Source organism: Dryobates pubescens, chromosome 4, assembly GCF_014839835.1.
Source record: "Dryobates pubescens isolate bDryPub1 chromosome 4, bDryPub1.pri, whole genome shotgun sequence".
NCBI lineage: Eukaryota > Metazoa > Chordata > Aves > Piciformes > Picidae > Dryobates > Dryobates pubescens.
This window is the reverse complement of record NC_071615.1, coordinates 32,326,994-32,435,955: the sequence shown is the minus strand read 5'-3', so window position 1 is coordinate 32,435,955 and position 108,962 is coordinate 32,326,994. Positions and strand designations below refer to the sequence as shown.

General features: G+C 51.7%; 1 protein-coding gene across 1 annotated transcript; it reads left to right on the top strand.

Moving 5' to 3' along the window:
- The first annotated feature begins 29,384 nt into the window (after positions 1–29,384).
- Positions 29,385–87,205, top strand: ZNF804B (zinc finger protein 804B). Its single transcript, XM_054161039.1, has 4 exons — positions 29,385–29,888; positions 70,417–70,560; positions 81,164–81,294; positions 82,628–87,205. Exons 1-4 carry the CDS (start codon positions 29,496–29,498, stop codon positions 86,286–86,288), a joined length of 4,329 nt encoding a protein of 1,442 aa, XP_054017014.1. The 5' UTR covers positions 29,385–29,495; the 3' UTR covers positions 86,289–87,205.
- Positions 87,206–108,962: the final 21,757 nt, after the last annotated feature.

Sequence of the window (108,962 nt, the reverse complement as noted above, 5' to 3'; positions counted from 1 at the left end):
GAGTAGTTTTAGAAGCTGCTGCTGACCAGTTGGTTCCCTGTCTTCTCTCTGCATTGGCAGTAGCTGCAGATAGCTGTTCCAGTGAAATCAGGGCATGGAATTTACCTCCAAACTTCCCTCACTGCTGTGCTGAAAAATGACACTGTCATAAATCTCATTTTCTCAGTCTTTGGGGATTCTTCTGGTGGCCCTTCCATAAATGGGGCAACAGGCCAGGAGAAGCTGCTGGCAAATCAGTTCTGACAGACTGAGAACTGACTCAGGCTTCACTGAGGCTTCAGAGCCCCCTCCCTGCTCTCAGAATGGGAGGCACTTTAGGAGGCTTTGCAGACACAACCTGACTAAACAAACTGCAGCTGCTGTAAACCAGCATCCTGGAGAGCTGGGCTGAGGGGAGCCACCTAAAGTTTGTCAAGGGCAAGTGGAGGGTCCAGCACCTGGGGAGGAATAACCAGTACAGGTGAGGAGTGACCTAGTGAGAAGCAGCTTTGTGGAGGAGGACCTGGGAGTGCTGGTGAACAAGTTGTGCATTGGACAGCAATGGTTTAGGTTGGAAGGGACCTTAGATATCCAAGAAGGTTAATGGTGTCCTGGGTTGCATTCAGAAGAGTGTGGCCAGAAGGTCAAGGGAAGTTGTCCTCCCCCTCTACTCTGCCCTGGTGAGACCACATCTGGAGTACTGTGCCCAGTTCAAGAGGGACAGGAGACTACTGGAGATGATTCAACAGAGGCTATGAAGCTACTGAGGGGCCTGGAGCATCAATGTGAGGAGCAAAGGCTGAGAGCCCTGGGACTGTTTAGCCTGGAGAAGAGCAGCCCCAGAGGGGATGTGATCAATGCTCAGCAAGAGCTAAAAGGTTGTGGAGTCTCCTTCCCTGGAGAATTTCAAACCCCCCTGGACATGATCCTGTGCAACCTGCCCTAGGTGACCCTGCTTTTGCAGGGGGCTTGAAGTGGATGATGTCCAGAGGTCCCTTCTAACCCCCCACCATGCTGGGATTCTCTTATTCTGTGTTAGGAAAACCTCCAGATGTGTGACTGTTGAACTTGCAGACACCAGCTAAGAGCAGGAACCCGTCTCAGAAGAGGTTAAAGCTTCCCCTTTTCTGAGAGAGGGGCTGGAAGCTGCACCTCTCATGCCTGCCATCCTCTGACCCAGAAATCTTGGTTGGCTTCACACAGCCCAGTCACAACCCCCCAGCTTGCCAAGTGGAAGAGTGAAGCGTGGTGCTCTGACACATGTGACTCTGAAAGGCAGAGCTGCCAGGTGGCTTTATTTTCATCTGCAAGTGTTTTCATTATTAATGAAAGAAAGAGAGAAAGAAAATGATGAGGTCTGAGGAAGGAAGAAAGAAAGAAGCATTTGCAACACCACCATTGTGGAAGAGTAAATCTCTGTGTGGTGCCCCAACAGATCCCCCAGTAGATGTGTGCTTGTGCACGAGCTGAGCAGAAGTCAGCATTTCCCATGGAAACTCCTCTGCCAGATCAAGAAGCAAATGAATGTTCATCTCTCTTATTTGAAGCAGGAGCTGTGAGCCAGGCTGGGGTCGCATCTTGCCCATTTCTGACGCTGCCACGCTTGCCAACAACTCCTTAATGAGATGAGAGGAGCGGCAAAGCTGTCAGAGGCGACAGCAGAGCGCAGGGAAGGAATCAGGCACGCAGGGGTTAATTGGCTGAGTTCCTCCAGCCAGGCCTGCCAGGTTGCTTGTTTTGCTGCAGAGATCTGCAGGCTGGTGAGGAGGGTTGGGTTCTTCTCAGGGCTAATAAAATGGAGTCCTCAAGCACAATTCATCACCCCAGAAACTGTTCAGAACCAGTATAAACCAACAACAGCGTCCCATGGCACACAGGAGTTTTGAACTGCCTGTGAGCTCTGCTGCTTAGAAGCCAGGTGGTCCTTCCTTCTCAGGAAGAGAACTGCAAGGTTCTCTAGGCTTAGTGCAAAAAGTAAGAAGGTCACTGGGGCAGAGATTTCCAACCAAGAAAGGTTGGACCAGATGATCCTTGAGGTCCCTTTCAACCTGGGATTCTGTAATCCACACCCCCCCTACACAAAACACAATTCACACCTCTGGAAATACAACCAACCATTGCAAGCAAGGGGCCTGCAGAACCCCTCCATGTCATTGGTTACACAATCACAGGATCAGGGAATCATTCAGGTTCCAAAAGCCCTCTAAGAGCATCCAGTCCAACCTTCTAACCAACACCACCCTTGCCACTAAACCATGTCCCCAGGTGCCACGGTCACACATTTCTTGAACACCTCCAGGGATGGGGATTTCTTCACCTCTCTGGGCAGCCATTCTTTCAGGAAAAAAGTTCCTTCTCATGTCCAACCTAAATCTTCTGGGGGGCAACTTGAGGCCATTTCCTCTCCTTCTGTCACTTGTTCCTAGGGAGAAAAGACTAAGCCCCACCTGGTTCCAGCCTCCTCTCAGGGAACTGTAGAAAACAATGAGGTCTCCCCTCAGCCTCCTCTTCTCCTGACCAAACACCCCCAGTACATGATGATTTCTCAGCCTCATGACAAAACACTTCATGTCCTCCTTATGTTGCCTTGCAGACTCCTTAACCACAATTCCCAGTAATACTTTCCTGTTTCTTTTCCAGGCCCACAAGTTATCCACGTGTCCCTTGACTTGTCCAACTTCTTTTCTCTTTCAGCTTGTTGGGAAAGGAATGTAATTGCTCTCCTAGACTTTAAATGACTGAGAAGATTATCCCTGGGGTAATTCAGCTCCATCACTTTGACCCAGTGCTTTTCCAAGCCATCCACTGAAAGCTTTTGGGAACAAGGACTGTTAATGGGGGACTACTTAAAGAGCACAGACAGTGGGGGCTCCTCCTTGGCAACACTTAGTGGCACAAACATCCATCTTCTGGACTCCATGTGGTTGTGTCACACAGCCTCACAGCTCACCTGAGACCTGGACAACAGCAGGAGTGACTGGAATGCCATTAGGGGAATCTTCCTCTGGATGCATCAGCTCCACTTTAGGTGATTACAGCAGCTGTAAATACCAACAGCAATGATGCAGCCTCCTTGGGTTTCTTGTCCAAGCACAGGAGAAATATGTCCCCCAAAGGGCTTGAAAGAAATGCTGGGCTGCTTTAACCGCAGCTGCCTCTGACTGTGAGCAAAGCCCCGTCTTCCCCTGCGCAGGAATGCCCACTCTAGCAAAGACCACAGCACAACAGCAGGGAGCGAGGGGCTGTGCTGCCAGCTGGGTCCAGCAGCCCCTGCCAGCCCAAGGAGAGAAGGAGCTTCTCCCCATCCACACAGCCCCACCTCCTGCCAGCCCTGCAGCCAACACCTCACTGTATTTAGTTACTTCTGGGTCATAGAATCCCGGTGTGGTGGGGTTGGAAGGGACCTCCAGAGATCACCCAATCCAATCCCCCTGCCAGAGCAGCTTCCCCTAGATCAGCCTGTCCAGGATCACAATGTCTGGGTGTGTTTGAAAGTCTCTAGAGAAGGAGACTCTGCAACCTCCCTGGGCAGCCTGCTCCAGGGTTTCAGCACCCTCACACCAAACAAGTTTCTCCCTAAGCTCAAGTGAAACCTCCTGGGTTCCAGTCTGTGCCCATTGCCCCTTGTCTTGTCACTGGGCACCACTGACAAGAGCCCAGCCCCATCCTCTTGCTGAGCATTGATCAGATCCCCTCTGGGGCTGCTCTTCTCCAGGCTCAGCAGCTGCAGGGCTCTCAGCCTTTGCTCCTCACAGAGATGCTCCAGGCCCCTCAGCAGCTTTGTGTCCCTTCACAGGACTCTCTCCAGCAGTTCCCTATCTCTCTTGAACTGGGGAGCCCAGAACTGGACCCAGCACTCCAGATGTGACTTCACCAGGTCAGAATAGATGGAGAGAAGAACCTCCCTTGCCCTGCTGGTCACACTCTTCTGAATGCACCTCAGGAGACCATTGGCCTTCATGGCCTTGTGGGCAATTTGTTGGTTCACACATGGTCAGCCAGTTTTCCAGCAGCACTCCCAGGTCCTGTTCCCCAGAGCTGCAGATCAAACCTAACCTGTATCACTCCAAGACTTTAAGGTGCCTGCCTCTGAGCTCCAGAAATCCACTTGGCAGCTGCTCAGTGAAGCTGCTAGCAATGGCCATCTTGTAGCAATGACCATGAGTGGTTAGGTTGCATCTTCCCTTCTCTGGTTTTCATCAATATGGAGCAACCTGAGTTACTCTGCTTCTCCTGTCTGCCTGGACAAGTGAAGCTGTGAAAGATGTAACCACAGCTCACAGCCAGGGGGCAACCATCTGAACCCACTTGTTCTCCTGTATTACTACTGGAACAGGATGCCCAGAAAGATGGTGGGGGCCCCATCCCTGGAGACATTCAAGGTCAGACTTGATGGGGCCCTGAGCAACCTGATCTAGTTGGAGATAGAATAAGTTACCCAAGGAGGTGGTGGAGTCCCCATCCTTGGAGGTGTTCCAGAACCATGTGGCCATGGCACTTGGGGCCATGGTTTAGCAGCCATGGTGGTGGTGGGTTGATGGTTGGACTGAATGACCTTAGAGGGCTTTTCCAAACCAAACAATTATCTCATTCTATGTTCCTGCTCACTGCAGGGGGGTTGGACAAGAGGCAGGTCTGATTGTCTTTGGGGTACATAGAAGAGCAGATGGCAGGTGAGGGATGAAGTTAGGCAGTATTAGCTCAGAGCCTCTGCAAGCATTTTTGTGGCTGTCTTCAGCAAGGGAAAGCCTTTGTGGAAGGTTATTAACAAGCTATCACTGCTCCATGCAGATGCATCCACTAGCATCCATTATTCTGACACAGAGAGGAGACCTCCCTCAGACACTCTGTGTCTGGGTGGACAACAAGCATTTGTCAGTCCCTCTAGAACAACAAAGGAGGTGGTGAGAAGTCACAGTTCCTGTCACAAGGGGGGGGGCACATTTTTTGTTGAGTAATTGCCACAGAGCTCTGCTGCTGAGGGCCTTAATGAGGATGGATTCTGCTAATGGACAACAATCTTTGTGTTGTCACCAGCATGGAGGAGACTTTCCATGGGTTTTCAGAGTGACACCAGCTTCTCATTAGCAGCAACCTCAGAGAAAAGCTCCAGAAGTCTGCCACCAAGCCAGGTCAAGACTCTTAATTGACACAGTCAGAAGCACTTAGCACTGCTTTAACACTAGTTTCTTCTGAGGCTTCTTGGAGTTGTGCCACTGATGTCAGGGGCAGAAGGTCAGGGCCAGAAGTACTTGGGAGAAGAATACCGTGGTGAGCCGAAAGACATCATTTGTGAGCAAGACATGAAGGTGATTTCAAACCTGTCTGCACAGTCTGGCCTTTCTGAGCAGGGTGTTCTAGAAGGCCATTTCCTTAGCAAAAATAATTGGAGTGCAGTGGACACAAACTGGAACTCAGGAGGTTCCACCTCAACGTGAGGAAAAACTTCTGTGATGTGAGGGTGTCAGAGCCCTGGAGCAGGCTGCCCGGAGAGGCTGCGGAGTCTCCGCCTCTGGAGACTTCTAAGACCCACCTGGATGTGTTCCTGTGTGACCTGCCCTGGGTGACCCTGCTCTGGCAGAGGGGTTGGGCTGCATGACCCCTGGAGGTCCCTTCCAACCCCACCATTCTGTGCTTCTGTGCTATCTGGCTGATTTTGGAAAGTTGATTTCCAAACAGCCCTGATGAGCATGGAGGAAAACATTTATAGCTGCAGAAACAGACAAACTGTTCAGGCTGAAGCTGTGTAAATCATCTTGGCTTCAGCTGAGTTCGTTCCATCTGCTTTTGTCAGCTGTTGTTGCAATAGTCTGCAATCCCCTCCTGATATTAAAATGTCAGTCAAAAAAAACACCCCACCCCAAGAAACACAGCTCTGGACCTCCAGGAGCTGATGCTTGTGTTCAGCACTGAACTCAGTCTTATAATTAATCATCTTTCATCACCATGGTAGCTGGTAATTGTGTAATTAATGTGTGTGTGATAATCACATCATGAGATCTCTGCGGTCCGCGCTTCCTGCTCAGCTGCACGGGAAGATGTCTGCCTCAGAGTTGGATTTGCAGTGATTGTTGGCTTGGGGGCTCTGCTCTCGTGGAAGAAGTACAAAGAACCATAGAATCACGGAAAGGTTCGGGTTGGAGGGGACCTTAATATCAGCTAGTTCCAAACCCCTGCCATGGGAATGGACACCTCCTACCTTGCTCAAAGCCCATCCAACCTGGCCTTGAATACCTTCCAGGCCTCGAGCCTCCAGAGCTCCTTTGGGCAACTTGTCCCAGTGCCTCACCACCCTCAGGCTCATCTCAATGCAGCCTCTTCCAGTCTGAAGCCATCACTCCCTGTCTTGTCACTCCAGGCCTTTGTCCAAAGTCCCTTTCCAGCTCTGCTGTAGCCCTCTTCAAATCCTGTCAGGCTGCTCTAAGGTCTCCCTGGAGCCTTCTCCATGCTGAACAGCCCCAACTCTCTCATCCTGTCCCCATAGCAGAGGTTCTACAACCCTCTGATCATCTTGATGGCCTCCTCAAGTCCCACTCTATCAGTTCCATGTCCTTCTTGTGCTGGGGGCTCCAGAGCTGGCCCCAGCACTGCAGGTGTGGTCTCAGCAGAGCAGAGCAGAGGGGCAGAATCCCCTCCCTGCCCCTGCTGCCCACACTGCTTTGGATGCAGCCCAGCACAGGGCTGGTTTCTGGGATGCCAGCACCCCCAAGTCCTACTCCTCAGCTCTGGTCTCCATCCATTCTCCACCCAGCCTGGGATTGTGCTAGGCATTGCCATGACCCAGGTGCAGGGACCTTACACTTGACTCTGTTGGCATTGGCCACCTCTCCAGCCTGCCCAGGTGCCTCTGGAACAAAATGCCAAAACACTGGGATGTTCTGCACTGTTTCACTCTCTTTTTTTCTCCTTTTTGACTGTTCCATCTCCAGGCTGTTTGTAGGTCACTTTCTAGCAAAATAAAAATGAGCAGCCATCAAATTGCTCAGTGAAACAGCAATGACTGAACCACTGAAGATTCTGGGGACTTAATCCACAAAGCTGTCAAGACCTCTGCTCCCAGCCCAGCAGAAATTCAGCTTTTCTTGACACCTTCCCTGATAAGCCACCAGCTCTGCATTAATTTAACCCTGCTGCAGTTGCTGTTGGGAGTCCATCTTGCACCCAGAGAAATGTGCCAAGCAGCTCTGCAAACCCCAGAAAGCCTAAGGCTCAGGTGGGCAGACTCTGATTTTCCTTTAGAATCTTTAAGTTGGGATCAATCCCCCAAGATCATCAAGTCTGAAGTTCTACCCAACACCCCCATGACCATTAATCCATGTCCCAAAGCCCCATGCCCCCCAGGTTTCTTGCACTCCTCCAGGGATGGTGACTCCACCACTCCCTGGGCAGCCAGTTCCAGTGCCTGGCCACTCCTAAAGTGAACCAAGGGATGGCTGGGTTGAAGGAAGCTGTGATGTGTCAGCACACACAATGAGCTGGGAAAACGTGGGCTCTGTGCTCCAAGTGAGAGCCTGTTGTGAGTCATCTCTAGCAGGCACCCATAAAGAGCTTGCAGCCTCAGCAACTCTTATGCTCCCAAACAAGCTTTGTGGAGGCAACCTCTCTTTGAACTCCATCCTCTCCTGATTCCCTCCTCCAAGCTCCCTCCATTCATTCCTCTTGCATCCTCCTCCTTAAGGACTTTGTGCAGCAGAAGCTAGCTGGGCTTGGGCGCATTGTTCTCTGTCTTCAGCTGCTCCTCTTGTCCTGCTCTTCGCACAGAGGAGCCGGCAGCTGTTGGAGCCAAAGCAGCACGTGGATCTCCTTCTGCAGCGTGCAAGGTCAGCTCTCTGCTCTCACCTTCTTCAAACACCTTGTACATCCCATCTGGTGAGAGCTGGCTGGCAGCTCCCTGGCTCTCATCAGCTACTTCAGAGTCATTACCCATATCTGTGTTCCTACCTGGAATAATTGCCAGGTCCTCTGAGCTGAGCCTCACACTCACCTCTGCTGACGTATCACGCAGAGAGCTTTGCCATGTTATAGCAGCAGTCACAGCTTGGATTCAGGGTGCTGGAGTCAAACATGTGCAGTGTTTTGTCCTGCATCTGCACTTCTGTTCATCCTGACTCTCATGGGGACCTTCCTACCCAGGGCACCTGCAGAGGCTCTTCACTGCTCCCCAGCTCTTCAGGAAGTGTGTTGCTGTCATCTCTTCTTTATTAAAAAGCAAAGAGTACATCTGTGCTTTACATCTGGGGTTTTTCCTCATGCTTTAGCAGAAAATTCCCTTCCTTTCTCACAGAATTATTTCTGTTGGCAAAGCCTTTACACTCACCCAGCCCAACCATTCTCCAACTCCACCAAGGATGGGGCTAACCCATGGCCCTCAACACCACATCTCTGCCTCTTTCAAACACCTCCAGGGATGGGGATTCAGGCACCTCCCTGGCCAGTCTGTGCCAGGCTGTGAGAACCCTTTCAGTCAAGAAGTTTCTTCTCAAGTCCAATCTGAACCTCCCCTGGAGCAATTTCAGGCCATTTCCTGTTCTCTGTCCCTTGTTCCTAGGGAGAAGAGCCCAACCCCCACCTGGCTCCAGCCTCCTCTCAGGGAGCTGTAGAGAGCAATGAGGTCTCCCCTCAGCCTCCTCTTCTCCACACTAAACACCCCCAGGTGCCTCAGCTGCTCCTCACCAGCCCTGTTCTCCAGACCCTTTCCCAGCTTCCTTGCCCTGCTCTGGGTCTGCTCCAGGACCTCAGTGGAGAACTTGAGAGATGTCAAGACTGAAGCCCTGTAGAAGTGGGAAGCACTGCTGCACCCCAGCCCAGGAGAGACCAGGCATCCTTAACTTCCACTGATAGGAAGCTGAAGCTCCTGCAAGGCCCAGAGCTGCTGCTTCACGCCTTCCTGGTCGTAGATGCTTTTGCTGTCTCCTCTTATCAGGTCACATATCTGGAGACAGTGGCTTTCCTAATTAATGTCGACAGCTAAATTTAGAATAGTTAATTAGCAGAGGCACCAGACTCACAGCCTGGGCACAGGTTCAAGGTTTGGAGGACATTGGTGTAGTTTGATTGCAACGTTCCCACCAGGCAGTGATGCTTCCTGCTCTGGGCAGAAACAGGGGACAACAGAGGACTGTGAGGTGGGACTGGGCTCAGAGCTGAGGGCGAAGGTGAAGGGTGTGAAGAAGGTCAATAATCTCCCCATAAAGTGACAAGGAGGGACCTGATTCTGCCCCAAAAGTTCTTCAGCAGACAGTGGGATTTGGGGGGTTAGGAGCTTCTGAGAATGAGGCCACTTCAGCTGGGGGTTTAAATCTCATTTTTATTTAGCTCAAAACACTTCACAATTCCCCAACTGGCTGCAGAATTTCTCTGCATTACAGAAGCAGCCTCTCTCTTCTTTTCTCTTTCCTTCCCATTAATGAGCTCAACATTAAAGACACCAATTCCCCAGGGAGAATAAATTCAACCAAAGCCCCAAACATCTAGAGAAGACAAAACCTATAAAAAGCAGATGGTACCCCAGAGAAGCTGCCATCAGCATTTATGCCTCTGTGTAAAAAGGTTGAGATGTTGCAGGCCTTGGCATAACTTCAACCCCCCAGCCTCAGCAAGGCATTGCAAGGGGTAAGGTTTGCAACCGAAGTTTTCTACTCACCGAGCAGGTTCACCTAGAACAGGTTGCACAGGACAGTGTCCAGGTGGGGTTTCAATGACCCCAGAGATGGAGACTCCACCACCTCTCTGGACAGCCTGCTCCAGTGCTCTGCCACCCTCAATGCAAAGAATTTCCCAGATTCATAGAATCACAGAATGGGCTGGGTTGGAAGAGACCTGGAAGATCATCCAGCCCCAATGGAAATCATCTGCTGCCACTTCCACTTTGGTCACTTCAGCTTTTTTTTTGCATAGAGTACCCAGGTCCAAAAGCAGCAACCCAACACTGTGTGAGATGAGAGTACCCTCATTTGATGTTCTGTCACCTGTCATCCATCTGGGCAGGTTTTACATCCTTGTTCTCCTCACATTTGAAACAGGAGGCTTCCCTCTCTTCCTGTAATGTGATTGCAGCTCTCTTATTGTTCCCTCCAGTAGAATGTCACCTGGAATTTTCTTCTGCTTCATGGACAATTTAATTCCCTTTTTAATTGGCATTGTGGAGCATTGTGTGTGTCAGAGGGCCTGACATTTCCATTTGGATAGCTGTGTGTTATCTTCAGAGAATCAGGCAATGGAAGGGACCTCAAAGAGCATCCAGCTCCAATCCCCTGCCTTGGGCAGAGACTCCTCCCACCAGCCCAGCTTGCTCAAGGCTTCATCCAACCTGGCCTTGAATACCTCCAGGGAGGGGGCATCCATGCCCTCCCTGGGCAAAAGCTGATGTTCTGGACTAAGGAATCAGGCTGCTCCACATGAATTCTTTAGGTCAGTGGTTTGCATTTCACCACAAGAGAGATTCTCTTGCTTTCTTCTCTCTCACCAGCCAAAGGTTTTCTGCTCAGGCCTGGTGCCTCACCTGCCTAACAGGCAAAATGAAAATGGGAATCTCAAGAACTATGTAAATGAGACAGAACTCACCTTCATTCCCTCCTGCTTCTATGGAGCTGGAGACAGCGCTGCTCTTCTTGCTTTCCATCTTCTCAGGGTGAAAAACAGATGTCAGGTGTCTGACTATTGTCAGAAGGTCAATGAAGCTGGTAGGGGAGCAACAAACTTGGTGAAGGGTCTGGAGAACAGGGCTGGTGAGGAGCAGCTGAGGGAGCTGAGGGTGTTTAGTGTGGAAAAGAGGAGGCTGAGGGGAGACCTCATTGCTCTCTACAGCTCCTTGAGAGGAGGCTGGAGCCATCTGGGTGTTGGTCTCGTCTCCCTAGGAACAGGTGATAGGAGGGCAGGAAATTGCTCCAGGGGAGGTTCAGGTTGGATATCAGGAAAATTTTCTTTGCTGTAAGAGTGGTCAGGGATTGGCACAGGCTGCCCAGGGAGGTAGTGGAGTCACCATGCCTGGAGGTGTTCAAGAAATATGTGGCCATAGCACTTGGGGGCATGGTTTGATGGCCATGGTGGTGCTGGGTTGCTGGTTGGACTGGATGATCTCAGAGGGCTCTTCCAACCCAAGCAGTTCTATGATCCGAGGCCAGCATTGCTTCAGCACAGCTGCACAGCCTTGGCTGATAGTGCTGAGCAGGCTGTGGCAGAGCTGAAGGGAAGCACGTAGCCTGCAGCCACACAAGATAAGGAAGGTGAAACTGCAGGCAGAGCCCAGATCCCTGAGTTGGGGCCAGGCAGCAGTTCAAAGACTTCAGAGGAAAAAATGACCACATAAAAGGGTCTAAAATCCTAAGGAAGAACACAAAGAGTAGGGAGCAGCCACCTCAGCAGCATCAAGGGTCAGCTCACTTCAAAGAGCAGTGGATGTCAATTCTGACAGTCAGACTGCTGACTGCTCGGCCAGCACGGACGCCCTGGGTGTGGTGAGACTCTGAATGCCCAACTGAGGAGCCCTCATCAGCCCCAGTATTTATTATCACTAATAAGGAAGCAAATAACTCTGGAGTCTCCTTACACATGGCCAAAGTCACCTGATCTGACCTGGGAGAGCAATGGAAGTGCTTTACCCTCATCTTCATCTTCATTTCCCCCAAAGCTCTCATGCCAGAGCTACTCATGTGCCAGAAGCCTGCTTCCCTCCTTCTGTGGGGACTGCTCATGGGGCTTTGAGTGACACACTGTGGCTCTTCATAGAACCACAGAATTGATAAGGTTGGAAAAGACCTCTAAGATCATCCAACTGTCATCCAAAGACCACTGTGGCCATTAAAGAAATGTTTTGGTTGGAAAAGACCTTGAAGGTCATCAAGTCCAACCATCAACACCACCATGCCCACTAAACCATGTCCCAAAGTCTGCATGTTTTCTGAAGCCCTCCAGGGCTGGTGATTCTACCACCTCCCTGGGCAGCCTGTCCCTGACTCAAATTGCTAATGGTGACTTTTCATTTAGGACACCAGGAGAAAAGAAAACCTAACAAATAAACCCCAACCCCCCCATTCCCATTATCTGTTGGGCTAAGTGATGTAGTCAGAGTGATAAAAAAGGGATCCTGCTTTGCTGCTGTGAAGTTCTGCAGCTCCATGAATCACCCAGCATTAAACCAAATCAGGCAATTGGATGGAAGTTGAGCTTCACGCTGGGCTCTGATGGAGGAGGAGCACTCAGAACCAATTCCCCTTAAATTGCCCTTCTGTTAGGCACATTAAAGCAATCCCTGCACTTCTGCAGGCATGATAGATCATGTTCCCTGCAAATCTTTGGGGGGTTTTAAGTAGAAAATCTGAGCTGAGTACAAAATCTGAGGGGTTTTAATATTTATCTCTCAACATGATACCACCTTGGTGCACAAACTTTGCTCCAAAGTCAATCAGAGGCAGGATTTCTTAGCAAACCTTTAGCACTACCTCCAGTACTGCTCCAGTTCTGGTGTCCCCAGCAGAAGGACACAGAGCTGTTGAAGTGAGTCCAGAGGAGGCCACAAAGAGGATCCAAGGGCTGGAGCACCTCTGCTGTGAGGACAGGCTGAGGGAGCTGGGGTCGTTCAGCCTGGAGAAGAGAAGACTCCAAGGGGCCTGGCAGTACCTGAAGGGATCCTACAGAAAGGCTGCAGAGGGACTTTTTTCTGAGACAGGGCAAGGGGGGATGGCTTGGAGCTGCAGGAGAGCAGGGTTAGACTGGATCTGAGGAAGCCCTGACTTCAGGGCAGACAGGAAGCCTGCTCAGAAGTACTGGCTGATAGAGATGTGTCAGGTTTCTGCCCCTCTCTGTTGGCTGCAGCATTAAGATTCTCACAGCATCCCACAGCACAGGAGCTGAGGGAATGCAGAGCTATTAGCATGGTGTTATTAAACTGCAGCCAGTTCCCACTCTGCTTTTATTGAATGTTTTATTAATTACAATCATAGCATTAATTTGGTTGTGGTCTCAAGCCTGGGCAGCAGAGCATGCTTTTCTCCCTCACGTGGGACTTGGGAATGCTCCTCTGGCTTGTTCGACATGAGCAGAGCTGTAAAAGCATGAATGTTTGATACAGCTCTGCTGGGAAATGTGATTCTGCTGAGCTGCTTTTCCAGCCTTAGAATGCAAGAGCAAGTCATAGAATCACAGACTGCTCGGGATTGGAAGGGACCTCTGCAGATCATCCAGTCCAAGCCCCCTGCCAGAGCAGGATCGTCCAGGGCAGGTCATGCAGGAATGCATCCAGGTGGGGCTTGAAAGTCTCCAGAGAAGCAGACTCCACAGCCTCTCTGGGCTCCAGCACCCTCACACCGAAGAAGTTTCTCTTCTTGTTGAGGACTTGAAATGGGACATGAAGCTGGGATCAGAGAACTTGACCTTAGGAATGCAGAAGCAGCTCCCCTGGGCTTTCCAGAGCAAGCATATCTTGGTCCAACATGGAGTGACACCAAATGCATCTGCTAAGTGCTGGAGGCCTGGAGCAGGTGGCAGCAGGGGCTGAAGGTTCAGCATGGTAGGGAATAAACCAAATTGATCTCCCTGCCCCGTTGGGAAGAGTGGTGGAGCAAACAAAGCCCTCTCCAAAGCATCAGCTATTGGAGAGCCAGGAGCCAGCAGCTTGTGTGACAGCTGGTGCTGAGAGTTGTCCTGGAGGGCACTGTTAATCTCTTCCTCTCCTCCCCTCTGCTCTGCACTAAGCTCTAATTAACCAGGCAAAAACCCAAAAGCTGTAAGGCACAGCCTGGCAAACCTTCCAGGACCCAAATGTGGAGAGGATTTTGTTGTCAGTGGCTACATTAAAAGGAAAGCAAAGGGACAATATCTGTGCAGCTGGAGATCCCTGACACCATCTGGGCTGTGCTGGAAGCAGTCAGGAGGTGTTTTCTGGGAACAGAAGAACCAGAACATTGCTTTCCTTGTACCATAGCCAAATACCTTAGAATAGATTCAGGGAATATGGTTTAGGGGTGAACTTTGTAGAGCAGGGTTATCAGTTGGACCTGGTGATCCTGAGGGTCTTTTCCAACCTGAATGTTTCTGTGATTCTGTGAATGGTTTGGGCTGGAAAGGATCTTTAAGCTCATCCAGTACAACCATTCTCTAACTCTGCCAAGGCTGGGGCTTACCCATAGCCCTCAGCACCACCTCTATGCCTCTTGGAAACACTTTCAGGGATGGGCATTCAGCCATCTCGCTGGGTGGCTGGGTCCAGCCTTCATTTCTCCAGGTGACCCTAAACTGCCCAATAAGGGATGGACAGCACCCTCAGGATTGAGCTGAGGGGTCAGCAGGGTCAAGCCTCTTCTTCAATGATCAGTGTCCCAGGAGGACTCTGTCCATTCTGTCTTTGATCCCACTCTATGAGTTCCTGAATCCAGTTCCCAAATCCAGTTCCCAGCAGCTGCTGAGTCCAGTCTGGGATTTCTGCCACAACACCAGTGGTGCTTCAGGCCATTTCCTGCCCTCCTATCTCCTGTTCCTAGGGAGAAGAGCCCAATCCCCATCCCCCCCACCTCCCACCCCCTCCCCTGTCTCCAGCCTCCTCTCAGGGATCTGTAGAGGGCAATGAGGTCTCCCCTCAGCCTCTTCTCCATACCAAACACCCCCAGCTTCCTCAGCTGCTCCTCACCAGCCCTGTTCTCTAGACCCTTTCCCAGGTTCCTTGCCCTTCTCTGGGCCTGCTCCAGCCCCTCGGTGTCCTTCTCCACCTGGACATGCTCCTGTGTGACCTGCCTTAGGTGCCGCTGCTTTGCGGGGAGGTCGGACTCAATGACCTCCAGAGGTCCTTGCCAAGCCCTACCATTCCGTGTTTCTTTGTCCACACATTTCCCTGATGCTTTGTGCTCTCTGCAGTGGATGGCTCTAAACAACTCTTTTTTCATGGAGAGAGAATTTTCAAACTAATTTGGAAGTCCCCCTTGCAGCTTCCAAATATAACTATGCCAAGAGATAGGGGAGAAGAAAGCATCAAGCTCCACAAGGAGGAAAAACCCTGCAGCACAGAAATGAGTCCCTGCTGACAATGAAGATGGGAAGAGACGAATTATAGCTTGACAGGGAAAGGCACAAAGGAGATCAGGATATGCTGATGTCTGGCTTTTGCTCCTTGCATAATGAGTTTCCTTCCCAGTTGACTTTTCCTTCATCAGTTGGAGAAAGGGAAGGCAGGGTTTGATCTATCATCTGGTGCTCCACAGGCTTAAAGGTCTTGGTAAACTAAATGGCAAAGCAGCAAAGCCGGAGGGGACATGGAATGATGAACGTCTGGAGATTCATGGCATGGGTTGGGGTGGAAGGGACCTTCAAAATCATTCAGTTCCAACCCCCTGCCATGGGCAGGGACACCTCCCACCAGCCCAGCTTGCTCAAGCCTTCATCCAGCCTGGCCTTGAACACCTCCAGGCAGGGGAAATCCACAGCTTCCTGAGCAACCTGTTCCAGTGTCTGACCAGAACTGGTTGCCCAGGGATGTTGTAGATGATGAGGAAAGATCATGAGGAACTGTGTGAAAAGTCTCACCTTCTGATTCCAGGAGGCACTGTGAACATTTGGGATCTACAGACTTCTGTCCTGCTTAACAAAAAATATTTTCCATTTCCTTACTGAGAGCTTTCTCTTGAAAGAAGGCTGCAGGGAAATCTCAGAGCAGCCTGCCGGTACCTGAGGGGCTACAGGAGAGCTGGGGAGGGACTTTGGACAATGGCCAGGAGTGACAGGACAAGGGATGACGGCTTTGAGCTGGAAGAGGGGAGATTGAGACTGGAGATGAGGAAGAAATTATTGACAGTGAGGGTGGGGAGACCCTGGAGCAGGTCGCCCAGGGAGGCTGTGGATGCCCCCTCCCTGGAGGTGTTCAAGGCCAGGTTGGAAGAGGCCTTGAGCAAGCTGGGCTGGTGGGAGGTGTCCCTGCCCATGGCAGGGGGTTGGAACTGAATGATCTTTCAGGTCCCTTCCAACCCAACCCATTCTGTGAATCTATGAATAATTTCACATTCAATCCAGAGTGCTTAATTACCTCCCATTCCAGACAAGATGAGCCAATTTGGGTGACTGACTATATGGAACCACCTAAAATAAACCTGTTTTGTTTTTACCCAAGATATTGTTTGTCAGGATTTAAGCTGAAAATAAATTAGATTTGTAAAGCAGTGTTCAGAAGAGACAGAAGCTGCTCAGTGTTGAGAGCTGTCTTCTACAGCTGCAAACATTTGTACTTATAAATTGCTCAGCAGAATGAACCAAATCTGCTAGAAATCACTGCTTTTTTTCAACAAACTGGACCAACAAAGATCTGTGGAGACCTCTGTGGTGACTGAGACCCCACCTGCAGTGCTGTGTCCAGCTCTGGAGCCCTCAGCACAGGAAGGACATGGATCTGATGGAGCAGATCCAGAGAAGGCCACAAAGATGATCAGAGGGCTGGAGAACCTCTGCTGTGGGGAGAGGTTGAGGGAGCTGTTCAGCCTGCAGAAGAGAAGGCTCCAGGGGGAACTTAGAGCTGCATTCCAGTACCCAAAGGGGCTACAAGAAGGCTGCAGAGGGACTGTGTGCAAAGGCCTGCAGGGACAGGACGAGGGGCAATGGTTTGGAATGAGAGCAGAGCAGATTTAGATTGGATGTGAGCAACAAGTTATGCCCCATAAGAGTGCTGGAAAACCGCAACAGGCTGCCCAGGGAGGTGGTTAAGGCCTCATCCCTGGAGATATTCAAGGTCAGGTTGGACAAGCCTCTGATCAAGCTGCTCTCGTGGAGGATGTCCCTGCTGAGTGCAAGGGGGCTGGGCTGGATGACCTCTGGAGGTCACTTCCAACTCAAACCATTCTGTGTCTATGACTGTGAATGACAGCCATGCAGTCAGGAGTGGTCCAGAGGTCAGAGAATCATGAAGGCTGGAGAAGGCTTCTAAGATACAGCCAGAAGAACTGATTGCCCCAGGGAAGCTGTAGATGATTGAATGGCCTGACTGGGATCCCAGAACTGATTGGAAGTCCAGAGCCCTGCACTCCGGTAGTTGGAGAGAGAAAACTTTGCTGATGGTTAAAATTATTTTTGGGTTGATGTTTGGTCATCAGAATTAACAGCAGGAACTGCAGTGCTCCTCCAGGAGTTCTTCACATGGCCATGGGCACTGCAGGCACTCCACAGCTTTCACAATCAGTACAGATGGAAACATCTCCAATTGGCTTCATCACAGCTCTTTTCAATGGCTTTTTGTTCTTACTTATTTTTTCCAGAGAGCAAACAACTTCTGGCTAATATTGTGTGAAAATGTAGTGAGATCACAAAATCATGGAACTGTTCAGGTTGGAAAAGCCCTCTAAGATCATCCAGCCCAGCCATCAACCCAGCACCACCATGTCCATTAAACCATGGCCCCAAGTGCCATGGCCACACGTGTCTGGAACAGCCCCAGGGATGGGGACTCCACCACCTCCCTGGGCAGCCTGTGCCAGTGCCTGACCACTCTTGCAAGGTAGAAATTGTTTCTCATGGCCAACCTAACCCTCCCTGGCACAATTTCAGGCCATTTCCTCTCCTCCTTTCACTCGTTTCTGGGGAGAAGAGTCCAACCCCCATTAAAAGTGACAAGCAGAGTCTATCCCAGTCAGCCTGTAGCTCCTTAATCAAAGGACTATTCCTTACCTTGTCAATTAACAGCTCTCTCTCTGGGCTTTCTTCTCCTTCATGCAACACAAAAGATGATGCCAAGTGTCAAGAAATCATTGTTCAGAAGAGGTGGTTTGGTTTAATTTATTGAGCTTCTGTGTGGACTGCAATGAATCATGGCCACAGCTTTAGAAGCTGCCACACACACAATTAACCACAGAGCCCCCCTCCAGGGAAGGGCATTCAGCCACCTCCCTGGGCAGCCTGTGCCAGGCTTTGAGAACCCTTTCAGCCAAGAAGTTTCTTCTCATCTCCAACCTAAGCCTCCCCTGGTGCAACCTGAGGCTGTTTCCTCACCATCTACCACCTGAGGCTAGGCAGAAAAGCCCAAGGCCTGCCTGGCTCCAGCCTCCCTTCAGGGAGCTGTAGAGAGCAATGAGGTCTTCCCTCAGCCTCCTCTTCTCCTCACTAAACACCCCCAGGTTCCTCAGCTGCTCCTCCCCAGCCCTGTCCTCCAGACCCTTCCCCAGCTTCCTTTTCCTTCTCTGGACCAACTCCAGCCCTTCAATGGCCTTCTTGGAGCGAGGGCCCAAAAGTGAACCCAAGACTCCAGGTGTGGGCTCCCCAGTGCTGAGTGCAGGGCCACAATCATTGCCCCCTTTACATTGGTCATGGCTGAACTGCAGTTGGAAAGCTGTGGACAATCCCTTCACTGGCTGTGGAGCAGGGATGTTTTATTGCTCAGCAAGAGGAACGCTGTTATTAAAGGTCTAAGCGCTGTACTTTGGTCTTTACTTTCCACTGTCAAGCAGAGATAAGGGCATTCAGAGAGCAGGGACAGCAGCTGCCCCAGTCAATCTTCTCTCTCCTTTGGCCACCTTAGTCATGTATGAAGCACTGTATCACAACTGGCTTTGATTCCACCACTTACAGGTTTGATTCAGTAGGCCAGGGAGAATTTCTATTATCTCACACTAGCAGCAGATCAAAAAGTGTGGCCAGGTATTGGAACAGGCTCCCCAGGGAGGTGGTGGAGTCACCATCCCTGGAGGTGTTTCCAAGAGGCAGAGATGTGGTGCTGAGGGCCATGGTTTAGCCCCAGCCTTGGCAGAGTTAGAGAATGGTTGAGCTGGGTGAGCTTAAAGTCCTTTTCCAACCAAAACCATTCCACGGTCCTACAAGAAACATGGGAAGGTTTGAAGCTCCAAGTTGTGTGTGAGAAAGGGAAGGGCTCTTCTCCCCCCTCCTTAAGTTCCTAGGATGTGCTTTCATGCTGCTTAACTCAACCACACAGAACAACCCCAGTGAATGGAGATTCAGAGGAGCCACACTGATGGTTTCTGGCCCTGCTTGTCCCTTTTCTGTGAGGCTGTGAATGTCTTTGGGCAGAGGCATGAGAGCTGCAGAGCAAACACAGAATTGTTAGCACCTCTGTAAATTAAAGATTTCTTTAATCTTCAGTGACAGGTTGATGAAAAATTGCTTTAAATTCTGCTTGATGCTGCACAGTCAACTGAGCTTGTTTGGGAGACAAAAGCAATTGACTAGAGCCTGCAGATGACATTGGTCCTGAAGAGGATAAATGGCATTAAGGCTGAGTTTGTCAGCAGAGGGTGTTGAGCTGCTTCCATAAAATATGGGGTTGACATTTATTGCAGGGGGATCCTTTCCCACAGGCTGCTCATCAGCCAGCAGAGACGTAGCATGGAGCATGGAAGGGCTGCTGAGCTTTCTGGTGGCATCAATGATCAGAGAATCCTGGAATGGGTTGGGTTGGAAGGGACCTGAAAGATCATCCAGTTTCAACCCCCTGGCACAGGCAGGGACACCTCCCACCAGCCCAGCTTGCTCAAGGCCTCATCTAAACTGGCCTTAAATACCTCTAGGGAGGGGGCTTCCACAACCTCCCTGGGCAACCTGTTCCAGTATCTCCTCACCCTCACTGTCAAGAATTTCTTCCTCATCTCCAGTCTCAATCTCCCCTCTTCCAGCTCAAAGCCATTGCTCTTCATCCTGTCACTCCCAGCTCTTGTGAAATCCCTCTTCTGTAGCCCCTTCAGGTACTGGCAGGCTGCTCTATGGTCTCCCTGGAGCCTTCTCTTCTCCAGGCTGAACAGACCCAACTCTCTGAGCCTGTCCCCATAGCAGAGCTGCTCCAGCCCTCTGATCATATTGGTGGCCTCCTCTGGACCTGCTCTAGCTAGCAGTTTCATGTCCTTCTTGTGTTGGGTTCCCCAGAGCTGGACGTGGGACTCCGACGTCCTTGTTGTTTTGTGGATCCCAGAGCTATTCTATAATCTATATTCTTCAATATTCTATAATCTATATTCCTCTATATTCTATTTTATATTCTATATTCTCTACTCTCTATTCTATTCCACATTAATTATTCATTTTTAAGCACATATCCCCCTTTTTGCTCAAAATATTTGTGCTGCTCAACACAACTGTTCCTATCACGTTGGCAAACTCCAGTTCCTTCCCCAGCTCCCACCCAAAATGAAATTCTAGATCCTGTACCTTTCTTTTATTGATTTTTTTTATTATTATTATTCTTTTTTATTATTGCTACACATTTGTACTCACCTGAGATGCAGTTTAAAATATCAGGCCACAGAGGTTTTCATCAGTTTTGTAAAGGTCATGAGATTTATGTCTTCATCTGCAGACAGTCTTAAAGTCTTCTCTGCAGCACGGCTCTGAAAATCAGCGTTGGTTTGGTACTCAGAGTTCTGGGTCTGGAATCCAAACACCCATGCTAAAATTGTTTGTTGAAGGAGGAAGATGAGACCCAAAGAGCAAAAGGGCTCCAAAACTGTTGGCTTGTAAAGAATCACAGAATGGTGGGGGTTGGAAGGGACTTCTGGACATCATCCAGTCCAACCCCCCTCCCAAAGCAGGGTCACCCAGGGCAGGTCACACAGGAACACATCCAGGTGGGTTTGGAATGCCTCCAGAGAGGGAGACATTTGGGGTGAGATTCCTTGCTAGGCATTTATCTTAGAGAAGAGATTTCTTTCTTTTACTTCATAAGGATTTCATCTGCATCTGAGTAAATCTAAATACAGCAGCAGCATCTGCCACCCCAGGATGCATTTTCCCATGTCCACAGTATTTTTGCCATTGGAATTTGCAGAGTCCTGGATCTGCTGAAAGAACAAACACCAAGACCCCAACCAGCCTCATTCTTTCATCCTTAACCAACAGCACTGCTTATAGGGAATTGAATGCCCTCCCCCTCAGCAGGTTTGGGGATGACACCAAGCTGTGTGGTGTGGCTGATGTGTTGGAGGGAAGGGGTCCATCCAGAGGGACCTGGACAGGCTGGAGAGGGGGGATCAAGCCAGCCTCATGAAGTTCCTGCAGCTGGGTCAGGGCAATCCCAAGCACAAATCCAGGCTGGGTGAGGAGTGGCTGAAGAGTGGTTGGAGGAGAAGGCCTTGGGGGTGTCAGCTGGTGACAAACTCCCCATGAGCCAGCAACGGTCACAGCAGGCAGCTGTGTGCTGGGCTGCATCCAAAGCAGGGAGAGCAGCAGCACAGGGAGGGGATTCTGCCCCTCTGCTCTGCTGAGACCCCATCCGGAGTCCTGTGTCCAAGTCTGGTGCCCCCAGCAGAGGAAGGACATGGGGCTGCTGGAGAGGGTCTGAAGGAGGCCACCAAGCATTCTGTTGAGTGCACAAAGTTTAAGGATTGAGTTTAAGTTTGAGGGTGGTGAGGCACTGGAACAGGTTGCCCACAGAAGGTGTGGATGCCTCATCTCTGGCAGTGTTTAACAGCAGGCTGGATGAGGCCTTGAGCAAGCTGGTCTGCTAGAAGCTGTCCCTGCCCATGGTGGGGTGGATTGGAAGTGGATGACCTTTATCTTTGAGGCCCTTCCAACTCAAACCATTCTATGATCAGGTCCAAACTCCATTTGTGGCTGCTGCTCCACGTTGCAGTGTTCTTCACTTTCCTGAGAGGGGACCCTTGTCGATCCCCCTGCTCCATCCTTCCTCAAGCCCTTTAAGGAAATTTTACTGAAAGCTGCATAAAAGCTGCTAAAATGTTCATGTTTAGCTCACCCCTTCCATCCTCAAAGCCATCCTTATGTAACTGATGGTGTTTGATGCTCACCTGTGGTTGCCAGGAGCTGCAGCTGGCAGCGGGGGGCGGGGGGGGACTTTGTTGTGGTGGTAAAGGGAAGGCTCTGCTCTTTTCATCCCAAGATGAACAACTTGGGTGAGCCAGGAGAAAGTGCTGATGCAGGCAGCTTGGCAAGTTTGAAGGCACTGATTGCATATTTATGTGGGGCTGGAGAAAATTCACATTTGCATGAGGCAGGATATAAATAAATCTGCAGGGTTTGTCTTCTCCCTTCATCAGGACAATTTAAATAATAAACCCCTCAGCTTAGGGTGTGTGAAAACACTGATGTGAAAAATACACACTGGCTGCTTCGTGGGAATAATGGAACCCGGAGGAGGCTCCTTCTCAACTGAAGAGTCATGGAATGGTTTGGGTTGGCAAAGCCCTCTAAGCACATCCAGCCCAACCATTCTCTTACTCTACCAAGGCTGGGGCTAAGCCATGGCCCTCAGCACCACATCTCTGCCTCTTGGAAACACCTCCAGGGATGGACATTCAGCTGCCTCCCTGGGCAGCCAGTGCTGTCAAGATGTTTCTTTTCATGATGTGCAGATGTTTACTATGCTTCTTCATCTCAAGGTGATGTCATCTAAATGGAGTTATAGCAGTGACACAGGACATGTTTTGTGTCAGGAGAAAGATGAGCCAGTGTGTGGCCAGCAGGAGCAGGGCAGGGATTGTCCCCCTGCACTCAGCACTGGAGAGGCCACATCTGGAGTGCTAGGTTCAGTTTTGGGGCCCTCGCTCCAAGAAGGATATTGAGGGGCTGGAGCAGCTCCAGAGAAGGGCAAGGAAGCTGGGGAAGGGTCTGGGGAACAGGGCTGGTGAGGAGCAGCTGAGGGAGCTGGGGGTGATTAGTCTGGAGAACAGGAGACTGAAGGGAGACCTCATTGCCCTCTGCAACTCCCTTGAAAGGAGGCTGGAGCCAGGTGAGGGTTGGGTTCTTCTCCCAAGGATAAGTGATAGAAGGAGAGGAAATGGCCTGAAGTTGTGCCAGGGGAGGGTTAGGTTGGAGGTCATAAAAATACTTCTTTGCTGCAATAGTGGTCAGGGATTGGAGTCCTGCACCTGGGCTGGAACTATCCCCTGCACCAGGGGGTTGCTCTGCAGAGCAGGACCTGGGAGTGCTGGTGGACAGCAAGTTCCCTGTGAGCCAGCAATGTGCCCTGGTGGCCAAGAAGGACCTTCTTAAACACATTCACAGAGTTGTGCAGTGTCTGTTGTGCCACCCCCACCTTTTTTCAGCTTGCATAATAGAACCATAGAATCATGAAGGTTGGAAAAGACCACTAAGAGCATGGAGCCCAACCATCAACACCACCATGGCCACTAAGCCATGTCCTGAAGGGCCATGAATGAAAGCTTTGGAGCTGCAGCACCTCCATCTTGTGGTAAAGCTGAGGAACAGATCCTCCTGCCTCTGTCTGCCTGAGAGCACCTCTGAGAGCTGCAATCAGAAAAATTTCTTTGCTGCAAGAGTGGTCAGGCACTGGCACAGGCTGCCCAGGGAGGTGGTGGAGTCCCCATCCCTGGAGGTGTTCCAGACACGTGTGGCCATGGCACTTGGGGCCCTGGTTTAGTGGCCATAGTGGTGTTGGGCTGACGTTTGTACTGGATGACCTTGGAGGGGTTTTCCAACCTAACCAGTTCCATGATACTAAGATGTGTTTATCTTAAAACTTAAGATCAGAAGTTGCAGAGGGCAGGGCAGTGCTGGGGACCCCATCAGGAAGAACAAAACCAGGGACTTTCCCACCCCCCCTGCTTTTTCCCCTAGAAGGGAGCACCGCTCAGCAGCCTTTGGCTCACTTCCCCCTTCCAAGTGTACCTGCTGCTGCCGGTTCAGTCCCTCACCCCAGCCAGTCTATTACTCCTGCAGGTGTAGGAAGGTTAGTGAGGCTCCCGAGCTGTGATTACCTCTTCTGGCTGACATTTATCGATCTCCTTTCCTTCCTGCTGATATTTCCAACACTTCTTTGTCTCTCATGTTTTCTCCCCGTTTCTCAGATGCCAGGACGCGCAGCAGCGCCCAGGCTGCCAAGGCTGGGGCTGAGGGAAAGGCAGCAGGAACTCCCTGGCAGACCCTCATCTTGTGCTGCTCACAACTCAGGCTGGGATCATTAGAACATAAAACAGGGGCTGAGCTGGGAGGGGAACCAAACATCTCCTCTTCCTGCACAGACAAACTGGGAACAGCCGTCCTGATGGGCACACTGTGGGGGAGGTGTGCACACATCAGGAGGGGTGTTCAGTCATCTCCTGCTTCTCTCATAGCCTTATGCCCCACTGCTTTGAGGGAAGAAGGATCTCATTCCAATAACTCATTTTTACTCTCCCTTTTCTCTGATGTATCTCTGATGTGACATTCAACAACCTCTCTGCATCGCTTCAGCATGGCATAAAGAGACAAAATGTGGTGTTTCCTCCAGAGTTATGATGAGATGTACTCAGCGGTGTCACCGTGCTCAGGAAGGGAAGGCCAAGTCTTACCAAACCATGTTGGGAAGGCTCCTGCTTTCAGAGCTGCTTACAAATATGCAAGAGATCTGTTATGTTCTGAAGGCTGCTGGACGTTGCTCTGGTGAGAGCTCACCTGCAGTGCTGTGTCCAGATCCAGAGTCTTCAACAGAGGACATGGACCTGATGAAGAGGGTCCAGAGGAGGCCACCAAGATGATCAGAGGGCTGGGGAACCTCTGCTATGGGGATGGGCTGAGGGAGCTGTTCAGCATGGAGAAGGCTCCGGGCAGACCTTAGAGCAGACTTCCAATACCTGAAGGGGCTACAAGAAGGCTGCAGAGGGACTGTTTGCAAAGGCCTGCAGGGACAGGACAAGGGGCAATGGTTTGAAATGAGAGCAGAGCAGATTGAGATTGGATGTGAGGAACAAGTTCTGCACCATGATGGTGCTGGAACACTGCAACAGGTTGCCCAGGGAGGTGGTTGAGGCCTCATGTCTGGAGATATTCAAGGTGAGGCTGGAGAAGCTGCTCTAGTGGAGGATGCCCCTGCTGAGTGGAGGGGGGTTGGACTGGGTGACCTTTGGAGGTCCCTTCCAGCCCAAACTATTCTATGATTCCAGGGGCTGGTAGTGACAGGACAGAGTCACCAATTCACAAACTGCATTCGGTTGGAAGGGACCCTCAAAGCTCATCCTGTCCAAACCCCCTGGAGTCCTCTCTTGTTCTGGGCTGCTTCATTGTGGCTGTCCTTGGAGTACTCCCTGAAACAAAGGGGTAGGGAAAGGTTTTGAGAGCTGAGGCTAATTTGGTTATTGAAATGAAGGCATCTGTGGCTGAACCAGGTCTCAGCAGCTTCTCTGGTTTTCTGTGGGTATCATGGAGAGCTTGGGCAGTATTTCTCTTCCCTTGGTATTCTTTTAAAGTAGTTTTGAAATCACTTTCCTCTGGTTAATATTCAGTTCTGGTTTCTAATAGTACAATGCAATCACTTCCCTCACTCTGTGGATATTAAGATCTGCAGCACACAGAGTGCTGACCTCAGGAGAGCAGCCACTGACCAGCAATGCAGACCGTGAATCACCTCTCTCCTGGATGTCCAGCAAGCAATTAATGTTTTGGTGGAATTTAGCAGAAACAAAATGTAAGAAATCTGCAAGACTTGAAAAGCAAACCAGAAATCCTCCTTTAGAGGGAAATTGAGGTATTAAATATTTATGTCAACATCATAAACTGGAAAGTGTATGAAAACACAGGCAGACCTTCAGCTTCTGGAAGGAGGCTGGAGCCAGGTGGGGCTTGGCCTCTTCTCCCTAGCAACATGTGATAGGAAATGGCCTCAAGCTGTCCCAGGGGAGGTTTAGGTTTGGACAGAAGATGAAACTTCTTTACTGGAAGGGTTCTCAAAGCCTGGCACAGGCTGCCCAGGGAGGTGGTTGGATCCCCATGCCTGGAGGTGTTTCCATGAGGCAGAGATGTGGTGCTGAGCCTTGGTAGGGTTAGAGAATGGTTGGACTGGATGATCTGAAAGGGCTTTTCCAGCCAAAGCCATTCTGTGATTTGATGTTGTGGAGAGACCGCAGAGGTTTGTCTGGCCTTTGGGCTATCACCAGCTGTCAGTCTCGCACGTGGGCACCAGTGAGGATGCCAGAAAAGACTTTGGGTGTATGAAGCATGACTACATGGCTATGGTCTGATGATCTGGAAGATCTGTTCAAACCCAAAGCATTCTGTATTGCAGCCACACAGACAGCCTGGCCACCTGATCACCTGCAGAGCAGCTTCAGCTCAGGCTGAAATATGCCAGGTCCTCAGTGCAGACTAATGGATGGTGCTGCCCTCCTTATTCCACAGTTCATTTACTGAGATTGTAGGAAAGGGAAATTATTTGCCCCAGAATAAGTGCCCAGTCCTCATTTTCTCCTGCTGAGAAGGATGATCTGCTCAGCTGAGCCTGCTGTGAAAAGTGGAATCCATTTGAGGCTCACTCCGCTTGGCAAGCACAGGGGGACAGTTCCAGTGCCACCAATCTCATTTATAAACAAGCTGCAGGATGCAAAGCCTGGGAAAAAGAGATGAAGGGTTGTCAAATAGAATTATTAGGTATTAATTATAGCACTGCCTCAAGGCCTTGGAGATGCTGCACCTTCTTCTCTTCCATCACAGGTCATGGGGAAATATGAGGCTCAGCTATTAGGGGCTTCACCTGGGTCCAATCCTTCACTCCCTCGGACCTCCTAAGGTGGTTTTGATCTGAGCAGGGAGGATGGAAAGCCCTGCCTGTCAGAACACTCTGCTCGCCTTGCACAGGCGTCAGGGGCTCCTCACGATGCAAGGAAGTGGAGAAGCAGGTCAGCTGTCACAGGGAGATGATGATTAGAATAATGAAACCTTCTCCAGCTCATCTCTCCTCTCTGTTTGCACAGCTTCTTGGCATTAATAAAGGAGAAAAGGAGGCTGAGGGGAGACCTCCTCACTCTCCACAGCTCCCTGAAAGGAAGTTGGAGCCAGGTCGGGGTTGGGCTCTTCTCCCTAGGAACAAGTGACAGGAGGAGAGGAAATGGCCTCAAGTTGCCCCAGAGGAGGTTTAGCTTGGAGATGAGAAGAAACTTCTTGACTGAAAGGGTTCTCAGAGCCTGGCACAGACTGCCAGGGAGGTGGCTGACTGCCCATCCCTGGAGGTGTTTCCAAGAGGCAGAGATGTGGTGCTGAGGGCCACAGTATATAAATAAAATACCTCACACTAGATGGGACCATTTTATATGTGGGCACACACACACAGAACCCAATTTTATCTTCCCTAGGAATCAAGAAATAGGTTGGGTCAGAAGGGACTTTGAAGACCATTTAGGTCCAAACCCCCACCATAGGCAGGAACACCTCCCACTAGCCCAGGCTGTTCAAGCTCTCATCCAGCCTGGCCTTGAGCACCTCCAGGGAGGGGGCATCCACATTTGATGCTAAGACTCTCCAAGACTCTTGTACGTTTCCAACCCCCCCCAAAAAGAACAACAAGTGACAGCTGATTTCTCCTGACCTTTTTATCTCCACACTTCGGTGGCTTGTGTGAGATTTTTCTTCTTCTTTGTGCTGGGTTCACAGAAAGGCAGCTCTGGAGAGGCTAAAATTAGACTGGAGCGTGGCTTATCGGCTTAATTCAGGAACTATCTGAAAACATGGGACTTTGGGGGATGAAAGGAAGAAATCTGAAAGGATTCTTATCAACAGCCTCAAGTCATGATCTGCAGGTGACTTTGGAGGCTGGGTGCTGGACTGATGTATTTTAATCAGCTCCATCAGTAGCAGAGCAGAGACAACAGCTCTCCCTGGAGGTGTACAAGGCCAGGCTGGATGGGGTCTTGAGCAAGCTGGGCTAGTGGGAGGTGTCCCTGCCCATGGCAGGAAGTTGGGGCTGAAGGTCCCTCCCAAGCCAACCCATTCTATGATTCTCAGAATACCTGTGCCCTGAGGAGGAGCTGACCGAGCACAGAGCAGCCCAAGGTCCATCACTCCCATCTCTTGCAGAAGGGGAAGCAAGGACCTGCGTCAGCTTGGTGGTGCTGGTGCTGGTGTAAATCACGTTGGCCATCAATGTCACACCACACACCTTACGTTCAGGGGCTTTAAAGGGGGATGATGAAGACCACAAGCTGGGGGAGATGTCACAAAATCATCGATTCACCTGGTTGGAAAAGACCTTAAGATCAAGTCCAACCATAACTTAACATCTCCTTGTACACAGCTGTCACACCATGGGTTTAAGCTCCTCATTCAAAGGTTTTCTAAACACTTCGAGGAACGGTGACTCCACCTGGGCAGCCTGTGCCAGTATCCAGTGATCCACTCGGTGAAGAAATTTTTCCTGATCCCCAACCTAAACCTCCCCAGGTGCAACATGAGGCCATTTCCTTTCCTGTCACTTGTTCCTAGGGAGAAGGAACCCTCACCTGGCTCCAGCCTCCTCTCAGGGAGCTGTAGAGAGCACTGAGGTCTCCCCTCAGCCTCCTCTTCTCCACACTAAACACCCCCAGGTCCCTCAGCTGCTCCTCCCCAGCCCTGTTCTCCAGACCCTTCCCCAGCTTCCTTGCCCTTCTCTGGACCTGCTCCAGCCCCTCAATGTCCTTGGAGTGAGGAACCCAAAACTGAAACCAGTACTCATGGTAAGCCCTCAGCAGTGCCAAGTTCAGGGGTAGTGTCCCTGCAGCCTGGTGAGCTCTGAGCATCCTTGCCATGGTTCTAGGCCAAGTTGTGCTTCCAGCCAGCAGTGGGAACTGGGAGCAGTGATGGTTTCCCATTCAAGCAGTGCAGTGGCTGGTGCTGAGGGCTTGGTGTCTGCTCACAGCCTCAGAATAGCCTGAGAAAGGGGTCCCAGTCCCAGTCTGTACTCCTGAGGACAGGGAATGGTCACAGGCCCCACCAGGGGACAACCTGTGAGGCAAGAGAGGGAAAATGGGGGGTGAGGCGATGGGATGAAGGGGTGGGATGATGATGGCATGGAAGAGAGAAGTGTGGGGCTGCAAAGGTGAGGTGATGGGATGGAAGGGTGAGATGATGGGAAGGAGGGGTGAGATGGTGGGAAGGAGGGGTGAGGTGGAAGCAGAGCCAGCAGCAGATGGAGAAGGGACGGCACCTCCCCGCCTCCGAAGGTGGGAAAGTTGGGAGAGGAGAGGGGGGACAAGAGGAAGAGAAGAGGAGGAGAGGGGCGTCCAACTCTCCCCGCCGCCTTCCCCCCTTCCCCTGCCCTCTGCTCCCGGTACTGCCGGCCGCCTTCCCCACCTCTCCCCTTCCCATAGGGACGAAGGGGCCACATCCTCCCACAGGCCACGACCTCCCAGCCCCATATCCTCGTCCGGCTGCAGCTCTCGCTCCAGCCCTACCCCTGCTCCACCTCCCTCGCACCGCCTCTATCGCCCCCTCTCCCCTTTCCCGTTCTGCAGGAGTCTAACCGAGCAGGACCGAATTGAGCCGAGCCCAGCCGAAACAGGCACATCCGAACCGAGCCGAGCCCAGCCGAGCCGGAAGCAGCGGCGGCCTGGGGCATCCCCGGTTGTACGAGGCCAGCGGCGGCAGCAGCCACCCAGCCCGGCGGAGCCAGGAGCGATGGGGAGCAGCCTCCAGCCGAGCTGCAGCGCAGGAATTCCCTTCTGGATGGCGGTTGCTGGGGGCCTGCTCTGAGGAAGAGGAGGAGGAGGAAGGCAGGAGGGAAAGGGGCCGGTGGGAAGGGGACTGTGCAAGTTGAGCTCTGCCCTTCTTCATCTTCTCCTTCTTCTCTCCGGGCCCGTCTCCGACCCTGCGGAGCAGCATGCGGAGCGGTCTCCGCGCTGCCTCGGATGTGCTTGGGGTGCTGCTGCCGCCCCCCCCCGAGCATCAGCCGCCCGCCGCCGGCAGCGCGACCGCGGGCGCTGGATGAGACGGCAGCGGGCAGGTGGCTGCTGCGCTTCCCCCTCCCCAACCCCCCGGCTCCTTCATGCGGGCTCCTGCTCTCAGGAAGAGCCGCTTTGCCTTCCTCCAGACCCCACCCCGAGCAGGGGCTGGGGAGCTGCCCCCGTCCCGCAGCCCGGGGGTCCCGCATGGCGTGTTACCTGGTCATCAGCTCCCGGCACCTCAGCAACGGCCACTACCGCGGCATCAAAGGCGTCTTCAGGGGACCGCTCTGCAAGAAGGGCTCCGGATCGCCGGCAGCAGCCACCTCCTCCCTCCCTCCCTCCGTCGCTCTCCGCACGGTAGGAGCGGGACCGGGAGGTTGGGTGGGTGGGAGAGGGGCCGTGGGGTGCCCCAGAGGGGACCTGGTGCAGGGTGCGTGAGTACCAGGCTCGGTTCTGCTCGGTTCTCGGTCGGGCACCCAGTGCAGGGTGCATGGGTATTGGGCTCAGTGCGGCTCGGTTCTCTGGGGGGACTCGGTTGCTCGGAAGGGACTCGGTTTAGGGTACGTGGGTACCAGGCTCGGTCCTGCTCGGTGTGGGCGATGCTTTTTCTGGGAGTCTCGGGAAAGTTTCTCTGTCACTTGGAGGGATCGGAGCGACGGGATGAGGCTGGGAGTTGCCCTTTAGGTGAGGTTCTCCTTGGAGTGCATCTGGGAGCACATCTCTGAGAGCATCAACTCGGGAGCACATCCCAGAGCGCATCTTGCCGGTGAAAAGGTTAAGTCCTGATGGAGGCAGGAAAGTTGGAGGCTGCCAGAGAGGGAAGGTGCCCTATCAGTGTCAGTTTAGTACTTGTCCCAGGGTTAGATGATGTGGAGGAAGGGAAGTGGTAAACCTTCTATTTTCAGCTGCACAGAACAACAGACAAAGGCATTTGTGCATTTGGCTGCGTGCAGCCTGTGGTGAAGCATCTGCCAGGGATGGCATCCAGGCAGAGCATCCACCAAGTCTGGAGAGGTCCTGCAGAGGCTACAGACCCGTTGGGCTGCCCTTGATGGTCTCTGCTAAATGCGTTCTGTAGGAGCCCCTGGGGCAGCCGCTGGGGGCAGTGGCATGCCCGGAGGAGTTGCAGGAAGAGGGCAAAAGGATGCCCACGGGGAGCTGCTGGGGTTTGGTCAGCTGGCACCAGAGCATTGTACCTCTTGATGGTGGTAGTTGTATCATAAATTCTGCTGTGGTCACAACTGAACTTTCCATGTCAGTGTGGTGGGTCTCAAGATGGGAGATGCTGAGAGGTACAGACCTGCAGAGGATGCTTGTTTGGGACTTGGGGAGGTACTGAGGGGCTCTTTGATGTCCTTACTGGTTGGGGTCCTCCTCTAGCTTTGTCATTGCCAGGTTGTGCCTCCTAAGGCAGCCCAAGCACCTGCTTGTGATGACAAAGTCTCAGCTTTTGGGTGTAAGGCAGAAAGTGACAAATATTTCATTACACTTCTCAAACCCCTTCGGTGTCGTAGGTCGGCAGGGAGACAGCACTTAGAGGTCCTCCCCTGCAACTGCTGCTTCTTTCATGTACAATATCACCCAGCTGTGCTGCAGGCATCATCAATCAGTTGTTGACTGAGCTGTGTTTATGTTCTCTGACCCGTGGAGCTGAGCCACCCTTGTGTGTGGAAGCTCTCAGAAGGCAGCAGACCTTAACTGAGACTGCTGTGCAAAATTAACTGAGATTGCTGTGCAGAATTCTAGAGGTGAAAAGGAAAAAGTCTCAGAGAGCTCAAGAGGGAAGAAGCTTGGCCCTAAATAATTGGCATTTGGTAGGACTTTAACAACCAGTCTTTGAGTGGAGGAGGATCAGGGCTATGAGGAAATGCAGTCCAAATAGTTTTGTGCCCCAAATCCTTCCCTTTCCAGCTTCTTTCCCTTGCTTTCTAGCTACCTACTGAGGATGCACACCACTGCTCTCACTCTAAATGCTTAATGAAATAAATCTGATTGCCTGACTTCATTAACAGAGCATCTTTTTTAACAGGGTTCTGCTGCCAGCTGGGAGCAATCTTTGTTTAAATGCAAATACCTGAGACAAAGACCAACAAATTAACTAAACTGAAACATCTGAGTCTGGAGGCAGCTGTGTGGGAAAGGGTGGGAGAAATTAACAAAGGTGAAAATAAGCCACAGGTGCCTGTCACTGGGTAGAAAAATTCATTCCTGGGAGCTTCCCAGAGTTTGAAGCGAGTAGCAAGAGCACTTTGTGCCGCTTCTTGCTGCGGGAGAGCCTCTTGTTTGACCTGACCAGGAGCTGGGACGTTTGCATGGTTTGGGACTCTGCCTAGGAAAAGGTTGACTTTTAGCGATCCTTGGCTTTCCTTGTGAGTTCTTTCACTCCTCCACACACACGTGTCCCTGGGGTTTGTCTTTATTTTGTTCTTTCAGTGGCCACTCTTGATGCCAGTCAGGCTCCAGAGTTGATAACCTAACTCCTGTGGGGAGGGAGTGGTAGGCAGCTCATGGAAAGGTACAGGAACACGTCAATGTTTTATTAATGCTGGGTAGCTGTAGCTCCAAACCTCCTTTGTGTGTTGGATATTTAGCATTTGATTGATACTTAGCTCAATCTCAGTGTAGCATTTGCTGCTTTTTAGATATTTCTGTTTTCTTGTTTTCATCTGGGAAGCCAGATTTTAGGAGGAAAATAAAGTAAATAACAATTTGCTCTGGAGCAGTGAAAGCAGGGATCCTCTGTAGTAATCGGCTCGTGCCTACAGACACCGGCGTGCAGGGAGAGCTTTGGCTGCAGCAATGCCAAGGACCAGATCTGGAACCATGACTGGAAAGAGTCATAGATTAGTTTGGGTTGGAAGGGACCCCAAAGATCCAGTTCCAACCCCCTGCCATGGGCAAGGACACCTCCCACCAGCCCAGCTTGCTCAAGGCCTCATCCAGCCTGGCCTTGAACACCTGCAGGGAGGTGGCATCCACATTCTCTCTGGGCAACCTGTTCCAGTGCCTCACCACCCTCATGGGAAAAGACTTCCTCCTAATGTCTCATCTCAGTCCTGCTTCTTATTTGCCCTAGACTGTCATCTAGGAAGGTTGGAACAGGTGGTCCTTGGGGTCCCTCCCAAGAATCACAGAATCAGCCAGGTTGGAAGAGCCCTCCAAGATCATCAAGTCCAACCGATCACCTAACCCTGCCTAATCAACCAGACAAGCTGGCATGCTGTGACTCTGCCGGTCTGACAGCCCATAGAGTTGTTTTGGTTGGACAAGACCTCTAAGGGCATCGAGTCCAGCCATGATATTAGGTGCTGCACATACCTCAGACTGAGGATGTTGCCCACAGGGTTTTGGAGTCCTGGGCAGATGACAGTGATGGGTGCAGTGGGGGCAGACATGCTGTGAAATCCCCCTGCAGCCCAACCTGCTCAGAGCTTTGCTGCCACCTCTCACAGACCTGCAAAAGCCTCAGCTGTGACATTCCAAAGCCAGGTTTTGCAGGTGAATCCCCAGGTGGTGCTGGGGATTCAGCAGATGGCCCCCTTGCTTCTGAATCCCTTCTGAGCCCAGGATGTTAGGAGGGTGGCACTGCTCTACTTGTGGCTTTGAGGCGAGGTACAAACCAAGACTCATTTGCTGCTCGATTTTTGAAGACCCCTTTATGTTTTGAAGGAGGTAGAAGGCTCAGAAGTCCTGGGGCTGTAGCCAGCTGCTGGCTTGGCTAATTATTTTCCTTCCATTGTTCCCTGCAGCTTCAGCTGAATGCAGGGGTTTTGAGGTCCTGCTGGAAGCTGTTTTCTAATCATGCTCTCTAGCAGCTACTGCGTTGTGCTGCCTCATGTCTTGGGGTGTGAGGTCGGGAAGTGCTTCTCTGCTACACAGAGTGACCTCTGAGCTCATCAAAAGAGGGCTGCATCAAAAGCAGGGAGACCAGCAGGACAGGGAGGGGATTCTGCCCCTCTGCTCTGCTGAGACCCCACCTGCAGCACTGCCTCCAGTTCTTGGGCCCCTAGCGAAAAAAAAGACATGCAGAGGGTCCAGAGGAGGCCACCAGGATGATCAGAGGGCTGCAGAACCTCTGTTATGGGGACAGGATGAGAGAGTTGAGGCTGTTTATCCTGGAGAAGAGACAGCTCCAGGCAGACCTTAGAGCTGCATTTCAGTATCTGAAGGGTACCTACAGGAAGGCTGGGGAGGGACAGGCTGCCCAGGAAGGTGGTGGAGTCCCCATCCCTGGAGGTGTTCCGGAAACGTGTGGTCATGGCACTTGGGGTTTAGTGGCCATGGTGGTGTTAGGTGGGTGGTATGACTGGATGGTGTGACTGGATAATCTTAGAGGGCTTTTCCAACCCCATCAGTTCCATGATTCCTGTGTCTCTGGGTGGGCATCACTGAGCTGCTGGAACAGGTGCAGAGAAGGGAGATGAAGCTGGGGAAGGGTCTGGAGAACAGGGCCTGGTGAAGAGCAGCTGGGGGGGTTTGGGTTGTTGTTGTCGTTCTCTCAAAAGAAGAAAGGATCCAAATGCTGGCAGTGTCAGCACCTCGTGAGTGTTGTGGAGCTGCTGCCTCCGCTCCTGAAGGGAACTTATTGTCTTTTCCCATGCATGGTGACTGCCTCTGCCCAGTCAGCTCGAATTAAACTGCCTGCATGTTCTCCAGCAGCAAGAACTTGGAACCTACATTTGAGTTTAGCCTTTCCTGTTGCAGCCTGAGGACAGGAGGAGGAACGTGGAGGGTTTTCACAGAACACTGGAAATCTTGTGGACGTCTGACCGCCTCCCTCCCCTCTGCTCTGTGCATTCATTGGGTAAAAATAGATCCCAGCAAGCTGGGAGAAGAAAATGAAGGTAGAAATGAATGCTTTGTGGAGGAATAGAATCACAGAGTCGTTTGGGTTGGAAAAGACCTCTGGGATCATCCAACCCAACCATTCTCTAACTCCACCAAGGCTGGGGCTAAACTATGGCCCTTAGCACCCCAGCTCTGGCTTAAGTTGCCTCAGAGGAGGTTTAGATTGGAGATAAGAAGAAACTTCTTGACTGAAAGGGTTCTTGCAGCCTGGCACAGGCTGCCCAGGGAGGTGGCTGAATGCCCATCCCTGGAGGTGTTTCCAAGAGGCACAGGTTTGGTGCTGAGGGCCATGGCTTAGCCCCTGCCTTGGCAGAGTCAGAGAGTGGTTGGGCTGGGTGATCCTAGAGGTCTTTTCAAACCCAAACAATTCCATGACTGTATGAGTATGGCAAACCATCTGCTTGTTACTTTAGGAGGTGTGGCAGAGGGTTTGTAACTGAACCCAGCCTGAGGACCACCCCTGTGAATTTGTCACAGGCATAGCTGTGGAGTTAACTCCATTTAGAGACTTGGGACTCCTGTTCTTCATTGGAGGTCACTGAGCTGCAGGTTTAGTGATCACAACAGCTGCTACAGACTCCATGTACCCTGTATGTGAACCAAGTGCAAATGGTTGAGTCTCCACACATCTGAGAGATGCATAAGAGGGTAAAAAAACACTTCAGAGAAGTAGGGAGCTGCTTGGAAAAGATTAGGGTGAGAAGAAAAATCATCAGCAGGAGAAAGGCTTTTACAAGTGAAAGGAGAACAGAAGGAAAGGAGAGGCATGAAAATGACACTGATGGGGGAAAAGACCTTGGAAGTTTGACCCAAGTCATTGAGGGTCCAGAGGGGGACAACAGAGTTGGGGAAGGGTCTGGAGAACAGGGCTGGTGAGGGAGCTGGGGGTGTTCAGTCTGGAGAAGAGGAGGCTGAAGGGAGACCTCATTGCTCTCTACAGCTCCCTGAGAGGAGGCTGGAGCCAGGTGGGGGTTGGGCTCTCCTCCTTGGGAACAAGTGACAGGAGGAGAGGAAATGGCCTGAAACTGCAGGGGATGGTTAGGTTGGATATTAGGAAGAATTTCTTTGCTGCAAAAGGGATTGGCACAGGCTGCCCAGGGAGGTGGTGGAGTTCCCATCCTTGGAGGTGTTCCAGAAATGTGTGGCCATGGCACTTGGGGCCACGGTTTAGTGGCCATGGTGGTGTTGGTTTGCTGGTTGGACTGGATGATCTCGGAGGGCTTTTCTAACCCAAACAATTCTGTGAAAAACAGGGAGAAAAGTTGTTGGGGATTTGTAAATATATGAAACTAGAGATTAGCAGAGCCTTTGGAAGGAGCAAAGCTGCTGGAGATGTGATGATGAAGACATTTCCCTCTTCCATGTGTGTGGCTTTTCCTAGTTTGGAAATGCCACACAAATCTGGTTGGATGGCTGCTGGGTTTGGTGTGGAAAGCAGAAATTTCTGAACTTGGGTTTTGACAGCAAAGGAGAAGCTTTTTCTGTTCCACTGGATAGGGATCAATGTCTGGAACAGGTTGCCCAGGGAGGTTGTGGGTACTCCCCCCTGGAGGTGTTGAAGGCCAGGCTGGATGAGGCCTTGAGCAAGCTGAGCTGGTGGGAGGTGTCCCTGCCCACGGCAGGGGCTTGGAACTGGATGACCTCAAATTTGAGGTCCCTTCCAACTCAACCCATTCTGTGAATCTGTGAATCTCAGGAGGTCCTCTGAAAGGTGAATGTGGGGCTTGTCCAAGATGTGGGTCAACACCTGGCTCTGAACTCTGAAGAAATGTGGAAAAACACTGGGAGGAAGAGGAAAAGCAAAGAAACAAAGCCATGGTTTGGTGGTGTTTTAGTCATGTCCCACAGAGCTTTGCATGGATTTGTTCAGCCTGGCTCACGTTCCTCAAGCTGCAGAGGAGCTTTGGAGTTTGCAGGGGACCATTAATAACTGCACCTTGCAGCCTAGCTTCTCTGCCTGACACCCATTCAGCCCTGACTGTCACAAACTGCTGCCACACAAAGGGCTCTGCAGGCCCAGGGAGCTGAAACCATTCATTTCTCACCACATTTCAGTGGGCCGCTTGCTCACTGCCAGCTGTGTTTGGCAGGAAGGGCTTTTGCATGATGAGTCAAGCTTTGCTTGTTCCCTTTCTGCTTCTAGAGTGCCTTGTGGCACATCCACTGCTGGGCTGGTGCTAGACAAAAATGAAAATAAAGGTTTGGGTTTTCATGGGTTATTTTAGTATTTGCTGTAAAGGACTTCCAACATCTTCTGGATGTGGCTTGTTTGGGGCTGATGCTGTTACTTGGCAGAGGAAAAGAGCTCCAAGGTCTGAAAATTGCTCTGAATCCATCTGGTTTTCAGGACTCATCTGACTGTGTCCAGCTCTGGAGCCCCCAGCACTAGGAGGGAACTGTTAGAGCAGGGCCAGAGGAGGACACCAAGGTGAGCCAAGGGCTGCAGAACCTCTGCTATGGGGACAGGCTGAGGGAGCTGGGTTGTGCAACCTGGAGATGAGAAGGCTGCAGGGAGACCTTAGAGCAGCCTTCCAGGATTGGAAGGAGGCTTGCAAGAGAGCTGGAGAGGGACTTTTGAACAAAGGCATGGAGTGACAGGACAAGGAGTGATGGCTTGAAGCTGATCTGAGATGAGCCATGAGCAAGCAATTCCTGCCCATGAGGGCGGCGAGGCACTGGGACAGGTTGCCCAGAGAAGCTGTGGAGGCTCCAAGCCTGGAGGTGTTCAAGGCCAGGCTGGATGAGGCCTCAAGTAAGCTGGGCTAGTAGGAGGTGTAGAGTGGGAACTGGATGATCTTGAAGGTCCCTTCCAACCCAGCCTATTCTGTCATGCTGTAAGAGGTGCGAGTGCTAATGTCCTGTGCTATAGAGGACATTCCATTGAGTCCATTATTCATCATGCTGGGGGCTGAAGCTTTCCAAACTTCTCCTCTCGAGCAGAATCCAGCTTTTGATGACCCATCTGAAGTGCTGATTCTGAGGGGCACCCCCAGCTAATGCAGTGTGAGTGTGAGGAGGAGGCTGCAGAGGAAGATTTCAAAGTGGCTGCTCAAGTGAAGCGAAAGAACCTTCAGGAGTGGTGCCCCTGGTTCCAAAGTGTTGGACAGGCTTCCTCCTGTGAGCTGCAGAGACACTTTGACATTTCATGCTTGGGATGTTGCTCTGGGCTCTGCTTCTGAAGGCTGATTTTGTGGTCACTTTTATCTGGTCTGCAAGGAGGAAACCGAAGAAAATCCAATTTTCAGTGGGTGAGGAGGATGCTGCTCGGGTGGGAAGTCGCTGCTGCAGGAGAGGGAGCAGGGCTGAGTCGGCTTCCTCTATCCTTCCAGGCCCACCCTTCCATGCTCCCACAACTCCCTGATTGCCAGACAGCTTGTTTACCTTTGCCACTCCTGAGGCAGAGAATTGTTTGTCTGATATTAATCAGCTGTTTGGCTTTCAGCTGATAGCAAACCACAGAGCCAATTAGGACCACAAATTGGAGAAAGAAGTTGAAACTTTATGACCCTTCATTAGAGCTCAGCAAATACTGGAATGTAATGAGACAGGCAGAGACTCCCAGCGCCTGGCGACGTCGGGCAGGCCCCGAGTTCGCAGCTTTGCTTTACAGTCACAGCACTCTTAGGGTTGGAAGAGACCTCTAAGCTCATCCAGTTCAACCATCAGCCCAACCCCACCATGGCCACTAAACCGTGGCCCCATGTGCCACATGATTTTTGAACACCCCCAGGGATGGGCATTCAGCCACCCTCCTCCCAGGGCAGCCTCTGCCAGGCTTGAAGAACCCTTTCGGTCAAGAAGTTTCTTCTCATGTCTAACCTGAACCTGGTGAAACTTGAGGCCATTTCCTCTCCTTCTGTCACTTGGTCCTAAGGATAAGAGCCCAAGCCCCACCTGGCTCCAGCCTCTTTTTGGGGAGCTGTAGAGAGCAGTGAGGTCTCTCCTTAGCCTCGTCTTCTCCAGGCTCAACAACCCCAATTCCCTCAGCTGCTCCTCACCAGCCCTGTTCTTGAGACTGATGGTGCCCTTCTCTGGACTTGCTTCAGTCTCTCAATGTCCTTCTTGGAGTGAGGGCCCCAAAACTGAACTCAGCACTCCAGATGTGGCCTCTCCAGTGCTGAGTCCAGGGGCACAATCCCTGACCTGCTCCTGCTGGCCACACCACTGCTGATCCAGGCCAGGATGCGGGTGGCACACCCTGGCTCATCTCCAGCTGCTGTCACCCAGCACCCCCAGGCCCTTCTCCTGCACCTTTAGCATGTGATGTATTTAAGGCAAACCACCTTAAAGCAGATTCCTGTCAGTGTCCTGCCCTTCAGGGATGCCAGGAGGACAATCAAATCTACTTGGGCTCAACTATTACATATTCAGGACAATCTAATGCATACACAAACCCAGCACTCAGACCCAGCCCCCAGCCCATCAAATATTTAACACAGGGAAAAAAAATGTACAGTGCAGAGCCTCAGACGTGTCCCAGCATACAGACATGGAGCTGGTGGAGCGAGCCCAGAGGAGGCACAGAGATGATCCAAGGGCTGGAGCACCTCTGTTCTTGAACACCTCCAGGGATGGTGACTCCACCACCTCCCTGGGCAGCCTGTGCCAGGCTCTGAGAACCCTTTCAGGCAAGAAGTTTCTTCTCATGTCCAACCTGACCCTGGTGCAACTTAAGGCAATTTCCTCTTGTCCTGCTATTAATTACTTGGGAGAAGAGCCCAACCCCCACCTGGCTCTAAGGGAGCTGTAGAGAGCAATGAGGTCTCCCCTCAGCCTCCTCTTCTCCAGGTTAAACAGCCCCAGGTCGCTCAGCTGCTCTTCACCAGCCCTGTCCTCCAGATGCCTCCCCTTCTGTGGACATGGTTTTGCACCACACTTGGTGGAGTTAGAGGAAGGTTTGACTTGATGACCTTCAAGGGCCTTTCCAACTGAAATGATTCTGTGATTCTAAAAGCTGCTCAGCTCCAGGTCTGTGTCACTTCTGTTGATGCCTTTCCATAACCAGCACTCTCAAGTCATACAGTCCTGGAATGGGTTGGGTTGGAAGGGACCTTGGAAATCACAGAATCAATAAGGTTGAAAAAGACCTCAAAGACCATCAAGTCCAACCTGTCACCCAAGACCTCATGACTATTAAACCATGGCACCAAGTGCCACATCCAATCCCCTCTTGAACACCTCCAGGGACGGTGACTCCACCACCTCCCTGGGCAGCACATTCCAATGGCCACCAACTCTCTCAGTGAAGAACTTTCTCCTCACCTCCAGCCTGTGTGCAGAAAGTTCTGCAAGATCAGTTTCTTTTCCTGCCATTGGTGTCTGTTCTCAGCATCTTAATAGAAACCCCATAGCTGGGGTAGAAAATGGATCTCTCTGACTGGCTTTGTGTCTGTGCTGGTTCCTTTTGCTCTTTGCTGGATAATTTCCACGTGCATTTCAGCAACCATCCCCCCGGACGTCAGCCTGGGAGGCAGAGATCATGGATTTAGTGCCTTGTGCTCCAGAGATTGCTCTATTTTTGCTAAATCTTCAGTCAAAGTGGGGAAGCAGAAAATGAAAAACACTGCTTTCTTGTCACTTTTTTTTTGGGTGTTGGTTTTTTTTTTGTGCCTCTCCTGGATTTCAACCCCTTTGAAGAGGCCAAATCTTCCCCCAGGAGACTCAGAGGAGAGGATGAGAAATGCTATTTGTTAGCTGCAGCCTTCTGTCATTTACATATGGTGGAGAAAAATCAAATCATAATTGTGTTTGTAACAGTTTTTTGAAAGAGTTGAACTGCAAAGGAAGCTCTTAGCTCCAGAAAGGGGTTGAAGGGTTGGCTGCACAACCAGAAGTTCCGTGGAAAGGGAGTTGATTTGGATGGGAAGTTTCCCCCAGGGTCAGGCCAGATCCTTAACACCACCAACACTTGGCCCATATTTGAGTCTTTATATTTCCCATAGGTTACTCCCACATCAGTGAGGTCCAGTTTGAGTTCCCATGCCTTAAGCTCATATCTCTGAGTTCCTTTTACATTTCCCATACCTTTGCCTCATGTCTTTGAGTTCCGTTTTGCTTTCCCACACCTTGGCCCCTTGTCTTTGAGGTCCATTTGGATTTCACATACACTTCCCCCATGTCTTTGAGGTCCATTTTGATTTCACATACACTTCTCCCATGTCTTTGAGGTCCATTTTGATTTCACATACACTTCCCCCATGTCTTTGAGGTCCATTTTGATTTCACATACACTTCCCCCATGTCTTTGAGGTCCATTTTGATTTCACATACACTTCCCCCATGTCTTTGAGGTCCATTTTGATTTCACATACACTTCCCCCATGTCTTTGAGGTCCATTTTGATTTCACATACACTTCCCCCATGTCTTTGAGGTCCATTTTGATTTCACATATACTTCTCCCATGTCTTTGAGGTCCTTTTTTGGTTTCCCATCATTTTTCCCATGTCTTTGAAGTCCGTTGCATACAAGAAGAAACTTCTTGACTGAAAGGGTTCTCACAGCCTGGCACAGGCTGCCCAGGGAGGTGGCTGAATGCCCATCCCTGGAGGTGCTTCCCAGAGGCAGAGAGGTGGTGCTGAGGGCTGTGGTTTAACCCCAGCCTTGGCAGAGTTAGAGAATGGTTGGGCTGGATGATCTTGAAGGGCTTTGCCAACCCCAACCATTTTGTGATTCTCAGAGTCCTTTTGTTCAGTGTAATTACTAATGAGCAATTAAAGAGAAGCCATTAGATGAAGTACATTTTAAATCTCAATTAAGGAGCCACTGCTGTGGCTTGTTAAAATAATTGGCTAAATGACAACTAGGAAAAAAGACCCAACATATGCCAGGACCAAAAGGGTTAGTTGGAGGAAGCCCCCACACAAAGCAGCTCTTTATTGTTTGGGTCCTGCTGTTGCTCAGTGCACAGGTTCTGAGTTAGTGCTAGGTGATGGAGGAACTTACAAACCTGGGGGTTCCAGAGTGTCCCAACCATCATTGATCCATCTGACTGGTGCCTTTTTTACCACAGAATACATCCACTTGGAAGAGACCCTCAAAGGTCACCTTGTCCACCCTCCCTGCAGTCATCAGGGACACCTCCAACTACAGCAGGCTGCCCAGGGCCACATCAAGTCTGATCTTCAATGTCTGCAGGGATGGGGCCTCAACCACATCCCTGGGCAGCCTGTTCTAGTATTTCAAACCTTGATTGTATAGAACTTCCTCCTGATGTCCAACCTACATCTGCCCTGCTCCAGTTTCAAACCATTGCTCCTTGTCCAAGCACAAGAAGGCCACCAGCATCCTGGCCTGGATCAGCAGTGGTGTGGCCAGCAGGAGCAGGGCAGGGATTGTCCTCCTGCACTCAACACTGGGGAGGCCACACCTGGAGTGCTGGGGTCAGTTTTGGGTCCCTCTCTCCAAGAGGGACATTGAGGGGCTGGAGCAGGTCCAGAGGAGGGCAAGGAAGCTGGGGAAGGGTCTGGAGAACAGGGCTGGTGAGGAGCAGCTGAGGGACCTGGGGGTGTTTAGTGTGGAGAAGAGGAGGCTGAGGGGAGACCTCATTGCTCTCTACAGCTCCCTGAGAGGAGGCTGGAGCCAGGTGAAGGTTGGGATCTTCTCCCTGGTAACAAGTGATAGGAGGAGAGAAAATGTCATGAAACTGTGCCAGGGGAGGATCAGGATGGACATGAGAAGAAACTTCTTGACTGCAAGAGTGGTCAGGGGTTGGCACAAGCTGCCCAGGGAGGTGGTGGAGTCCCCATCCCTGCAGGTGTTCCAGAAATGTGTGGCCATGGCAGCTGGGGCCATGGTTTAGTGGCCATGGTGGTGTTGGGTTGCAGGTTGGACTGGGTGATCTTAGAGACCTTTTCCAACCCAAACAATTCTGTGATTCTCTGATAGATCCCTTGAAGAGCTGCACCTTCAATTTCACTGTTCTGAGCTGTGGAAACCAAAGAGTCCTTTTCCACAGCTTCATCTAACATTGCAGTGGGGTGAGATTTCTGGTGGCTCTTCAGATCAACAAGATAGGGGTATGAGGACAAATCCAGTGCAGAGCAACAAGATTACTGTGAAAATTTGCTTTGGGTGTAGAGCTTTAGATGCCTTTGATCTGCTGTAAGCATCTGAGGCTCAGTGGCTGAGGCATCAAAATCCCTGCCTGGCTGGTTTTGAAGTGAAATGCTTGGTGGATTAGGAAACAACCCAAGTGGTGGCCCCCAAATTAAAAGCCTCATGTGCAGATTAAAGAGGCTGTGAGCTGAATTCTACAGGGAGAGACAGCACTGAACAAGCTGCTTTTTCTTTTTCTGTGGTAAACTGGACTGTTTGCCTAATTTAGGCAAAATGCAACATCACAGATTCCACCAAGAAGCACTGGGGGGAAAGGGACCTGTGAGCATTCCAGTGCTCCCCAGGGCTCAGTGCTTGGGCCAGGCTTGTTTCATATGTGTATCGATGGTCTGGGTGAGGGGATCGAGGATCCCTCAGTCAGTTTGCAGATGACACCAAGCTGCAGGCACTGTTGGTCTGCTGGAGGGCAGGAAGGCTCTGCAGAGGGACCTGGCCAGGCTGCACCCATGGGCTGAGGCCACTGGGATGAGACTCAACAAGGCCAAGGGCTGGGTCTTGCACTTGGCTCACAACAACCCCATGAAGGCTCCAGGCTGGGGGCAGAGGGGCCCATCAGAGAAAGACCTGGGGGTGCTGGGTGACAGCAGCTGAAGATGAGCCAGGGTGTGCTCAGGTGGCCAAGAAGGCCACCAGCATTCCAGACAGGAGGAGAGGAAATGCCCTCAAGCTGCACCAGGGGAGGCTCAGGTTGGACATCAGAAGAAACTTCTTGACCAAAGGTTTATCAGAGCCTGGCACAGGCTGCCCAGGGAGATGGTGGAGTCCCCATCCCTGGAGGTGTCTTTGAAAGAGGCAGAGATGTGGTGCTGAGGGATGTGGGTTAGTCGCAGTGGCTTAGCATCAGTGGTGGGACTGTGAGCTCTGGGTGAGCTGTTGGACTTGATCTCAAAGGCCTCTTCCAACCTCCACAGTCCCATGGTTCTAAGTCCCATCCCAATTTATGTAGCTGTCAGGCAATGAACCATGGTCAGCCTGCTGCCTTGTAGCCCTCACAGGTCTGTGGCTTGACTGCCTTTCCTCATTCACTGGCTTTCCCACTGCTGCCAGAAGATGTGATTGTCAAGACCTTGCATGATCTCCCTAATACCTCTGGCAGTGCCTTCATGTTCCAGGGACTTCACTATGTAGAGCTGACCCAGTGTGATCAAACACAATGAGCTGGAGATGCTGAGGCACTTGTGAAGTATGTAGAAAAACAAATATTGGACAGGAAAGAGAAGGTAAACCAAGAAGTCCCTGCTGAAGTGACAAGGGAGTGCAGAAAGGAGAGAAAAGGGGAAAAAAGAAGGAAAAAAACAGTAGACGGTCACTTAAAGTGCAAAACTTCCACCTATGAGATGCCAGAGAGAACAAGAACCCACAATATTTGGGTGGGTGAAAGTACAGATAAGTTTAAACCAGATAAACTCCTGTATTTTAGGTAGCTTTTAGGTAGCCCAGAGCACCCAGACAAGGACCTTGCATGGGCTTGCATGAAGTTCCACACAGCCAAGGGCAAGGTTCTGCACCTGGGGCAGGGCAATGCCAAGCACAGACCCAGGCTGGGTGGAGAATGGCTGGAGAGCAGAGCTGAGGAGAAGGACTTGGGTGTGCTGGGCAAGGAGCAGCTCCCCATGAGCCAGCAACCTGAGCTGGCAGCCCAGAAACCAACCCTGTGCTGGGCTGCATCCAAAGCAGTGTGGGCAGCAGGGGCAGGGAAGGGATTCTGCCCCTCTGCTCTGCTCAGACCACACCTGGGGTGCTGGGGCCAGCTCTGGAGCCCCCAGCACAAGGAGTGGGTCCAAAGGAGACCACCAAGGCAATGCAGGAGCTGGATGCATGCTGTAGCTCGGATTTTTCAGCTGAGTAGAAGCAAGTCCTAGATCCCAGCTGCTCCTCTGCGGTGTCTGGCAGCTACCGCAGGCCATGAGACCTGGAAGCCTCTCCGCGGGAGGATTCCAGTCCTCAGCAAGCTGCCCACGTTTTGACACAGGCTCTTCTCCCCACTGCTGTTTCTGTGTCAAGAAGAAGGTGACAAAATCCTTCAAGTGAGATGTCAAAAATATCTTCCCTACTGTTCCTTAACCTCCAGTCACCTGGTCTCCATGGTGCTGCAGGATAGGGAGGCCAAGAGGGAGGAAGCTTTGGTTACCAGACACTTCAGCGTGCTTCCATCTGCAGGGGAGAGGAAGGCAGAGGTTCTGCTTGGAGCTCTTCCAGAAATGTGTGGCCATGGCACCTGGGGCCATGCCAATGTGGCCATGGTGGTGTTGGGCTGCAGGCTGGACTGGATGAGCTGAGAGGCCTTTCCCAGCCCTGTGGTTCTGTGGTGCTGATGTCACTGTGAGCTCAGGTACAGCTGAGGGAAAGCAAGGAACAAAAGGCAGCAGCAGAATGTCAGAGGTCTGGCTGCACACTGGCAGAGGCAACAAGAGAATCTCTGCATTTCACTTTGCAAAACCTCCACAGGAGGCCTCAAATCTTCCCAGAAATCTCTTTGTTTTTCACCTCTGCAGAACTCAACACCCTGCAGGTGTTCAAGGCCGTGGCACCTGGGGACATGGTTTGATGGCCATGGTGGTGTTGGGTTGGGCTCAATCTTCGAGGGCTTTTCCAACCCAAACCATTCTGTGGCTCTGTGTTTTAAGCCTTTCCAGTGTGGGCAGTTCTGACCACAGCAGGGAGCCCCTCACTGCTTCCACAGTGAAAGATCTCAAGCCATGGGGATGCTGCTTTGAAAGAGCAGGGCTGAAATGAAAAGTCCCTGAGCACAGCCAGGGTCTCCTGTGCTCCTTGGCACCATTTTCCACTTTGGGGACATAATCAAGAGTGTCTCTTGGCTATGGATAATTAATGTCATGGCCCTGTGCTCCTGGCCTGACAGGAGCTGGTTCACTGTGAGCAGAAGGTGAGAAGAAATGGTGATTGCTCAGCAATTTCCAAGGCAGGGTGAAGGGCTTTGCAATCAAGTGGTTCTAAGGCCTTGGTGCTGCCCTGCCACAGTTCCTAAATCTCCTCTGAGCAAAATCTCCTCTGAAAGGGACTCCACAGTTGTCTGGGGAATGCCAAGCAGGTCCCTTTGTCAGCAGGAACCTGGGTTTGTGTTTTGCTTCAAAAGGCACCTCATGGAAAGGTGTCTGGAGAGTGGAAGGGCAAGGGGAGGGTCCTGCCCCTGGGGAGGACCAACCCCTGCAGCAGTACAGCTGAGGGGTGACCTGCTGGAGAGCAGCTCTGTGGAAAAGGACCTGGGGGTGCAGGGGGGCAAGTTCAACATGAGCCAGTAATGTGTCCTCATGGCCAAGAAGGCCAATGGTGACCTGGGGGCATTCAGAAGAGGGCAGCCAGCAGCTTGAGGGAGGTGTTCCTGTCCCTCTGCTCTGCTCTGGTGAGGCCACATATGGAGTGTTGTGTCCAGTTCTGGGCTCCCCAGTTCAAGAGGGACAGGGAACTGCTGAAGAGAGCCCAGTGGAGGCTACAAAGATGCATCTCTGTGAGGAGGAAAGGCTGAGAGCCCTGGGATTGTTAAGCCTGGAGAAGAGCAGCCCTAGAGGGGCAATGGCTTTGAGCTGAAAGCAGTTGGATTGAGATGAGCCCTGAAGAAGCAATTCTTACCCATGAGGGTGGTAAGGCACTGTGACAGGTTGTCCAGAGAAGCTGTGGAGCAAGACAGTTACACTGGCTGGGGTTTAAGAGGTTTTCCTTTACCTGCAGCCACTGCAGACAATACTGCTGCAGTCTTCTCATTCTCCTCTGGCTTTTCTGACTGTGCTTACAGAGGGTGCTTTTTTAACCACCTCCTAGCAGCAGCAGAACAGAAGCTGTCAGCACTCTCAGGCTGGTGATTTCATTCATCACAAAGAATGGATCAGATGCTTCCTGGGTTGCATAAATGGAATTAGTGCAGCCCTACTCGGGAAACAACAGCTCAGGCTGCCAAAGGGCTGCCTGAACAACTCATCCAGCCCTTGGACACATTTTGCTTCTCCACTGACAACAAGCCTGCCCAGAGCTGGCTTTTATGGAGTGATGGAGTGGTGGGAAGGGACATCTGGAGATCATCCAGTCCAACCCCCCTGCCAGGGCAGGGTCACCCAGGGCAGGTCACACAGGAACACATCCAGGTGGGACTTGAAAGTTTCCGGAGAAGGAGACTCCACCACCTCTCTGGGCAGCCTGCTCCAGGGCTCCAGCACCCTCACACCAAAGAAGTTTCTCCTTCTGTTGAGGTGGAACCTCCTGGGTTCCAGTTTGTGTCCACTGCCCCTTGTCCTATCAGAGGACACCACTGAACAGAGCCTGGCCCCTTCTTCTTGTCCCCCACCCTTCAGATATTTACAGATCAGATCCCATCTCCGGCTTCTCCCCAGGCTCAACAGCCCCATGGCTCTCAGCCTTCCCTCCTTACAGAGATGTTCCAGTCCCTTCAGCATGCTTATGGCCTCATGTGGACTCTCTCCAGCAGTTCCTTGTTCTTCTTGAACTGTGGAACCCCGAACTGGACATAATGCTCCAGATGAGGTCTCGCCAGGGCAGAGTAGAGGAGGAGGAGATCCTCCCTTGACCTGCTGGCTGCACTGTTCTTAGCGCCCCCCAGGAGACCTTCGGCCTTCTTGGCCACAAGGCCACGTTGCTGTCCCATGGAGAACTTTTTGCCCAGCAGGACTCCCAGGCCCTTCTCCATGGAGCTGCTTCCCAGCAGGTCACCCCTAGATCTTTCCTGGTGCAGGGGGTTGTTCCTCCCCACCTTTCTGCATCTCTTGCTGCAAATTTGCTCTGCTAGTTGCTGATTCTGTGCTCCTCAGATGTTTGTAGAGGGTTGTATCTATCATTTAGCTGTGACTGGTTCCACAGGGCACAGATTGCTGGGGCTGTTTCAGAATAGAATAGAATAGAATAGAATAGAATTGAATTGAATTGAATTGAATTAACTAGTTTGGAAGAGACCTTCGAGATCATCGAGTCCAACCTATCATCCAACACCATCTGATCAACTAAACCATAGCACCAAGTGCCTCATCCAGTCTCTTCTTAAACACCTCCAGTGATGGTGACTCCACCACCTCCCTGGGCAGCCCATTCCAAAGGCCAATCACCCTTTCTGTGAAGAACTTCTTCCTAACATCCAGCCTAAACCTCCCCTGGCACAGCTTGAGACTGTGTCCTCTTGTTCTGGTGCTGGTTGCCTGGGAGAAGAGACCAGCCTCTGCCTGTCTACAACCTCCCTTCAGGTAGTTGTAGACAGCAATAAGGTCTGTCCTGAGCCTCCTCTTCTGCAGGCTAAGCAACCCCAGCTCGCTCAGCCTCTCCTCACAGGGCTGTGCTCCAGACCCCTCCCCAGCTTTGTTGCCCTTCTCTGGACATGTTCCAGCAACTCAACATCTTTCCTAAACTGAGGGGCCCAGAACTGGACACAGGACTCAAGGTGTGGCCTAACCAGTGCTGAGTCCAGGGGCAGAATGACCTCCCTGCTCCTGCTGGCCACACTGTTCCTGATCCAGGCCAGGATGCCATTGGCCTTCTTGTCAACCTGGGCACACTGTTGGCTCATGTTCAGCCTGCTATCAACCATTACCCCCAGGTCCCTTTCTGCCTGGATGCTCTCCAGCCACTCTGACCCCAGCCTGCAGCACTGCATGGGGTTGCTGTGGCCAATGTGTAGAACCCAGTCCTCATGCCAACAGCCAGGGCTCTGATCCTAATGGAAAACAGAAAATTCACTTCTTATACATATTTGAATATGAAGCCCTCAGAACTTGCCTGCCATGAACATTGAGGGCTGTGAAATACAGAGCTAGGAGATTTCCAGATGTTCAGGAGAAGTTCAACAAGGTCAAGGGCAGACTGTGTGAAGCTGTGACTGATATGCAGGGAGTGCCAGAATGGTTGGGTTGGAAAAGCCCTCCCAGATCATCCAGCCCAGCCAGCAACCCAACACTACTATGGCCAGTTAATCCCTGCAGGGATGGGGACTCCACCCCCTCCCTGGGCAGCCTGTGCCAATCCCTGACCACTCTGGCAGCACAGATCTCCAACCTAAGCCTCCCTGAGAGGTCCCTGATGGCAGCCTGCTGAGAGGACACCACCTCATTCACTGAAGATGACTGCTGCACTCCCTGCAGTGAGCCACTGAGGGCTCTTTGTGTCTGAGCTTACTCTGTCAGAGCTGCAGGAAGCCCAGCTAAAGCTGCTTTTAAAATGCCACCGTGGACCCAAGGTTTCTTGAAGTCCCCAAACAGCAAAGCAATTTCAGGAGCAGAGCAAGAGAAACAAGGGAGGGAAATAAAATCAAAGCAGTGAGGGCAGGCTGGGAACATTCAGTGGTGAGCAGAGAGAGGAGCAGGGGAAGAACACTGAGCATTGACATTCTGTGGCTGGAAGGGCTTGTGGTGACAGCATGAGGTGCAACGGCTTTGAGCTGGGAGAGGGGAGACTGAGACTGGAGATGAGGAAGAAATTCTTAACAGGGAGGGTATGGAAACACTGGAACAGGTTGCCCAGGGAGGCTGTGGAGGTGTTCAAGGCCAGGCTGGATGAAGCCTTGAGCAAGCTGGGCTGGTGGGAGGTGTCCCTGCCTGTGGGAGGAGGGTTGGAACTGGATGATCTTGAAGGTCCCTTCCAACCCAACCCACTCTGTGGTTCTAAGATCAAATCATCCTCCTTCTGGCACCCCTGAAGCAAACCCCTTTTTGGTGACGGGCTTCTGTCCCCTGTCCTTGCAGCCAGCACTGCTGGCTGTTTGCTGGTGGTGTGCTCAGATGCATTCCAAGGTGGTTCTATGAAGCAGCAGATGAAATGTTCCAATTAGAGCTTCTCTGACCTGCTCAGCAAAGATCTGAATGAAGCCCTGGAGGTCAGCCTTAAAAGAAAATAGATCTCCCTGCCTGGATTTTCCTGCACTGGGTGAGGCTGTTTCAGACTGGCAATTAAAATGCTTCCTTTCCCTACAGAAGCCAACAGAGATTTCATCTCTTTTGCTCAATTATTCCCATTTTGACTCCTTTTTCTCTGCTGCTCTGCCCATCTCATTCTGGAGCAAAAAGGACTGTGAGACTTTGGAGAGTGTAAGCCTGGGAGTTAGGATCTGTGAGCTCCAACTTCATGGAACCACAAACTGCTTTGAGTTGGAAGTGAGCTTCAAGATCATTCAGTTCCAACCCCCTGCCATGGGCAGGGACACCTCCCACCAGCCCAGCTTGCTCAAGGCCTCATCCAACCTGGATTTGAACACCTCCAGGCTTGGAACTCATGGTTATTCTTCTTTTATGTGGGTAGATGGAGGCATTTGACATGTTGCTGTGTCTTCATTTGCTCTCAGTCTCTGCAGACCAGCACAGATTATTTCCCATGTTTCAGCATTAATAAATCTGAAGCAGCTCAGTCATTCATCTGGTTAGAGCTGGGATGCTGAACAGGCCTGGATGAATGACTAACCACTGAAAGCTGACCCCTGGGAGTCATTTATCTGAAAAGAGGACCTGGGTTTGCAAGCTTGGAGTTGGAAATTTCCCCTGCTGAAAGTACTCAGAGCTGCTTGGAGGCAGCACAAATGCAAGGCTGAGGGCAGAGTGGCTGGCAAGTGCCCACCACAGAAAGACCTGGGGCTGCTGGGTGACAGTAGCTGAGGATGAGCCAGGGTGTGCCCAGGTGGCCAAGAAGGCCACCAGCATCCTGGCCTGGATCAGCAATGGTGTGGCCAGCAGGAGCAGGGCAGGAATTGTCCTCCTGCACTCAGCACTGGGGAGCCCACACCTGGAGTCTTGGGTTCACTTTTGGGCCCTCGCTCCAAGAAGGCCATTGAAGGGCTGGAGTTGGTCCAGAGAAGGAAAAGGAAGCTGGGGAAGGGTCTGGAGGACAGGGCTGGGGAGGAGCAGCTGAGGAACCTGGGGGTGTTTAGTGAGGAGAAGAGGAGGCTGAGGGAAGACCTCATTGCTCTCTACAGCTCCCTGAAGGGAGGCTGGAGCCAGGCAGGCCTTGGGCTTTTCTGCCTAGCCTCAGGTGGTAGATGGTGAGGAAACAGCCTCAGGTTGCACCAGGGGAGGCTTAGGTTGGAGATGAGAAGAAACTTCTTGGCTGAAAGGGTTCTCAAAGCCTGGCACAGGCTGCCCAGGGAGGTGGCTGAATGCCCTTCCCTGGAGGGGGGCTCTGTGGTTAATTGTGTGTGTGGCAGCTTCTAAAGCTGTGTCCATGATTCATTGCAGTCCACACAGAAGCTCAATAAATTAAACCAAACCACCTCTTCTGAACAATGATTTCTTGACACTTGGCATCATCTTTTGTGTTGCATGAAGGGGAAGAAAGCCCAGAGAGAGAGCTGTTAATTGACAAGGTAAGGAATAGTCCTTTGATTAAGGAGCTACAGGCTGACTGGGATAGACTCTGCTTGTCACTTTTAATTCTTTTTAATCTCTGTCTGCATTTGATTAGCAGAGCTTCATCATCCTGATAGCCCTGCTGTCCTCCCTGCGATGGAGGCAGTGACTCCAGCTGTTGCAGGGGGCTATTTATAGTCCCCAGGGACACTGCAGACCATTGCTTTGCCATCAGCCTCTGCTCTTACACAGCACACATGGGCACGCAGCAGCTTGGTTCTCTGAGCAGAGCTCCTCTCTCCATCTGCCATGGCTTAATCCACCCAGGAAAATCAGCAGCCACTTGGTGAGGCAGCTAGAGAAGGGCTGCTGGATTTTCACTCTTCCTCTTCTGTTTAAGAATTTTTCTGTCTTCTTCTGTTTAGGAATTTTCTGCCTTCCTCCTCTTCTGGTAGGATATTCTGCCTTCCTCTCCTGTTTAGGAATTGTCTGCCTTCCTTGTCTGTTACAATTTTCTCTCTTCCTCTTCTTCTGTTAGGGTTTTCTGTCTTGCTCCTCTTCTTTTAGGATTTTCTCTCTCCCTCTTGTCTTAGGATTTTCTGCCTTCTTCTCCTGTTTAGGAATTGTCTGTCTTCCTTCTCTGGTAGGATTTTCTCTCTTCCTCCCCTTCTGTTATGAATTTCTCTCTCTCTCCTCTTCTGGTAGGATTTTCTCCCTTCTCTCAGGATTTGCTGCCTTGCTCTTCAGCTGTGGTTTTGGCTCCCTGCTCACAAGCTCCATGCCTGCTCTGCAGTTTTCCTAACAGATGATACAGGTACTGCAATATTAATGAAAAAAAATTACTGGAGGTCTCATAATGCAGCTATTCAGATGTGGGCTTGTCCCTCTCTCCTGTCCCCAGCTGCGTCCCCCTCTCGTGTCCTCAGCTTTTTCCCTCTCTGGGTCCTCAGCCTTGTCCCTCTCTTGTGTCCCCAGCTGTGTCCCCCTCTCGTGTCCTCAGCTTTGTCCCTCTCTGGGTCCTCAGCCTTGTCCCTCTCTTGTGTCCCCAGCTTTGTCCCTCTCTTGTGCCCCCAGCTTTGTCCCTCTCTGGGTCCTCAGCCTTGTCCCTCTCTTGTGCCCCCAGCTTTGTCCCTCTCTTGTGCCCCCAGCTTTGTCCCTCTCTTGTGCCCCCAGCTTTGTCCCTCTCTTGTGCCCCCAGCTTTGTCGCTCTCTCGTGCCCCCATCTTTGTCCCCCTCTCATGTCCTCAGCCTTGTCCCTCTCTCTTGCTCTCAGCTAGAGCCACAGGATGGTGATATTTAGGCCTTTTTTGCTTCTGTTTATCTCTGGAAGAAAAAGAGTGTTCAGTGTACTGTAGGGTTTTTTCCCAGCATTATTAAGGAGTCTGATAAATGGCTGATAATTTTGAAGATAAGATCATTTAATATAAGAAAACTCAGTTTAATAATTGTGGGATGTGTGTCAGGCAGCTCCTGATTGATTCTTCTCTACAGAGTCCTTAAAAATTATTCCACAGAATAATGCTCAGGTGGAGCTGAATATTTGACTTTTTAAGCTAGGGGGAGCAATATAAGACACAATAAGTTGTTAGCATTCATCAATACTTTATTGATGTATTAATTGATGTATGTATTGATGGATTAATGGATAGGACAGGCCAATCCCAGCCACAGATCCAGGCTGGGTACAGAGTAGGTTGGGAACAGCCCTGAAGAAAGAGACTTGGGGGTGTTGGTTGCTGGGCAGCTCCCCTCATGCAGCCCAGAAGGCAGCTGTGTGCTGGGCTGCACCCGGAGGAGTGTGGCCAGCAAGGCAAGAGAGGGGATTCTGGCCCTGGACTCTGCTCTGCTGAGACCCCACCTCCAGTCCTGCCTCCAGTTCTGGGGCCCCCAGCAGAAGGAGGACATAGAGCTGCTGGAGAGAGTGCAGAGGAGGCCACAAAGATGATCCAGGGGCTGAGGCACCTCTGCTGTGAGGACAGGCTGAAGGGAGCTGGGGTTGTTCAGCCTGGAGAGAAGAAGACTGAGGAAGAAGTTCTTCAGTATGAGGGTGGCTCACCAGGGAATAGGCTGTCCAGGGAGGCTGTGGCTGCCTCCTCCCTGGGGGTGTTGAAGGCCAGGCTGGATGAGGCCTTGAGCAGCTGAGTCTAGTTGAGAGGGTTCCCTGGATGTGGCAGGTGCTTGGAACTAGGTGATCTTGAAGGTCCTTTCCAACCCAACCCATGCTAGGACTCTCCCAGTTTCTACCCATGTCCATTTGCTGATGCTCCCTGCTCTTAGCTGTCTGGTCAGAGAGCAGGGATTCCCTCTTTGCTCTGTTTTGTTCAGTAACACTTTTCTTTGAGAAGCCCTGTCAGGGGCTGCGTGGTGAGCAGGCTGCAGGCACGTAAGGCACCTGCCTGTGCCTTCTGCTCTTTGTGCTTCTGGAGGGGTTTAAAGAGGCAGAGATGTGGTGCTGAGGGCCATGGGTTAGTCACAGCAGTGGTAGAGCTAGAGAGTGGTTGGACTGGGTGATCTGAAAGGGCTTTTCCAACCCAACCCATGCTGTGATTCTCTAAGAGGCAGCTCAGGTGGCTTGCTCAGGAACAGCCTGCCCCAAAGCCAAGCTCCTTTAACCAGGTATCTGCTTCATGGCTGTGAAGGAAACAGGGAGGTGGCTGAATGCCCATCCCCAGAAGTGTTTCCAAGAAGCAGAGATGTGGTGCTGAGGGCCATGGCTTAGCCCCAGCCTTGGCAGAGTTAGAGAATGGTTGGGCTCGATGAGCTTAAAAGGCTTTGCCAACCAAACCACTCTGAGGTTCCATGGATTCCTTTCTTAGCTGTTAGAATAATTTGAATAATTTAACTGGAGGAGCTAACCTCCAGATTCTAAATCTAGTTTAAAACACAGACAAAGCAATTATGACACAAAGCCAGCAGTTAACAACTCCAAAAGTTCAGGATATGCAAATATGTAGCCAAGGCACCCAAACTTGACTTTATGTAGAGCATAAAGAAGATAAAGCTCCACATTCTAAGCCATGCTTCTAGGTGACATCAACTTTGTTTTACTCATTCGTGTCTCTGCCTAACTACCCTGGTTCCTCTGGTGTAAATCACTGTCCTGGAGCTGTAACTGCCTTTTGTATTTAGGATAATGGCTCACTGGGTGCATAAAAATGTCAGGTGATCGTTAAGCCTCCCTCACACAGCTATTTAATGCCACAGCTGGGGAGGCAATGAAACAAAGCCCAGGATTGCCCTGCAGGGGCAGTTGAGCAAGAGCTGTGGGATCTAAACATCCATCTGAGGTTGGAGCAGCTTCGTGTTTGGTACTTTTCAAATGGATTCTGATTTGTCATCTACCTGAAGGGAGGTTGTAGCCAGGCAGAGGTTGGTCTCTGCTCCCAGGCAGCCAGCACCAGAACAAGAGGACACAGTCTCAGGCTGCACCAGGGGAGGTTTAGGCTGGAGGTTAGGAAGAAGTTCTATACAGAGAGAGTGATTGCCCATTGGAATGGGCTGCCCAGGGAGGTGGTGGAGTCACCATCATTGGAGGTGTTCAGGAGGAGACTTGATGGGGTGCTTGATGCCATGGGTTAGTTGATTAGATGGTGTTGGATTAGTTGATAGGTTGGACACAATGATCTTGAAGGTCTCTTCCAACCTGCTCTATTCTATTCTATTCTATTCTATTCTATTCTATTCTATTCTATTCTACTCTACTCTACTCTACTCTACTCTACTCTACTCTACTCTACTCTATTCTATTTGTTGGTATCACCAGAATCTTCAAGGGGGAGGAGACCTCAAGAGGTCTCTATTCCAAACTCCTGCTCAGGCAGGGTTAGCTGTGAGCTCAGACCATGTTGGTCAGGGCTTTGTCCACTCTGCTGTTAAAACCTGAAAGGTAGGGAACATGCAAGCTAGACAACCTAGCTCTCAGAGTTCAGGTTAGGGTCCCTCACTCCAAGAAGCACATTGAGGGGCTGGAGCAGCTGCAGAGAAGGGCAAGGAAGCTGGGGAAGGGTCTGGAGAACAGGGCTGGTGAGGAGCAGCTGAGGGACCTGGGGGTGTTTAGTGTGGAGAAGAAAAGGCTGAGAGGAGACCTCATTGCTCTCTACAGCTCCCTGAGAGAAGGCTGGAGCCAGGTGGGGGTTGGGCTCTTCTCCCTAGGAACAAGTGACAGGAGAGGAAATGGCCTGAAATTGTGCCAGGAGAGGGGTAGGTTGGATATTAGGAAGAATTTATTTGCTGCAAGAGTGGTCAGGGATTGAAACAGGCTGTCCAGGGAGGGGGTAGAGTCCCCATCCCTGGAGGTGTTCCAGATGTGTGTGGCCATGGCTCTTGGAACCATGGTTTAGTGGCCATGGTGGTGCTGGGTGGCTGGCTGGGCTGGGTGGGCTGGGAGGGCCTTTCCAACCCAAACAATTCCGTGGTTCTGTGACTCTCAGTCTCCAGTCGTTACTCTTCCTTCACAAAACTGCTCTGCAGGCACTCTCTGCTCCCTGGGTTTGTGCCAGGTTTTGATGAGGACTCTGGGGTGCTCCTGCAATATAAATAATGAACGATTAGAATGCTGCTAATGGGGGATGGCTTGAATGCAGAGGGAGGGGTGTTGGTATTGACTTGGCTGCTGATGTGATTAGCAGCCAGGAGCTCTGGGGAAAAGAGGACAATGATTAACTACACTCAGTGACGATCCTTTGGCAGAACCCTTTGTGTTCCTTCATGGCTCCTGCCCCAGTTTAGAAAAAACCTTCTCAAACTGACAGCAGAGTGGGAGGCAGTGTTGGTCTCCTGGAGGGCAGGGAGGCTCTGCAGAGGGACCTGCAGGGGCTGCATCCATGGGCTGAGACCAATGGGAGGAGGTTCAACAAGCTGCTCTGTGAGGGAAAAATGAAGCCCTGTGAGTATTGTCATAAAATCACAGAATGGTTTGGCTTGGAAAAGTTGTTCAAGATCCAGTCCAACCCTTCCCTAACTCTGCCAAGGCTGGAGCTAACCCACAGCCCTCAGTACCACAATGCTGCCTCTGGGAAACACCTCCTGGGATGGGCATTCAGCCACCTCCCTGGGCAGCCTGTGCCAGGCTGTGAGCACCCCCAGGTCGTCCTGTGCTAGGCAGTTTCCAGCTGCTCTCCCCCAGCCTGGAGCCTTCATGGGGTTGTTGTCAGCCAAGTGCAGGACCCAGCCCCTGGCCTTGCTGAATCTCATCCCATTGGCCTCAGTTCATGAATGCAGCCTGGCCAAATCCCTCTGCAGAGCCTTCCTGCCCTCCATCAGACCAACACTGCCTCCCTTTGCAGCCATTCATGTTGTCCTGTGACAGAGAAATGCCTGCAGTGGTGCAGGAGCTGAAGATTTGGCTGGAGCAGGACACTGCTGCAACTCCTGAGGCTCAGCAAATCTATCTCTGTGTCCCTGTGAGCTGCAGCTACCACCCTTGTCTGTCACTCATTAAAACAGAGATTCAGGAAAGGACACAAACATGTGGCAGAGCCCTTGTCACCTCAGAGCACCTTCTCTTGCCAGAAGAGCCTGGTGAGTGCAGAGGAAGAGGAAGGGACCCTGATGTGGTGCCCTGAGGAATTATGAGATTATCTTGTTTGTTTGGATGGTGGAACCATCTGGGCCTGCTGGCCTGGAGCTGCAGCCTTCTGTGGCAGGGGCCATGCAAACAGCCAGGAGGGTTCTGCCCTGGATTTGTTTAATTGAGATGAAAACACAGAGGATGGCAGATGGGGAGAGGCAGCGAGGGGGGAGAGCAAACAGGGAGGAACAGTGAGAGAACAGAGGAGAGAGCCAAAGCACCTGCAAGTTGTGGCTCCTGTTCTGGGCTACAGCAAAGGAGAGGTGACCTTGTGACTTGCTGCAGGCTAGGGTAGAGTGACTGGGAACTGCCCAGCAGAGAAAGACCTGGGTGTGCTGGGTGACAGCAGCTGGAGATGAGCCAGGCTGTGCCCAGGTGGCCAAGAAGGCCACCAGCATCCTGGCCTGGATCAGCAGTGGTGTGGCCAGCAGGAGCAGGGCAGGGATTGTCCCCCGGCACTCAGCAGTGGGGAGGCCACACCTGGAGTGCTGGGGTCAGTTTTGGGTCCCTCACTCCAAGGACATTGAGGGGCTGGAGCAGGTCCAGAGAAGGGCAAGGAAGCTGGGGAAGGGTCTGGAGAACAGGGCTGCTGAGGAGCAGCTGAGGGACCTGGGGGTGTTTAGTGTGGAGAAGAGGAGGCTGAGGGGAGACCTCATTGCTCTCTACAGCTCCCTGAGAGGAGGCTGGAGCCAGGTGGGGGTTGGACTCTTCTCCCTAGGGACAAGTGGCAGGAGGAGAGGAAATGGCCTCGGGTTGCACCAGGGAAGGTTTAGGTTAGAGATTAGTAAAAACAGTTTGAATGGAAGTGTGGTCAGGCATTGGCACGGGCTGCCCAGGAGATCATGGAGTTACTGTTGCTGGAGGTGTTCTGAAGCCTTGTAGACATGGCAGCTGGGGACATGCCTTAGTGGCCTTGGTGGTGTTGGGTTGTTGTTGGACTGGGTGATCTCAGAGGGCTTTTCCAACCCAACCAATTCTGATTGTTGCACTGTGAAGCATCAGTGATAGCTTCATTACCAAACAAGAGTGAAAACACTGACACTAGTTCAAGTCCTGCTTTGTGACTGTCCTGGCTCTCAGAGTCCTTCTTAGAAAGCCTGGCAGTCTGAGGAGCCCTTTAATGACCTTGAAGTTGAGCTTGCTCCATCACTGGCAGCTTTTGTGCCAGCCTCAAGAACATCCTGCACCACAAGTGCCAGGAGGTGGTTCAAAGCTGCTGGATCAGGGGATCCGAGGTACTAACAGCTTGGGGCTGAAGTTTCAAACATGCTTTGCCTGTGTGCTTGGGCAATCTGGAAACACAGAACAGGGAATGCTCTGGAGACCCTTCAGACAGCTCCAACATGACTCATTGCTCCTGAGGGCTCTGCTTCTATCTCAGCTCTGTCAGGAAAGCAGCAGATTAACAGAATCCCTAACATCAAACAGAACATGAGGAGAAGTATGGACAGGGAGGTGCTGCTTGATGAGGCGCTTGAGATGAGCTGGCAGCCCAACAAGCCAGCCCTGGGCTGCATCAAAAGGTGCCTGGCCAGCAGGCCAGGGGAGGGGATTCTGCCCCTCCGCTCTGCTGAGACCCCACCTGGAGTGCTGAGTCCAGCTGTGCAGCCCCCAGCACACAGCAATGAGCTGTTCCCTCAGCCTCCTCTTCTCCAGGCTGGACAGTCCCAGTTCCCTCAGCTGCTCCTCATGAGGTGTGCTCTCCAGCCCAGGTGGTGTTCTGCTGAGCTGTTGAGGAGTCCAGGACAGGACATGCATGGTGGCATGAAAAATCAGCTGCTGACTCACAATTTGCCTTCTGCTTGTAAGCTTGACCTTAAATCTCCAGGAACAAAATGCAGTTAGGAAACAGAGCAGGAGGCTCCAGCAGCCTCAAATCCCACCTGGTTTACTTCATTAGGAGTATCGAACTGCAGCCTGCTGGATGTGCTAGCACAGTGCCAGGGATCAATGCCCTGACTTGCCAATCAGTATCAGCTATGGCTTGGCCACCATTGTCTTCACAGGCAGCTCCTCACCTTCACCTACTTAAACATAAATGCAGGCTCCCCTCTGCTGCTGCTTTGTGGAAGGGAGAGGAGAAAATTGCTGGGGATTGCTAAAGCAGCATTAAAAATGGTTTCTATGGCAGCATTTTTTTCCCTGCTGGTAGACAAGAGGTGGCTTTGACATAGCAGGAGGTGTCAGACATAGCAGACCTGTTTCCTTTTCCATATTGGATAGAGCAGAGGCACCCTGAATGGGGAAGTACGGGTGAGACACTGGAACAGGTAGCCCAGGGAGGTTGTGGATGCCTGGAGGTGTCCAAGGCCAGGTTGGATGAGGCCTTGAGCAAGCTGGGCTGGTGGGAGGGGGTCCCTGCCCATGGCAGGGGGTTGGAACTCCATACCTTTAAGGTCTCATCCAACCCAACCCATTCTATGTTTCTATGAGTCTGTGAGACTCACTGAACTCTGACAGCTCCCAGGGGGTCCAACAAGCCTGCCTGAAGTCCCTCCTCTGAACCAAGATGCCCCATGGCTAGGTAGGGGATGTGTCCATGCAGACAAGAAGTTCTGAGGAGTCTCTGACACCCTTTGTTTTAAGTTGCTGGCACCTTACAAAACCCCTCCTCACCCTCTGTCAGCAGGAGTTTGCACTGCATGGTGACCAGTGGGTTTCAGGAGCAGGTTTTCCCATTATCTGAGCACTGATGGGGGTCACCCTGGTGCCTCACCCCTTCATCTAACAGACAAGAGAATGACATCTGGTGGGAGCTGCCGAGGAAGAGCTGTCCTTCAATCATTGTTTGGTTGGCAGTTCTGTCATCCCCAGAGAGGAGGCTGTCAAGGGGACACCCCAGCTGTGTTGAGATGCTTGATCTCTCCTGATGCTGGGAAGTTTAAAGTAATAAAAGGCTGGAAAGGGAGGATTTAAAAACAATGCAATATTTTCCTCTCAGCGTGGTGGTGCTCAGGAGAGGTGAGAGGATGTGTTTTCACTGGGACTCAAGCTCCACAACCTAACCCACAGCAGGTTTGGAACTTGTTAAAGCTTAGGAGTCAAAAAAATAAATGTCTAAATTCTTGTTCTGTCTGATAAGGTGATAAGGCTCCGTCCCTGGAGATATTCAAGGCCAGGCTGGCCAAGGCTCTGAGCACGCTGCTCTAGTGGAGGATGTCTCTGCTGACTGCAGGGAGGTTGGACTGGGTGACCTTCAGAGATCCCTTCCTACCCAACCCATTCTGTGATTCCATGAGGGTTTGGGTGGCTGTGTGTGGGCAGCACAACCAAAGGCCAGCACTCAGCTGGCTGCCTGGGAGGTGCCATCTTTAGCCTCCCTTCCTCAGGTGTTTGAGTCAGGAACTGAAACCCCAAAGGCCAGCAGTAAGGGCTGGAGGGCTCTGCGTGGGGATCTCCTTAAAGCCATCTCCTGTCACACAGCTGCTCCTGATGCTTTGGCAGCCCATGGCAGCAAGCAGCCTCATGGTGCCTCCTGCCTCACTGCTCTGAGGAAAGCCTTTCCTGGAGCCCCTAATGAGGGCAACCCCCAGCATAATGGAAGACAGAGTGTGCAGTGCCCAAGGTAATCAGATGCTTTTGAGGTTTTTTTCCCCAAGCTCTGAAGCTGTGGCTCTTTCTGTGCCTGAACTGAGCCAGCTAATGGAGCAGTGGGAGCTTGGCTCTGTGCACCAGAGCAGAGGCACCACAGGCTGGTGGTGTGCTCTGGGATGTGTCCCAGGGCACTCAGAGGAGTCTCAGGGTACAACTCCAGCTGATGATGCTGATTTACTGGTGTAGGTTTTATCACAGACAGGAGTTCCAGCTGTGCCAGCTCCATGCCACCTCACCTGCTCTGCTGTGCAAGGTACCTCATCACTGGGCACCAGTGGTGTTCCCAGGGCTGAGTGCTGTGGCAGTTCTCTTTAGTGTCTTTATCAATGGTCTGGGTGAGGGGATCGAGGCTCAGCAGTCAGTGTGCAGGTGGGAGCAAGCTGCCAGCAGTGTTGGTCTGCTGGAGGGCAGGAAGGCTCTGCAGAGGGACCTGGCCAGGCTGCATCCATGGACTGAGGCCAGTGGGATTAGAGTCAGCAAGGCCAAGGGCTGGATCACAGAATGCCAGATGTCACTGAATGCTAGAGACACTGGAACAGGCTGCCCAGGGACTTTGTGGATGCCCCCTCCCTGGAGGTGTTCAAGGCCTTGAGCAAGCTGGCCTGGTGGGAGGTGTCCCTGCCCATGGCAGTGGGTTGGGACTGGATGATCTTGATGATCCCTTCCAGTCCAACCCATTCTGTGAATCTGATTCAAGAAGTGTAAAGTATTTAGCTGACAATGCAAGGGAGAAAGAGCTTGGAAGTCATTCTTGTTATTCTTTTATGAAAGGTCTGTCTGAGCTACACTCAACCCATTGATAAGGGAGGAGGAAATTGATAGAATCACCTGTCCTTGTTCACCTTCATGAGGTGAACTCTACCCTGCTCTCCAGCCTGGCCAGGTCTGGAATCATGGTTCCAAACTAAAGGAGCATTTGGAGTCTGGACTGGGAATGAATTGAGTTTTTCAGGAGACTCCTTAGGAACGTGGCTCAGCAAGGCAGGAAATACAAGGATGCTCTCTTGGAGCTGAGGCCTCCCTGCCAGTGTTCTTAGAGGGTGGTGCTGAAGCCAGAAAGACTCTTTCACGCTGAGAGCCTTGTCTGCAGCCAAGAAGCTCTGCTGTTGCTCTGTGTTAAGGTCAGTCAGCCCAGGAGGCCTCCTCAAACAGCATCCAGCTGCAATCAGCCACTTGAGCTGCTGGCTGAGGAAGCCTCAGGTCCCCGCGGAGTACTCGAGCTGCTCGTTAAGCCTGGCTGAGATGCTCCAGCAGAGCACTGGTGGCAGCAGGAGCCGTGTGGTGCACTCTGCACTGAGCTGAGGGCAGACCAGGCTGGAGCAGCTTTTGTTTGTTCAGCAGAGTAGCTCCTGGAGCTCTTTTGTGCCCCAGAGACTGGCAAATGTATTTTAAACCGCAGGCTGCATTCTGCAGTGCTCTTCCCACTACCAGCACAGTTGGACTCCAGGATCAGGAAGGTCTTTTCAAACCAGAACCATTCCATGACTCTAGGAATGAATGGGGTTTGGGTCAACAATTGTTGTGTACAGACAACAGTCCACAGAATCACAGAATGGTGACCTTCAAGCTCACCCAGCCCAACCCTTCTCTAACTCTGCCAAAGCTGGGGCTAAGCCATGGCCCTCAGCACCATCTCTACCTCTGGGAAACCCCTCCAGGGATTCAGCCACCTCCCCAGGGAGGCTGTGCCACCAAGTGCTCCACAATGTAGTGATGAGGCAGCATCTTCTGTACGAGGAGAGACCGAGGGAGCTGGGGCTCTTTAGCTTAGAGCAGAGGAGACTGAGACATGACCTCATCAATGTTTATGTAAAGGGTGAGTGCCAAGAGGATGGAGCCAGGCTCTGCTCAGTGATGCCCAATGGCAGGACAAGGGGCAGTGGGTGGAAGTTGAGGCATAGGAAGTTTCATGTAAATATGAGGAAAGATTTTGTCCCTGTGAGGGTGACAGAGCCCTGGCACGGGCTGCCCAGGGGCGGTGTGGAGTCTGCCTCGCTGGAGATATCTGAAACTCCCCTGGTGAGTTCCTGTGTGGCCTGGCACAGGTGATGCTGCTCTGGCAGGGGGGTTGGACTAGATGGTCCAGCCCCTGAAATTCTGTGATTCTGTGATTTTCTGAGGACCTTTGAAGAGAAGGTGGAGAGTCCAGAAATAATTCAGCTGCATGATGAATGCTCACCCTGAGAGACATGCCTCTGAAGCAGCCTGCAAATATACACCATGTGAGAAAATAAATAGCCCAGTCTAGATTGCCCTACTCATTTATTAATATTTCATCATTGGCCAACCCAGGGTTCCTAGAAATGTATTAATATTTCATCATAAAATTAAGAATTATTTTGTGTTGCTAGCAGCAATAGGAACCCACTGATATTAAACATCAGATTGCCTCATTTGTTATGTTGGCTTAATCTCCCATCAGCTGGCTTTAAGATTCTGGGGATCTGCAAAGAGAGAGTCACAAACTGTTAAACGAAAGAGGCTGTCAAAGTTTGGTGGTGTTGGTGTGAGGGACTGTCAGGAGCCACCTGCTGGGATTAGCCTCTCTTGTATGAAAAAGGCTCTTAATAACCAAACCCAAAGGTTCTAACTCTTGGGGATAGTTCACAGGTTCATCAGATGGGTTTGGGTTTGAAGGGAACTTCATGATCATCCAGTCCCAACTCCCTGCCATAGGCAGGGACACCTCCCACCAGCCCAGCTTGCTCAAGGCCTCATCCAACCTGCCCTTGAACACCTCCAGGGAGGGGACATCCACAACCTCCCTGGGCAGACTGTTCCAGTGACTTCCCACTCTCACTGTCAAGAATTTCTTCCTCATCTCCATTCTCAGTCTCCCCTCTTCCAGCTCAAAGCCATTGTCCCTCATCCTGTCACTGCAAGCCCTTGTAGAAAGTCCTTCCCCAGGTTTCTTGTAGGTGCCTTTCAGGTGCTGGGGCTGCGGTGACTGCTCCTGTGCTGATGCCAAGCGCTGTGTTTCCTGCTGTCTGGTCAGTGGTATTATTCCAAGGTGCTTTTAGCTAACTCACATGTGAAAGGTGCTGCACTGAAGTTCAGTTCTGTTGTGCCCTAGAGAGAAAGGTCAAAACATACAAAGAGCATGGAAAGCAGCCCCATGGAGAAAAACCTTGGAGTCCTGGTGGACAGCAAGTGCTCCATGGACAGCAATGTGCCCTTGTGGCCAAGAGGGACAACAGCATCCTGGGGTGCATCAAGAAAAGTGTGGCCAGCAGGTCAAGGGAGGTTGTCCTCCTCTGCTCTGCCCTGGTGAGGCCACACCTGGAGTACTGTGTCCAGTTCTGGGCTCCCCAGCTGAAGAGGGACAGGAAACTACTGGAGAGTGACCAGTGAAGGCTGTGAGGATGCCAAAGGGCCTGGAACATCTCTGTGAATAGGGAAGGCCGAGAGCCCTGCAGCTGTTGAGCCTGGAGAGGAACAGCCCCGGATGGGATCTGATCAATGTCTGAAGGGTGGGAGGCAAGAAGGAGCCAGGCTCTGTTCAGTGGTGTCCTGTGATAGGACAAGGTGGGTGGACACAAACTGGCACCCAGGAAGCTCCACCTCAACAGGAGGAGAAACTTCTTTGGTGTGAGAGTGCTGGAGCTGGCTGCCCACAGAGGCTGTGGAGTCTCCTTCTCCAGAGACTTTCAAGCCCCATCTGGATGTGTTCCTGTTGACCTGCCCTGGGTGATGCTCCCCCTGCTCTGGCAGGGGAGTTGGACTGGATGATCCCTGGAGGTCTCTTCTAACCTCTACCATGCTATGACATAAAAGGTTTGCTGGAGATCTGAAGAGCCCTGCTGTGATTTCTGTGAATGTTTGTCTTCTGTAAGGCTGGTTCCAACCAGCCCTGGTGGCTTTGGTGGTAAATAAGCTAGGAATAGGTTTATGCCTCCTTAAATTTACAGCTCCTTATCACAGCCCTATCAGTTCCAGCAGGAGTCTACTCTGCAGAGCATGTAGGACCTGCTAAAAGCATTGCACCTCTCAGCTCTGAGTGTTCTGGTAGCAAAAGGGAATGCTCAGAACGGGAAATGGTGCAGTAATGGGCTGTGTGTGAAAAGCATGAGGAGAGAGGCCATTTGAAAAGAGCTTTAAGGTCACCAAGTCCAACCACTCTTAAGTGCCATGGCCCTCTTCTCCATAGCAACCAGGGAGAGGGTGAGGGGTGCTGGGTTCAGACTGGAAGAAGCTGGTTTGAGATGAGCCAAGAGGACGGAAGTCATTGTGCCCCTGTACTCAGCAATGGTTAGGCCACACCTTGAGTCCTGTGTCCAGTTCTGGGCCCCTCAGTTTAGGAAGGACATTGAGACTCTTGAATGTGTCCAGAGAAGGGCAACAAGGCTGGGGAGAGGCCTTGAGCACAGCCCTGTGAGGAGAGGCTGAGGGAGCTGGGGTTGTTTAGCCTGGAGGAGGCTCAGGGGAGACCTCATTGCTCTCTACAACTACCTGAAAGGTGGTTGTAGCCAGGAAGGGGTTGGTCTCTTCTCTCTAGCAACCAGCACCAGAACAAGAGGACACAGTCTCAAGCTGCACCAGGGGAAGTTTAGGCTGGAGGTGAGGAGAAAGTTTTCACTGAGAGAGTCGTTCACCATTGGAATGTGCTGCCCAGGGAGGTGGTAGAGTCACCGTCCCTGGAGGTGTTCAAGAGGGGATTGGATGTGGCACTTGGTGCCATGGTCTAGTCATGAGGTCTGTGGTGACAGGTTGGACTTGATGATCTTTGAGGTCTCTTCCAGCCTTGGTGATTCTGTGATTCTGTGAAGCAATTCTTGCCCAGGAAAGTGAGGAAGCACTGGGACAGGTTGCCCAGAGCATCTGTGGAGGCTCCAAGCCTGCAAGTGCTGAAAGGCAGGCTGAGCCTTAAGCTGGGCTGGTAGGAGGTGTCCTTGTATGGCAGGGAGAGTTGGAGCTGGATGATCTTGCAGGTCCCCTCCAACCCAAAGCAGCCTATGGATCTATGTACAATGTCAAGCACACTGCAGACAAGTTGTGTCCTTGCTTGGCCTGAGTCTCCTCAGGCCTGCGTGGCACGCTGTGTGTCTGGGTTTATTTCTGTCTGACTGAAGAAGTGTGAGGGCTGTGTGAAAACTCTGTCTGGCTATCAGCAAGATGCTGCATCTGGCCACGGCTCAGTGGCCATGGTGGTGGTGTGTTGGTGGTTGGACTGGATGAGCTTAGAGGCCCTTTCCAGCCCAAAGAGTTCTGTGGGTTTTGGCATGCGAACATTGGTTGCCCTGGGGAAGGTCACGAGGTGGGGGTGCCTGGGGAGCACAGTGCAGCGGCTGTTGGCACACAGGGTGTGTTCAGTGGCAGCACACAGGGTGTGGAGAGCCTGGTGAAGTCTCAGCCCTCCTGCCTGCGGAGTGTGTGCTTCCAGAGCTGCATTCATTTTTACCTCAAAGGGAGGTAGCAAGATCACTCCAAAGGAATTCCTGAAGCTGCCCTATCACAGCTGAGTGGGGTGATGGAAGGGCAGGTTCCAGCAGCCGAGTTCTTGGCTGGTGTAGGTGCAGCCAGCAGTATTTCACAGCTGACACTTTGCCAATACTGGTTCCAGTGGAGTCATTACCCCTGGTGTCTCACACACAACACTGCTGCTGAGGTGTCAGAAGCTGGTCTTCCTTCAGTTTCGTTGTTGAGTTCATTTCTGTTCTCTCCTGCTGCAACCTCCTGGACATTTTCCCTCACTCAGCTAGCCTGTTCTTAGATTGCAGAGGAGAAGAAACCTCTTGCAGGTGAGGAAGAAGTTCTTGACAGTGAGGGTGGGGAGACATTGGAACAGGTTGTGGATGCCCCAACCCTGGATGTGTTCAAGGCCAGGTTGGATGAGGCCTTGAGCAAGCTGGGCTGGTGGGAGGTGTCCCTGCCCATGGCAGGGGGTTGGAACTGGATGATCTTGAAAGGCCCTTCCAACCCAAACCATCCTGTGAATCTATGACTGAAAGGGTTCTCAGAGCCTGGCACAGGCTGCCCAGGGGGGTGGCTGAATGCCCATCCCTGGAAGTGTTTCCCAGAGGCAGAGATGTGGTGCTGAGGCCCATGGGTTAGCCCCAGCCTTGGCAGAGTTAGAGAGTGGTTGGACTGGATGAGCTTGAAGGCCTTTGCCAACCAAAACGCTTTTGTGATTCATTGATTCAATGGCTCACAGTCTACACTCATTTTGAATCCTGATCCTGGTCCCTAAATCATTTGTGTGCCCTGTGCTGTTAATTAGAGTCACTCATGGATTCCATGGGTGACCAGAGGTTGTTTTGTCACTAATGAAAACATACTTCAAGACCTTGGCTGTGGACATCAGTCTGTGTCTTATTCACATGCTTGGATTTGTCCTGCTTCTCCCTAGACTCAGGTGATGGAATGAGAGGAAATGGCCTCATGTTGCACCAGGGAGGTTTAGATTGGTGATCAGGAAGAATTTCTTTGCTGCAAGAGTGGTCAGGGATTGGCACAGGCTGCCCAGGGAGGTGGTGGAGTCCCCATCCCTGGAGATGTTCCAGAAATGTGTGGCCATGGCACTTGGGGCCATGGTTTAGTGGCCATGGTGGTGCTGGGTTGTTGCAGACAAGGAGAGAGGAGCCTGCAGTGAGGCTGTGGATGTTAGATTTTACTCATGGGCTGTTTGCAAGCACCTTGATTTTACTCCACTCCACTTGTAGGAGCCCAGCTCACAGCTGCCTGTGCAGCTTTGCTGCATCCAGTGACCTGCTTTTCAGCTCGCTGCTCTGGAGGCTCTCAGATGCATTCCCAGCAGTTCCCCAGGCAGGCAGAGGGGTTTGCTTTTGTCTACCTCAGCAGACCCCTAACGACCTTGGGGTTGTTAAACACCTCCAGAGCCAGGCTTTAGTAAAGGCTCTCTGATTGACTAGGTGTCAGTGGCAACATTATAGGACTCAGTCACAGGACATTCCCCATTGATTTTCCCTCTATGAGAACACCATATGTCACCTACCATTAATTGTCCTCCCACCATCAGAAGCCTTCTGCAGAAGCTGCTGAGTGAAGGCACCCCCAGCCTGGCACAGGCAGGAGGATTCCCTCTCAAATTCACTGCAGAACCAATTAAAAGAGCTCTGTGTCTGAGGGCCACACTGACATGGTGTTCAAGGCCAGGCTGGATGAGGCCTTGAGCAAGCTGGGCTGGTGGGAGGTGTCCCTGCCCATGGCAGGGGGTTGGGATGGATGATCTTGAAGGTCCCTTCCAACCCAACCCATTCTGTGAATCTGTGACTAATTTCACATTCAATCCAGAGGGCTTAATGACCTCCCATTCCAGAGAAGATGAGCCAGTTTGGGTGACTGATTCAATGGGAACACCTACCATAAGCCTGTGTTGTTTTTATCCAAGATATTGTTTGTCAGCAGTTAAGCTGGGGAAAAAATAATTTTTGCAGCCTTCTAGGGAAAAATATGAATGCATCCAGGTGCATTCTGTGCTCTTGTCTCACAGGGCATGAGCTTACCTGCATCCAGCATGCAATCACAGAATGGGTTGGGTTGGAAGGCACCTTCAAGATCACCCAGTTCCAACCCCCTGCCATGGGCAGGGACACCTCCCACCAGCCCAGCTTGCTCAAGGCCTCATCCAGCCCAGCCTTGAGCACCTCCAGGGAGGAGGCATCCACAACCTCCCTGGGCAACCTGTTCCAGCTCCCCATGAGCCAGTAACATGAACTGGAAGCCCAGAAACCCACCCTGTGCTGGGCTGATCCCTGGCACTGTAGATAGCAGGGGCAGGGAGGGGATTCTGCCCCTCTGCTCTGCTCTGCTGAGACCCCACCTGGAGTGCTGGGGCCAGCTCTGGAGCTCCCAACACAAGAAGGATCTCTTAGAATGGATCCAAGGGAGGCCAACCAAAATGATCAGAGGGCTGGAGCACCTCTGCTATGGGGACAGGCAGAGAGAGTTGGGGCTGTTCAGCATGGAGAAGAGAAGGCTGCAGGGAGAGCTTAGAGCAGCCTCTAGGAGTGCTGGGCAGGGAGTTGATGCCCTTCTGAAGTGTCCCTCCCCAGCCTTCCTGTAGGTCCCATTAAGATACTTGAAATGCAGCTCCAAGGTCTCCCTGGAGCCTTCTCTTCTCCAGGCTGAACAGCCCCAACTCTCTCAGCCTTTCCCCACAGGGGATGTTCTCCAGCCCTCTGATCATTTTGGTGGCTGCCTCTGCACTGATTCCAACAGTTCCAGGTCCTTCTTGTGCTGGGGACTCCAGACCTGCACACAGTGCTCCAGGTGAGGTCTCACCAGAGCAGAGAAGCAAAGATGGAGCAGGCTGGAAGCATTTCACCGGCAGTTCAGACAAAAATCCCCCCAGTGAGCCTTGGCTGGCTGCCAGGGAGAGCAAACCTTCTATTTTTACCCCTTTAGAAAACAAGAGAAAGATCTTGCCCCAACACTTGGCCTTCCAGGGAAGACATCTCTGCATAATTACTGCTACTGCATCCAGACTCTAATTTATGCATTTTGATTACACCAAAGGCCTGGTGAATAATTAATGCTGGCAAAACAATGGGCTTGGAGCACAAGCTGGAATGTCTCAACTTCTTAACGGGCTCTGGGGATGCCAACAACCAGTGCAAGCTGCTGAGCTGCTGGCTTGGCACAGCCTGTGCCCCTCAGACACTCAAGTGGTAACAACCAGCACGGAGCAGCCACTCAGGGGGAGAGGTATCACCTCACTGCTGCCCACATTGAGTAGTCTGCATAATACAATCCATGGCCAGCAGACCTAGAGAAGTGACTGCCCCTCTGCTCTGCTCTGGTGGGTTCTCACCTGGAGTCCTGTGTCCAGCTCTGGGGACCCCAACACAGGTAGGACTTGGATCTGATGGAGTGGGTGCAGAGGAGGCCACAAAAATGATCAGAGGACTGGAGCAGCACTGCTATGGGGACAGGCTAGGAGAGTCAGGGCTGTTCAGCCTGGAGAAGGCTTCAGGGAGACCTTAGAGCTGCATTTCAACATCTGAAAGGGAACCCACAGGAAGGCTGGGGAGGGACTGTTCAGAAGGGCCTGTGGGGATAGGACAAGGAGCAATGGTTTGAAACTGGAGCAGGGCAGGTTTAGGTTGGACATCAGGAGGGAGTTCTGCACAGTGAGGGTGGGGAGACACTGGGACAGGCTGCCCAGGGATGTGGTGGAGGCCCCATCCCTGGAGATATTCAAGGTCAAACTAGATGGGGTCCTGAGCAGCCAATGCAGATGCCCCTGCTGACTGCAGGGAGATGGGACAAGGTAACCTTTGAGGGTCCCTTCCATCCCAATGCACTCTGTGCTCTTAACCCACCTGAGCCATGTGCATGCAGCAGAGATGTGCTGGGCTGCTTGTCCTGTGGGAGGACTGAGGAGTCACTGCCATCATCTGCAAGCTCAAAATCAGATTCCAGGCACAACGTTCCTCCTTGACCTCCCTGTCTTCAAGAACATCAGCTGATGCAAGCTTCATGGGGAGCTTTAGAACTGGAGGTAAGGAAATCCAGTCTGGAATTCATGAGCTCCAAGTTCAGCTATCCAGGAATTAAGGTTACTAATGGAGCTACCTTGCTGTGCTCTCTGGGCAGAGCTTGCAGCTCTGGAGAGCCTCCTCTCACCCTGCAGTAGGTTATCTCAATGGATGGGCTTCAGCAGCAGGGGCAGGGGCTCTCTGCTCTTGCTTACAGAGGAAGCTGGAGGTGCTGCCTCAGAGCACACAGCTAACTGCTGGTCAGCCAAGTTAAGGTGAGCTTAATCTCACCAGCAGCTAGAGCCTCTAAACCACTCGTGCCATGGCCACACGTTTCTGGAACCCCTCCAGGGATGGGGTCTCCACCACCTCCCTGGGCAGCCTGTGCCTATCCCTGACCACTCTGGCAGCACAGAAATGTTTCCTGATCTCCAAGCTGCACCTCCCCTGGCACCATTTCAGGAAGGGTGGCATGGCAAAGGCTCCTGCTGAGGTTGTTCTGCTCCAGAGAAATCTCAGTGTGCTGCTGCCCAGCCCTGGTGAGTATCTCAGGGGAGGTACAGGCAGAACACATAAGAAACCCTTCCTTGGTGCCAGACTAGAAGGACTTTCTTCTGAGCAGCCTAAAAGAGCAGACACATGTTGGTGCAAACTGGGAGTGCCCAGCAGCTGGGCAGTGCCTTGATGATGTTCTTCTGCACCCCTTTCCTCTGTGCTATTCTTACTCCAGTACCTCCATCAAGCAGTAAGTATAATGATCCCAGAAACAACTACTTCATTACAGCCAATTTTAGACCCAAACCTCCTCAGCACGTGGGGGCTGGAGCCTGGGGGGCTAGCAGTCCTGGTCACTCTGATGGTTTTCATGTGCTCCACGGCAGTGGCTCAGCAGCAGTGGTGGGATTGTGAGCCCTAGGTGAGCTGCTGGACTTGGTGATCTCAAAGGTCTCCTGCAGCCTCAGTGCTTCTGTGTGGGTGAGCATGAGCTCATGATCTGTAGCAAAGCATCTCCCTTTGCTTCTGCCTTTGCAGGACTATGCTGAGAAGGAGAAAGCTGCAGCTAAGGCTCTGGAGGATGTGAAGGCCAACTTCTACTGTGAGCTGTGTGACAAGCAGTACCACAAACACCACGAGTTTGACAACCACATCAATTCCTATGACCATGCTCACAAGCAGGTAACCCTGGCAGATGCCCCTGCATGCTCCAGCACTGCATCTGCCTTCCTCCTTGACTGGGGGAGGCTGCTTAGGTCCCTCAAGGGAAGGACAGCTCACCATCTGCTGGGCCCAGCTTCAGCATGCTGCTCTTCATGGCAATAAGATGTAAAACATTTACTGGTTTAATCTTCACCCAGTTTCTCTGAAGATCCCCTGCCTGAAAGATCTCCACCTATAGGTTCTGAGAGGTGTTCAACACCATTGGATACAACTGGGGAAGTACTGAGAAACCAGAGAAGAGGAAGGATCTCTTCCTTAAATATCATAGAGTCGTGGGACTGGTTTGGTTGGAAAAGCCCTCTGAGATCATCCAGTCCAACCTTCAACCCAACACCACCATGGCCCCAAGTGCCATGGCCCCAGGTTTCTGGAACACCTTCAGGGATGGGGACTCCACCACCTCTCAGGGCAGCCTGTGCCAATCCCTGACCACTCTTGCAGCAAAGAAATTTTTCCTGATCACCAACCTAACCCTCCCCTGGCACAATTTCAGGCCATTTCCTCTGCTTCTGTCACCTGATCCTAGCGAGAAGAGACCCATACCCACCTGGCTCCAGCCTCCTCTCAGGGAGCTGTAGAGAGCAATGAGATCTCCCCTCAGCCTCCTCTTCTCCACACAAAACACCCCCAGGTCCCTCCAGCTGCTCTCTGGTTTCCTGTGGTTTAATTCAGCTTAGTTTCAAAGTGGTTGTTCTGGGAGGGACACCTCCATAATCAGCAAAGATTTGAGATGTCAGCAAAGCAGAAAATCACAAATCTGTGCCATGCACTGCAAATAAAAATGGTGATGATGGTGCTGATAATCACAATAATACCACCAGAAAGCAGCAGCAGTGAAAGCCAGGCTGCATTGCCATCATGGGGTTTCTCAGGACAAAACAGGTCCCTTAGCTTTGCAGGCACCATTTAACCACCAGTGAAATCCATCACATCTCCCATGACTTAAACTGCACCTCTGTGCTGGTGGTCTTGCAGCAGTTCAGGCTCTGTAAGCAGCTGCCCAGGGCTTTCACTCTACACCAGCTACAGTACTCCTACATCTGAGTATTTCTAGCTATGAACCTCAGGAAGTTGAACAAAGGCAAGTGGAGTGTCCTGCAGCTGGGGAGGAACAACCCCTGCACCACTATAGCTGAGGGCTGACCTGCTGGGAAGCAGCTCTGTGGAGAAGGACCTAGGAGTGCTGGTGGTCAAGAAGTTCCCCAGGAGCCAGCAATGTGCCCTCGTGGCCAAGAAGGCCAGAGGTGTGCTGGGGTGCATGAAGAAGAGTGTGACCAGCAGGGCAAGGGAGGTTCTCCTGCCCCTCTACTCTGACCTGGTGAGGCCACAGCTGGAGTGCTGGGTCCAGTTCTGGGCTCTCCAGTTCAAGAGAGAGACAGGGAACTGCTGGAGAGAGTCCTGTGCAGGGACACAAAGATGCTGAGTGGCCTGGAGCATCTCTGTGAGCAGCAAAGGCTGAGAGCCCTGCAGCTGCTGAGCCTGGGACAGGGCAGCCCCAGAGGGGATTTGATCAATGCTCAGCAAGAGCTAAAGGGTGAGGGGCAGGAGAATGAGGCTGGGCTCTTCTCAGTGTTGCCCAGTGACAGGACAAGGGGCAGTGGGCACAAACTGGAACCCAGGAGGCTTCACTTGAGCTTAAGGAGAAAATTCTTGGTGTGAGAGTGCTGGAGGCCTGGAGCAGGCTGCCCAGAGAGGTTGTGGAGTCTCCTCTGGAGAATTTCAAAACCCACCTGGACATATTCCTGTGCAGCCTGCTCCAGGGGAACCTACTTTAGCAGGGGGATTGGAGCTGATGATCTCCACCCCCCAGCACGCTGTGATTCTCTGCTTTTGTGCTATAGCTCTGGGAGGTAATCTCTGCACGAGGCCGAGAGCTGCTGTGTGGAGCTGTGGGCGCTTGCTGCTAAGCCTTCACGGTGCTTTTGAGCTTAAACTCTACTTGAGGCAGAGGTTTAGCTCCTGTTAGAGATCAAAGCCAGCAAACCTGCTGACATTTTAGCTTGCCTTGCCTCCACCACCTTGGAAATGCACGGAGCACTGACCACAGCGCAGGCTCCAGGGGAAGAGTGAGATTTGGGTTGTTCCTCCTGAAGGCATTTTCCAGCAGCTAGGTGTTTAGTGGAGGACAAGGAAGTCCTGTCTCCTGCAGCTGAGATCCAACTCTCCTGGTACCCCAGAAAATTCATCTGGAGGAAAGGAAACTGATTTGGCAGTATCTGAGAGATTTGCTGTTGGGGTATGGGAAGTCAGGCAAACACAACACCACCAAACCTGCTGCTGGACAAAGCATCAGAGCAGCTGAGGGACCTGGGGTTGTTCAGTCTGCAGAACTGGACACTGAGGAGAGGCCTTCTGGCTCTCTACAGCTCCCTGAAAGGAAGCTGGACCCAGGTGGGGGTTGGTCTCTTCTCCCTAGGAATAGGTGACCAGAGGAGGGGAATTGGTCTCAGGTTGTCCCAGGGGAGGTTTAGGTTGGAGATGAGAAGAAACTTTTCAACTGAAAGGGTTCTCCCAGCCTGGCACAGGCTGCCCAGGGAGGTGGCTGAATGCCCATCCCTGGAGGTGTTTCCCAGAGGCAGAGATGTGGTGCTGAGGGCCATGGGTTAGCCCCAGCCTTGGCAGAGTCAGAGAATGGTTGGGCTGGGTGATCTGAAAGGTGTCTTTTCCAGTCACAATGATTCTATAAACTCATCTGCAGCCCAGCTGCTGTACTTCAGAGCAGCTGCAGTCCAGCATCTCTGAAAGGCAGAACTAACAGCTCAGTGAAACAGACAATCAGGTTGTGTCACATCCCAGAAGCTGAAGTAAATGAAGGAAGCATAAAGAATGGAGGCTGACATCAGCATTTCAGCAGAGGACTCATATGCAGCACAGGAGCAAAGGCAGGATGTGACATGGTGATAATTCTAGGGCATCAGTGCCCTGAGAACATTTATCTTGCCTGTCTGAAGTGATCTTGAAGTGAATGCTCAGTTCAAAATACACTGCAATACTTTCTTAAATGGAGACTTACATTTACAGTGGAGGTCAGCAACAATTTCTTTGCTGCAGGAGTGGTCAGCCACTGGCACAGGCTGCCCAGGGAGGTGATGGAGTCCCCATCCCTAGAGGCATTCCAGAAAGGTGTGGCCATGGCACTTGGGGCCATGGTGGTGTTGGGTTGCTGGTTGGACTGGATGACCTTACAGCTATAGAATCTTCTGTGATTCTGTACTTTTACTCAGAGATGCTTCAGCTGCACTCTGCAGCAAGTGCATGGAGCAGAGCAGCAGGAGCAGCATGATCAAATACCACTGAGCACAGTGAAGTGCTGGGGCTTGCCTCCAGGCAACAGATGCCAAAGAAATGTCAGCAGAAACCATTCTTTAGTTTGAAATTTACCAATCTGTGCAGCTCAGCCTCGCAGAGAGCTACTCAGCCTGCAGAGCTGCTCAGCCTGCTGCCCTGCCACTGCTTGGCTGCTTTTGCTTGCCTCAGTGCTGACTTGGCAGCACCCATCCTTTTGCAATTGCTCAGCATAATCAGATGCTTTCCAGCATTAGCCCTCAAAACATTTCTCCTGCAGATAATCACTGAATAACAGTTTGGGGTGGCAAACCCCTTTAGGGTCACCCAGCCCAACCCTTCTCTAACTCCACCAAGACCAGGCCATGGCCCTCAGCACCTCATCTCTGCCTCTGGGAAGCACCTGCCTGGGCAGCCTGTGCCAGCCTCTGAGAGCCCTTTCAGTCAAGAATTTTCATGTCCAACCAAACCTCCCCTGGTGACACTTGAGGCCATTTCCACTTGTCCTGTCACCTGTCCCCAGGAGAAGAGACCATCCCCAGCTCACTCTGCAGAGCTCCTTTCCCATTTTATGTCTCGATCAGCTCAGTCATTAAACACTGGAGCTGTGGAACTGCTTTTGGTGTTCTTTAGAATGAATGCTAATTAACATGTAAATTAGCAACTTAACCCTCTTTAAATTGGGAGAAAAAGCCCACGGGACACCTAATTTCCTAGCTGTTAATGACGGTCCAATGGCTGTAGGATGTTTCTTAAGCATCTCATTACCTCAGGATTTACAGGAGCTGCGTTCACAGGTTGTGGCATTTGAGGCACAGCAGTAAGCAGAGCATCAGTCAGAGGCAGTGCTCTGCATTAGTGTCCACCCTTCTTGCATTACTAAAGGTTTACAACTGATTTCCCCAGCAGGAGGAAGTGGTGGTGCAGTGCAGGAGGTGGCTTCTTCCAGTAGAGAAGGAAGTTGAAGGAGTTGTTTTGTTTAAACGAGAGAGCCTCAGCAGCTCTGATTCACATAATTGTCCAGTGCTTCAGCCTTCCCTTCCACCTCAGGCATGGGCAAGGAGAACCTCAAGACAAATTGATTAAAACTTTCTGCAATGACTGATCTGATCTGGCAAATGGGACTTAAATTGAACACATCCTGAAGCAAAGATTTTATAGAATCATGGAATGGTTTGGGTTGGAAAAGCCCTTCAAGATCATCCAGCCCAACCATTCCCTTACTCTGCCAAGGCTGGGGCTAAACCCTGGTGCTCAGCACCACATGAAACATTCCCTGCAGATGATCATCACCAGGCTTGATGGGGCTCTGAGCAACCTGACCGAGCTGGGGATGTTCCTGCTGACTGCTGCAGCTTTGGACTAGACCACAGAATCACAGAATGGCAGGGCTGGAAAGGACCTGCAGAGATCATCCAGTCCAACCCCCCTGCCAGAGCAGGGTCACCCAGGGCAGGTCACACAGGAACACTTCCAGATGGGGCTTGAAAGTCTCCAGAGAAGGAGACTCCACCACCTCTCTGGGCAGCCTGCTCCAGGCCTCCAGCACCCTCACACCAAAGAAGTTTCTCCTCCTGTTGACATGGAGCCTCCTGGGTTCCAGTTTGTGTCCATTGCCCCTTGTCCTATCACAGGACACCACTGAGCAGAGCCTGGCCCCTTCTTCTTGCCCCCCACCCCTCAGATATTTACAGACATTGATCAGATCCCCTCTGGGGCTGCTCCTCTCCAGGCTCAGCAGCTCCAGGGCTCTCAGCCTTTGCTCATAGCAGAGATGTTCAGGTCCCCCAATCATCCTCACAGCCTCTGCTGGACTCTCTCCAGTAGTTCCCTGATCTCTTGACTTGGGGAGCCCAGTTCCCCAGGTGACCTGTGGAGATCCCTTCCAAGCAGTGCGTTCCATGCAGGCAGCCACACTCTCAGCCTGTGCTCAGAAGCAGTGACTGAAGGCTGCTGCCTGCTTCGTGGTGCTCCAGTTTGCAGTGCTGCTGCCTGCAGCTCCCAGGGTACTGCTGAGGAAAATGGGATAAATCTAAATATTTATGTTGAAATTATTTATTCCCATGTGCAGTTCACCTCCAGGGCAGGCAGGCTGGAGCTGTGCCTGGATTATTCAAGGAACAAGATGAATCACGTTGGGCCGTGCTGTCCTGCTTTGTAAATGTCTCTGTTCAGATGTTTGGGGGGTGTTAAATCAGGGGATCTGCAAGAACTGCTGGCATCTTAAGGTCAAGTCCTACAAGTCTTGCTGTGAACAGCGAGGTGACAGGGACGAGGCACTGAGAGAGCCACAGACTGGCTCGGGATGGAAGGCACCTCAGAGCTCATCTCCAGCCTCCCCACCATGGCAGGAGACTCAGCTCCTCAAGGCCTCACATAAGGATTGTCAATGACTCTGCACAAGTGTTTGATCTCTTCCTCACATCATTGTATCAGTATCACATACACAACTGATACTGAGACGCCCCCTGGGTTATCTGAGGATGCAGATTAGCTGAGAACTTGTTTGCAAAGGAGAGTTCTTTAACAGTGGTGTGAGTTATCTGAGATCATAGTATCACAGTATCAGTCAGGGTTGGAAGGGACCACAAGGCTCCTCTAGCTCCAACCCCCCTGCCATGGGCAGGGACACCCCACACTAGATCAGGCTGGCCAGAGCCTCATCCAGCCTGGGCTTAAACACCTCCAGGGACGGCACCCCAACCACCTCCCTGGACAGCCCATTCCAGGGCTTCACCACTCTCATGGGGAAGAACTTCCTCCTCACCTCCAGCCTGAATCTCCCCACCTCCAGCTTCATTCCATTCCCCCTAGTCCTATCACTACCTGAGATCCTGAGAAGTCCCTCCCCAGCCTTCTTGTAGGCCCCTTCAGATACTGGAAGGCCACAATTAGGTCACCTCGGAGCCTTCTCTTCTCCAGACTGAACAGCCCCAACTCCCTCAGTCTGTCCTTACAGGAGAGGAGCTCCAGCCCTCTGATCATCCTTGTGGCCCTTCTCTGGACACCTTCCAGCACCTCCAGATCCCTCTTGTAATAGGGGCTGCAGAACTGGAGGCAGTACTCGCAGGTGGGGTCTCACCAGGGCTGCATAGAGGGGGAGAATCACCTCCCTTGACCTGCTGGCTATGCTTCTCTTGATGCAGCCCAGGATCTGATTGCCTTTCTGGGCTGCAAGTGCACACTGAGAGCTCCTGTTGAGCTTCTCCTCCACCAGCACCCCCAAGTCTCTCTCCTCAGGGCTGCTTTCCAGCCAGTCCCTGCCCAGCCTGGATTTGTGCCTGGGATTGCCTCGACCCAGCTGCAGGACCCTGCACTTGTTCTTGTTGAACCTCATGAGGTTGGCTTGTGCCCACCTCTCCAGCCTGTCCAGGTCCCTCTGGATGGCATCCCCTCCCTCCAGCTGTCTGCTGCACCACACAGCTTGGTGTCATCAGCAGACTCGCTGAGGGTGCACTCAATGCCACTGTCCATGGCACCCACAAAGGTGGTTATGATTGGAAAAGCATCCACTCCAACCATTCTCTAACTCTGCCAAGGCTGGGGCTAAGCCATGGCCCTCAGCACCACATCTCTGCCTCTGGGAAACACCTCCAGGGATGAGCATTCAGCCACCTCCCTGGGCAGCCCAGGGCTGGGAGAACCCTTTCAGTCCAGAAGTTTTTTCTCTTGTCCAACCTAAACCTGCCCTGGGGCAGCTTGAGACCATTTCCCCTCCTCCTCTCACAGTGTGTCTGTCTAGAATCTACATCTAGTAGGATTCTGTTACTTGCTGTCTCTGCTGCTGTCATGCAGTAAGTAATGGGCTCTTTAGCTGAGCAGCTGACTCCTGTGGGGCTTTAAGGCTGTGACGATCCTGAAATCATACAGTCAAAGAATCACTGAATCACTAAATCATTGAAGCCTTGGATTGCAAGGAACCCTCTTGTCCAGCCCCGCTGCAGTAAACTCTGTGTCCCAGGAGGTGCCTCGGGGGTGTTTAGGACCATTCATAACGCAAACAAATATTTAAAAGCCAAACAAATACTTAAAAGCCAAGCAAAAGCACACCTGTGCATCACCACAGCAGCAATAAAGTGGGCCGATGACTCATTCATTATCCTCCCTTCATTAAAAGCATTAATTAGTATCTCTTATCAAGTCTCCCAGGACAGAACCGAGGAGGTGCCCCAGACTCGTTATCACTGCACAGCCTTTGCAGTTCTGTCTTAATGAGGCTCCACCAGGAGCCATTATAGAGATGAGAGCTCCTTAAGTACCTTCTCAAATTGAATTGCAGGGCAGCTCCCAGAGAAAGGCAAAGGACATTTGTGTGAATGCCAAACAAAAATACCATCACGAGTCACAGAATCACAGAGCCATGGAACTGCTTGGGTTGCAAGAGACCTCCAAGATATCCAGCCCAGCCATCAGCCCAACACCACCTTGGCCACTAAACCGTGGCCCCAGGTGCCATGGCCACACGTTTCTGGAACACCTTCAGGGATGGGGACTCCACCACCTCCCTGGGCAGCCTGTGCCAATGCTTTTGTGTTCCAGACTGTGGGTTACTCACAGCAGAAGATGAACAGATGTCCCTTTCCCCCCCCCAGAATAATTCACTCCTGCTAAAGCCTGGTTTAGCCTTTGATTATCTGAGACAATCTCCTGAGAGCACATCTCAGTAAATAAGCTGATTGAAAAATGCTTTCTCTTGGATTTAATTATTTTCCAAACAATTCTGACCCATGGCCCTCAGCACCACATCTTTGCAAATGTCAAGGGCCCCAGGCATTCAGCCACCTCCGCGGGCAGCCTCTGCCAGGCATTGAGAACCCTTTCAATCAAGAGGTTTTCTTCTCATCTCCAACCTGAACCTCTCCTGGTGCAACTTGAGGTCATTTCCTATCTAGGGAGAAGAGCCCAACCCCATCTGGCTGCAGCCTCCTCTCAGGGAGCTGTAGAGAGCAATGAGGTCTCCCCTCAGCCTCCTCTTCTCCAGGCTAAACACACCCAGGTCCCTCAGCTGGATCCATCCCACCTGGATGTTTTCCTGTGTGATCTCCTTTGGGTAATCCTGCTCTGGGGAGTGGGGTTGGACTCCATCTCCAGAGGTCCCTTCTAGCCCCCACCACTCTGTGAAAACCAAGAAATCACACCTGCAGCCTGAGCAGAGAAAGGGCTCTCCCTGCACACCCCCTCCTCGGAACCAAAACCCAGAGCTCCAGTTGGGAACCACCAGGGAATGTGCCAGCTGTGCTGGGCAGACCCTGGGGCTGTGCCTGCTGACTCTGTAGAGCCCTGGCTTTCCTCTCTAATAACCTGAGCAGGCTCTGGCAGGCTCACCAAGGTTGTCTGCAGGCGGTGCCCAGCGGTGTGGAGCTGAGCAGGAGCCTGAGTGAGAACCCAAAGCTCAGCAGCTGTGCTGGAGAGTGACCACCACTGGCCATGGCAGATGCACTCCTGCAGCCAGGCCCTGAACTGGGCATCCACAGTTAGTGAGTTGTGATTTAATTGTGTCCTACAAACAGCACTGCCATCGAGCCAGCCCCCATGCTTAGACTGCTGTTCTTTCTTCCTCTGTTTTTTGGGCATGTGTGGACATGGCCATGTCTAAAAGGAACCCTCCACTTCCTGAGGAACATCCACACAGAATATTGAAAGACCACAAATTAATCCTTACTGCCATGGAAAGATTTACTGACTCATTGTGCCCCTGTACTCAGCACTGGTCAGGCCACACCTTGAGTCCTGTGTCCAGTTCTGGGCCCCTCAGTTTAGGAAAGATGTTGAGTTGATGGAATGTGTCCAGAGAAGGGCAACAAAGCTGGGTTGGAGCACAAGCCCTGTGAGGAGAGGCTGAGGGAGCTGGGGTTGCTTAGCCTGGAGAAGAGGAGGCTCAGGGGAGACCTTATTGCTGTCTACAAGTACCTGAAGGGAGGGTGTAGCCAGGTGGGGGTTGGTCTCTTCTCCCAGGCAACCAGCACCAGAACAAGAGGACACAGTCTCAAGCTGTGCCAGGGGAGGATGGATGTTAGGAAGAAGTTCTTCCCAGAAAGAGAGATTGCCCATTGGAATGTGCTGCCCAGGGAGGTAGTGGAGTCACCATCACTGGAGGTGTTTGGGAAGAGACTGGATGGGGCACTTGGTGCCATGGTTTAGTTGATTGGATGGTGTTGGATGATAGGTTGGACTCCATGACCTCAAAGGTCTTTTGCAACCTGGTTAATTCTATTCTATTCTATTCTATTCTATTCCATTCCATTCCATTCCATTCCATTCCATTCCATTCCATGAGACCCACTCAGAAAACCTCTAGATCTGTTCTTTTCCTCCTGAGCTCTGCTGTTAATCACCAGGAGATCCAGAGTGAAGGGACCTACGTCTTCACCACCTGCTTCTGCCGGATATGAGCTATCAGTGGGCAAAGAGAGTCACAGAGCCATTCATAGGAGACAGTCATCAAGTAGTTTGGGTTGGAAGGGACCTTAAAGGTCATCCAGTTCCAATCCCCTGCCATGGGCAAGGACACCTCCCACCAGCCCAGCTTGCTCAAGGCCTCATCCAACCTGGCCTTCAACACCTCCAGGATTCTCTGGACCAAGAAGGGCAAGGAAGCAGGGGGAGGGACTGGAGAACAGGGCTGGTGAGGAGCTGCTGAGGGACCTGGAGGTGTGTAGTGTGAAGAAGAGGAGGCTGAGGGGAGACCTTATTGCTCTCTACAGCTCCCTGAAGGGAGGCTGGAGCCAGGTAGAGGTTGGTTTCTGCTCCCTAGGAACAAGTGACAGGAGAGGAAGGCCTCAGACTGCACCAGGGGAGGTTTAGGTTGGACATGAGAAGAAACTTCTTGACTGCAAGAGTGGTCAGGGGTTGGCACAGGCTGCCAGGTGGAATTACTGCCCCTGGAGGTGTTATAAAACCACGCAGACATGGCACTTGGGGACATGTTTTAGTGGCCATGGTGGTGTTGGGTTGATGGCTGGACTCAGTGGTCTCAGAGGGCTTTTCCAGCCTTAATGATTCTATGAACTGGGAAAATTTCCTCTACCTTAAACTGTGTGTGGTGTTGTGTGTGCCTTGGTACAGCTCAGAAGGGTTGGGTCTGCATGGGAAACCAGAAAGCTCTCACTCCAATCTTGGGGCTTTGTTAGCCCAGAAAAAGGATTTTCCATCTCTTCAGATGATAGCAGTTGAAGTGCATCTTGACTCCCTGGTTGTGCAGCAGAAGCAGCTGGATGAAGAGGAAATGCAGCTGCTGTGCACACTGTAAGTCCCTCCTCTTGTTCTTTTCCCTCAGAGACTGAAAGATTTAAAACAGAGAGAGTTTGCCCGAAATGTGGCCTCAAAGTCCTGGAAAGATGAGAAGAAGCAGGAGAAGGCCCTCAAGAGGCTCCACCAGCTGGCAGAGCTCCGGAAGCAGTCAGAGTGGTGAGCATTTCAAACCACCTTCAGTACCCTCCTCACCCTGCCCCAGCAAAAAGCCCCTCAGTTGCCCTGGGGCTGTGGTGTAGTGGCCATGGTGGCGTTGGGCTGATGGTTGGACTCGAAGGGCTTTTCCAGCCTTGATGACTCTCTGATTTCTGCCTGTCCACTCTGTCATGTGCTGAGGACCACAGGATGTTGAGCTTGTGCTTAATGTCACCTGTCTGCAGAGAACCATGGACTGGATTGGGTTGGAAGGGACCTTCAAGATCATCTAGTTCCAGCTCCCTTCCATGAGCAGGGACACCTCTCTGATTCCCATTTGCTCAGGCAATACAGAAAGTCAGCCTGGCTCAGCAGAAGGCCACACAGACACAGCAGCACCTTCCCTGGCTGCTGTGTCTCAGGTTCCAGCAGAGTTCCTCACCACAAGCTACCTCAGTGTGACAACAAAACCACTGCTACTGCCACACATGCACACTGACATTTCTGCTGCCTTGGCTCTTCTCCAAGAGGACCTGCAGAAGGTGCCCTTCTCCAAGGGAGAACTGCCTTTTGGTGTACAAGCAGGGGTTGAATTTCTATCTCGATGCAAATCTCTTCTCAGAAATGCATCAAGCTTCTCACCCCCTGAGCTGTCCCTGCTGCAGATCCATGCCTGTGCAGAGCACTTCCAAAGCAGCCTGATGTACACAGAGCTGCTTGCAGCCCTGGCAGTTCTCCCTTACCCACATTGAAGTGCTTCCTAGTTTTGAGTCAAGCTCTGCACTGACAGCAAATGGAGATGATTGGCCTAATGAAATGCATGTTCCAAAGATCACTGCAGTGAGGATCCTGCCATGGCTGTCTTTGTCTCATCTCTAAGGGAAGATGCTGACAGTCACTGCAACCTCGCTTAACTGCAAGAAATCAACTCATTAGCACCTTTGAAAAGGCCTTCCTAGACTCCCAGCCCTTGTCCAAAGTCCCTCCTCAGCTCTCCTGTAGGTCCCCTTCAGGTACTGGAAGGCTGCTCTAAGGTCTCCCTGGAGCCTTCTCTTCTCCAGGCTGAACACCCCAGCTCTTCCAGGCTGTCCCCATAGCAGAGGTGCTCCAGCCCTCTGGTCATCATAGCCTCCTCTGGGCCTGCTCCAACACTTTGACCATAGAATCATTTAGGTTGAAAGAGACCTCCAAAAGTCATCCAGTCCAATCCCCCTGCTGTCAGCTCCACCAGGCTGACACCAGTCCCTGCTCCACTAGATCAGGTTACTCAGAGCCTTGGGCAGCCTGACACACAGATCCTGCCCTCCCTTGGTTACTTAACAGCTGTCTTTCTCCTCTGTTCATTACCTTACAGCATCAGCAGGAGCGGACCCTTGCTTAAAGCCCCCAGACTGGTGGTGGAAAAGCAGCAATCATCAGATGGCATTTTGCTCTGCAAGGGTGGCAAGGTGCCAGCCAGTTCTCAGAGAAGCAGCAGCAGGGAAGGACAAGGCAAACAACAGCTCATCATAAGCAGGCACCAGTCCCCTGCTGAGAGAGCCCACACGCCTGGAGGCCACGTCTCCCAAGTGTTCCCAGACAGCACCAACACTTCTCCAAGGGCAGGAGTGTCTTTCTCCTTCTCTAAGAAAGTCCCTTTGAAGCTGGAGTCCTCAGCCTCACTTTTCAGTGAGAACTCTGAAGAGGGGCCTGACTGCAGTGAATGCCTCAGCCAGAAAGCAAAGCAAGCTCTTGAGGGCTGTCGCTCTGGCACACTTTTGGAGGAGGAGGCAACAGCAAGCTTGGATAAAGGGCCACCCATCATGCAAAACCCCATGGATTTGGAGAACAGTGCATTGAGTCATGGAGCTGCAAATCCTAAAGTGCAGAAGGACACTGATAAAAGTAGTGATGGAGAAGCAGAGGACAAGGTCAGTGCTCAGCCTTCCTTCTCCAAAGCCAAAACACAACTTTCAAACGTGGACTTCTGCGGTTCACTTGGAGAAGCAGGGCTAGAGAGCAGCCTGCAGGAGTCTGAGCAGCTGCCAGCAGCTCTTCCCTCAGCACCATGCCCAGACAGCACCTTGTGTCCACAGCCCAGCCCCTTCAGGCACAGCGGTGCCCACCTGCCTGGCCAGCTGCCTGAGCTCCAGCAGCAGGCAGCACCCGAGCTGTCCTGTGCGAGGAGCAGCAGCGATGGTGCTGGGCTGGTGCAAAGAGGGAGGCCTGCAGAGAGTTCCAAACCTGGCACTGGGAACATGGAAGCACTTCCAAGGGAAGCTGAAGAGGTTAAGCCCCAGGCACTGCCTTTCCTCCAGGTGGTGAGCAAGGATGGCAGCACTGCTCTGCAGTGGCCCACGGAGTTGCTGCTGTTCACAAAGACTGAGCCCTGCATCTCCTACGGCTGTAACCCCCTGTACTTCGACTTCAGGCTCCCTGTACACTCCAGGGATGGCAAGCAGCAGGAGGCACACAAAGCTCTGAACCCCAGAGATGGCAAACAGCAGGAAGCACACAGAGCCAGCTGCAAGGGGCACCCTCAGTCTCAGACTGCAGATGAAAACCTAGCCTGGGGTCTCATGACGCACAAGCAAACGTCAAACAAAGCAGATCGCCACTTGTCGAAACCAAAGAAGATGAAAGGTTCCCTGAACCCACGGAGGGCCAAGCAGAAAGCTGTGTCAGATGTAGGAAAAGAAGGTGATGGGAATGGTCAGAAATGCATCCCAGAGTGTTTGAATGAAAACCCACCCAAAGTGCCTGCTCACCTTGAGGTCTCACACAACGATGACGTGGCAGAGAAATGTCTTCAGACCACAGAGCTGAGAAGCCCTTCAAAGCACCTTGTTCATAACTGTGAAGGAAGCAAACAGAGCATCAGAAATGAAAGCATCTCCTTCTCTGCTTTTATAGCTAGGGTGAAGAAGTCTAGAGCTGCAAGATGCCCTCTGCTTTATTCTGAGGAAAAGCATGGCCACCAGAATGACTGCAGAGCCCTTCCAGCCGTGGCCAGCTGCAGCAGTGATATCAGTGACAGCAGCAAAGACTCTGGGGGAAGCTTCCTTAGTTCTAAATCCAGTTCCAGCAGCAGGTGTTCAGAAACTGAAGGATGTGGAAGTTCCATGAGATGCTGGAGATGCCCTTCTCCTCCCAAGTCCTCCTGTGAGAGGCATTCCTGCTCTTCTGACTCTTCTGTGAGCAGTACGAGGAGCTACCTGAGCTATGTGAGCCCTGCCTCAAACCAGCACAGCAGGGATCATCCTCTGGTGTGCTGCAAAAGACAAAGCAAGAGAGCTGGCAGGCACAGATGCAGGCACAGAAAGCACAGGTGTGGTGTCCCTTCTGCTGACACAGGTGAGGCTTGGCTGTGCCCCAGCAGAAGTCACAGGAGCAGGAAGTGGGCAGAGGGGGGCACAGTTAAATATGGGAGATGCTCAAGACACAGCATTCTACAGCACAGAGACAGGTCCAAACACAGCAGGTGTGGGCACCAGCATTTGGGCAAAGGGCATAGCAGAAGCAGAAGCTGCCAGAGCTCCAAAAGCTGTTCCACCAGAGATTCCAGAAGCAGTGAAAGATCAAGTAGCAGAATATCAAGAAGGACCAGTTCAGGATCCTTCTCCAAAGAGGCTGGCAATGGTGACAACCAAACAAAAGAGGACACAGAAAGAGGTTCCAACATCAAGCTGGGAGAAGAGGAGACTGCACAGGATGGCCATGGGAATGGGCAGTCCAAAGCCTTGGCCACCTGCTCTTCTGAAACCCTGGCAGAGGATGTGTGTGGGAGAAGAAAGTCACTGACAGCCCAGCTGCTGCTGGACAGGGTGCAGGCCAAGAAGAGCCAAGAACAGATGCATCCTTCAGAAAGGTTTCCAAATACCTGTGGGGTAGGGTTGAAGGGTCACTCCCAAAGCCACTTTGCTCTCCAGTTTGCCCCATCAGTAGGTGACATTGCAGCCTTGCCTTTGCCAGAGGAGCTGCTCAGCATGGCTGCAGATGGCAGGAGGCATCAGGACAGCAGCATGAAGAAAGGCAGCGCTGAAGCACCAGAGCTCAGGAATGCTGCTCTGTCATCAGGCACTGACTGTGACCATTGTCTCCTGCAAGACATCATCCAAATAGGAGCAGGCTGTCAGAGCCCCAGGAGGAGCACAGCAATACAGGACCCACCCCATCTCTTCTTCAGTGAAGTCCAACCCTTTCTAGAAGGCTGTGAGCCGGTACCAAACGATTTCCCTGGTGCTTTCCCCTCCAGCAGGTACTCTGTTGTTGCTCATTCCCTAGAGACCAAAGAAGAACTTCCTGCTGTGAGCATGGCCCCTCGCCGGGTGGAAGGCAGCTGGGACTCCCTCTGTGGCCATGCTGTGCAGCAGTATGGTGACACAGTCGGTGACCTGGAAGGGTACCGTAAGTCCACGTCCCCTCCCTTAACGCAGCGGCCCGTCACATTCTCCCCAGAGGAGGTGGACAAATACAGGCTGCTGCAGCTGCAAGCCCAGCAGCACATGCAGAAGCAGCTCCTGGCAAAACAGCTGAAGGTTCTGCCCTCCCCAGGCCCAGCTCCAGCAGCTCCTGCCCTCCCTGTCCAGCAGCAGGCCACTGTCACCACCATCCACCACACGCTGCTCCAGCGCTTCGCCGTCTCCGCGGCCCTCCACCCCCACGGCGGCCACCTCTCCCTGGCACACCTCCATCCCCTCTCCCAGGCACACTTCGCCCCCGTGTCCCTGTCCCCATTGTCACCAGCCCTCCTTTCCAGCCACCCTGCTCTGCTGGCAGGCCACCCGCTGCACTTGGTGTCCAGCAGCCCCCTCCACGCTACCCCACTGCTGCTCCCCGCACTGCCACACGCTGCCTACATCCCAGCCTTATTCACACCACACCTGAGTGCAGCCTCAGCTTCTGCTCTGCACCCACCCCCCTTAGCTCAGCCACTGCTCCAAAGCCAAGAGCACCATCACCACTCCTTTTCCAGCCAGACTCAGCATCTCCCCTCAGTGAAAGAAGTGTTCAGTGTCTCCAGCTATCTAACCTAGCCCAAGCGATTGCCACTACGGCTCCAACCCCCAGGCTCAGTCAAAGAAATTATTCAGTGCTCCAGCACAGGTCTGAGAGGACATCTGCTGAGAGCACAAAGGCAAATGCTTTTGAGTCCACATTAGTCATACAGCTGTTGAGCTTGGAAGAGACCTCTGAGGTGATCAAGTCCAACCACTTGCCTAAAGCTCACAAACCCCCCACTGCTGCTAAGCTGTCCCCATTCTGTCTGGCATCGTGGGAACGTTGGGTTTGGTCTCCTATCACTGAGTAAAAGCTGTTCCAAACCCTTCTGTGATACCACCACAAGGAGGACAGGGTCCATCTAGAGCAATTCTAAAGGTTTGGAAAGAAAAGCCTGAAATGAGGCCTGTCAGCAGGTAGGAGACCACAGCAACCAAGTGCAACAGGAGCAAGAACATCAACACCGAGGAGTGCTTTAAAAGGAGAGCAGGTCAAGGTAGAACAATCTTGATGCAGCTCAAGTGTTTGCTCTTCTGAGTGGGTACAATACAACAGCATTACTTGGGCTGCTTCAGATGTGGCAGGCTGAGCAGAGAAGGTATCTGGGAGCACAAGTCCCTGCTTTTTGTCTCCTGACCAAAATTAAGTGGGGAGCATCAGCGTGAAGGTGACTGGAAGAAGAGGGTCACAACAACATCTCAAGGATACTTCAGAGCTTTTATCCCTAGGACATGTTGCTTGGACAGCAGCCTGAAGGCGCTGCGCTCTGGCCACAGGTGTTCCACATTTGCTTAGTGTGGGTGGCTGTATGCTGGCAGAGCCCTGAGTCAAGCAGCCAAGAAGGTGAGGGAGGGAAGGAGATGAAGGCAAGTTCTTTGGCTACCCAGAGAGGTGGTACAGTCTCCACCTCTGAATACTTTCAAGGTCCACCTGGACGTGTTCCTGTGTCACCTGCCCTGGTGGGGCTGGACTCAATGATCTCTCGAGGTCACTTCCAACCCCTATCACTCTGTGATTGTCCACCTGTAGCTGTAGCATCAGGTTTGTCAAGGGTGGGCTGCAGCAGCCCAGAGCTGCCCTGCTTCATGGTATCCACCAGCAAGGGTGATCTGGTTCAGCAGATGAATGGATGATGATGATTGCATTTCAATTCTCAGAACAGCAGGAATTAGGATTCTGAGAGGGACTGACCTTTAAAGGCCCCTTCCAACCCAAACCATTCCATGATGGAAAAAGCACAGAGGAGAGATGAACATCAAGCAGCACAAGAGCAGACCCCCAGCAGCTGCCCACCAGCAAGTGGAGTGCCCAGCACTGGTGTTAGTGCTCAGAGGGCATCCTGGAGAAGCAAGCTTTCAGGCTGGCTGAGCTGATTGATTTGCTCTACTTGCTGCCATCGTTGGGGGGCCACAGCTAATGTACTTCACATTTTATTATTACTACCAAAAGCAGACCTGAGCCTGATGCCCAGGCTTGGGTTCATTTAGACTGAGGTTTAAAAGAGTCCTGGAATCCTGAGGGCAGTGATGGATCCACTCCAAGTTAACCATCTATTTTAGCTTTTTCATTCTTCATTAGTAACCTATTTCTTATTAATTTATTGCTATCATGACATATTAATATATAAAGATATCCATATTTATTTCCTTTCCCTTTTTTCTTCCATTTTCTCTTCTTCTCTCTCATTGCCTCTCCTTTCCACTTCTCTCCCTTTTTTCCCCCTTTTCTTTCTTCCTTTTCCTATTTATATTCTTTTTCCATTCCCTTCCCTCTCCCTACATTTTGTTCTTGATGATTGACTGCAAAATTCCAATAAAAACAGCTTCTTGAGTTAAACAGTGATCCCAAAATATCCTTTTGACGTTTTTTCTGGGTGGGGGGGCAGGGTGGTGGTAACTGAAGCTCTTCTAGAACACCTTTAACACATACTTGTTGTGCAGCTTTGCACCCAATTGCCATTTGGTTTCAAAAGTGTGATGTTTCTGTTCAACACTGGGTGATCTCGTGGCTAGGAGCCCACGTGGGCAATGCTTTGAAATGAAAGCAGAGCAGGTTCAGATTGGATGTGAGGAACAAGTTCTGCACCATGAAGGTGCTGGAATGGGTGCTCAGGGAGGTAGTTTGAGGAGGTGGAGATATCACAGTATCAGTCAGGGTTGGAAGGGACCACAAGGATCATCTAGTTCCAACCCCCCTGCCATGGGCAGGGACACCCCACACTAGATCAGGCTGCCCAGAGCCTCATCCAGCCTGGGCTTAAACACCTCCAGGGATGGTGCCCCAACCACCTCCCTGGACAACCCATTCCAGGGCTTCACCACTCTCATGGGGAAGAACTTCCTCCCCACCTCCAGCCTGAATCTCCCCACCCCCAGCTTCATTCCATTGCCCCTAGTCCTATCACTACCTGAGATCCTGAGAAGTCCCTCCCCAGCCTTCGTGTAGCCCCCTTCAGATACTGGAAGGCCACAATTAGGTCACCTCGGAGCCTTCTCTTCTCCAGACTGAACAGCCCCAACTCTTTCAGTCTGTCCTCAGACCTATTCTAGGTGAGGCTGGGGAAGGCTCTGAGCAAGCTGCAGGGGGGTTGGACTGGGTGAGCTTTGGAGGTCCCTTCCACCCCAGGCCATTCTTGGAGTGGATGTAAGTGAGCAGTTGTGGTTTGCAGTCCCTGTACGAAGCGTTCTCCAGCCGAGTTGCTGAGTGACTTACCTTCCTGCACATGCTGCTTTTGTAGCTGCTTCAAGGAACTCCTGGGAACGAGGGTTCCTGGGATCAGCATTGCCTTGGGGGCTGTTGGGGTTTTTTCACTGGTCTAAAGAGTGTCAGTCCTGGAGTTTTCCTGTCAAGCATACCAAAAGGCAGCAAACATTACCCTTAAAAAAGCCCTGCAGAGTGATGCAGACTTCTTCTGTATTTTCACCTGCAGAAGTGAATTGCAATTTCATTCATCCCTCTGGCTGGCATCCTGGGGTTTCCTAAAGGTTTTCCTGGGTGTTAACACAAGTGGGTTGTGTAAATGGAGCTGAAAAGAAATATTCCTTTGGAAAAAATCATAAATTGTTCTACCTATGTGGTTTTTTCAAGAGCTTTCAACGGGTCAGACCCTCCTGGATATTGTGATCAGCTCATTTGCAATGGCACCTTGTCAGACTCCCCAGATGCTGCCCCTGAGCTATGATTCCTCATGCTCCTGGGGAAGGTCCTTTGGCTAGGAAGCTACCAGAACTAATCCAGAGTTTATCTGGCTACAAGCAGCCCCTGTCACCCACAGGATCCAGAGATGTTCTGTTCCCTCCTCAACCACCAGGCAGAGGTTTCAACTCCACACTGCAGTCACTTTGCTCTTCTCTCCTCTCTTCTCCCTTCTCATTTTATTTCCCTTTCCCCTCCCTCTATTATCTAGCTCCACACTCAATCACATCAGCAGGGCCCAAGAGGGTACAGAGACAGAATAGCAAACAAGAACAAGCAGTGCAGGAGAGGAACTGCAAAATGAGGTCAGGCTTCTTCAGGGATGATGTCTGGGTAGAGTTTGTGCCCCCATGCACCTTCAGCAACCCTCCCTACACTCTGGGTGGAGTTTCTCACTCCATAACTTGATGATGCAAAGCAAGCATCTTCATGCACAGCTGACACAGCAGTACCAAATGCCTGGGAGTGCTCCTGCCTCCTTCCTGCCAGACCCCACACACAGGTAACCAGGGGGGTGTGGATGAGGGACTCTGCTTTGCTGGGACTGGGACATGCTCTTGTGATGTGCTTGAAGGCTTCTCTGGTCCAGGGCTGAGGGCAATGAACTCATTCACATGTCAGTTCATAGTAATGCTCTCCCTGTCCTCAGGACCACCAGGCTGAGCCCCAGGCCCACACCTTGCCTGTACAGAAGGTGGGCAGCACCTCTGGAAGATTTCTGTGTTCTCTAACCACACTGCTCTCTGCTACAGGAAACACAGGAGCGCCCAACAGGCAAGGGAACAAATTCTAGACCATTAAATCCAGAGCTCATAGAATCCTTAAGGCTGGAAAAGCCCTACAAGATCATCCAGCCCAACCAGCAACCCAACACCACCATGGCTACAAAACCATGACACCAAGCTGTGTGGTGCAGCAGACATGCTGGAGGGAGGGGATGCCATCCAGAGGGACCTGGACAGGCTGGAGAGGTGGGCACAAGCCAACCTCATGAGCTTCAACAAGAACAAGTGCAGGGTCCTGCAGCTGGGTGAGGGCAATCCCAGGCACAAATCCAGGCTGGGCAGGGACTGGCTGGAAAGCAGCCCTGAGGAGAGAGACTTGGGGGTGCTGGTGGATGAGCCACCAGTGTGCACTTGCAGCCCAGAAAGCCAGTCAGATCCTGGGCTGCATCAAGAGAAGTGTGGCCAGCAGGTCAAGGGAGGTGATTCTCCCCCTCTGCTCAGCTCTGGTGAGACCCCACCTGGAGTACTGTGTCCAGTTCTGGAGGTGGGGAGATTCAGGCTGGATGTGAGGAGGAAGTTCTTCCCCATGAGAGTGGTGAAGCCCTGGAATGGGCTGTCCAGGGAGGTGGTTGGGGCCCCATCCCTGGAGGTGTTTAAGCCCAGGCTGGATGAGGCTCTGGGCAGCCTGATCTAGTGTGGGGTGTCCCTGCCCATGGCAGGGGGGTTGGAACTAGATGATCCTTGTGGTCCCTTCCAACTCTGACTGATACTATGATACTAAGTGCTATAGCCACACAGCTCTGGAACACCTCCAGGGATAGGGACTCCACTACCTCCCTGAGCAGCCTATTCCTGTGCCTGACCACTCTTGCAGGACAGAAATAGTTTCCTATGGCCAACCTAGCCCTCCCTGGCACAATTTCAGGCCACTTCCTCTCCTATCACCTGACACTTGGCAGTTAGAGTGTGGGACATTCACTCTGAGCACCCAGTGCTGAGCAGTGACCAGTCTATTGCATGAATGTGCCTACAGAGCTCTTGACTGAGATGTCAGCCAGCAGACACACAGCTGTCTTAAAACTAAACTCCTTTTTAATGGCCTAGCTATAAACCCCTCAAAATAAAGCTAAGGCTGAAAAGCTTCACAGACTTCCAGCCAGCAGCACAAGCAGTTCTGCTGCCTGCACTTAAGTGCACATCTACAACTTATTAGACTGCACACTAAAAAAAACCCCTCTCCAAATCAATATTTCATTCTTCCAAGCCAATAAACTTTTTAGAGCCACTAAATTTGTCATTTGCAAATCAATAAATTAAATGTGTTTATCAATTTTAATACCCCAAACCCTTCTGTGTACTCCAAGCAGGGTCTGTCTGCAAATTAACAGCTTTAATAAATAAATCATGGGGAAGGGAAGGAACTAATTAGTCTCAGACAGCCATAAAGCAGCCATCTCTACACAGAGCAATGTGTTCTGTGCAAAAGGGGAGAGTTAGGAGCTCACTCTCTGGCCTGGTCACAAAGTCCCCATGAGCCAGCAATAGTCACTAACAGCCCAGCAGGCAGCTGTGTGCTGGGCTGCATCCAAAGCAGGGAGAGCAGCAGCACAGGGAGGGGATTCTGCCCCTCTGCTCTGCTCTGCTGAGACCCCACCTGCAGCACTGCCTCCAGTTCTGGGGAACTCAGCACAAGAAGGACATGGAGCTGCTGGAGAGAGTCCAGAGGAGGCCACAAAGATGATCAGAGGCTGGAGAACCTCCTCTATAGGGACAGGCTGAGAGAGCTGGGGCTGTTCAGCCTAGAGCAGAGAAAGCTCCAGGGAGACCTTAGAGAAGCCTTCCAGCACCTGAAGAGGCTACAGGAGAGCTAGGGAGGGACTTTGGACAGAGGCTGGGAGTGACAGGACAAAGGGTGATGGCTCTGAGCTGGAAGAGGGCAGATTGAAACTGGAGATGAGGAAGAAATTCTTGACAGCGAGGGTGGGGAGACACTGGAACAGGTTGCCCAGGGAGGCTGTGGATGCCCCCTCCAGAGGTATTCAAGGCCAGACTGGATGGGGCCTTGAGCAAGCTGGGCTGGTGGGAGGTGTCCCTGCCCATGGCAGGGGATTGGAACTGGATGGTCTTGAAGGTTTCTTCCAACCCAACCCATTCAATGATTCCATGATTCTTTTATCAATAATGCAGGCATTGGAACTGGACAATCTTCAAAGTCTCTTCCAACCCAGCCCATTATAGGGGAGGTTTAGGTTGGGCATGAGAAGAAATTTCTTGACTGAATGGGTTGTCACAGCCTGGCACAGGCTGCCCAGGGAGGTGGCTGAATGCCTATCCCTGGAGGTGTTTCCAAGAGGCAGAGATGTGGTGCTGAGGGCCATGGTTTAGCCACAGCCTTGGCAAAGTTAGAGAATGGTTGGGCTGGATGAGCTTAAAGGGCTTTGCCAACCCAAGCCATTCTGTGATTAAATGAGATGATCCTTGGTCTACTTTTCATTTTATTAGCAGTTTCTTGAAAGGCCTCTATGAGTGAAAACTCTTCCTGCTATCATTAGCACCAGCTCTAATTACTGCACTAATATCTACTGCTGACATATTAGAGGTTTAATCCTCAGCAAGGAGCTTTCCCCCAAGGCTCTCCCCCTCTTCCTTCTGCTCTGCAAGTGTTGTGGGGTTTTTCAAGTCCTCAATTCCCTGTTAAGTTGCACACTACATAATCAGTTCTTCTTCTGGACATTATGTGGGTCAGGGTGGAACACAACAGTGAACCTTCTCATGAGTTGAAAATATTTTTGTCTTTCATCTCCATCTTGCCAGCCCCCACCAGCTTCTCACAAGAGATTCTCAGATGCTGAGGGTGACAAAATAGGGGAGCAAAAGGAATCTCCTGAGCACAAGGGCTGCCTAGGAATGGAAAAAGCAAAAGAGAAGGCATGTGGAAAGTGTGAAGAGCAACCTTAGAACTGTGGCATCTGCAGAGAGGGGAATGGCCGTGCTGGAGGCTGCAGAGAGCACCAAGGAAAGGTTAGACTCAAGATACATGTGGCCATGGCAGCCTTAGGTTGATGATTCTATGATTTTGAGAGTCACCTTTCAGCTCCAGCATTGAAGCCTGGTAAAGGCAGGCTACAGAGATTGTTCTGCAGTGTATGGCTGTCTCTTGACACAATCATTGCTTTACTTCTTATGGCAGTGGCAGGGACAACAAGCATCTGCTCTTCTAGGCAGTGTGGCTTCCCACACCCCACTTAGAATCATGGAATTGTCTGGGCTGGAAAAGCTCTCCAAGATCATCCAGTCCAACCAGCACCCAACACCCCCATGGCCACTAAACCATGGCCCCAGGTGCCATGGCCACACGTTTCTGGAACACCTCCAGGGATGGGGACTCCACCACCTCCCTGGGCAGCCTGTGCCAATCCCTGACCACTCTGGCAGCAAAGACATTTTTCTTCATCTCCAACCTAAACCTCCCCTGGTGCAGCCTCAGCCATTTCCTCTTCCCCTGTCACTTGTTCCCAGGGAGAAGAGACCTTGTTTCAGGAATGAACAAGTTTGATAGTCTCCTGGAATCTATTTTTTTTTTCCTCTCAAATGAACAGAAAAATCACTTATCAGCTAGCATTAGACAGTAGCTCCTGCTCCTGTACTGATCCAGCCTCCTCACAAAGGGAAAATAAACCTGTCAGGCTCCAGAAGGCAGAGCTGACCTGTACCCAGCAGCTCCACCAGGACTGGGCCCTCCCAGCTGGGCTAAATGGAACATCTCCATTAGCTGTCACCAGGAAGGGAGAGAACAGCAAACACACAAGCAGCAACCACAAAAACATGAGCAGAAACTCGTGCACAGAGAGGGGACCAAGCCTGCTTCCCAGTCTCCTCATTTCCCATCTCCTCATCAGGGACTTCTGTTAAAGAGTAGGAGTTATGGATGGAAAAAATCTCTTCTCACCCCAGGAGAGGACTGGAGCAGAAATGATTCATGGCAGCATGCTCCCAAAGCCTCCTTGGCAGAGTCCTTCTACTACTGAGCAGTTTCCCCAGAGACCAAAGCTGTCCAGGTGCCTATTAACAGTGGCTGAGCACAGGCATGCATGGTGTTAACTGCATGTGGAGGCACTGCCTGTGCTGGCAGCCAGACAGAAGAACATCACAAACCCCATCAAACCCAGAACACTGGTTCCTTAGAGCTAACCCAAACCTCCCCCAGCACAATTTCAGGCCATTCCCTCTTATTCTATTGGTTTTTCCTAGGAAGAAGAGTCCAACCCCTACCTGGCTCCAGCCTCCTCTCAGGGAGCTGTAGAGAGCAATGAGGTCTCCCCTCAGCCTCCTCTTCTCCACACTAAACACCCCCAGGTCCCTCAGCTGCTCCTCACCAGCCCTGTTCTGCAGACCCTTCCCCAGCTTCCCTACCTTTCTCCGGACCTGACCAGCACCTCAATGTCCTTCTCGGAGTGAGAGCCCCAAAACTGACCCCAGCACTCCAGGTGTGGCCTCCCCACTGCTGATTACAGACACAAAGCAACCCCCCCCACACACCCCTGAAGGCTCCCAGAAGGGTTTCAGGTGTGGGACTCAGCTGAGCCGAGTTCCCTGCTAACAGCACTGGCAGCTTCGCCCTGCCTGCAGCTCAGATGTTTTCTGTTTAGTGTCTGATTAAGGGGGAAAGAATAAAGCAGCTCCAAACCTCCTCCATGGACAGCCACACCTTCCACCTTCCAGGCAAGCCTCTTCCAAGAACTCGAGTTAGAAAAGGACAGAGCAAAGCACCAAATGCTGACAGATATGTGGAATCCATCCCAGATGAAATGAGACTGGAAAGAAGAGTTTATGGCTTAAAAGCAGCCAGTGAAGGGGCTCTGATAATGCTTATTACAAATTAGGCATTCTGGGGAGGTTATTTCTTGTCTCTGAGAGGGAGGAAATGGAAAGCAGCCCTGGCAGAGCTGTCAGGCAGCACATTGCAATAAACTCTGCACCTCTCAGCTGAGTCTCTTGCAGCTGCAGACTCACTGCCAGGGGATCCCCCAGAGCCTGCAGGATAAACAGATTCCACAGACCCAAGCCAGAGGCACAGAGGTTAAGGTCAGCAGCAGCTTCCATAACCAATGCTCTGACAAGCCCAGGCAGGCTCTGGCTTTGCCATTAAGCCATTGTTTAAGCATGTAAAGGTCACCCCACTCTCATTCCAGTGCCACGTGCTCCCCAAGTGCTGAGCTCCTTCAGCTGAGGTTTTCTCAGCTACAGCTTAAGTACCAAGCCTTGGCTGGACTGAGCTGCTGCTAGGCTTACCCAGGCACCTGAGGAACTCTGATGTGAGAGATGGAGAGGTCCTCACTGCAACTCTATTTTAGTTACCAATCTGCAGGAGAGATCAGCAGTGATGCATGGGGGGCACCACAAGGAGAGGCTCCTCATTGCCCACCCACACCTTCTCTAATGGGGACATGGTTTGGAAATGAGAAAACAATCCATGAGCTGCACTCTCATCATCCAGGGGATGTCTGAGACAGCCACCCACCAGCAGGCAGCTGAGAGGAGCAGCAGTGTGAGCAGTTCTACACTGCATGGAGAGCAGGAGCTGGGGCATCTGCAGGCTGCTGGGGCTGGGGGTCACTTTAGATGCTTCAGAACAGCAGAACCTCTACAAACTCCTAAGGAACCTTGAGGAAGACAGGTTTGAAGACATCCCTTTGAAGAAACAACCTAAACATCCCCTGGTGCAGCTTGGAGCCATTTCCTCTCCTCCTGTCACTTGTTCCTAGGAAGAGGAGACCAACAACCACCTGGCTCCAGCCTCCTCTCATGGAACTGTAGAGAGCAATGAGGTCTGCCCTCAGCCTCTTCTTCTCCACACTAAGCACCCCCAGCTCCTTCAGCTGCTGCTCACCAGCCCTGTCCTCCAGACCTTGCCCCTCCACTCCCCTGGCCCAGCAGCAATGTGCACTGTCACCAGCAGTGTTTCCAGATGCTTCCTCCACTTTGTTATTGTTCTACCAGGAAAGCAAATATTTGTTCTTACAAAGAAAAGGCTGCTGCAGAGCTGAGCTTACCAGAGGTGTGTCTGCAAACAGAAAAACCTGCCATCAGCAAAAAGAGCAGCATTAAACTGCAGCCTTGGCTGTCAGCAGGGCAGCAGCTTCCCCTTACCAACAACAGAAAAGAAATGGAAATTCCTTGACACTTCTGTTTACATAAGGACCTTCTGCTTTCAAAGACATCAGACTGCTAGAGTGGGTCCAGAGGAGGTCACCAAGATGATCAGAGGGCTGGAGAACCTCTGCTCTGGGGAGAGGCTGAGAGAGTGGGGGCTGTTCAGCCTGGAGAAAGCCCCAGGGAGACTTCAGAGCACACCCCCAATACCTGAAGGGGCTACAGGGGAGCTGGAGAGGGACTTTGGACAAAGTCCTGAGGTGACAGAGCAAGGGGTGATGGCTTCAGACTGGAAGAATTCTTGCCCATGAGGGTGGTGAGGCACTGGGACAGGGTGGAGGCTCCAAGCCTGGCAGTGTTCAAGGCCAGGTTGGATGAAGCCTTGATCAGCCTGGCCTGGTGGGAGGTGCCCCTGCCCATGGCAGGGGATTGGAACTGGATGACCTTAAGGTTTCTTCAACCCAACCCATTCAATGATTCCATGATTCTTTTATCAATAATGAAGATTTGGGGGAAGAGGCTGAGCTTACCTCCACCTTCCAATGCAAAAAAGAACCAAACCTTTGTGCAGCACTTGGGAGGTCTCATCCAGCCATGGCACCTGACCTGTACACTCAGACACTAATCTGTTTTCAAACACTCTTTCAACAGCGATGGCCAAGCAGCTGGCAGCATCCAAGGCATGCCCCTGGCACAGGCATTGCAAACCCTTTTCCCTCAGAGGGCAGTTTCCAAACCCTGCTTTCCTCAGTCATGTTCTCTCAGCTGTTCTCATGGTGCCATCCATCATCTTTCCTTGTCATCAGCTGCCATCATTAATGCTTCAGAGCTCATCTTCAACTGCTTCCACTTTGACCTCTGGCATTTGTGTTGCCAGAGAACAGCTGAGTTACTCTGATGATTTCTTGTGGCCAAGAAGGCCAATGGTCTCACAGGGTGCACAAAGAGAGGCCTGAAGGGGCTGTTGAGCCTGGAGAGCAGCAGCCCCAGAGGGCATCTGGTCAATGTCTCTAAATAGCTGAGGGGTGGGGGGCAAGAAGAAGGGGCCAGGCTCTGCTCAGTGGTGTCCTGTGATAGGACAAGGAACAAGAGGCACAAACTGGAACCCAGGAAGTGTCACCTCAACTTGAGGAGAAACTTCTTTTATGTGAGGGTGCCCTTCTTCACCACAGAGAAGGATGAAAAATAAAATCTTAGCTCTCCTGCTCTCATGATTCCACCAAGCAGCTGCAAAACAAATGCCTCTGGTTTGCTCCAAGATTAAGGACCCACTGGGGCAAGCTCTGCGTGCTCAGAACACTTATCCATCTCCACCAGAGCTCCACACACAAACCACTGCCAGCACCAGCCCTTAATTATTTATCAACACCATGCCCCAGAGCTCTGAGTGCACTGCAAAGACAAATGGGAGGGTTCAAGCAGTACATATTGGGGGGCATCCTTCTGTCTTCACAAAACAGGTGCCGGATTTTGCATCAGCAGTTCAGCCACAGCCTGCTGAAAGGAACTTCACTGCTGAATGAATGGACCTGCACAAGGGGAAGACTGGGCAAGAGCAGTGTGGAGTCTGACAAAGACAAGAGCCAAGTCTGGCTTCTGGGACAAAACTAATGAAGAACCCAGAACAGAGTCACAGAATGCATCAGGTTGGAAGGTACCCTCAAAGCTCATCTTGTCCAGCCCCCTGCACTCAGCAGGGACACCTCCAGCTAGATCAGGCTGCCCAGGGTCACATCAAGTCTGATCTTGAACGTCTCCAGGGATGGGGCCTCACCCATATCCATGGGCAGCCCGTTCCAGTGTCTCACCACCCTCACTGTGCAGAACTTCCTCCTGATGTCCAACCTAAACCTGCCCTGCTCCAGTTTCAAACCACTGCCCCTCATCCCATCCCCACAGGCCCTTCTGAACAGCCCCTCCCCAGCCTTCCTGTAGGTCCCCTTCAGACATTGAAATGCAGCTCTAAGGCCCTGGTGGCCAACAGCTGGAAGTGAGTCAGAAGCACACCAACAAATTCTATCCTAGGCAGTTATCTTCAGGGGCTGCCCAGATAGGTTGTGGAGTCTCCTCTGGAGGCTTTCAAAATGTGCATGGACATTGTGATCCTGGGCAACCTGATCTAGAGGAACCTGCTTTGGCAGGTGGGTTGGATTGGAAGATCTCCATAAGTCACTTCCAACCCCCACTGGCCTGTGTGAGGGGCTGAGGGAACTGGAATTGTACAGCCTGGAGACAAGGAGCCTGAGGGGAGACCTTCTGGGCCTCTGCAGCTCCCTGAAGGGAGGCTGGAGCCAGGTGGGTCCTTTCCAAGCACAGCAGCTCTCTGCCATGAGATTGTATTCAGCACTTGTGCCCTCCCAAAGCCCAGCCCGAGGAGGAGCAGAGATAGCAGCCACCAATACCTCCTCCTTTAATCTCAGCTTGCAGCCAGCAGCCACTGCAAGCTCTGAACACCCCACACAGATTTACTGTGCTTGCTCTGCTCTCTGACACATTTACTCACTGGCTGCTACTAAAGGTTAATGACTTGGTCACAATCTTCATATTAAACACGGTGCAAACACAGCCTTGTTATTCATGGGGCAGGAGGGAGTCTCAGGGCTCCCTCTTCGCAGGCTTCCAAACGTTGGCTTTCAATTTACGGCTGCCAGGCTGCAGCAGCCCCGCTGCAGTCGCGCCAGGGTGAAGAGAGCAGGAATGCAAACCAAAGCTCCTAAAAACAGAAAATTTACCCTCCAAACAACTATCAAAGGACAAAAATCAGCTGCCTGGGGTACAGCTGGCTGAGGTGTGACCTCAGAGCAGCTTTCCAGGATTTGAAGAGGGGCTCCTGAGAGCCAGAAAGGGACTTTCAACGAAGGCCTGGAGTGACAGGACAAGGGGTGATGGCTTCAGACTGGAAGAAACTCAAATGAGCTAAGACATGAGGCAACAATTCTTGCCCATGAGGGTTGTGACAGCACAGAAACCCACCCATGCCAAGCCCTGCTGCATCTCCACCTGCTTTAGACCCAAGTCAGACCCTGCATTGTCCTGGAGCACTCCTGTGTGTCTTTGTTTCATCTCTTGGCTGTGTGTTCATTTCATATTTTGGCTGTTCACTTGCACTTCTCTTATACAGCAGGGGAAAATGAAATGTCAGAAGCTGATAGCAGCTGAAAATTGGTTCTTCCTTTGGTCTTTGCAGGATTCGATTCCCAGCTATGCTGCTGCCTCCCTGTCTCATCTCCCCTTGGCTTTGACTTTACAGGGCTTTGAATTCAACTCCATGAGCTAGAGAGAGCAAGAACTTGCCTAGATCCTTGCAGTGAATAATAAACAGGAGGAGTCACAGCAGCTGTCAGCTCTACACCCTGCAGTACTGCTGGGGCTTGGGGAGCTTGGCCTCACGAACATCACTGAGTGGCACCATAAAGGAAGATGGGACAGTGGCACTTGCTGCTCTCTTGGTGTGTGTGACTCATTCAAGTGCCAGTAGCATTCATCCCCTCACTATGATGGGCTCTGTTGTACAAAGTACCTCAGCATGTCAATGTGCATGAAGAGAAATGTTTCTGGAATGGAATCAGAGATTCAGAGAATGGGTTGGGTTGGACAGGATGTTCAGGATCATCTAGTTCCACTCCCCTGCCGTGGGCAGGGACATCTGCCCTCTGAGACCATCAGGTCCAATCATCAGGAGGCTGGTGCCAGGTGTTGGTTGGTCTCTTCTCCCTAGTCTCAGGTGACAGAAGGAGCGGAGATGGCCTGAAAGTGTGCCAGGGGAGACGAGGAAAAACTTCTCTGCTTCGGGAGTGGTCAGGGATTGGCACAGGCTGCCCAGGGAGGTGGTGGAGTCCCCATCCCTGGAGGTGTTCCAGAAACATGTGGCCATGGTAGCTGGGGCCATGGTTTGGTGGCCATGGTGGTGGTGGGTTGCTGGTTGGACTGTGTGATCTCAGAGGGCTTTTCCAACCCAAACAATTCTGTGATTCTATCAATGCAACACCACCATGGCCACCAAACCATGTTCTGCAGTGCCATGTCTACACCTTTTCTGGAACTGGATGATCTTCAAGCTCCCTTCCAACCCCATTCTACATCTGGGCTGCCCCTCTTCCTTCCAGCTGGGGTTCTGCCTGGCAAGGTGCTGAAGGGTGCCTGCAAGCTCAGTTCTCACCAGCAGACAATCACTGATCTTGTTAAAGCCTTCTATGATGTGTGGCACCTTTCATTCAGGCCAGGTGGATGAAGCAAATAAGGTACTCTGTGGAGTAAGAGCTGAAAAGAGGTTTGGAAATGGAGAGCAGAGAATTCAGCACTGTTTGTCCTCCTGCCTTAGGAGAAGCTGGGTCTCCTGTGTGTGCTCTTCTCAAGAAGAACAAGCTGGTGAGATGCCAGCTGGTGAGTGGCTACCTAGGGCAGAGACATCAGCACTCTGATATCAGATCCGTGGAAAATGCTGCCTGGCCTCCATTTCTTCAGCTTCCAAATGGCAAATGAACAGTTTGCAGAGAGGATCTGGATTATTCATGTTGATGTGCCAAGGGACAATAACGCAAGGAGAAAGGCTGGCTCCACAGAGGAGATCAGCTCTGAGAGCAAGGAGCTGATTTTCCAACTGACATTCAGCAGTTGTGGTGGAAAACACAATGACTAGAGGGGAGGGAAATGAGGACTTGAGAAGCTGCAGTCTTACAAGATGGAGTTTTATCTGCTGGCAGTACTGCCTTGAAGTGTTCCTGCCATCAGGATCTCCCTGTCAGCTACACCATAGAACCATAGAATGGGTTGGGTTGGAAGAGACCTTTAAGATTATCCATCTCCAACCCCCTGCCATGGGCAGGGACACCTCCCACCAGCCCAGCTTGCTCAAGGCCTCATCCAACCTGGCCTTGAACACCTCCAGGGAGGGGGCATCCACAACCTCCCTGGGCAACCTGTTCCAGTGTCTCCCCAGTGCCTGCTGGTTCTCCCTTAGCTGTGAATTTAGAGGCAAACCTAAAAAGAGCCATCAAAACCCAGCTCCTGGCAGCTCTGAACACTGCTCTATTGAGCCCTGCACCCAGCAGCAGCTAATGCCTCATGCTTCAGAGCAAAGGCAAACTCCACAATTGGTGCAAAGCTATAGCAGAGGAGAAATATTGCTCACAGAGCCTGCAGCCATCAGCTGAGTCCCTCAAGCATGAGATTTGATTCTGGGGAGGAGGGCTGTGAGCAGTTAAGCTTTGCAGGCTGGAGATTGTGCCTTAGGTTCACCTGGAGGAATCTGAGCTGGTGTAGAACAGGCTGTGGGGTTCCCTTGGTAGAAGTGAGCAAAGCAGCCACTCCTAACCTGCTGCCAGCTTGCAAAGGTGACAAATTTATTAGGATCAGAGGAAATGGCCTCAAGCTGCACCAGGGGAGGGTTAGGATGGAGAAGAAAAATTTCCTTGCTGTGAGAGTGGTCAGAGATTGGCACAGGCTGCTCAGGGAGGTGGTGGAGTCCCCCTCCCCGGACTGTTCCCAAAACGTGTGGCCATGGCACTTGGGGCCATGGTTTAGTGGCAATGGTGATGTTGGGTTGCTGGTTGGCCTGGATGATCTTGGAGGACTTTTCCAACCTAAGCAATTCTCTGATTCTGTTGTTCTTGCATGTCACCCCCTGTGCTCTACTGCCTTAGTTCCACACAGCTCTAGCAGATTCCAGAGCAGACTTTGCTGTTCTCAGACAGTTTCTTACTCTTGGAGTGCACTTATGAGACTCTTTGGGTTGTCCACTACATCTTGCTCTCACTTCACTCCTTTCTTTCTCTTTGCTGTTGTTACAACCTCTTCAAGCCATTTCCTCTCCTCCTATCACCTTACACCAGGGAGAAGAGCCCAAATCCCACCTGGCTCCAGCCTCCTCTCAGGGAGCTGTAGAGAGCAATAAGGTCTCCCCTCAGCCTCCTCTCCTCCACACTAAACACCCCCAGGTGCCTCAGCTGCTCTTCACCAGCCCTGTTCTCCAGACCCCTCCCCAGCTTCCTTGCCCTTCTCTGGACCTGCTCCAGCACCTCAGTGTCCTCCTTGGAGTGAGGACTCCAAAACTGAGCCCAGGACTCCAGGTATGGCCTCCCCAGTGCTGAGTGCAGGGCATGATTGAAGTGTCCTGAAGTGCCATGGCCACACATTCCCTGAACACTGCCAGGACAGGGACTCCACCACCTCCCTGGGCAGCCTGTTCCAATCCCTGAACAAGTAAGAAGCCAGACCAGAGAAGAACAAATAGAAATGATTTATGACTCTGATTCCCAAGTGATAAGAATGAAGATAATAAAAGGGGAATACTAAAAGCAGTTAGCCAGGAGAACAAATCACCTGGGCAGCACTTGGGGGAAATCAATAACTTTTCAATAAAAATTGGAACTGGGAGGGGGGGATAAAAGGAGAAAGAAGGGGAAAAAAAGCAAAGCAAAGAAAAAGAGAGCTTTGGAGCCATAGCTCAGAGATGAGATAAATGCCAAGTGACAAGACAGTTGCTGAAATAAATGCTCTTTTTATGAACAGCAGAGTAGGAGAGCAAGCAAAATAGATGCATCAAGTGGGTAGATTTCCAGGGCATTGGTTATTGCTGCTGGGGAGCTGCAGTAAATTACAGACTCAGGTTTACCTCTTTTTTTTTTCAGTTGTGTGCTGATGAATACATTTGGGGGACCGGTTCTTCCACCCCCTTTCTTCCAGCACTCTGTTTGCTAGAGATTTATGTTCTTCTTTAAAGTCTATAAATAAGGAGTCTCCAGTTCTGTTCTGTATGAGGGAAGAGGGCAGAAATTCAGAAGGAACTCTTCATTATGCAGTTCTGAACTTCCTTTGCATAAATTCTCTTCTCTGGGAACAGCCTGCTTCCAGAAATCTTTCCTTTGGATATTTTTACTCCTACAAATGAAATCCACACTAAGTTTTCCTCCCAAACCCCGCCATGATCCTGCCCACCCTGTGGGATTTTGCATTTAGCTTCCTTTTTTTGTTGTTCATGACAAAAAAAACCTCACCAGATCCCAGTACTCCCTTTATTTACTGCTCACTGCAGCTATCAATAAGGGATGGGAGATTGTCAAGGCACGGTGGAGTGGAGTCAAAAAAAGATGAGAGATTTATTTGAAACACAAGTTGACCATTCCCAACTGGAAGAACTAAGCAGTGGCTCTGGAAGTGAAGAAACAAGAGTGAGTGTAGAGCCCTGCAGCTGGGGAGGAACTGCACCATGCACCCAGGCAGCCCAGGGACCGACCTGCTGGAGAACAGCTCCATCACCTTTAAGCTCACCCAGTCCAACCAATCTCTAACTCCACCAAGGCTGGGGCTAAATCATGGCCCTCAGCACCACATCTCTGCCTCTTTCAAACACCTCCAGGGATGGGGATTCAGCCACCTCCCTGACCAGTCTGTGCCAGGCTGTGAGAACCCTTTCAGTCAAGAAGTTTCATCTCATGTCCAAACTAAACCTCCCCTGGGGCAACTTGAGGCCATTTCCTCTTGTCCTGCCCCTTATTCTTAGGGAGAAGAGACCAACCCCTACGTGGCTCCAGCCTCCTTTCAGGAAGCTGTAGAGAGCACTGAGGTCTCTGCTCAGCCTCCTCTTCTCCAAACTAAACACCGCCAGGTCCCTCAGCTGCTCCTCACCAGCCCTGCTCTCCAGACCCCAAGGACAGAAGTTATTTTATGTTCAGATAGAATCACAGCATCACAGAATGGTGAGGGTTGGAAGGGACCTCCAGAGATCATTGAGGCCAACCCCCCAATCAAAGCAGAACCTCCTGGGTTTCACTTTGTGTCCATTGCCCCTTGTCCTATCACTGGGCTCCACTGAACAGATTCTGGCCCCATCCTTTTGCCCCCTGCCCTTTAGCTCTTGATCAGCACTGAGAGGATCCCCCTGAGTCTGAGTTATCAATCTCAGAATTGCAGCCAAACCCCCCCAGGCCCTCAGGAGCTGTGCCTGGCTGTCACTGGAGCTGGGCTATCAAAGGTGACAGGCACCTCTCTGTCTTTCCAAATGGGAATAAGGAGCACTGCTGGCTGAAAATGAGACAAGAACAGTTGGTGTGTTGGGTGTGTTTGGTTTGAGTTCCCCCTGACAGCTGGCTATCAATCATGTATGACTCATGACATTTTCTCATCAATGGGCTGTCAATCAGCAGATAAACAAGATCCAGGAACCTGCAGATCCCAGAAAGCTGCTTCCCAGCAGCACTGCATCCATCAAAGCCTTCCAGTGCCAGCAGCAGCTACTTTCTTTAAACTTTTCTCCTTTCCCCTCCACCCCAGACAGGATGTTTGGTGCCTCCTATATTGTGTAAAGGAACTGTGTGAGAAGTGAAAAGCTCCTTCAACCTCCTTGCTCTTCATGATCTCTTGGCACGTTCTAGAGAGTTTGATGATCTTTGAATTAGCTGCCTGGAGTCACATCACAAGGTTCCTTCCTCCCTCCCTCTCCTATCCTGCAGCTATACAGCAAAGCAGCTGCTTGACAGGTAGGCTTTGTAAAATTCATGATCTGGATCTCCTAACAATGCCTCTCAGGTCATCATTAGCAAGAGTTACAAGCACCACCAGGTCCTAGAGGTAACTCTACCAGCAAACTCCATGCACTTCTTTTTAAAGGGGCTGTGGGTAGGGGAGGTGACATCTCCACACCTGCTGCAATTCCTGGGAAGTAGACAAAATAAACCACAGGGGTGTGAAGGTCACAGTTTGTGTCTCCATGGGCATTAGGACCTTCCCTCTTTTTCTGGAGAAGAAGAGGCTGAGGAGAGACCTCATTGCTCTCTACAGCTCCCTGAGAGGAGGCTGGAGCCAGGTCCAAGTTGGGCTCTTCCCCCTAGGAACAAGTGACAGGAGGAGAAGGAAATGGCCCCAAGCTGCACCAGGGGAGGTTTAGTTTGGACATGAGAAGAAACTTCTTGACTGAAAGGGTTCTCACAGCCTGGCACAGGCTACCCAGGGAGGTGGCTGAATGCCCATCCCTGGAGGTGTTTCCCAGAGGCAGAGATGTGGTATTGTGGGCCATGGTTTAACCCCAGCCTTGGCAGAGCTAGAGAAGGCTTGTGCTGGATGATCTGAAAGGGCTTTGCCAACCAAAAGCATTCCATAAGTCTCCAATTCCATCCTTTCTCACATTCAATGTCTCAGACATTTCATCTACAGTGAAAGAAATGAAAGACAGAAGAAGCTTCCCAAGTAAGAGATTCTACTTCCAGGCTGCACAGCCAGCCTCCAGATGCTCTCTGATTTATGGATCTGTCATTTCAGGAAAATATTCAAAATTAGCTCCTTCAAAAGAGTTTCAAACTTTATTATTTCAGCACTGGGTGATAATAGATGAAGAGAAGGTAAGAGCCATTTATGGCAATTGCAAGAGATCTGCTGTGAATAACATTTATTGGCCAGCAATTGGGTGTGCTTGAAGCAACTCCAGGCGTAATTGTCTCTTGTCCTGTGAAGCCTTTTAAAACCAGAGTTGGAAATTGAATAAAAATGGCAAGATAGAGCAATTTCAGTACTTCTAGAATAATCTCTTCAAAGCCATGTTCTATTTGGTGTGATGCTGCCTGTTTGGGAAAAAGAAAAAAATAGGAAGAGGAAGGAGTGAGGAGAGAACAGGGGTGAGGGAAAGGAAAATCATTTTGTTCAATTTCCAGACCCTGATTCAATGAAAATAGCCAAATTAGATCATCCCAGCTCAGCCTGGGTCCTTATTAGGTGGAGCTGCAGTGTCACTGTGAGCTCTATAAAGGGAAAGGAAATAAAAAAGGCTCTCCTGAAGGGACAGGACAGAAAGCTGGTGCTGGTCACTGCTGGCTGCCTCACACTGCACACCATTGTGCATCACTGCTGCTTCATTGCCCTTCCTTACAGGCTCAAATCATTTAACCCTCTTAAGAACAAGTTCATCTGTGACCTCCAAAAACTTAGATAAGGAGCAGACTTCAAAATTGGTTTGGAGGCTGAGCCCAGATCTAACCAGAACTTCATTCAAGCTAATTTCTTTAAGTTTCTCTGTGGTAGGATTGAGGCTGTCCCAGAAGTCAGGGAGTGGAAATCTTTTTGCTTCCTCCTTTATTGGTTTTGTTCACACACAAGGCTGACAGCCCTGGGGCTGCTTAGTCTGGAGCAGTCCCAGAGGGGATCTGATCAATGTCTCTAAATGTCTGAGGGGTGAGGGGCAAGAAGAAGGGGCCAGGCTCTGTTCAGTGGTGTCCTGTGATAGGACAAGGGGCAATGGACACAAACTGGAACCCAGGGAGTTCCACCTCAACAGAAGGAGAAACTTCTTTGGTGTGAGGCTGCTGGAGGCCTGGAGCAGGCTGCCCAGAGAGGTGGTGGAGTCTCCTTCTCTGGAGACTTTCAAGCCCCACCTGGATGTGCTCCTGTGTGAGCTGCCCTGGGTGACCCTGCTCTGGCAGGGGGGTTGGACTGGACGATCTCCGGAGGTCCCTTCCAACCAAAACCATTCTATGACTCTATGATTCCATAAGCTGGTCCAGTGGGAGATGCCCTTGTCTATGGTAGGGGGTTGGAACTAGATGATCTTGAAGGTCCCTTCCAAGCCAAACCAGTCTGTGATTCTATGAACTGAAGTGCATGCAGTAATTAAAAGGAAAGAAGACTGTGTGGGCCACTTCCTGTGTTGCTGTTGAGGCAGCAGAAGACATCCAGCCCTCCATGGTTATTTTTGGCACTTTTCAGTGCAGCACTTACAGAATGTTCTCTCCTGGAGAAAAAGCCTAAGGAAAGAAAATGAATGAAGAAGGAACAGCACTGGGGAGGGACACAGGAGAAATGAAAAGGGTTTATGTCCAGGTCTAATTGGTTTTGAAGAGCATCCTCCTCATCCATCCATCCATCCATCCATCCATCCATCCATCCAAGACCCTTACTTGCATGGCTCTGCCCTCCTAAGCCTCAGTTCTTGTCTATTTAGTAAATGCAGAAATGCTTCTAAAGAACATGAGGATGAAGAATGAAATCATGGATCCTCTCAAATTCATGCCAGGACTCCCACAGATGTAACACAGCAGCGTTTCAACCAGAGGAGATTTCACTAAGGCTGCAGGAATAGCAGAGAACATGAGCAGAGCTGGGTGAGCCATGGCTGTTTCCTGCCTGCACCCCACTGATCCTCCCAAGCTTTCCTCCTTCCAAAGGAAAAAAAACAAAGTTTCTCCCCTGCATCACCCTGAAAGCATTGCTGCTCTGGGGCTTTGTTTCAGTTCCTCTTACAGCTTTGATTGCACAAAAGACAAAATCAGCTCCAAGATGGAACCTGCAGCTGTGGAGTTCAAAAGCCACACGAGCAAGACATTGCCCACTCTTCATTACTTTCCATCCTCTTATCCACTTAATTCATCTGAAGGTCACCCATCCACCACCCTTGCCCAAAGGCATGGGAGGATTGAGTGCTTCCCTAACTTGTATTTTCCCCACACTGCCTGTCAGTAAGAGCAATCCAACCACCCCCAGCAATCGTCCTCTTTCCTCACAACACTACCTCAAAAGCGAGAATCTTGTCTGCTGTGTCTTCAAGTCTGTAGAGTCAGAGAATCACAGAATGCTTTGGGTTGGAAGGGACCTGAAAGATCATCTAGTTCCACCTCTCATGGAATGGGCAGGGACACCTCCTACTACACCATCTTACAGAATCATGGAACTGTTTGGGTTGGCAAAGCCCTTTAAGCTCATCCAGTCCAACTGTGCCAAGGCTGGGGCTAAACCATGGCGCTCAGCACCACATCTAACGTGGCTCCATCACACCTGCCTTTGAACACTGCCAGGCTGGGAGCCTCCACAGCTTCTCTGGGCAACCTGTCCCAGTGCCTCACCACCCTCATGAGCAAGAATTTCTTCTTCATGGCTCACCTCAATGCAGCTTCTTCCAGCTCAGTGCCATCACCCCTCATCCTGTCTCTCCCAGCCTTTGTCAAAGTCCCTCCCCAGCTCTCCTGGAGCTCCTTCAGGTACTGGCAGGCTGCTCTAAGGTATCCCTGGAGCTTTCTTTTCTCCAGGCTGAACAGCCCCAACTCCCCCAGCCTGTACTCATATGGGAGGCGCTCCAGCTCTTGGACCATCTTTGTGGCCTCCATTGGACCCACTAACAGATCCTTCTTGTGTTGGAGGCTCTGGAGCTGGCCCCAGCACTGCAGGTGTGGTCTCAGCAGAGCAGAGCAGAGGGGCAGAATCCCCTCCCTGCCCCTGCTGCCCACACTGCTTTGGATGCAGCCCAGCACAGGGCTGGGCTGCCAGCTCAGGTTGCTGGCTCATGGGGAGCTGCTCCTTGCCCAGTGCCCCCAAGTCCTTCTCCTCAGCTCTGCTCTGCAGCCATTCTCCACCAGGCTGGATGTGTCTGTGTGTCCCCTGTCACACCTTTCACTGTGGCTTGATAGTGATTTTCAGAAAAGGTGTGGCCATGGCACCTGGGGCCATGGTTAAGTGGCCATGGTGGTGTTGGGTTGATGGCTGGACTGGATGATCTCAGAGGGCTTTTCCAGCCCAAACAATTCTATGGTTCTATGATTTCTCTTCCCATGACCCAGCTCACAGAAATATAAACTTCCAGGCTCATTCTGTATGTTCACAAGTGGGATACAGAGACCAACCCTTTCACTGCCATGAGACAGACCCAACCAGCAGAGT

Excerpts from the sequence above, each read along its gene's own strand:
- ZNF804B (XM_054161039.1), top strand. The coding sequence starts at position 29,496 with ATGTGCTTGGGGTGCTGCTGCCGCCCCCCCCCGAGCATCAGCCGCCCG. Across the intron at positions 29,889-70,416 it reads CCTCCGTCGCTCTCCGCACG|GACTATGCTGAGAAGGAGAA; the intron begins GTAGGAGCGGGA and ends CTGCCTTTGCAG. Across the intron at positions 70,561-81,163 it reads ATGACCATGCTCACAAGCAG|AGACTGAAAGATTTAAAACA; the intron begins GTAACCCTGGCA and ends CTTTTCCCTCAG.